This window comes from Lepus europaeus, chromosome 20 (assembly GCF_033115175.1).
Source record: "Lepus europaeus isolate LE1 chromosome 20, mLepTim1.pri, whole genome shotgun sequence".
In the NCBI taxonomy this organism is placed as follows: Eukaryota; Metazoa; Chordata; class Mammalia; order Lagomorpha; family Leporidae; genus Lepus; species Lepus europaeus.
This window is the reverse complement of record NC_084846.1, coordinates 50,708,937-50,852,393: the sequence shown is the minus strand read 5'-3', so window position 1 is coordinate 50,852,393 and position 143,457 is coordinate 50,708,937. Positions and strand designations below refer to the sequence as shown.

Below are 143,457 nucleotides of genomic sequence, written 5' to 3'. Positions count from 1 at the left end.
CGCCCTAATCCCCACCTCTGCTCGGCAGACCCCAGAGAAGGAAGCACACGCCCCACGTCACGGAAAAGCCCGCTCGGCCCGGATCCAAGCCTGCCCGGTTCCCTCAAGGTGGGTTTGCGCCGCGCGAGCGCTTCGTAGCGCCAGGATGCGGCCCTCGAGGAGGCTCGCCTTTCTCCCGGGCTTGTTTCTCCGCTTGTGCTGTGCTCCTTGGGGGCGCCCCGAGGCAACCCCTCCCCGGGCCCTGGGGCCGGCTGTGACCCGGGTTCTGTCGGCGTCTGTTCGGGCGCCCGCAGAGGCCAGACGGATGGGCAGCGAGGACGCTGACCGAGGTCTCCAAAGTTCAAAGGCCCACAAGCAAACGAGGCTCGAGCACTTCAGCGGCGAGCGGTCGGGGCGGCGCAGACAGAGGGCCGATTATGTAGCCCCCATAATCTCGCTGCAGATCTGCGAGGGCGCACATGTGTCTGGTTTCTTTTACAAATAGACTTAATATGTTCTTGGCCAAGGAGGGGGGAGAAATCTTCCACTTAGGCACGAAATGCAGACACAGTGAAAGGCAGGGAAGACATCCCGCCTATGGGTTCTCTCTCTCAGGGCCCAGCCGGAGCCACTCGGTGGAAAGGAATCGGCCGTGGGGTCTTTTCGTAGCAAAGGGGAGGCAGGTCGGAGTCTGGACGAGGGGGAGGGGCAGACGTGCCCTGGGGCCACAAGCCCCGGTCCCCAGCAGTTCGGAGCCTGTCCGTGTGTGGCCTCCGAGAGAGGAAGGGTGGAGGGTGAGGGCTGCGGTCTCCGTGCCGCCAGAGTAGGGGATGCTAATATTAGCAGGATTATTAATGTGCCGGTGGGGGAAGATCAAACCCGACCAGTACAACCCCTCCTGGGAGACCTCAGGCCTCTCGCCGCCCCCCGCCCGCGAGATCTCGCCAAGCCAGTCCCAAGGTGGACCAAAGAGGAGGGGTTGGGGAAGAGGAGGAGGAGGAGAGCACATTTTAGGCACTCAAGGGGAGAGAGAGAGAGAGAGAGAGAGAGGAGAGAGAATCTCTCCGACAACGTGACCCCTCGGCAACCCTTCTCCACTTTTCAAAGCCTTTTTGTTTTTGGAAATGCCTTGGAGAGACCGCAGAGCGCTTGGTGCGCTCTTCCCTGCCGGGCTCCCCAGGCCCCCACCCTGCCGCGCGCGCCCCGGGCACCCGCATCGCGCTCGCCGCCGGCCGCTTCCAGCCCAATCCCAACTGGGTCTCGCAGGCAGCTACCCGCTCGCCCTCGCACCACCGACCCAAAGTCCCGACCAACTTCTCTTCTGTTACGCAAACGCCACCATGGCTGCTTGATTCTTTCTTCTCTCCACCCCTCACTCCCTTTCCAGCCCGGCTGGCTCCTTGGCCAGGCGAGCTGGGAGTCCAGAGGGTCAAGGGCCCAGGAGGCGCGAGATTGAACGCCCTCGGGATTCTTCCACGGGGAATCCCTACAATGCTGGCCCGAGAGAAACACCCTAGGTCGCCGAGCCCGGGCCCGAACGCCCTTCTGCTAGGTGTGCCCGGATGGCAGGGCCCGGCATGGCCCGCAACCTCTCAGCGCACCCCACGCCCCGTACCTGGCTGGCTGGTGGCGCTCGGGACACGGTTGTAGGCGCCGCCGTACTGGTGGTAGGGGCTGGCGTAGCTGTAGTCGGCGTAAGCTTTGGCGGGGTAGCTACTGGCGGAGCCGTTCACGCCGTGGTACTGGTACTGATAGGGGTTGAGCGCTTTGCCGTAGGAAGCCGAGGTAGGAGAGCAGTAGCCGTGCGGGGCTCCCCCCGCGGCGTTGTAGTAGTCGGAATCGGTGGCCGACGACTCGGGCAACGTGGGCGATTCCTGAGACGGGTGGTGCATGGCTGCGGACGTCTGGAACGGAGCTTGGAAGTCGCCGGATCGGATGCTGGGGACCCTTCTGTCAAACACGCCTGTCATCGCTCCCCGGCGGCGGCTGTCCCTGCTGCTGTGGCGGCGGCGGCGGCCGGGGCTGGCTCTGGGGCTGCGCTGGTCTAAGCAGACATGGCTGTGGGCGCGAGGGAGGAGGAGGAAGAGGAGGAGGCGAGGCGGCGGCGGCGGCGAGGAGGAGGCTGGGAGTCGTGGAGGCTCCGTCTCCCGCCCGCTGACTGCTGGCTGAGGCGCAGCACAGCCGTGGTTAAATCCTTAATTGCGCGCTTACGCACAGCGGGGTGGATCCGGTTCCATTGGCCAGGGCCTCGGGAGCAGCAGCAACACCCTAACTCGTCCAACTAGTTTTAGCACAACAAAGCATTGCTGAGAGAGAGAGAGAGAGAGAGAGAGAGAGAGAGAGAGAGAGAGAGAAGGGAAAGGGGGGACGTGTTTGTGTGTGTGTGCGCGCGTGTGTGTGCGCGCGCACGCAGGGGGGAGGGGGGACTCTGGCAATCTGTTTTTAGTGAATACCAAAGACAACGCACAAACCCCAGCACCCAGCTCTGTGAGGTCCGGAGACAGCGTGTTCCAATCAGCAGCCTCACTGTGCGCGAGTTTGGGGCTGGGGGCGGCCACCGTCTTCTTCCCCGCCTCGTGGGCTCCACTAAGGGCGACACTTGAACCCTGATGCTGAAGTGGGTTGTCTAGGGGAGGGCCGTAGCCTGAAGGCGAGAAGGAACGGAGAACGGTACTTTGTTTTGGTGTTGGGAGGCAAGTTGTAACTCAGGCGTGCTGAAAATCCCTGATTTGGGGAGAAGACCCAAGCGTGGAGCCCGAGATGTCCCGGGCTGAACAGAGGCGCTCAGGCCGCGGGCCGCCCATGGCGCAGCTCACAGGGGAAAGCTCTTGCAGCCCCAGTCCTGCTCGCCACTTAAAAATCCCGGTCTTAAGCACAAATCACTTAATGACACCCACGTCGTCGCTGCTGGCGTCCAAAATGAGCTGGGCGGCTGCACCGCTGTACAATGTTTTTGTCTTGTATCTGGGAGCCATGGGCACGGAGGGTCTGTGACTGCTCAGTGGCTAGCACTCCTCCCCAGACAGAGTGTCCATGCATGGCCTGTGGTGCCCGGGATCGGCACGCGGATGCCAGATCAAAGGCCTGTGGGGAAGCCGGGGATGCCCACCAACTCGCTTCCTGGCTCTGCGGTCGTGGCACCGAGGCCCCGCCCCTCCATCCCCTCGGTCCGGGTCCCTGCACCCCTTCCCCACCATTTGTTGCTACGCGAAGGGAGAAAGCGCTCGAGCCGCACGCGCGGTGCACGCGGCCTTAAGTTGATTTCTCGTGACGTGCTCTAGTCGTGATCCAGCTGGGAGCCGAGACGCTGAGTCCCTCCCGCTCCTTCTCTCCTCAAACAGGCAACCCCAGGCGCGGACTCCTCCTTGCTCCCTCCCTGCCTCTTGCCCCAAGGGGCCCAGGACGCGGAACCCGGGTTCCAGGGCGGGACGGCCTAGCCTCGCCTCCTCTGCTCCCCCAGCAAGCAAGCGTCGGCGCGAGCTGTGTGTCCAGGGTTAGTGGGGGCCGACTTCGGCTGTGGAACGACTCGGGCCCCACCAGGAGGGCTGGGGTGTCTGGACCTCGGCGCCGGATGCCGGTCCCCTCCGAAACTCCAAAGCGGAGCAGCCCACAGGCGCGCCAGCTCCCAGCCTCGGTCGTCTGGGCGCCATAAAACTACAGCTCCTGTCGCCCTGCCCCGAGGTCGGGGTCGGGGGCACTCCAGCGCGGGTGCGGCCTGTTGGGCCCCAGGCTTCTCCCCCGAGCAGCCCGTGGGGATCAGCCGGGGCGCCCTTGCCCGCGCGCCTGGCCGGGCTGGGTGGATTTGCGCGCGGCGGTTCCTAGATGTAGGCCGCGAGGCGTTCCGGGGGCCGGCGGGGACGCAAGGGCGACCCCAGAAGGGCTGCGGCCCTGGGCTCTCGGCGCCCCCGTTCGCACAGCCCGCCCTTTAAGTACACGAATCTCCCGCGAATCAATGCCAGGGACAGTTCTAGGGGCCCCAGGCGAAGACGAGCGGCGCAGGGAGCTGTGCGCCCTTCTCCGCGTCCCCTCCCCCAAGCTCAGCCCCTGGCGAGACAGAGGCCCAGGAGTCAGCGCCCGAACGCGAGGGGCCAGGAGGCTAAGCAGCTTGCTCCCAGCGAGGCGATGGAGCTGGAAGCCGCAGAACGGGGACAACATTTGGGAGTTCGGGGTCCTGCTGAGCCCAGGGTGAAAAACGGAGTTCTAGGTCTTGCGCAATTTCATTCCCCACCTCTGATGCCAGTTCCACGTTTTAATAAGAGGCAGGAAGTTGTGGGGCGGGAGGGAAGCCTCGAACCCCTCCGTCTGAACCCCCGAGGAGCCGCAGCGTCAGCCCCCAAGGAGCCCAAGCCTGGAGGTGTCCCTGGAGGACCCGAGGCTCGGCTTTCAGGTCTGCTTTGCCAGCCATCCCTCCCCCAGCCCCAACTCCTCGCCTAAAGGCAGCTGGGAGGGAGCGCGCGCCGACTGGAAGGCAGCTGGGGGCGACTCCCGGGGGCGCACCACGCACTCCCTTCTCAGTTGGCACTCGGGGCGCACGTGCGCTGCGTACCGGGCCTCGCTGGGCTTTGGTACGGGCGGTGAGCTGGGGTGGTCCCGACGCCCTACTGTCGCTCGGGACCCAGAACCAGCACCGAGCCAGCCGTGGAGGAGCGCGCTCCCCGAGTCCTGAGCCGCGGAGAAGAATGTGAGTAATTCCGTCTTTTAGTGGCCGGAGCGTGCCTGGGCGGTGCAGGGGGGCAGGGGAGCGAGCAGCCCGGGGAGAGGCGCAAGTCTTTACCACGAGCGCCACCCAGTGTCGCCGAGGAGCAGCACGCAAGTGGCCACCGCCGCGCTTGGAGTCTCGGCCCGCACCAGGTGGCTGGCTTGCTCTTCTCCCACTCCCATACCCTTGTCTTCCTCTCCTGGACTCCTTATCCATTAGTGCGTTTCGTCCGCCTTCCCGCCGGCTCACTCTCTTCTGGTCTCGGCTTGTGGCTTTCAGCTTCCTCTACTGTTTGATCTCCCCAACTCGGGAGGCCCACGTTTCCCAGACGACTATGAAGAAGTAGGCCCTCCCCTGCTGAGCGCGGGGTGCTGGGGCTTCGTGCTTCTGCCCCCGGGAGAGGAAAGGCAGCGAGAGGCAGGTAGGGGCTGTGGGCTGGTGATTTTAAAAGCAGCTTGAAATTATCTTCTTCTGGCCCGTCTGGAAATCCACTCAGCGACATTCTCAAGGAGAACACCCTTTCCTCTGAGCTTGAAGCTCAGACAATTCAATGCACTTGAAGTTATTTAATTTATGAATTTAAGGTCTTTTTGAAAAGGGGTGTTGGCTTCTGGCTTGAGGGAGCACTTTCTTAAAGGAATATATATTTGCCCACGGATTTATGTATTTGAAAGGCAGAGAGAAAGAGCACTCGCTGGTTCACTCTCCAAATGCCTGCAGAGCAGTCTCAGTGGCTGTGCCATCCAAGTCTCCCATGTAGGTGATGGGAACCCCCTTACTCGAGCCACCACGGCTGCCAGCCGGGGTCTGTTTTCACGGGAAGCTGGAGACTGGAGCGGGGTCGGTTGTGGAAGCCATGGACTCCAGTGTACCCACTAGGCTACATGGCCCCTGCAAATGTAAGGCCTCTAATTCCGAAACCTTTATCTGTTTGAAACGTGCATGCACTCAGATGCACATACTTCAGTTGGAGGCCTGGTGATAGGATGGTGGCAATTGTGTGTGTCCATGTGATACAAGCAGTGCGTGTTGGCTTTAGAATTCCTACTGGGGGAAGGTGCATCTTTGAAAAGTCCTGTTCTGGGACTCAGGCTTCTTTGACTTTATATTTGCAGTTTTATCCAGGGCATTGCAATCCATCACTTTTCTTTATCCTTAGAAAAATGCTTTCCAACAGTTCCCTGCTATTGTAGCTTTACTGATCCTGATCCTTCCACGGTACCCTTCATCCAGACACCTCGGACAGAAACAAAAGTGGTTAGCTTGTACATTTGTGGATGTAGATTCGAGTAATCACTTTATTTACAATGGAGCTGTAATTATCTTTGAGCCAGGGTACCAAGACCATTTAACAACTTAAGGTAACAGCCTTAAAGTGATCAGTTTGATGGTTGCATAGAAAAGACACATTTCTATGAATCAAGGAGAGAGACAGGAATGGTGATTGCAAACAGTGAAGGTTTTTCCTTTCCCTTTCTTTCTTTGTTTTTCTTATTTTCTCTACAACTTTTTCTTTAAATTTATTTGAAAGGCCGACACAGCAGCTCAATAGGCTAATCCTCTGCCTGTGGCGCCAGCACACTGGGTTCTAGTCCTGTCGGGGCGCCAGATTCTGTCCCAGTTATTCCTCTTCCAGTCCAGCTCTCTGCTGTGGCCCGGGAGGGCAGTGGAGGATGGCCCAAGTGCTTGGGCCCTGCACCCGCATGGGAGACCAGGAGAAGCACCTGGCTCCTGGCTTAGGATCAGCGTGGTGTGCCAGCCGCAGCGTGCTGGCTGCAGCAGCCATTGGGGGGTGAACCAACGGAAAAGGAAGACCTTTCTCTCTGTCTCTGTCTCTCACTGTCCACTCTGCCTGTCAAAAAAAAATTTATTTGAAATGTAGAGAGACAGAAACATGGACAGACACAGAAGGATTTTCTTTATTATTTTTATTTTTAGATATTTATTTATTTATCTGGAAGGCAGAGTTAGGAGAGAGAGCTAGAGAGAGAGAGAGAGACTGAGAAAGAGAGAGCTTCTATTTGTTGGTTCATTCCCCAAATAGCCACAATGGCCAAGGCTGGGCCAGGCCAAAGTCAGGAGACTGCAGCTTCATCTGGATCTCAAGCACTTGGGTCCAAGCACTTGGGCCATCAGCTGCTGCTTTCCCAGGCACATTAGCTGGGAGCTGGATCAGAAGAGGAGCTACTGGGACTGGAACCAGCACCCACATGGGATGCCAGCACTGCAGGCAGTGGCTTAACCCACTATGCTGTGATGCTGGCTCCAGAGAGATTTTCCATCTGCTGGTTCACTCCCCAGATGCCCACAACAATTGGGATTGGGCCAAGCCAAAGCAAGGAGCCTGGAGCTCAATCTAGGTCCCCCACATAGGTGGCAGGGACCCCGGTTCTAAAGCCACCACCTGCTGCCTCCCAGGATGCACATTCGCAGGAAGCTGGATTGTGCCGAGGAGCCAGGACTCCAACCCAAGCCCTCTGCTAATATGATGTGGGCATCCCAGCTGGCATCTTTTTTTTTTTTTTGGACAGGCAGAGTGGACAGTGAGAGAGAGAAACAGAGAGAAAGGTCTTCCTTTTTCCATTGGTTCACCCCCGAAATGGCCGCCACGGCCAGTGTGCTGCATCGATCCGAAGCCAGGAGCCAGGTGCTTCCTCCCGGTCTCCCATGTGGGTATAGGACCCAAGCACTTGGGCCATCCTCCACTGCCCTCCCGGGCCACAGCAGAGAGCTAGACTGGAAGAGGGGCAACCGGGACAGAATCCGGCGCCCCAGCTGGGACTAGAACCTGGTGTGCCGGCACCGCAGGTGGAGGATTAGCCTAGTGAGCCCCGGTGCTGGCCCTAGCTGGCATCTTAACCACTGTGCAAACACCCATCCCAAGCAAAGGCTTTAAAAATGTCACCAGATGCAGGTCACTGGTTTTGCCAGTGCAGCTGTCGGGCCTTTATCTCCCAGGGGAGAGCCAGATTCACTGGCTTGCAGCTGGCATGCGGAGGTGGTACCTGTTGGCAAAACTGTTGAATGCCCCTCTTGGTTCCAAGTTCTTCCCACTGCTCTCTGAGGCTGAACTTGGCCCAGGCCAAATGCTCGGGGGTTGTGTGAACTGACGATGAACTCATCCAGGGAGGGGAAAGCACTGGAAAGGAGGCAAGTGATGGAATGGATAAGTGGAAGCAAAGACTCCTCCTATCTTGACATTAATTGCAATGCCCCCTTGTCCTCCAGAAAACATGTTTGCAGTTAAAGAGCAGCTCCAGGAAAGCAGTCTCAAAGGATTCACTGGTAGGCAATTATATAAATATTCTGAATAAATTAAGAATCCCCAGAGACGAAAACTCTTTTCCACTTAATTCCAACCTAATATGATTTTTCAGTTTATTTCCAAATGATAGTGCAGATCATAGACTCTTACACGTTTTGTTTTTATAATTAAGACATTAAAATATGTTTATTCATTTGACTTAAACATAACTCACTCGGAAAAGGCCTTAAGTATCCACTCGAATCTATTCTCTATGAGACAGATTAAATATACCACAGCTGAAAACACTTCAAGTTCATCTGAGCAGGAAGCAATGGGATTATATTATTATATGTCTTTGCAAACTGAAATTGAGTCAGAGGCTTCATCCTGAACTCCGATTCCGTCCTCTTGAAAGGAAGGCTTGGCTGTGGTACTCTTTATAAAGCCTTTCTTCTTCTTAAAGATATAGAAATATTCCAATTAAAAAATACCCCTTGTGGAGTTAAAAGAAAGGTAATTGGCAGGCAGGAATTCAGGGCCGTGATCCAGCTCTGGCAAGGAAATGGCAAGAGTGAAGCTGCAGGCATCTTTAATAACCTCCTAATTCCAAGATCAATTTAGAATTTTAGAGTTCATTGATCCTAAGCCACTGTATTTGATGATCTGACAACACTGGAGGCGAAGATGTAGAAAACGACTTCGAAAGTCAAATCCATTCAGATTATCCGAGTGCTGAGAACCAGGTAGAAGGTGGCCCACAACATACATGCACATGGGCAGATGGTATAATTTGATAGGCATTTTTGCCATCTGCTTTAATTATATCATTTTAATAGATGACAACACACAGTGAGAAAATACAGGACCTCTTTCTACAGCTGTGTTTACTACCTTACATGTTTTCTAAAGAAAAGAAATTCTTAAACAAGCAGCCCCAGCCCAAGATAAGGGGTTTCCTGCTGTGCGGCTCAGCACAATCAGTGTGAGGCAAGGTGCCCACCCGGACTCACACCCCTCTGTGCTCCTGCGGGAGAGAATTAAAGCAACAGGAAGGAAAAGTCAATAGCTTTCCCAGTGAAGTGTGGCTGATGCCGCAATGGAGGCATTTTTTATATTTGGGACAGAAAAAATCCGCTACTTGCTTAAGTCGTGGCTTGGGACACCGTGTCCCACGTTGGGGTGCCTGATTCGAGCCTCACCTCTCCCACTTCTGATCCAACGTCTTGCTAATGGGATCCTGGGAGGCAGCAGGTGATGGCTCAGGTACTTGGGTCCCTGCCACCCATGTGGGAGGCCTGGATGCAGTTCTGAGCTCCTGGCTTCAGCCTGACCAAGACCCAGATGCTGTGGGCATTTGGGGAGTGAACTGGCATATGGAAGAGCTCCATCTTTCTGTCTCTCTCCCTTTGCCTTTCTAACAAAATGAAAATAAGTTAAAGAAAAAAAGAAAGAACAGAAACACTACTTGAAGCTGGAATCTTAGTAGTGTTCAACTTGTGTAGTCTATGGCCAGTTAAGCAGAATTTAGTTTTTCAACATTAGGTCTTCAGGTTTATTTTGTTTCACTGTCTTAATATAATAGGCTCTTGCCCAAGAGCATTTAGCAAAATGAAATCAACATACATGTTCCTATAATTTATTGATGCATCCTGGTCCACAATTTTGGGCCTACAACTGCCTATGCTTATTGATTTGTGTGCTTTTTTTCATAGCTCCCTCCATACTCCGCTTGAATGCAAGCATTTCAACTGGTTACATCACTTTGCTGCACCATTTTTTAAAAAGATTTATTTATTTTTATTTGAAAGAGAGAGAAAAATAGGAATCCACTTTAATAACAGTAACAGCTTACGTAGAGTTTCGCACTATAAAAACTTTTTGTTTATTATTTTATTTGAAAGAAGAAGAGATGGAGGGAGAGATCTCCCATCCGCTGGTTCACTCCCCAGATGGCTGCAACTGCAGGAGCTGCGCCAATCCGAAGCCAGGAGCCAGAAGTTTCCTCCTGGTCTCCCATGCAGGTGCAGGGGCCCAAGAGCTTGGGCCATCCTCCATTGCTTTCTCAGGCCACAGCAGAGAGCTGGATTGGAAGTGGAGCAGCTGGTACTAGAACCGGCGCCCATATTGGATGCCGGCACTGCAGGCAGCAGCTTTACCCATTACACCACAGCGCGGGCCCCTGCTGTACCATTTTAACCGACCTTAGTTTGCCGGCAACCTACTATGTGTCTTCTTGTACTACTGTTCACCCAAAATGGGGCTTACAAATGCCTGGAATTTTTCTTACAAGTTCCTGGAATTCTTGGAGCGGCAGAGGAGAAAGATCCTTCTTAGGAAACACTGAACCTCAGCTAGCCACAGAATGCCTGTGAATGCAGTAAATCCTTTCCCAGATGAAAAAAAAAAGTCAAGGTGGAAATCAACAAATCACGTAATAAACAAGTAACAGATAGGGTCGGGGTAGCTGCAGTCACCTGCGGAGAAATTCAGGCAGTTAGGGTTGGCCGTCTTCTCCTGCGCTTGCTTTGCCTTCCTGGTTGTTTGTTCTGCTGCTCCAGGGGTGTAGGGTTTTACAGCCTTTTCACACTTGCGTTTAAGAGCTTCAGACACTTCCAGGGTCATGTTATAGAGTAACTGTGTCAGGTCACTGGCAGTTAACCCACATAGTAAACTGGGAGAGGACAGCGGAACTCTGGAGCGCTGAGAAACACAGATGAACCAATGAGCTCGTCTTTGCCATGGTGAAAATGCTGTTAACAGAATGACTTCTGAAGCCTGCCAGGTAGGCATGAAACTGAACGGGGAAAGAACCTGATAATTAAACTTGCTGGTAGTTTTTCTGAATGTGTAAGAACAATGGAAGAGATGAAGAGAAACAGGCAGAAGGACAGAAAATGAAAGATAGCAGCAGATCCCACCCTGCTCTCTCTGATTAGAATAATCACGTGGGGCAACATTTAGGAAAAAGCTCTCGTGCACCCCAGGATTATCTTCTGGGCCGTGTCTCTTAGAGAAGTGGGGATGAATGGGGCAGCAGGTGTTACTGCCAGTTCCCTTCTTCGTGATTTTCTTTTGGTAGGGTCATTCAAGTCCAAAGTGGCTCTAAATATCACAGTGTAGCAAAAATATTCTCTCACATTGTCTATGGCATTATTGGGCTGCATTCCTCTTCGCAGTCTTGTGGTGAACATTTGGTATGTCTTTGCAAATTTTATAGACCTTTAAATGGCTTTTCCCAAAGGGATCTCATGTGTCATTCACCTCTGGTTTTCACAGTAGCCTTAAGAAGTCGCTATGTCAGGCTGTTACGGGTGGTCCTCTGCTTTTACGTTTTTGCCTTTCGTTTAACTTGAACTTGCTCATGTTCCATCCTGGCGCTCCTGGCCTGCTTTCTACTGGTGGGTTTGAGCAGGGATGTGGTGGCACTGCTGCTGGGAGTCGAGTGCCATGAAATGCCTAGTGTGTGCCCTCTCTGCCCACACCAGGCGGAGGAGCAGCCGGGTGTAGAACCTGTGCAGGCCTGCTATCCCCCCAGACCTGGCTTAACCCCTCCTTCCTCCTACTGCCATCCTTGCAATTCTCAGTCCTCCATTTGCACAAAAGCAAGACATGTGGCTCAGCTGCCTACCTGGAGCCCCACTCCTTGTAGGCTTGTGTGCTGCTGAGAAGGTGAGCTCCCCCGTGTCCCCAGAACACAAGTGGCCGCCTTGCCTGCCCTCCAAGAGCAGAGGGAGAGAGTACTGACAGGAACAACAGCTGTATGTTTTGTATTTGCTTTGCTTTTTGGAAATGTGTCTCTACTTTCAAATGTATTCATTGGATAAAAGGCACTCATCAAATCTTTATTTGACAGATTTAATATACTGAGGCCCCAAGGAGCCACTTTAATAACAATAACAGCTTACATAAAGTTTCACACTATAAAAACTTTTTGTTTATTTATTATTTTATTTGAAAGAAGGAGAGAGGGAGAGAGAGATCTCCCACCCACTTGTTCACTTCCTAAATGCCCTCAACAGCCAGAGTCAGGCTGAAGCCAGGAGCCTGGAACTCAATCTGGGTCTCCCATGTGGAAGGCAGAGACCCAAGGCCTTGAGCCACCACCTGCTGTCTCTCAGGGTGTCCATCAGCAGGAAGCTGGCTCAGAAGCAGAGTAGCCAGGACTTGAACCAGGCTCTCTGTTAAGAGATGCAGGCATCCCAAAGCAGCGTATTAACTGCTAGGTCAGATGCCCATTCCTGAAGTTTTTTTTTTTTAAGATTTTATTTATTTATTTGAGAATCAGAGTTACACAGAGAGAAGGAGAGGCAGAGAGAGAGAGAGAGAGAGAGAGAGACAGAGAGGGAGGTCCTCCATCTGCTGGTTCACTCCCCAGATGGCTGCAACGGCCAGCGCTGAGCTGATCCAAAGCTAAGAGCCAGGATCCTCTTCTGGGTCTCCCACGGGGGTGCAGGGGCCCAAGGACTTGGGCCATCTTCTACTGCTTTCCCAGGCCACAGCAGAGAGCTAGATCAGAAGTGGAACAGCCGGGACTTGAACTGGCGCCCACGTGGGATGCAGACATCGCAGGCAGCGGCTTTACCTGCTATGCCACAGCGTTGCCCACCCCCACCCCCACCCCGAAGTTTTTTTTAAACTGGAGAGCATTCTCATGTCATGATTTTATATTCACCTCACAACATGCTTTAGAGGTATATAAGGCAGGAAGAAGCCCAATTTCCTAACCTCCTGTTTGATGTACACCCTGTGAAACTGTGTGGCTACCTAGGAGTAATCAAAATTGCCTGTTATCAAAATGCCAACTGTATACACACACACAAAAAGTTGGTCATAAATAGGTGGAAGCCAACTGGATTTTTCAAATATAAAGAGAACTGTGGTAGGAATGTACCATCTGCGGAATGCTTTTATGTGTGCTAGTGCATTTAATCCCTGTTTTAAGGGAACATGAAACTGTGTTTTAAGGGAACACTTCATGACCGTGCTATGTGGCTCTCCAGCCAGAAATCGTATACCCTGCTGGGGAAGAAGGCAAAGAGTCGAAGCTTCAGATGCTACAATAACATTTCTGCTTCTCTTCTCCTTAAAAAAATTATTAGAAGGCTTAAAGGCACCTGAAGTAAACTGTGTCTTTCAGTCTACTGCTTCTACCCGCCATTTCCTCTCTCTTTACGGAGTCTCACTTTTCGCTGGAATCCAGCTGTGGGATCCTGGCATCGTATCTTTGAAACTGAGTTGAGATGTGCGGGGTCTTCAGCACTGGTACAGGAAGACTTCAGGGACAGTTGCCATAAGAATGCCTCATTTCACAGTGCTGTTATATGTCCATGAGCAGCTGGTGCCCGGAACTAGCTGATACCCTGTAGACTGGCTGTTCAGACTAGCAGTTGAGATGCTTAGTTCAAGTCCTGGCCCTGATTGCTGATGCCAGCTTCCTGCTAATGCACCTGGGAGACAGCAGGTAATGGCTAAAGGAGTTGGGTTCCTGCCATCTGTGGGGCAAACCTAGACTGAATTTCTAGCTCCCAGCTTCAGCCTGGTCCAGTCCAGCTAAGGTAGGCATTTGGGGAGTGAATCAGTGGATGGAAGCATGCTCGCTCTCTCTCTCTTCTGCCAAGAAAAGCCCAGAACAGAACCCAGGAACATTCTGCAAACATTAAAAACAAGCCAAAAAAACTGAGCAGAGATCCTATCCCAGTATCTACCTCCATTCTTTCTTTTCCATTCCTTTATGCTTATTCATGGCTCTCACGCATCTGTAGGTAGAATATTCCAGAAAAATTTTCACATCATTTCTTTTTTTCTTTTTTTTAAGATTTTATTGATTTATTTGGGAGGTAGAGTTTAAGACAGAGACAGAGAGACAGAAAGAAGGGTCTGGGGCCGGCGCTGTGGCACAGCACATCCCGTATGGGCACTGATTCTAGTCCCAGCTGCTCCACTTCCGATCCAGCTCTCAGCTATGGCCTGGAAAAGCAGTAGAAGATGGCCCAAGTTCTTGGGCCCCTGAACCCGCGTGGGAGACCTGGAAGAAGCTGCTGCCTCCTGGCTTCAGACTGGCGCAGCTCTGGCCGTTGTGGCCATCTAAAGAGTGAACCAGCAGATGGAAGACCTCTCTCTCTCTGCAACTTTGTCTTTCAAATAAATAAAATAAATCTTAAAAAAAAAAGAAGGGTCTTCCACCTGCTGGTTCACACCCCAAATGCCCCCAATGGCTGGAGCTGGGTGGATCCGAAGCCAGGAGCCAAGAGCTTCTTCCAGGTCTCCCATGTGGGTGCAAGGGCCCAAGGAGTTGGGCCATCTTTCACTGCTTTCCACATCATTTCTTGTCTAAATAAGAAGACCATATACTTTATCATCAATTTTTAAAAGTGAGAAGGAGCTGGTAACAATCGTACTAGGATAATAGAAGTAAACTTGAGTGGTCCTGGCCACATCCTGATTTTTCTAACACTTCCCGAAGTCCTGCAGGAGGCCATCTTGGGAAGCCCTGCCAGGATCCTGGCATCATATATGTTTTCCTGGTTGGCAGGACGGAGATTACCTGGATGCCTAGGGTTGACCTACCTCTCCTACACCTAGCAGGTCAGGCATGGTCAGGGCCACCACCTGTGCTTGTGCAAGTTGAGCACTGCTCAAGTGTGTCACCATGAAGGAGGAACAGGAGCTGAAATCCAGCGTGTGGGATACTTGCCCAAGACGTGCCCAGGTGGGGGACTGCATCTGTTTCTGTCTCTTAGAAAGGCATGCATGAGTTGGCGGAATCTCTGGGTGCAACAAAGTTCAGTTCTTTGTCGAGTATTGACTCTCTATCCCTGACTTTCCTTTGATGGTTATCTTTTTAAAATTTTTAAATTTATTTTAAATTATTTGAAAGGCAGAGAGAGAGAGAGAGAGAGTGCGTGCTTCATCTGCTCTTTCACTCCCTAGATGCCTGCAACAGCTGGGGCTGGGGCTGTGCCAGGCACCTGGAACTCCATGCAGGCCTCCCTCGTGGGTAGCAGGGACCCAAGCAAGTACATGAGCCATCACCTGCAGCCTCCCAGGGTGCACATTAGCAGGAAGCTAGGAGCAGAAGCTGAGTTGGGACTCGAACCCAGGTCCTCCGGAATGGGATGTGGGTGTCCCAACCTCCATGCCAAATGGCTGCCCCTGACTGTTATCTTTTTAATAGGCTTGGCAGAAAGCATGTCTCTCTATTTTTTAAATCACTTAATCTGAATCCCTCACATAATAGCAAACTTCAGAGCGTTGAAGCCTGAGGCTTCCAAGCGCGCAAGAGCCTGCTGAAAGCTGTTCTTTTCTTTTTGGCCTGAGCTTTCCTGAGGCTTTGCACAGCCTGGTGTATGGAGAGGATAAACGCCGCTGCCTGAACCCACCGCGCACTAAGGGGCTGCATTTCTTTCCTTCCGTGCGGTGTGTCATGTGTATGAAAAAGATTTTTCTGGCCGGCGCTGCGGCTCACTAGGTTAATCCTCCGCCTGTGGTGCCGGCACCCTGGGTTCTAGTCCCAGTTGGGGCGCTGGTTCTGTCCAGCTCTCTGCTATGGCCCGGGAAGGCAGTGGAGGATGGCCCAAGTGCTTGGGCCCTGCACCCGCATGGGAGACCAGGAGAAGCACCTGGCTCCTGGCTTCGGATCAGTGCAGCATGCTGGCCGTAGCAGCCATTTGGGGTGAACCAACGGAAGGAAGACCTTTCTCTCTGTCTCTCCCTCTCACTAACTCTGCTTGTCAAAAAAAAAAAAAAAAAAAAAAAAAAGATTTTTCTTACCGCCAAGATTTCTTCCATGAGTTAAACTTTGAGGACTATTACCTTTCAGAAAACTTCTTGAATGCACACCCTAGCCTTCCAGAGAAATCAGTGTCTGGTGCAATCCATGTTGGACCTTGGACCCTGAGACAATGAATGTTGGAAACACAAAGAGCTTTGGAGAATCAGAGTCCTACTCCGGGCTGGAAGACATTCCTGCAGGATATTAGCAGCATTTTAATAAAAACTCTTTGGATGAAGCAAATTAGACGAGGCCTGCCAGTTTGTCTTTTCCGTTGCCTGAGCAGATCTGTCATAACACACATTGCCCCAGATCATGGAGCCCTCTCCTTCTAACGTTTCTTAATGGCAGTAGAACTTACGATGCCATAATTTCCTTTCGTTTTTGACAGTGTTATCCTATCTTTCTAGACTTGCACTGACAGCGTTCCATCTTGACATCATCAGATCATCTCACCTGGCTTTTGCACATCATTGCATTATGATGGCACTATACAGTTACCAGGGAAATGAACAGGGTGTCAGTGTGATTGCCGAAGAGAAAGTTAGCACATATGGATAGAGCATTTGGCATTTGAAAGCATTTTCTAGCTATTAATTAGTCTGCCCAATGCACCTGGGACCCAGTCAAACTTAACTTTTTTTTTTTTTTAATCAAGTAGGATAATGAAAAAGAGTAACTTACAATATTACAGCACCAAGCTGAACAGGTTGAACTTTTCTTAATTTCTTTGGCTTTTTTAAAGCCCAAGATAGTTTGGTATAAAGATTTATAGTAAATAATCACTGCGTTGAGGCGCTGGACATGTGAGAAAATTCCACTTGGGAATTCTGCTTTTCCTATTTCTTTTTAAAGATTTATTTATTTATTTGAAAGTCAGAGTTACACAGAGAGAGGAGAGGCAGAGAGAGAGAGAGAGAGAGAGAGAGAGAGAGGTCTTCCATCCGCTGGATCACTCCCCAGTTGGCTGCAATGGCTGGAGCTGCACTGATCCGAAGCCAGGAGCCAGGAGCTTCCTCCCAGTCTCCCATGTGGGTGCAGGGGTCCAAGGACTTGAGCCATCTTCTACTGTTATCCCAGGCCATAGCAGAGAGCTGGATGGGAAATGGAGCAGCCGGGACTTGAACCGGCACCCAAATGGGATGCCGGCACTGCAGGTGGCAGCTTTACCACTACACCACAGCGTCGGCCCCACACCCTGATTTTCAATTTGAAGGTGATGAAATAGGTATGGATTGGTCAAATTGTGTAAACTTGCTGACTTTTGATTTTTCTCATTTGTACAATTGTGAAGTAAATATCTCTGGTAGATATATCATGAGCATAAAATGGGGTGACAGGTGTCGAACTCTTGGCTCAGTGCTAGAGGATAGTAGAATCTCAATACAGAGAAATGATTCTTATAATTCAAGACTGGCCCAAGAGCCAGCGAAGACAGTGTGGCGGCTGGGCGTGAGACGTCTCGGGGACATTTCTGCACTCAGCCCGTCCTCTGCTGGATTTACCCTGCCAGGACTGGGCAGCGGTCCAGTCTCAGGGGTCATTCTTCCCCTTGGCTCTTTCCACAGTGATTCAGCAGGGAAGGACCGTGGTGCCAGCGGATAGAGCTGTAGGCAGAGCAGAACCAGTTTGTCTGACTTGGTTAATAATATTTTATCTTCTCCCACCCACCTGCAAGAGGACGACACCAAGTGAGAATGCAGCATTTCACTGTAGTTGGACAAAGTCTCCACACCTGAGGTGACACCCATGTTCATGCATCTCGGCCTCTTTAGAGTCGTAGCTGTTTTGTGATTGACTGTCAGGCAAATGAGACTGTGGGCTCAGGACTGTCGCATCTTGTACGTAGCAGGCACAGCTTTCAGTCTTCTTTCCTTGCACCTTGGGGTTTGTTTGCTTCTTCACTCGCAGCCCTGCCACCTGATCCTACCCAAGTCTCAGGTTAGCTCCTGCCTGGCTCTGGCAGTCGCCCCGGTTGTCTTTCTACCTGCGGTCTCTCCAGGCCTGCTGCAGCCTTATCAGTCCACCTCCATCTCTGAGCGCCCCAGACAGTCTCACTGCTCCTCCCTGCTCATCCCAAACACTTTTCTACCTCTGCATCGCTGGCTGTTCTGCCCCTGCCTACATAAGGATTCAGGGAGCAGGAGTCGTTCTGGATGGTGTAGGCAGCAAGGGGTGCTTATGCTACGGCTGGAGCTAGAGGAAGAGTAGGCGGGCCTCCAGGGCTGACTCCTGGAGCACCAGGAATGCTGGTAGCAGGCAGAGGGAATGCAGGACACGATGCTGTAGCAGTGGCCCTGGTATCAGAAGCTGCTGCCTTCACCGCCTTTGGCCTTTCAGCCAAAGAAGCCAGAGAAAACACAACCGTACAAATGGGGTGGAGAACATGAACGTTCCTATCTCCATGCCGCGTCAGTTGCATTGAAGAGTCGAAGGGGCATGGCGAGGGCATCTCCTTCCCTTCGTTTCTCCGCCTTGACTGCAGTGCCAGAAATCTTTTCTGCATTGCAGAATCCTGGTTGCAGAGGAGTCACGGTGTACCTGACACCGACCAGAGACAAGGTGGATGCTGTTTGAAAGAATCAGTCCATGGTTTGAACACCAGGCCCTGCTCACCTCCCCTCCTCCTCCTCTGTCTGCCAAAATTCTTTGGACCCATTTTGAGGCTCATTCTGAATGTCTCCTCCTCCAGGAAATAGCAAGCAAGTCAGTGGCAGATCCTTACACTTCCTAAGCATCATTATAAAAATGCTGTTCACGTAGCCACACGTACCTTCCCACACCCCTGTCAGCCATCCCACTTGAACTGCAAGACCAAAGCTCAGGGTTTGCTTCTCCTGGAGTTGTCTTCAGACAGTGGTCTTTATTTATTTGAAAGGCAGAGTTACAGAGAAGCAGGGGCAGAGAGGGAGAGAGGGAGAGAGAGAGAGAGAGAGAGAGAGAGAGAGAGACCGACTTTCCATCCACTGGTTCACTCCTCAAATGGCCACTATGGCCGGAGCTGTGCCGATCTGGAGCCAGGAGCTTCTTCTGGGTCTCCCACGCAGGTGCAGGGGCCCAAGGGCTTGGGCCATCTTCTACTGTTTTCCCAGGCCATAGCAGGATCAGAAGTGGAGCAGCTGGCACTTGAACCGGTGCCCATATGGGATGCCAGCACTGCAGGAGGCAGCTTTACCCACTGTGCCACAGTGCCAGCATCTGCAGAATCCTTCTTACCACGGTGCTCAAGTCAGCCGTTATTGATCGATAAGAGGTCGTGCTGCGGAGGGACCCGGTTTGCCATCCCCGCTGTCTATGCCACCGGCCTTGGGTTGTTAGGTTGCAATTCCCTGCCATCATTGTTCCCTGTTGGTGACGTGAGACGGTCTGCAGCAGGATACCTGTGGATGAGTGGGGGAGAGACGCTCATCCCTGACTCAGACTCCAGCCTGATAAGAGTTTCAGGAAAGAACCTAGAGCAGCTCTCTGTAGGCAGGAAAAGTATTATACCTGGGTTTAAAAATGAATGAGCCAGGGCCGGCGTTTGGCATAGTGTTGAAATGCTGCGCGGAACGTCCACATTCCAAATTGGAGCACCTGGTTCCAGTCCTGTGCTTCGATACAGCTTCCTGCTGACACGACCCCGTGTGACAGCAGGTGATGGCTCAAATAGTTGGATCCCTGCCACCAGTACGGGAGACCTGGGTTGAGTTCTGGGCTCTTGGCTCTGGTCTGGCCCTGGCCTGATTGTTGTAGGCATTTGGGGAGTGAGTCAGCAGAGGGGAGATCTCTGTCTCTCCACCTTTTAAATAAAATGAAAATAAATAAAAGCTTAAAAATTCAAATTTAGGCTCAGAGAAATTGAGCAAACCTCTGAGATTCATAGACAAAATACAGAAGTTTATCTGATGGTAAAATATTATACTTCAAGACAGAATTATAAATGAACCTGCTTTTCCAAAGTTCTATACTTCTTCATTGTTGGACTTTAATCATGGTATATAAAATATAACCTTAGTAGTTGAGTCTTTCTCCTTTTTGCTATTTTCTTTGTTTTAGAGTTTGTTTTTATTTCTTTGAAAGTCAGAGGGGGAGAGAAATATATCTTCATCTGCTGGTTCACTCCCCAAATGCCTGCAAGAGCCAGGGCTGGGCCAGGTTGAAGCCAGGAAGCAGGAATTCTATCCAGGTCTCCGGTGTGAGTTGCAGGACCCAAGGACTCGGGCCATCACCTGCCGCCCCCAGGTGCATTAGCAGGGAGCTGGTCAGCCGTGGAGGCAGAGGCGGGATCCGTCCCAGGCACTCTGATCCAGGATGCGAGCACCCCAAGCAGAGGCTTAGCCCACTGTGCCACGAGCACACCCCAGTGCTGAGATTTGCTGCATGGGAGCCTCTCTCTGCACGTGACCCCAGGGTCTGCTTCTCCCCTTCAGTCTTCTCTCCTGAATTCCAGGTTCACGTCTGCAAGTGGACGTTGTCTTTATTCCGTGAACCCCACAGTCAGGACGAATTCACCCTTAGTGCCTCAGACCTTCCTCTCTCCAAGGAGTCCTCCCGCATTCTCCCGCCCACAAAGAAGGAGACATTCACCATCCGCTCTGCCGTGGCACAGGCAGCAGGGATGTTACAAGTTAACATGAGGAGCCTGGCCAACTTCTCTCATTTGCCTTTGTCCCCTGCCCCAGGGTGGAGGGGACATGGCACGTGGAGAGTTCAAGCTGAGCGAGAGAGAAGGGGAGGAGGCTGTGAGGAGAAGGGGCCAGCCTGGATCTCCCTTGCGCTGGAGCCCTGCGTGGGGAAGCCTTGGACGCAGATCCCGTGCCCCCGAGCAGGGCTGGCTGGGAGCGCACCCGACTTGCTTTCTTCCTGGAAGAGCTCCCTGCATTTCTTGGGCTGCATTGCAGCCACATGGGGCCACAAGACTAAATTCTCACCGTGGAATGTGGCAAAGCTGATGATGGCCTGATCCCTGGCCAGGGGGGGGTCACTGCAGCCCCCAGTGCACCTCCTTCAGAGTCAGTGGCGAACTCTGAGGTCCTCAGGCAAGGGCTCTTAAAAGCTTTTTGAAAGATTCATTTATGTCTTTGAAAGACAGGGTGACAAAGAGGGGGGCAGTTTAAGGAGAAGAAGGAACCCAGAGATTCCCGCATGCTCCCCAGAAGGGTGTGAATGCTGGCCGACTGGGGAGCTGGGTCTTGCTTGGAGACCATTGTAGGGAGTGGTTAGGCAGAATTAGACAATCCTCCACAGAGGATGGCTCAGTGGGCTGCAGTCACAGTGGAACGGGGAGCAAGGAAGGGCCCAGACGGCAAGTTCCTGGGCCACTGCTAGCAGGTGCGAGGGCACGGGCGCCAGGCTCTGCCAGCCACGCCTCTGCAAGGGGCTGCAGGGATGGGCGGACCATGCACAGCTCCAGCTCCATCCCTGCCTGCCTGCCATGCGCACCTCTATTAGGAGACACCACCTGGAGAAGGGCTGGGGAGAAAGGCGAAATCCCAAGGATTAAGTAGCTTTCCAGGCTCCTGGCTTTGGTGTAGCCGAGCTGTGACTATGTGGCCATTTGGGAAGTGAACCAGTGGGTGGAAGATCTTTCTTTCTCTGTTTCTGTGTCTTTAAAATACAATAATAAATAAATCTTTTGAGAGAGAGAGAGAGAGAGAGAGAGAGAGAGAGAGAGAGAATGAGAACTCATTGCAAAGTGACTTCACAAGAGAGACCAGGCCAGTTGGAATTTTAAAACGTTGTTGATGCTAGTTCCATACTTAGGGTAGTGAGGGCTCAAGAAAAAGATGATTGGCTGCAGAAAATAAAACAGAATTTTTTTCTAGCACACATAATTTGTAAATATTTTTACATTTTTCTTGTTTTATTTATTTGAAAGCTAGCAAGCGAGAGACACACAGGCACAGAGGGAGTCCAAGAAGACCAAGCCTTCTGCATAGGTCTTTCACAGTGGGACACGACACCAAGTCACGACCTAATTTTACCTCCCAGGATAATTTCCCTTCTCTCTGCTGCAGTTCCTAACACTTCGTGGCCTGGAAGCAGCTTCCCCAGCTGAGAGGCCTGGGCTGCAGGTGGCAGGTCTGGTGTGTCCTGTGTGTTCTGCTCTGCATCACCCTCGGCCACTCCTGTCGCTGGGGGGAGTTGCCCTGATGGTCTTGACATTGACCCCTAGTTGCAAGGGCTGTGCAGAACCTTCAGCTAACCTCGGGTAATCTGCTCCCTTCATGCTAATAGTGCTCTAAAGGCTTTTCTGTGGTGCTGAGACTTTTAGTCTCACAGCTCCAATTTGCTAGGAAACGAGAAGAGAAGATGGGCTAGAACGGGATATATTCAGTCTTCAAAAGGAACAAAATCCTGATGCATGCCAGAGCACAGATGAACCTTGGAGACACTGCCCAGTGGAACAAGTCAGACACAAAAGACCACATAGTGTGCAGGTGTGTGGAGCAGTGTGGGCTTGCAATGCCCACATCCTGCCTCCTGGTGCCTGGGTGTGAGTTTCAATGCCACTACTCTGCTGTTGTGTACCCCGGGAGGCAACAGTTGGGAGACCTGCACTGAGTTCCCAGCTTGTGAGCATTTGGGGAGTGAACCAGTGAATGGGCGGTCTCTGCGTCTCTTTCTCTCGTTCATTGTCTCTGGCTCTTAAATAGATAAAATAAATAAATTGTACAAGGCAGTGTTGAAAACACTTTAAAAAAATGCATTTGAAAAGTAGAGTGACTCAGAAGGAGAGACACAGAGAGAGAGACAAAGAGAGAAAGAGCATGAGAGAGATTTTCTGTCCGCTGATTCTCCCCAAATACCTACAACAGCCAGCAGGGCTGGGCCAGGTCAAGGCCAGGAGGCTGGAACTCCATCCGATCTGCCACCTGGGTGGCAGGGACCCAAGGACTTGGGTCATCTGCTGCCTTCCCAGTCACATTAACAGGAAGCTAGGTTTAAAGCAGAGTTGCCGAGACTCGAACCAGGCATGCAGATTTGGGATGTGGGAGTCTTAAGCAGCGGCTTAACCCACTGTGTCACAGTACCAGCCTCAGACTTTTCTAAAAAGACCCCACGTTGTATGATTCCACTTGTATGAGGTGCCTAGAATAATCAAATACATAGAGCAGAAGTTAATATACATAAAAATGTTGTAGGGGTGGGCACTGTGGCATGGTGGTTAAGCCACCAGGGACATCTGCATAGCTAATCAGAGTGCTTGGTTGGTGTCTTGGCTCTTCCACTTCTGACCCAGCGTCCTGCTGATGTGCACCCCGGGGGGCAGCAATGATGACTCCGTACTGGATCTCTGCTGGAGACTCTGAGATCCAGGCGCCTGCCCAGCCCTTGCTGTTGTGGGTGTCTGTGGAGTGAAGCAGCAGATGAGACGGTCTCTGCCTCTGCCTCTGTCTCTGTCTCTCTGTTGCTCTGCCTCGCAAATAAATAGAAAAAGAATTGAGTATCTTAATGAATTAAAAATATTTTAAATACTGTGAAACTGCTCATGAGCCAGAGCCCTGTGTGGCCCCAAGTTCCTTTCCCCTTGCTTAACTGTGAGGGTGTGGATTTGGGAAAGACCCTCCCTTCTCTCTGCTCGGATGTGGTGTGCGGCTGGCACAGCTCCCACGTTGGGGTGTGGGAGCATCCGGAGAGAGTGAGTTTCCAAAGCGAATACAGACAAGTCATGGCTGAGAACACATCTCTCCCGGGACGCTTTGCCCAGACCTTGAGCTGCTTTCCTCTCTAATCCGGGCTTTCCATCTCAACTAGGAAATTGTAGTTTGGATTAAAAATCTCCACCTCTCTTTACTACCGATGACCAAGTGTTAATTTGAAAAGATGTTTTCATAGAACTAGACACAAATCTTTCTTTCCCCCCCAAGTTACCGTGATCACAAAGTTCTTTTGCGTCATAAAGCTTAAAGTGGGGCTTACTGCCAAATGTCAGATCTCCTATTGTTACCGCCTTCTGACCTCAGATGGAAACAGCCGTCCACACTGCACACTTCCTGGCAGCACAGAGACTGGGAAAGGCTTGCCTTGTAGCAGAGGCGAGGAATCCCAGCAGTTTCTTTTGGGTTGCTCTGAAGTATCCTGCAAATGCCTTAATCAATGCCCCAGATATTGCTGACATGACTTAGTGGAAAATACGTCAATTTCTTCTTTAACTTAAACAACATATTGCCAAACGTTAGTAAACATTTTAATGGTTAGATATGGGTCACAAAACATTTTAAAAAATATGAGTCTCAGCATCCATTGTTTCAAGTTGCTTAAACTTTCTGGCAGAAGAATTAGAGGAGACAGCTGAAAGATTAGGTGCATAATCTGAGATTTTTAAAATTATGATTTATATTTCCTAACAAGCAGGACAATCCTTTCATTTTTTTCCTTCAGTATCAAAAATTCTTTTTTTTAGTATCAAAAATTCTTAAAAATTATCCATATTGTTATGATGTCTCATTTTATTCTGTCATTAACATCTTTCTATCTTTTTTCTTTTTTCTCTTTCCCCACCTCCTTCCCTCCCTTCCTTCCTCCCTCTTTCAAAGATTTATTTATTTATTTAAAAGGCAGAATTACAGAGACAGAGAAAGATCTTCCATCCACTGGTTCACTCCTCAACTGGCCAGGGCTGAGCTAGGCCAAAGCCAGGAGCATGGAACTCCATCTGGATCTCCCACGGGGATGGTAGGGCCCAAGTACCTGGGCCATCTTCCACGGCTTTCCCAGGTGCATTAGCAAGGAGCTGGATTGGAAGTGGCACAGCCAAGATTCAAACTGGTATTTAAAAGTGATGCCAGTGTCACAGGTGGCAGCTTAACATGCTGCCTTAAACAATGGCCTCTAATATCTCTTTATTTTAAAAAGGATTTATTTATTGATTTGAAAGGCAGAGTTACAGAGAAAGAGAGGGAGAGACAGCGAGAGAGAAGTCTTCCATCAGCTGATTCATTCCCCAAATGGTTGCAATGACTGGGGCTAGGCCAGACCAAAGCCAGGAACTAGGAGCTCCTGGGTACAGGGAGCCAAGGACTTGGGCCATCTTCTGCTTCCTTCTGTGTGCCTTAGCAGGGGGCTGGATCTGATATCAGGGACTTGAAACAACACTCCTATATGGGACGCACTGCAAGCAGCAGCTTAACCCGCTGTGCTGTAGCGCTGACCCTAATGGATGCTACTTTTGACATCTTCACTATTGCAAATGGTATAGCAGCTAGGATTGTGTGAACACATACGAAAGTGTACTTCATGAGATCATGTATTTTGTGCAGTTGTTATGTCACCAGTTTGGGACGCCTGAATCCAATATATGAGTGCCCGGGTTTGAGTCCAACTCCTCTCCTTGCAACCCAGCCTCCTGCTAACGCACACCTTGGAGGCAGTGGAATGCAGCTCAAGTACTCGGATCCCTGCCACCTACCTGGGAGACCTGGATTGACTTTTGGGCTCTGGCTGTTCCAGCCATTTGGGGAATGAAGAGTGGATGGAAGGTATCTCTGTCTCTCCATCTCTGTCATTCTGCCTTTGAAGCAAATAAATCTCTCTTTTGTAAAAGTCAAGTTTGGAAGCATCCAAACACTGAAAACAAAAACTTTCCAATATGTAAACCTATACCCACTTTAATGAGCTTGAAGAGCTACTATGAATCCTTTTCTTTAATCTTCTTACTTCAGTGAAATAGCGTTTCACGATGTCCCCATCTTCAGCTGCCTCGGGGAATTGTCATCAGAGATAGCACAGGAGCTGGAATGCTTCCGTTACCCCCAGAAAGCAGGACATGGAAAAGAATCCAGATGCTCAAGAGTTCAGCCTTATAAAATCCTTGCCTCCCCTTCAGTGTGTTGCTGGATTCCCATCACTTCAATGTAAATAGTATCTTTGAGGAGCAGAAAAAACCAACCCAGGAATGTTGGTTAAATGCATCTTGGTTAGTATGGGAGAAAGTCTTTAACTACTTCACAAGGTATTTTATGAAGTATCCATTTTCAGCAGTACACACAGTGCTACTTAACAGCCTTTATTGGGTACACAAAGCACGTTGTTATGGGATGCTATGTTCAGACCCTATGTTGTAGCCTAAACATGAAAATAATTAAAATATCCAAAAATATTTTTAAAGCTACAGTCACTAGGGCTGCGTAAATATATAAGTGTGCTTTAGGCATCCGGATGATCTGCTGTATTGAAATCCGCCTAACGATTGCCGGCGCCGCGGCTCACTAGGCTAATCCTCCGCCTTGCGGCGCCGGCACGCCGGGTTCTAGTCCCCGGTTGGGGCACCAGATTCTGTCCCGGTTGCCCCTCTTCCAGGCCAGCTCTCTGCTGTGGCCAGGGAGTGCAGTGGAGGATGGCCCAAGTGCTTGGGCCCTGCACCCCATGGGAGACCAGGATAAGCACCTGGCTCCTGCCATTGGATCAGCGCGGTGTGCCCGCCGCAGCGCGCCTACCGCAGCGGCCATTGGAGGGTGAACCAACGGCAAAAGGAAGACCTTTCTCTCTATCTCTCTCTCTCACTGTCTACTCTGCCTGTAAAAAAAAAAAAAAAAAAGAAATCCGGCTAACGAAACAGTGACCCTAAATCAGGGATTCTGCTGAGCAACACACCCACCAGGGCTGGGACTGACTGGAGCACTCCGAGGCCGACGTTCATGGATGGAAGTGTTAAGGAATCACTTGAGAAGCAGCTCATGCGTCCAGACAGCATGGCCAGGTGCACTGCATAGGCAGCGACAGGCGGCCCCCCGTGCAGCACTCGCTGGGGAAGGAAGCTGGGTTCACACGGAAGGACGCGGGGAAGGCAGGATTGCAGCTGGCTTGTTTTTTAACAAGAGTTCAATGCCCCCAGCTAGGGAGCTTCGATTTGCCTTTGGGGAGGGGGAGAGCTGGGTTGGGCAGCATTTGGGCATTTAAGCCTTCACTTGCCATGCAGGCATCCCATGTCCCAGCTTTTCTGCTCCTGATCCAGTTCCCTGCCATTGCACCTGAGAAGGCAGTGGAGGATGGATGGCCTTTGGGTCCCTGCCACCCGTGTGGGAGACCTGGATGGAGCTCCGGGCTCTGGGCTTCTGTCTTTGGCCTGACCCAGCTCCAGTAGTTGTGGCCACTTGGGGAGTGAACCAGAGAACCTCAATATCTCTCTCTCTCCTTCTCTTCCCCTCATCACTCTGCCTCTCATATAAAATAGTCTTTTAAAAATTTTATTTTGCACTGAAAACTCAGTTGATTTTCTACCCACAAATACTACTGTGCTTCTAACCTTGTGGTAGCCTGGCAACAGTGACATCTAGTGGTCACACTGATTCCTCAGTGTCTCCAAAGAGCCTTAGCTCTAAGTGTTCAGTGCTGAACCTCTGCTGGTGTCCACCCTTAAATGTCTTAACAGATCTTTCTGGGTCCCTGGGGAGCTTCAGATTTGTATGTTGATGGGTCAGGGCTGAAGTGGTTGAGTCTGAGTATTTCTTTGACTTGTATGAAAGTCACCTAGTGGTACAGCCAAAGGGGAATGATTGGGCTCAAACATTTAAAGGACATGGCTGACAGCCCAGAGAGCTGGGTGTTGGGTAGAGTGCTCCGGGGGTGGGGGAGGCTCCCTTTTCTTCAGTGCTGTCCTGCTCCCACTGCCCCAGCAGGCTGAGCTCCATGCAGAGTAACTGGGCTGTGTCCTGTGGCTGTCCCCCATGGCCCACTGGGCGGGACTCACACAGGCCTCTGTGTTTTTTCTCTGATTTCTCTGTTCCAGCCACACCAGCCTCTCTCTGCGGATCTATCATATTCGTTTCTCCTTTCTTGCTTTTGTTCCTCCTCTTCCCTCTATTATTCATTTTTTATTTTCATTTTATTTGAGAAGCAGAGCGAGGGACAGATATCTTCCACCCACTGGCTCACTCCCCAAATATCAGCGACAACCTGGGTTGGGTCAGATGAAGTCAGGAGCCAGGAACTCCATCCAGGTCTCCCATGTGGGTAGCAGGAACCCAAGTCCTTGGGCCTCATCTGCTGCTTCCCAGGTGCGTTAGCAGGAAGTTGGATCGGAAGCACAGGGCAGCCAGGATTCAAACCAGACACTCCTGACTTAGCCACTTCACCAAACACCTGCTCCTCTCCCTTTCTTCTCTGACGCCTACTTCAAGGCTTGTCTGGAGGCTGTCTTCTATGAAGTCACGTCTTCTCCTCAAGTCTCTGCCCATCTCTCTTCGCTCTGAGTGATCCCTTTATTCATTCTTGCTGCCACACAGTGAGCATTAAACCACTTTGCTAGCAGCTCATGCTTCTTGATCTTGTCTCATCTGTGAGTGTTTAATTCCCTCAAAATCGAGGCTTGATCTATGGGATGTCTGCCTGTATTTCCATAGACTTTTAATGGTGTAAAATATGTAAAATATCCCTTTCAAGCTGCTCCTTAGCATTTCCTCCAGTTTCAGTGGAAAAGCTCTGTGTCTTCTTGTCGGACTTGTTGGTGGGCGACAGTTTTTGGTAACTGCTCGTATCATGTGAAGCCGGGATGCAAAGCAATAAATAAGCATTGCTTTAGCGGCGGCTGTTGTGAACATTTATTCCCAGGAGGTTTTCAAGGCACCTAAACAGTGAGTGAATCCTTTTACAAACATTAACTACTACTCAACAGAGCAAAACATTATAGAATGGCATGGAGATCTTTCTGCACATTTGAATAGCTCTAATTGTCTTCCTTTAGGAAGCTCACTGGTTGTCAAAATGCTATCGTCTGTCTCCAATTCAAGTTGTGTTCACAGCGGTTAGCAGCTCGCTGCTTTTCAAGTTTACTCTGGTGCAGTACCATGTGGATTATCTGAGGAACACTGAGTATCACATTAAAATTCCTAATTTCTATTATGTTTTCAAATAAAAGGAACCTCTGTGCCAGAGTTTGGCTAAATACTATTTAAGATTCGATTACACATCCACTAAGCACTGGCGAGTTTAATACCATATTGGTTGAGATTCAACTGAAGGATTGAGTTCTCTCCTGGGCACTGCATTTTGAAGGAGACAGACAAATTGGAGAGAGTTCAGAGGGGAAGAGCAAAAATGATCAAAGGTTTGGAAAATCAGCCCTGGGAGGAAAGGTTCAGAGAACCAGGTCTGTGCTGCTCTGGGGAAGAGAGGGCTGAGGAGGGCCATAATAGCGTCTCCAAAACACATAAAAGGGACCAATTATGCTCATTAGTCAGCAGGGACAGGACCAGGAGTAATGGGCCTTAAGCTGCAGCCAGGGAAGATGAAAAAAAGATTAAATATTATGAAAACCTTCATTTCAAGGCTGGGCCTATGAGTTAGGGCTAAAGAAACGAGCCCAGCTGTGATGGCAGGGGACTGTCAGGAAGTTGCCACAGGAAACCTTGCTACTGCAGTCGATTTTGATGTTGCTTTTAATTTGCATAGTGTTCACCCCTCCAGCCCAGTGAGCTGGTTATTTTCACCCAAAGCCGTAACGTGCACGCAGACACGCACACGCGAAGATGCAGACACACCCACATCACAAATGAATGGAGAGAGAATGTTAACTACCCATGCCTGGAGCATCTGGGCTCGCTCTCTCACAGGCTTCACGCACACAAGTAGGCTTCATCATAGAATGTCACAATACCAGTGCCCTTCGTTCCTGGGTTGAGTAGAATAATCCTATTCAAACACAGTCGGACTGATGGACCGGAAGTGACAGAAACATTGCGCCTGAATGCCACGATGCTGGAGCGGAGGAAAACAAACCAGATCCCAGTCAACATCTGTGACTTCCTGCGTGCCACTGACTCTCTGTCTCCTTAGCCCCCTTCTGCACTGAGAAGGTAAAAGCCACCCAGCTCCAGTGCTTTCTAAAAGAATATTTATTTGAAAGGCAGAGAGAGAGAGAGAAAATATCTTTCATCCACTAGTTCACTCTCTGAATGCATGCATACGCCAGGGCTTATTCAGGCCAAAGCCAGAAGCCGAGAGCTCAATCCAGGTCTCCAGGTGGGTGGCAGGGACCCAAGTACTTGAGTCATTTGAATGGGCTGTATTGAATGCCCTCCATATCCTGAGCACCTGATGGACTCTGGCTAGAACCCAGGACAAGGTGTACATAGCCCTGCCCTCATGGAGTGTACAGTTTGACAAATACATATCTTTTTTTTTTTTTTTGACAGGCAGAGTGGACAGTGAGAGAGAGACAGAGAGAAAGGTCTTCCTTTTGCCGTTGGTTCACCCTCCAATGGCACCGCGCTGATCCGATGGCAGGAGCCAGGTGCTTCTCCTGGTCTCCCATGGGGTGCAGGGCCCAAGGACTTGGGCCATCCTCCACTGCACTCCCTGGCCACAGCAGAGAGCTGGCCTGGAAGAGGGGCAACCGGGACAGGATCGGTGTCCGACCAGGACTAGAACCCAGTGTGCCGGCGCCGCAAGGCGGAGGATTAGCCTAGTGAGCCGCGGCGCCGGTTAACAAAGACATATCTTTAAAAAGTGTGATTAAGCGGCAACTGCTTCTATGCAGCTTCTTATAATTTGTAAGAGTCGTGCCATCCTAGGAGGAGGCATTTAGCCTAGTGGTTCAGATGCCCACGTGCCACATTAGAGTACCTGGGCTTGAGTCCTCGCTCCTGGTCCTGACTCTGGCTCCCTGCTAGTGCACACTGTGGGAGGCAGCCCTGATGGTTCAAGTGATTGGGTCCCTGTCACCCATGTGGGAGGCCAGAAAGGAGTTCCCGGTTCCTGGCTTCAGCCTGGCCCAGCACTGGCCATTGGGACCATTTGGAGGAGGTGGACCAGCCAATGGAAGATGTCTCTCTCTCTCTCACACACACACATACACACACCTTTCTCTCTCTGTCACTCTGCTCTCTCTCTTTCTCTCTTAAATAAAATGAAAATACACGAATAAAAATTTTAACAATGAATAAAAAGAAGTGCTCCTTCCCTCGTTGCACAGTTGTTTGTGGAGCCCACTGCGACGGGGGCCTGACCGAGGAACGGAGGAGGCTGGAGGCCTCAGAGGCAGGATTTCAGCCTGCTCGGCGCTGCTCAGACGCAGAGCCTCGCAGAGTCTGTCAGAGTTGGTGCTTGGTAGCTCACTGGTGGATGAGTGAGCGAATCCTTCACACACCTGTCTTTTCCCAGAGAGGCCTCGGTTGGCTACGCGTTACATCACTGAGCCTTTTGCTGGGCCCCTCTGTGCACTTCCTTGGAAAAAGCAGCTGTAGCAAGAGGGCTGGCGAAGTCAATTTAACAGTGCCCCGCTCCTCCCAATAGCTGATCCAGATCCTTCCTCAGCCTCCCCCCACAGGGGGTGTCTGCTTACCCTGCCTGTCTTCAGCAAGATTCCTGTTTGGTGGGGTTAGCTAGAGTGCCCCTCACCTCAGAGGCCCCCTCCTAGTCATTTTCCACCCGCAGACCCCACCTGCTTCTTGGCTGTAGAATTCACCTTGTCCTTGCTGAGTGCAGAGTTACGTCTCCTCTCTGACCCTGGCTGCACTGTCCCATTGCAGGGGGTCCTGCACCTGCCTCCATGGTCCTGAATGAAGTCAGCCTATCCATGCTTCGGTAAATATCACTGAATGCAGTCTGGTGTCCTAGGGCACAGTTAGCATTGTATTTTCTTTTTTTATAAAAAAGATTTATTTATTTGTAAGGCAGACTGATAGGGAAAAACAGCTTCTGTCTGCTGGTTCACTCCCCAGATGGCCATAACAGCTTGGCCCGGGCCAAGCTGAAGCTGGGAGCCAGGAGCTCCATTTGGGTCTCTCCCATGGGTGCAGGGGCCCATACACCCATCGAGCCATCGTCTGCTGCTTCCCAGGCATATTAACAGGGAGCTGGATTGGAAGTGGAGCAGCTGGGACTTGAACTGGTGCTCTGATGTGGGGTGCTGGCCTTACAAGCGATGGCTTAACCTGCTGCACCACAATGCTGGCCCTTATTGTATATTTCAAAATAGCCAGAGAGAGAGAATTTTTGAATGTTCTCAAAATACAGAATTGATAAATGTTTGAGGCAGTGTACTAATTCCCATGATCTATACATGTTTCAAAACATCATATTGTATCTCATAACTATGTACAATTACTGTGTCAGTTAAAAATAAAACCTAAAAAACAAAAATGACTAACATCTTTAAAAAAAATGTCTTTTTAACAGGGGCATTCAGATCATCGGGACTTCAGTGCACGAACGTGTAGGCTGATTTGACAAAGCTAAAAAGCTATGTCAACACAGGCAGATTGGTCGGTTTCTAACTCAATGACGAATTGTTTCTAAACAACCCATCACACGGGAAATAAGAGTTTAATTAATAAAAATGAACAGTGCCAGGGATATAGGTAGCAAGAGCCTGTGTCGCTGCCATCAAGAGGAATACACTTTCATTTCTTGGGTCTTTGCTATTCCCCTCCGATTCAGATCCTAGGAGGAGAGCTTCGTATTGGCTGAGCGGGGATCACGTGCCCGTTGCCGTGCCCCGGGTCCTCCCCAGGGCGATCCCAATGGGTGAGGCGTGGCTCTCGCTGCAGACCAAGCCTGGATGCTCTGTAGGCAAAAGTAACAGCTGTGTGCTTCTCCAGAGCATTTTCCTTTGCAAAAACATAAAGTGCCATGCAAGTAATGTTGCCAGGGATTTTTAATTTCAAAATTTTGACCAAGATTCTTGAATGTAAAGCTGTGACATCCATGGGTATTTTGTGCATAAGAACTTAGTGCTGGATTGTAATTTTTTTAAGATTTATTTTACTTTGCTTGAAAGGCAGAGTTACAGAGAGAGGTAGAGACAGAGAAAGAGGTCTTCCATCCACTGGTTCCCTCCCCAAATGGCTGCAATGGCCAGAGTTGAGTAGATCCAAAGCCAGAAGCCAAGAGCTTCTTCCCAGTCTCCAACGCGGGTGCAGGGGCCCAAGGATTTGGGCTATCTTCCACGGCTTTCCCAGGCACATTAGCAGGGAGCTGGATTGGAAGTGGAGCAGCTGGGACTTGAACTGGCGTCCATATGGGATGCTGGTGCTGCAGGCCAGACCTTTAACCCGCTGTACCACAGCGCCAGCCCCTAGATTACAATTAATACAATCTAGAAACCCAAGCACCCGAAGAGGCACTTTTATATCAAATTATAGTACTGTGTAGATGAAACCAGTCTACCTTGAAAACAAAAAACCAAAAAACCCCCGAAAAACAAAAACAAACAGTTTCCAAAACCACATGGCAACATCTCTGAAAAGTATAAAGCACAGTTTTATTCAAACTGTGTGCAGGGTTGGGAGAGGGAAGTGTTATCTTCTCGTGACTTGTAATTTCTGAACCAGTCCTTATCAAGAAAGGAGGCAGTAACAGTGAAATGGCATGGTAGACTAGTGCAGCCATCTGGTTGTGAGATTGTCATTTATTTTGTTTTTTATTTATTTGGAGGGGAGGGAGGGAGGGAGGGGGAGAGAGAGAGAGACAGAGAGAGACACCGAGAGAGGGAACGCATGCTCCCGTGTGCTGGTTCATTCCCCAAATGCGCACAACAGCTGGGCTAGGACAGGCTGACGCCAGGAGCTGGGTACTGAATTCAGGCAGGGACTCAGCTGCTTGAGCCGTCACCTGTTGCCTCCCAGGCTGTGCACTTGCAGGAAGCTGGAACCGGAGGTAGAGCCTGGACTGAAACCCAGGCACTCTGATACAGGAGCAGCATCGTAACCCCCGTGACAAATGCCCTCCTTGAGGTCATGTCATTTTAGATTAGGAAAGTGACCATGGAAATTGGGGGGGAGGAGAGAGAGAGAGAGAGAGGTATGTATCTGTAAGATGTCTTGCAAGTGGCATTTATATGATTCCATATTGTCAATAATTTCAGGGGAAGGCATGAAATGTCTATAATAATACTGCTAAGTGTTGCTTTTAAAATCCTCTTACCTGGTTACGATGAAATGTCTGTCCAAGTATGAGTAACATTGTTATTCCAACTCTGCAAATACAAAAAGAAGACTTGCATATATTTCTGATTTATCCAGGATGATAAACAAATTCCATCACTTTTCTGCTCTATCCTGTATTGTAGCACACATGGCATCTCATTTTCTGCACTTTTCTTAAACATAGGCTTTCAAGGCACTTCCAGTTACTCTACTATCTATCTTCGAAATCAAGGGGCGCGTGCTCATCCATCCGTCTGAAAGCCTCCATTTTTTAAATGACGTTCATTTTGGAAAGGGGCAGCACTGGATTTGTGCATTTTGCATGAGGAATCGGACAGCATAGCACTGAAATCAGGACCTTTTCAAAAACCTACTTGGAAATGCTACTCCTTTTCTCTCTGTGTTGTCGCATTCTCTTCACTCTGATGGTAGTTAAGATGCTGACAATTTTCATGCAGAGTGTTTGTTAGGGAAGAAACCAATCATGGTTTCTTTTCCCACATCGACCACGGGAGACTGTACAATTGCAATAAGACAGATGGCAGAAACCATGCCTGCCCCACTGAAAATATGAGCTTTCTTAGCGTTTGTTTAATTAAATGCGGCTGCTTCCACAGCTTCTGAACCAATGTTTGCAAGAAGTGAGCTCCTTTAAAAGAAAAACTTATTCATTTCTTTTTATTTGCACAGCTGATGCCAAGTTTTCCAACCAGCCCTCTTTCCAGGGCTATAATAATATCCAGGAGAACTCAGGAAAATATGTGAAACACGGGTTGGCTGCCCAGTGAGGAGCTGGGACGTGGGGCGAGCCCCAGGTGCTCACTGGTTCGTATGGAGCACTCACTGCTGCGTTTACAGCTTGCCTGCTTTCTGTCCACTGGAGGAATCCAGCGGCCGAGGCTCTGATGCCTGCCGCAGGGATTTGGTGCTTTGGACAGGAGGAAGCAGGGTTTGCGTTCTGGCTCTCTTAGTGGTTGTGTGACTGCAGACAACTTACTTAGCTTCTGTGGGCATCCCCCTACCATATCTTTGTTTCCGTCAGCATTGAAAGGAGCAGTGAAACACAGAGGAAAAGTATATAATACTTACGTACATTTCAGGGCCAGCTTAGGTAACTGAACTGATGCTTCATGATACTTGGTCTCCTTGTGAATTACGTATGCATGGGAAAGAGGATAATTTAGAAAACCAAGAGGTACTCTTGTGTAGTATGCTTCTTTTATTTATACATTCATGTCTTTGATTGTATACTTCCCTGCATTGTTGAACTTCAAGGTTTCAAATTCATTTCAATCAACTTCTTATGGCCCTCTCTGAGCCCTAGAAGCTGGAAACATATCTCTTTAAAAAGATACTTTCCCATCATTATTATTTTTAAAGTTTATTATTTGAAAGGTGGAGCAACAGAAGAAGAGAGAGAGAGGGAGAGGGAGAGGGGGAGAGAGAAAGAGAGAGAGAGAGAGAGATCCTTTATATGCTGGTTCACTTTTCAGATGTCTTCAACAGCTGGGGTTGGGCCAGACAGAAGCCAGGAGTGAGGAACTCCATCTGGGTCTCCCACATGGGTGACAGGGACCCAAGTACTTGAGCCATCACCTACTGCCTCCAAGCGTGCATTAGCAGGAAGCTGGATTGGAAGTGGAGGTGGGACTGTAAGCCAGGCAGTGTGATGTGGGATGCCAGCATCCCACAGGGTGGCTTCACTCTCTGTGCCCTAACACCAGCCCCCCAAACAAAGGTTTGCACTGTTCTAATTCACTCCAGACAAATTTTACAAAGAGGGAAAGATGAGAGTGGCTGATGTGCCTGATTAAGTCTTGTTTGGACGTGCAGGCATCACATCCACTTGATGTTTTTGTACACTACTGTACACACTAGATCTCCAATGCTTCCTTTGGACAGATGCCTAGTTCTAAGGGGTGGGGGGCATTTATTTTTGGATGTGGAAAGATAAGTACTTGAGAAGTTGCCACCTGAAAGTACATTTTACCTTTTATAAATGGTCACCTTATGATGATGTGTTCCTCGGTTCTCTTTAGCATTTGCATCCAGTGGAAGCCGTGGAAATACATCAGACACAATCTGCTATGATGCCTAAAGGAAGGGGACAGTGCCATTTTCCTGAGCCTGGTCAGGAGTGTGTACTGGGCAGTGTTATTTGTTGCCTCCAGCCCCACTCAGATTGACTGCATGCCTTGCATCAGGGATTGGATCATGACCTCGGCCTTGAACATGAGGCTATCACTGAGCCCTTACTCATGGTGACTGGCTCAGGACTCTGCTATCCCAGCCACTGAGGAAGTGAGGTTCTTTTTGCTGGCGTTGCTGTGCTGGTACGATGGGAGCCCTAATAGTGTCCCTGTTGCCCCATGGCCCATTCATTCTCACCAAGGTACCAATCTGCACCTGGAACAGCAATTCCTCCCCCATCCTCCCGCTTTTAGACAAGAGCCTCCATCTTTATTTTATTTTTAAAATTAATTTGTTTTTTAAAGATTTATTTATTTGAAAGACAGAGTTACAGAGAGAGAGGTCTTCCATCCTTGGTTCACTCCCCAGAGGACCACGACGGCCGGAGCTGCGCCGATCCGAAGGCAGGAGCTAGGAGCTTCTTCCAGGTCTCCCATGTGGGTGCTGGGGCCCAAGGACTTGGGCCATCTTCCATTGCTTTCCCAGGCCATAGCAGAGAGCTGGATTGGAAGAGGAGCAGCTGGGACTAGAACTGGAGCCCATATGGGATACTGGTACTTCAGGCCAGGGCATTAACCTGCTGTGCCACAGCACCAGCCCCCATCTTTATTTTATTTTTAAGACTTATTTTATTGATTTGAAAGAATGACTATGGCTATGGGCTTCCAGTGTCAGCAGGTGTATATGGTTCTAAATGACATCATGTTTCTCCCACTCTGTTTGTGGAGTTTAGAGTCGCATTTCCTAATTTAGGAATTGTTAGTAAGGGATTGCCCAAATAAAAGCAACCAGACAGCCATCAGACCCTTGGAAGGGGCGATGCAGCCCCTGAGGGGCGTGGCGCTGTCTCCCTTGTACTCCTCTGGCCGCCTCGGGTCCTGGCAACTGAGTCTTCTTTTTGTGTTGCTGATAAACTGGGGCTGTGATTGAACAGCCCCTTCCAAGTTCCCCTGGAGATGTAACTGTCCCTGCGCGGGTGTTGGGAGTTGGGACCTGTCAGAGGGGATGAGGCCATGAGGCCATGAATGCTGTCACTGCAGAAGGGCCCACTTCCCGCAACAGTGGTGTTGCTGTCACGTGCAGCTCTCTCTCTCTCCAGGGGCTCCCTGTGCAGTCAGCCTTGTTACGATGCAGCACGAAGACTGCACCAAACTCTGCAACTTCCAGCCTGCAGAACCCTGAGAATTCCCTCCCCGCCCTCTCTTCTTCCTCCCTCCCTCCCTCCCTCCCCACCCTCTCTCCTCCCTCCTTCCCTAACTTCTCCTTCCCTCCCTTCTCTCTCCTTCCCTCCCTTCTTCCTCCCTTCTCCCTCCCTCCCACCCCTCTCCCTCTCTCCTTCCCTCCCTTCTCCCTCCCTCCCTCCCTCCCTCCTTCCCTCCTTCCCAATCTGTGCTATCCTGTTGTAGCAGCAGAAAACAGACATGGTGTGTTACCTTTGCTCCTTCCAAATGAGATCACTCCCTTCTTTAGACAAATGTACCCCTAGGTAGTGTTCAATAAGCATGATTTCATTGAAGAAGGTGTTCATGTCTCATGCTTTTAGGACTGGGAGGGAGATGGGAAGTCACCTGTGGCTTTGTAGCACTGGTCCAAGATCACATGGTTTATTTTTTGTTGGGTCCAGGACTGGAAACCACGTCTCTTAACTCTCAGTTCAAATGCTCTTCTTAATATAGGATAGTACTTCTGCTAAAAGTTTAACCAGCCACCAGTTTCGAAATCTCCTAAGCTCGGAGCGGGTTGTACTACTCAGTGGAGAAATGATGTCAGTTCTAGCTGAGAAGAAAAGCGATTTCGAGCCGGGGTATGATTCATTAGCAACCGGAGAAGGATAATGAGAAAGAGGAATGGCTTATTCACAAGATGTGAATAATGCGGCTGTTGGTATTTTCTGTTGTTGTTGAAAAAAAAAAAAAAAGGTCCCCATGTGGTTTATTCTTTGTGGTGTAGAAATGGAAAATGGACATTCCAAGCCAGCTCCCGCGCCCCTGCCCACGTCCGCCCTCCAGCTGCCTGTCTTGATGTTACTCTGAGCTTTCTCCCAAGGTAACTGTTGCTGTCCCCACCCACCGTTCCTCACAGTTAACTCACTGCATTGTAGCTGAAAACCCACACAGCGAGGACCCTGCAGAGCATGCACGGGGAAGGGGGAGTGAGTAAACATCCAAACACAACAGTGCTGTTTGCAAGGAGCCAAGGAAGAAGGGCCTAGAAGCCTATTTACTATTTAGCTCAATCCAGGCTGCTGCTACCTCTTATTATGACTAATCAGAAACTGAGGTGTAATAGAAATAAAGCTAAACACCCGGATGGGGAAGCAGTTCTTGTTTAGCTTTTAATTAGCTGTACGACCTTGGGCAGGTCATTTAATCACACTAGATTCCCATTTTCTTCATCTCTGAAATGAGAGGCTTGGATGGGAAGTCATTTCAAAGCTCCCTTCGAAGTCTCAAATTCCAATTTGTGATTACAACATATTTATGTGAACTAAGCAATCATCTAATTTATTCCAGATATGGCAAAACTAACTTTATAATTAGCTGATGCTCCCCTCACTTTAATTCAGAAAACTGAATGAAATTGAAATTACAAATTGAAATCAAGATGAAACAAAGCTTTTAGTGTTGGTGATGTTGGCCAGAAAGTCGGTAGTTAAGGTTCAAATGACTGTTATATATTGCTGTTGTTTAATGTTTGCCCAATCCATAGTTGCTGGATGGAGAAGCCCTACTGTCTATGTCTTTTAACTCTTCTTTGAGGTGCATAGTGCGGGGACACATGGGCACACACACTCACACACACGAATCCGAATTAAGCATGCAGGAAGGGAGAAGAGGGTATTTGGACCCAGTGCTCACAATTCGTCTACTCTTTGCACCAAAGGAGAGTTTCCTCTTGCAGGCTGTGGTTAATCTTGGTTTCTCCGTGGAGCGCTGGGTCGGCTGTACACAGGCACCCACAGCCTAGCCACAGCTCACGCTCAGACCTCGAGCAGCGGAGAGCTGTGCTTAGGTGGTCCCAGCCCCTCCTGCCGGGTTTGACTGCGTCCAGGACAGCAGAACTCACATTCTTGTAGTGTCCTCAAGGTTTCCTTTCTTTCTTTCTTTTTAAAAAACATTTCAGCATATCTTTGCTTTCCTTTGATTCTTTTGAGGTTTTCGGGTGGTCACTGGCAAAATTACACAAATAGAGTGTTCACAGCTCAGCAGTCCTTGGATCCACATTTGGAGCTCAACGTGGGTGGCATAGGAATAAATGCCAGCAAGAGCCCAGGACAGATCTGTTAACAGAAATTAAACTCAGGATAAAGCCCTGAAAGCTTTCATTAAAAGAGACCTGAAGGACTTAAAAATTATAATGGTCAAAATAAAATGTCGATTTAAAAATCGCTAATAGTAAAAAATGCTTTTCTTTCCATATATCCCCAAATTTCTAATATCTTTAAAATTATGAGTCAGGTAGCCTTTAGAATTCAAGTTTTGTTTCACGTTAGATATTTTTAAACGTTGTCAGGACCCTATGCAAGTCAGAAACAAAATGTCTTTGTGTTCTGATTATAGTGAAAATAGGGTTGTGGAAACATTGTAAAATGAGGAAAATATCCCCAAAAACATAGCCTGTGAAATACAACTCATTCTTCTACATTTATATCTTTGTTTTAAATGTTACCTGTTATTTAGGTGCAATCAAAATGAATTGAACCAAATTCAACCTATTTAATTAAACGTTCAGAATCCTCATTAGTATAACATCACCATCTTAGCCCACTGCCCCCCCCTTCTTTCTTTTAATATAGGACAAGGATTTTTTTTTAAAGATTTATTTATTTATTTGAAAGTCAGAGTTACAGAGAGAGAGAAGGACAGGCAGAGAGAGAGAGAGAGGTCTTACATCCACTGATTCACTCCCCAAATGACTGCAAGGGCTGGAGCTGCGCCAATCTGAAGCCAGGAGCCAGGAGCTTCTTCCGGGTCTCCCACGTGGGTGCAGGGGCCTAAGGACTTGGGCCATCTTCTACTGATTTCCCAGGCCATAGCAGAGAACTGAATCGGAAGTTGTGCGGCCGGGACTCGAACTGATGCCCATAAGGGATGCTGGCACTGCAGGTGGCGGCTTTATCCACTATGCCACAGCAACACCCCCCACCCCGCCACCTCCTGCAATGCCAGCATCCTATATGGGTGCTGGTTTGTGTCTCAGCTGTTCTGCTTCCAATCCAGTTCTCTGCTAATGGCCTGGGAAAAGCAGAGGAAGATGACCGAAGTGCTTGGGCCCCTGCCACTCGTGTGGGAGACCTGGATGAAGCTCCTGGCTCCTGGCTTCAGCCTGGCCCAGCCCTGGATGTTGCAGCCACTTGGGGAGTGACCCAGCAGATGGAAGATCTCTCTCTCTCTCTCTGTTTCTCCCTCTCTCTCTCTCTCTCTGTAACTCTTGCAAATAAATAAAATGTCTTTACAAAAATTGACCTTCCTGTTAAAAAATAACCTGCTCAAGGTTTTCCCCCAGAATTCACAATGATTGAATAATTCATGCTGCTTAAAAGTAAAAGTATACATATGATTTTTTGGAAAAAAATATATACGATTTACATATATGATTTTTGAGATTAACAGCTATTTCAGATTCTTCCGTTGGCTTTGAGGCAGGATAGATATCTGCATAGATAGTGAACTAGTTGTCAGTATTAATTACTAACACTTCCTCTGATGGTTGGGAGTAACCGAGATGGAGAACTGTCTCTGCAGTTGCTTCCCACCTGGTGGGCGACCACCCATGCTGAGCAACCACAGACCCCACTTTCTATACTACGGTCAAATTTGCCTTCCGTCGTCGCCATACTGTGCTAGGGTTGGCACTGAACGAAGACCTCAGACATGGCTTCCCTGTGTTCTTCCCTGCCTCATTGCCAGGGTGAGTGTTCTCTGGGAACAGCTATTTCCAAAGGGCTTATATGAGACTCGCTGGCTGCCAAAGGAGGGATTTTGAAAAGGGCTGTGGTGCTGCAAGAAATGATTCTGACCACATATGTTCCCCGCGGTGTCCCAGAGAGCAAAGCTCATAAAAAGAGGCCCTTGCAAGGATTTCCATGCTGCTACTCTTGCTGGAGAGTAACTGGGTCTGGCCCTGTGCAGTTCCAGCATAGAGGGTGAGAGTGGGAAGCAGCATTTCCTGCAAAGCACAGGAAGCCAGTCCTGACATCCAGAACTTAGCAATGCAGAGGGACCTGAAACACTGTTGGAGGCGTGCTAGAGGCAAGTCCAGTTAGTGAAATATTAGCCATCGTCTGCAACGTCAGCTTCTATCTAACAAGACCTTTGTTAGTCAGGCACGTGTGAGTTGTTGGGTTTACTGCCGTAGGTTGAGTTTACTGAGCCTTGTTCCTGCTGTGTCCTAAGTACGGCCACAAAGGAAACACGGGCAGCTTCCAACGAATGCAGTGAATCCTGCTTTGGTGGTGTGGATTCCAGCTTGCAGACACACCATTTTCTCAGAGCACGTGGCCTGTGGCAGACCTCAGCACACAAGTGGATGTTTGGACTACTGGGACCTGGATGAAAACCAGTGTAGGTATACATTCATGTGGAAATAAGTAACATTTAGGACTGTGACTGGCACAGGCAGGGCAAAATGAGAAAAGGCAAAAAAAAAATTGTTAAACATTTATTTATTTATTTGAAAGGCAGATTACAGAGAGCAAAGAGAAAGAGAGAGAGAGAGAGAGAGAGAGAAAGAGAGAAAGAGAGAGAGAGAGAGAGAGGTCTTTCATCCTCTGGTTCACTCCCCAAATGACTGCAGTGGCTGGAGCTGGGCCAATCCAAAGCCAGGAGCCAGGAGCTTCCTCTGAGTCTCCCACATGGGTGCAGGGGCCCAAGGACTTGGGCCGTCTTCTACTGATTTCCCAGGCCATAGCAGAGAGCTGGATCAAAAGTGGAGCAGCCGGAATTTGAACCAGCACCCTTATGAGATGCTGGCACTGCAGGTGACGGCTTTACCCACTATTCCACAGTCCTGGCCCCAAAAAGGCAAAATTTTGTGATGCTTGCCCCAGGAGGGGTGGGGAATATCTGGCCTGTGGGCCATAGAAGGTCCATGAAATTGTTTGGTCTGGCCCTGCTAAGGCAACCTCAGCCAGGATGCAATGTTCAAGAAATCTATAGCAGGCTAATTTTTAATTTGATGATTGTATATGGCTGGTAAATGATGTGATAAATACCCAAGTGAACCCTGGTAGAAAAGCAGCTCTCCATTCCTGCAAACTATGATACCAATGAGTCAATGGATGGTGAAGATGACATCCCATGTCTCATGTTATCAGGCACTGTAAGCAGTTTTAAGTGTTGAAATAAATCCAGACAGAAGCCAGATCCACTGCACAAGCTTGCGAAAATGTATACAATATAGATAATCAAGGATGAGAGGTGGTTCAAGTGAGATGGGATGTTACATCTCTCTCATATAAACACCGAGAATTGATGGGCAATTTAGCACAGGCACGTGGATCTGCCCTGTGAAGTAATTCAGGGAGTTGAGTTCCTTCTATCTTGTTGCTATCGTTCTGTAGGGTGTTGCCATCTTCAAAACCAGCTCACTAGCTTTTGCTGTGCAAGGGAAAGAGGCTGGATGGAAAGGAGGTTGAGTAAGTTCTTTTTAGAAGAATTTGATAGCTTTCCAACCGCACTCCGTTGGCAAGGTTTTAGTTGTATGCATCTGCCTACATGCATCAAAGACTGGAAAACATACTCCCTAGCATGGCAGTCATGAATCCCATTAGCACGTGGGATTTCTGTGTCTACGTGGAAGAAGTGAGGATGGTATCCTGGGGCAATAAACAGTGCCTGTCACAAAACAGCTATGGAGCTCTAAAGAGAGTCGCTGGCTGAAGGGATAATGACGCTGAAGCCATTGTGCTTCTCTTGCTCTCTCTTTTCTCATCTGAGCCTAAGCAACAGCAACCAGGTGGGGCTCGCTGGAGGAGACCCAGACTAAAAGGGGTCTGGCCCAGAGCCCAAGGGGGATGGGTTTAGAGAGCTGACTGGCTCCAGATTTGTAAGGCACATTTTTTTTTTTTTGCCTGGAGGTATTTTTGTGGGGGCACTTTGTTATTGGTAGTGTTAAACAGGAAAGAAACCAGCAAATGCATCCTTAACTGAGTACCTAACCCAGGCAAAGCACTGTCTTGGAAGCTTTGAGATGAAAGACAAGCAGGGATGGGATGATCCTTGTCTTCTGTATTAGGGCTCTCTGGAGATACAGAATTGGGTAGGGTACTCATATAGAGACATGAAGGGGTTTGGATCACGTGATCATGACAGCAGAGGAGTCCCATGACAAGCCGTCTGCAGGCTAGGAGCTAGAAGCAAGGCTCAGGGCTGGCGCTGCGGCTCACTAGGCTAATCCTCTGCCTGCGGCGCCGGCACCCCAGGTTCTAGTCCTGGTTGCTCCTCTTCCAGTCCAGCTCTCTGCTGTGGCCCCGGGAGTGCAGTGGAGGATGGCTCAAGTGCTTGGGCCCTGCACTCCATGGGAGACCAGGAGAAGCACTTGGCTCCTGGCTTTGGATCAGCGTGGTGCGCCGGCTGCAGCGCGCTGGTCGCAACGGCCATTGTGGGATGAACCAATGGAAAAGGAAGACCTTTCTGTCTCTCTCTCTCACTGTCTAACTCTGCCTGTCAAAAAATTAAAAAAAAAAAAAAAAAGAAAAGAAAAGAAAAAAGAAGAAGCAAGGCTCAGTCCCAGTCCAAGGTCCTTAGTTAGCAGGGAAGCTGAGGGTGTGAACCTGATTTTGAGGTTAAAAGCCTGAGTGCCAGCGCGGGGAGGGGAGAGGCCACAGGTGTCAGTTCTAGGGTCTGAAGGCCAGCAGCGGACATCTGCGGCAGGAGTCCAGTGTGTGCTGGCTCTCAGAGGCCACCTCACATTTTGTATTTAGTCTCTCCAGCCCCCCAAGCCAGTTGGTGGTGTCTGCCCTCATTGAGCCCCAGTCATCCCACCTTGAGGCTGGGTCTTCCAACCTCGTCCACTCAGACTCATGTGCTAATATCCCTGAGAAACAGAATCACCCCAAATCACTCCTTTCCCAGTATTGGGCATTCCTTAATCCAATCAAGTTAATGCTAGAAATTCTGGTGTTATATCTCCCAAAACACCATGTCTTCTTGGGTCGACTCAATCGGGAAAAGTTAAAGAGCAATGAGATCATAGCATAATGATTTACTATCTCATTATCCATCATGTGTTCTCTGGCACAAGAGGTCCTGAAGGCCCATTGAAGACCAGGTCAGCTCTCTGCTAGCTGAGCTGTCTCATGCAAACAGCAAAGCTAAAGCAACAGGACTGTGCAAAGGCCTGGAGAGAAGCTCCGAGAGCAGGTAGACTGGACTGGATAACCTCACTTGGTCCAAACCATCCACCTCCTTCCAACGATTCCTGGCCGAGGAACTCTGTGGCGAGAAGCACGTGGAGTCCGAGGGCGGGAGGACATGCTGGGGGCTGAGGCTGTCTCAGGAAGCTTTCTCAAGAAGTGACCATCACCTCCTCTTGGGGAGTGGATAACATGGAGAAAAGGAAGGCAGGCATGAGAGCTACAGTGGACAAGTGAGAAGCACGTCCTACGTCCTAGAGCTGGCTCGTTTTCCCAGTTGACCTGAGTGAAAGACTGTACCAGAGGCCGGCGCCGTGGCTCAATAGGCTAATCCTCCACCTGTGGTGCTAGCACACCGGGTTCTAGTCCCGGTTGGGGCGCCGGATTCTGTCCTGGTTGCCCCTCTTCCAGGCCAGCTCTCTGCTGTGGCCAGGGAGTGCAGTGGAGGATGGCCCAAGTGCTTGGCCCCTGCACCCCAAGGGAGACCAGGAGAAGCACCTGGATCCTGGCTTTGGATCAGTGTGGTGCACTGGCCGCAGCGGCCATTGGAGGGTGAACCAACGGAAAAGGAAGACCTTTCTCTCTGTCTCACTGTCCGCTCTGCCTGTCCAAAAAAAAAAAAAAAAAAAAAAAAAAAGACTGTACAAGAATGCAGTGGGAGGAACAGGGGCCTACACACTTTATAAAGGACCTCAAGTACCTAGCCAAGAAGCCTTTAGAATGTTCTGCCTATAGTGGAAAGCGGCAGGGTGGGCTTGGCTGCAGATGTTTTTAAATAACACACTGCACCTAGACACTTAGCTTCATTAGAATTTAAATGTTAGATGAAAGTTGCTAATCACAGTGGTTTCTTCTGGAACCTGGGGCATCCACAGAATTCTATGTTGAAGATCTGTATTTAACTAGCTCTCCATCTTTTACAGACTTTGGTCTTTGAGTGTTTGATCAGCTCTGTTTACTCTGTTTGATGAGCCTGGTCTCACACAGCTTTCTTCAGGACTTCCTAAACAAAAGTGCCTTTAGATGGGAGAGAGCAAGGGTTCCCTGCCATCTCCGGGCCTGTCCCGGCCCTGGCAGAGTGTGGGGACTGCTCCACCATGAAGCCCTGAGAAGATGGACTCAAAGCTTGCACTTGTGTGTTTTTGTGACTGAAAGCAGTTAGCCCTAATGTACCATCAGGTGACATTTCTTTCACTGATGATCAAAGCAAGCGAGCAAGGCTTGCGTGGAGGAATCCTGCTTTCAGTGACGTGAAGGCGAGGAGGAGAATAAGAAGTGGTTTATAGGAGAGCGGGGCTGCCATGTCGTGCCTGCATTTCCAGGTTCCTTCCAGAGGCCGGCGGGGAGCATTTGGTGAGATGTTTGTTGGATAAAAACCCGTCATGCATGTTTATTGGTGCAATCCCAGTGCCGAACACCTGGTACCTGGAAGACCCTCGCTAAATTGTGTTAAATGACTAAATCAGGTGTTCTGTGTCAAATAGTTGTGAAACAACCACCACTGAGAAAAGTTATTAATATACTCCTACTTGCAGCATACTTGTTTGCTTTTTTTTTTAAGTTTTTATTTATTTACTTGACAGGTAGAGTTATAGACAGTGAGAGGGAGAGACAGAGAGAAAGCTCTTCCTTCCTTTGGTTCACTCCCAAATGGCTGCTACGGCCGGCACGCTGCACCAATCCGAAGCCAGGAGCCAGGTGTTTCTTCCTGGTCACCCTTGCGGGTGCAGGAAACCAAGCACCTGGGCCATCCTCCACTGCCCTCCTGGGCCACAGCAGAGAGCTGGACTGTAAGAGTAGCAGCCGGGACTAGAACCCGGCGCCCATTTGGGGTGCTGGCGCAGCAGGCGGAGGATTAACCAAGTGCGCCACGGCACCAGTCCCTGCTTTTGTTTTAAAAGGCTCAGAAAATTTGAAGGGTGAAGGGGACAAGAAAAGTATCAAGAAACAAATGAAAACCATCTCCAATTTTACTTTCTTTAGAGGTACTCATCAATAACATGTATTTCTTTGTCTTTCTTCTCCATACATCTTTATTTCTACATAAATCTCAATGCAAGTGTATAACCTGGAACAGAGAAGCATAGATTATACTACGTGGATTTACTAAGTTTTTATTCCTGCTGTCATTTTAAAACATGCGTGAGATGTGCACATGTAAACCCCTGCCGTATGTGGGTCACCATTAATTTCATCACACACATTCAGAGCCTGCTGTGTCAACCCACCACTTCATTCCATGCACGCACTTCTTCTTGCTCTGAATTTTAGCAGCATTCAATGGAGGTCTAATTAGTATAAAACAACCACAAGAAGAAAATCCCAAAGGACAGATAAAAACAGTTTTTGACCCATCCAACTTTCTAACTATTTATGTATTTATTTGAAAGGCAGAGTGACAGAGAGAGACAGAGACAGAAAGAATGAATCTTCCATCCACTGGCTCACTCCCCAAGTGGCTGCAACAACAGGGGCTGGTTCAGACTAAAGCCAGGAGCTAGGATCTCCGTTCTGGTCCCCACATGGCTGGCAAGAGCCCAGGTGTTTGGACCATCTTCTGCTGCTTTCCCAGGTACAGTAGCAGGGAGCTAGATTGGAAGCAGAGCAGCGGGGACTTGAACCGGTGCTCCGATATGGAATGTTAGCTTTGCAAGCCGTGGCTTAACCCACTGTGCCACAACACTAGCCCCAACTTTTTAGTATAAATAGCCATTCATCAGTGTGTGCCATTTATCAGTTCTGGCTTTCTCCACTGAGCCTTTAACAAAAGAAACAGAGAAGTGGGAGACCTCTCTGTGCCTCCACGTTGGTTATTTTGCAACCATTGAAATTGGCTTCTGGAGGGGTCTCCCACTGGCAGATGTTTGGTGAAGATAGCACTTGGGCCAGCAAAATATTTTAATACATTGGCATCGTATAATTGGGCACTGTCCTTGTTTTCCATCAGCCTTGGAAAGCCATCCACATACTTGGAGATGCTAAGGGTTTCGAGTATCCCCTGTGAACACGCTAGGTAAAATAATGGGCTGTCCTTAAGCAAGATATAAGGGAATCTATCTGAAAGGCATCTATTGTGCACTAGGATATGTCCCCCTCCTATTTCCTTTATTTTCCTACATTGCTGCATAGGAAGAAAGATTCGGAGCGGGGAGGAAGGGCTGGATGCTCTCCCCCCTAACCCTTCACCACAAATCCAGCTGCCAAGGCTGAAGCAGCCACACAGAGAGCTAAGGAAACTTTAAAAACTTAATTAAGGGGAAAAAAGCAAACAAAATAATACTATCGTGGATTTACTTCGTGCGTAGCCTCGCCAAGGGAAACCACAGGGTGCATTTGTATGTTTCTTCTATAAGACCTATCTAATTAAAACAGAAGACAGGACAGCATGCTTTCTTCTAAGTTCATTTAAATACATGTTTACGTTGCATTTAAATTCCCTTTGGGGTAATGTAATGAAGATCCAAAGGCATAAAAGCAATCTGATTAGGCAGCTGTAGGCGTCCCTGGGTTCTTTTAGCCTTAAGTACGTAAGAATCAATGGCTGGACCATTCTTCAGAGAAAAGCTGTCTATGCAGGCTGGGCAAAGACCCAGATCCGAAGACAGTGCTGCCAAGGCCAGAGTGCTAGGGTTTGCCCTTTGTGTGTCCTTTCTCTCTCCTGCTTTAGCTCTTTTTCTCAAACATCATACTTGAGCTTTATGTCTGTTCTTCTCGGTAATGATTTTTAATAGTTTTTTTTTTTAAAGACTTTTCAAAAAACTTTCCTTATTTGAAAGGAAGTGTGGTGAGAGAGAGGAAGAGAGACAGAGAAGCGGAGTGGTGCTCTGTCCACTGGTTCACTCCCCAGCAGCCAGGGCTGGGGCAGGGTAAAGACAGGAGGTTGGGACTCCATCCAGGTTTCCCATGTGGGTTGCAGGAGCCCAAGTACTTCATTTGCTGTCTCCCATGTGCATTAGTAGGAAGCAAGATTGGAAGTGGAGATGGAACTTGTTTTGATCTGTTCCCATATGGGAAGTGGGTGTCCGGTGGCTCAACCTCCCATGCCACAATGCCTGCCCTTCTGCCATGCTTTTCAGTTAGAGTTCAATTTGAACACATTTTCATTGTGCAAAATGCTTTATTTAGCTTTTTTTTTTTCATTATAAAGTATTGGGAAACTTCTAATCAGAGCTTAAAACTTTAAAGTAAAAGGAGGGGCCGGCGCTGTGGCTCAGTGGGTTAATGCCCTGGCCTGAAGTGCTGGCATCCCATATGGGTGCCGGTTCTAGTCCCAGCTGCTCTTCTTCCGATCCAGCTCTCTGCAATGGCCTGGGAAAGCAGTGGAAGATGGCCCAAGTGCTTGGGACCCTGCACCCACATGGGAGACCCAAAAGAAGCTCTTGGCTCCTGGCTTCGGGTTGGTGCAGCTCCTGCCATTGCGGCCATCTGGGGAGTGAACCAGCGGATGGAAGACCTCTCTCTCTGTCTCTGCCTCTCTCTGTAACTCTTTCAAATAAATAAAATAAATCTTTTTTTAAAAAAGTAAAAAGAGAAGAACATCTAACAAAAAAGGGGTTTTTTTTATTTTTTATTTTATTTTTTTTTTATCTGTCACACTAAAAGAGTGACAGAGAGAAAGAGAGAGGGAAAGACAGACAGAAAAAGATCCTCCATCAGTGGTTCCCTTCCCCAGTGTCCATCACAGCTGGGGCTGGGTCAGTGGGTGCCAGGAAGCAGGACTTCATCTGGGTTTCCTGCAAGGGGTGCAGGGGCCCAAACACTTGAGCCATCATGTGGGCCTCCCAGGATGCTTAGCAGGGAGCTGAGCAGCTGGGACTCAAACAGGGGCTCTGGTATGGGATGTGGTGTCCCAGGTGGCAGCTTAGCCGCTGCACCGCAACGCCACCCTGAAGAAAGCGTTCTTTTCCCACCACCCAAATAGGATGACCACTAACACTTTGCTGTTTCTTTCTAGTCTTTGTTCTGCCTGTAGTGTTTTTCCCCCCTACGTTTTCTTTACAGGAAAGCCACAAAAATAGAGGCTCCCTACATATCACTCACCTAGTTTCAGATCCCCTTCGCGTTTGCGTTTAATATGACCGTGATGCAACAATACAGGTGCACGACTGTCATTCACCTGCAGACTGACTTTGGACTTTTCTGTGTTTCCACTATTGTCCCTTTTCAGTTCCAGAAGGTGTTGCAGGAGGCCGTATTGCCTTCAGTCACCCTGTCTCCTCTCTGTGCTCGTTTCTCTGTCTTTGCTCGTGTCCTGACCGTGACAGTCTCCAGCAGTACTGCAGATGGTCTGTCAGGGCGGGTTTGTCTGCGTTCGTCATGACCAGACCCGGGAGGCCGGCTGTGGAGGAGCCTCTCCCAAGCTCCAGCGTCCATCTCATGACATCATATCAATGGAGAATCACAACTGCTTACGAGTCACCAGCAATATCCGCTTTCTACAGATCCGAAAAGGAAGTTAAGTTGCGGAAAGCTTACGATTCTCCTTGAAGACTGTGTGTCTTCATGTACGGCCAATGGCCCAGCAGCGCCGGCATCACCTGGGTGCTGGTTAGAAATGCAGAATCCCAGGCCCTGCCTTTGATCCACTGAGTCTGCACCTGCGCTTTAGCAAGAGGCCCCGATGACAGCGAGCGCATTAGTTTGGGCAGCATACATATAGGATAGAGGCTTTCTGGACAAAAACCACCCCCCCAGGCCCATCTTGAGCTATTATGAGGGTTCTCCCATAGGAGCACTATGGGAAAATGTCTGTATGTTCAGGCTTGATTGTTCTTGGGACTCTTGAGCAGTTGTTTATGATCTGGTGAGTCACTAGAGGAGCCTGCTCTGTAGAAGAAAAATGAAGAAGCACAGCAGAAATTTTTAACCTCCTCTTTAATTATGTCTAAATTTAATTTATGACTGTTCTGGCTTAAAACAGACTATCTTAAAAACTGAGTCAATTTGGGGCTGGTGCTGTGGCGTAGTGGTAGAGCTGCTGCCTGCAGTGCCGGCATCCCATATGGGTACCGGTTTGAGTCCTGGCTGCTCCACTTCTGATCCAGCTCTCTGCTAAGGCCTGGGAAAGCAGTAGAAGACGGTCCAGGTCCTTGGATCCCTGCACCCATGTGGGAGACCCAGGAGAAGCTCCTGGCTCCTGGCTTCGGATCAGCACAGCTCTGGCCGTTGTGGCCAATTGGGGACTGAACCTGAAGATGGAAGACCTCTCTCTCTCTCTCTCTTTCTCTCTCTCTCTCTCTCTGCCTCCCCTTCTCTCTGTGTGAAACTCTGACTTTCAAATAAATAAATAAATAAATCTTTTTAAAAAATTGGGTCAGTTTTACAGTTATGAAAACATTTCAGATAGGTTCCTGTGAACAAAGAATTTCCTTTTCAAAGATTCATCCATCCATTCAAAAGGCGGAGATATAGAGAGGTCTTCTGTCCACTGTTTCACTCCCCAAGTGGCCACAACAGCTGGGTCTGGACCAGGCTGAAGCCAGGAGCCAGGAGCTTCTTCCAGGTCTCCCACATGGATGCAGGGGCCCAAGAACTTGAGTCATCCTCTGCTGCTTCCCTAGGCATATCAGCAGGGAGCTGGATTGCAAGTGGTGCAGCCAAGACTTGAACCAGCGCCCATATGGAATACCGACACTGCAGGCAGAGGCCCAACCTTCTATACAACAGTACTGCTCCCAACGAATTTCTTTAATGTGTATATATATATATATATATATATATATATATGAGAGTACTTCAAATGTTCACAGAAAAAAGGAATTAAAAGTTAAGTTTATTTTGGTGCAAATTTTTTTGAAATACATGCATAATTTTTCATGTTATACATTTTCCATGAACTTTTCCTGATATATATAAAATAAATTTATAGAATATGTCTTCTGCCTGAGATCATGAGATGGCTATAATTCTATCGAAGATCCACAAAGGAGAAGTACATCTGTGTTGTTCTTCCTTTTTATTTTTGTTAATACAGATTCTATTTGACCTAATGTTAAAAAAAGTTATTTATTTATTTATTTATTTGAAAGGCAGAGATACAGAGAGGCAGAGGAAGAGACACAAAGAGAGAGAGAGACCTTCCATCTGCTGGTTCACTCCCCAAATGGCTGCAATGGCTGGAGCTAAGCTGGTCTAAAGCCAGGAGCTAGGAGCTTCATCCAGGTCTCCCACACAGGTACAGGGGCCCAAGCACTTGGGCCATCTTCCACTGCTATCCTAGGCCATCAGCAGGGAGCTGGATCAGAAGGTGAGCAGCTGGAACTCAAACCAGTGCCCATATGGGATGCTGGTGCCACAGGTGGAGCTTAACCTACTATGCCACAGTGCTGGCCCCCAGTTTTGTTCATTCTTAGCCAGCATGAGTAATAACAATTCAAATAATTTCACAAAACATGTCTAAGACAAAAAAAGTTCTGTCCTCATCATTTATGCTTGAGGGATTTTTCAGATACCGCAAGATTTATCTTGATCAGTAAATTCAGCCAAGATTTACTCATCTAAGAACCTACCAGTTCAAGAACAATTCTTTTTTTGTTACTGAATGCAAAGCCGTGAGGCTTCTACATAGTAGAGGGCAGTCAGCTACCCCTAACACATAGGATGCTGCCTAAGAGGCTCACTTCTTTCTCACCAACTTGGAATACTGAGATGATAGGTACAGCTGAGTGGTTGAGAGAGAGTAGGAGCAGAGAAGATAGGCTGTGGACTCCACAAACCGCTCTGTGGATTCCTTTGGGAAGACAGTCCATAATCCACTTGAGATGCTTGCCTGTGGAAGCCCTCCAGCTGGCTCACAATGGCTTATCTCTCTTCCCCAGGCTAGCTTCTTGAGGAGCCATCCCTGGATTGTTTGGTGGTGCAAGCATCTCGTCAGTAAGGGCTGGAGGTGACTGCTTCTTAAAAAAATAATGCCAAATTCAAGGAACATGAAAAATCTAACATCAAACCACCAAACGAATATGAAGATAATCCAGTAACTGACCCAAAAGAAATGGAGATGTACAAATTGGCTGAGAAAGAATAAATGATTGTTTTATAAAGCTTAGTGAGCTGCAAGAGAATACAAGTAAGAAACACAACAAAATCAGAAAAACAATAATAAACCAAACAAATTCAACAAGGAGGTAGAAATCATAAAAAAGAACCAAACAGAAGGCCGGTGCTGCGGCTCAATAGGCTAATCCTCCGCCTTGCGGCACCGGCACACCGGTTCTAGTCCTGGTCGGGGTGCTGGATTCTGTCCCGGTTGCCCCTCTTCCAGGCCAGCTCTCTGCTGTGGCCAGGGAGTGCAGTGGAGGATGGCCCAAGTGCTTGGGCCCTGCACTCCATGGGAGACCAGGAGAAGCACCTGGCTCCTGCCTTTGGATCAGTGTGGTGTGCCGGCCGGCCATGGTGGCCATTGGAGGGTGAACCAATGGCAAAAGGAAAACCTTTCTCTCTCTCTCTCTCTCTCTCTCACTATCCACACTGCCTGTAAAAAAAAAAAAAAAAGAACTAAACAGAAATTCTGCAACTAAGGAATACAATGAGTGAAATGAAAAAGCAATAGAGGACATTAACAGCAGACTTGATCAAGCAGTAGGAAGAACATGTGAAGTTGAAGACAGATTACTTGAAAATAACCATATATATTATATTTATACCTCTATTATTATATAACTCAATATATTATATTTATAACTCTATTAGTTACCCTCAATCAAGGAAAATATATGATATCTGTATTTTGGGGACTGACTTACTTCACTAAGTATAATGGTTTCCAGTTGTATCCACTTTGTTGCAAAAGATAAGATTTCATTGTACTTTGTAGCTGAGTTGTACTCCATAGTGTATATAGACCATAATTTCTTTATCCAATCAGCAGTTGATAGACATCTGGGATGATTCCATTTCTTAGCTATTGTGGATTGAGCTGCAATGAACATGGGGTACAGATAACTTTTTCATATGCTGATTTCTTTTGGTTTGGGTAACTTCCCAGGAGTGGGATGGCTGGATCATATGGTAGATGTATATTCAGATTCTGAGGTATCTCTATACTGTCTTCCACAGTGGCTGCACCAGTTTACATTCCTACTAGCAGTGGGTTAGGGGACCTTTCCCCCCATTTCCTCGCCAGCATTTGTTGTAGCCATTCTAACTGGAATGAAGTGAAACATCATTGATCTGCATTTCTCTGATGACTAGTGATTCTGAGCATTTCTTCATGTGTCTGTTGGTCATTTGAATTTTCTCTCTTGAAAAATGCCTGTTCGAGTCCTTTGCCCTTTTTTTTTTTAACTCAGTTGTTTATCTTCTTGTTGTTGAATTTCTTGAGCTCTTTATAGATTCTGGATATTAACCGTTTATCAGTTGCATAGTTTGCAAATATTTTCTCCCATTCTGTCGGTTGCCTCAACTTTGTTGAGTGTTTCTTTTGCAGTACAGAACCTTCTAGCTTGATGTAATCCCATTTGTCAATTTTGGATTGGATTGCCTGTACTTCTGGGGTCTTTTCCAAGATGTTTTTGCCTGTGCCAATGTCTTGCAGAGTTTCTCCCAAATTTGCAGTCTAGGAGAGAGAAAGGTGATATAGTCAAAGTAAAGAAAGAAAAAGCAAACTTGACAGTCAAAATTACTTTACCCAGCTAACATGTTTTCAGAAACAAAGGAGATATACAGACTTTTCTAAAGAAACAAGTGGAAGGAGAGCATCACCATTAGATTTGCCTATCAAAAATATGCAATATGCAGAAAGAAGTTCTTTTAGCTGAATCAAGTGATAATTAATTGGTAAAATGAATACATATGAAAGTACAAAACTCATTGGTAAAGTATGTAGTCACATTTAGAATCCCTAACACTGTAATGGTATATAAACACTTAAGCTATTGTATAAAGGTTAATTACATAAAGGTTAATTGTACAAAGGCTAAATACAGTCAATAATTGTTTGTGGATATATGATATAAAAAGAAGCAAATTGTGACACCAAAAACAAAAAGTAGAGGAGACAGTAAAAATGTAGCTTTATATGCAAGGGAATTTGTTGTTAGCTTAAAATGGACTGTCAATAATCATAAGATACTTCATGAATGCCTCATGGTAACCACAAAGTAATAATTTATAGCAGATATGCAGAAGCTGAAGAGAAAAGAATCAAAACACATCACAATAGAAAAATCATCAAATCACGAAAGGAGACAACAAGAGAGGAGTAAAGGAACTAAGTGTCTATAACACATCGAGAAAAAAAATCAGCAAATGGCACCAGTGAGTATTTATCTATCGATACTTACATTGACTATAAGTGGATTAAATTTTCTAATCACAAAAGGCAGAGTGAGTGAATAGATGTTTAAAAATAACTGAACTATATGCTACCTACAAAAGGATCACTTCAGTTTGAAAGTCACATATAGAGTGAAAGGTGAAAGAATAGGAAAAGATATTCCATGCTAAAGGAAAGCAAAACAGAGCAGAAGTAGTTATCCTTAGGCCAGACAAAATAGATATTAAGTCAAAGGCTATAATAAGAAATAAGAAGGTCATTATATAATAAAGATGTCAATTCATAAAGATAATGTAACAGTTATAAATATGAATCCAATTTTGGGACACCTAACTATATAAAGCAACTAGTAACAGAAGGGAGAAATATAAGCAATATAATAATAGTAGGTAAGCTCATTCAGAAAGAAAATCAGTAAGGAAATGCTGAATTTGAATTATACTAGACCAAATGGACATATGCAGAATATTTAACCAACTGTGGTAAAAGACACGTTCTTCTTATGCACACATAGAACATTGTCCAGGATAGATCATACATTAGGACACAAAACAAGTCTAACAAATTTAAGGATGACATCACATCAAGAATCTTTCCCCACCAAAATGGAAGGAAACTAAAAATAGCAATAGGCAGAAAACTGGAAAAATCACTGATTTGTGGAAGTTAGATAAACATTCCTGAACTGTTAATAAGTAAACAAGAATTTTAAAGGGAGTTTAAAAGCATAATGAGACAACTGAGATGGAAACACAACAAACCAGAAATTATGGGATGTAGCAAAAGCGATTTTAAGAGGAAAATTGCAATTAAAAGTTAAAAGAAAAATCTCAAAGAAATACCCAAACTTAACACCTTGATAACATAGAACAAACTAAACAGGTGGAAAGAATAAAAAAAAAAAAAAAACAGATCAGGAAGATGAGAGCAGAAATACATGAAACAGAGTCTAGAACAATGATCGAAAAAAATTAATGAAATCAGGAGTTTTTTTTTTTTTTTAAAAAGATAAAACAAAATTGACAAACCTTTACCTAGACTAAGAAAGGAGAGAGAAAATATTGAAATACACAAAATCAGGGGCCGGCGCCGCGGCTCACTAGGCTAATCCTCCGCCTTGTGGCGCCGGCACACCAGGTTCTAGTCCCGGTCGGGGCACCGATCCTCTCCCGGTTGCCCCTCTTCCAGGCCAGCTCTCTGCTGTGGCCCGGGAGTGCAGTGGAGGATGGCCCAAGTGCTTGGGCCCTGCACCCACATGGGAGACCAGGAGAAGCACCTGGCTCCTGCCTTCGGATCAGCGTGGTGCGCAGGCCGCAGTGTGCCAGCCGCGGCGGCCATTGGAGGGTGAACCAACGGCAAAGGAAGACCTTTCTCTCTGTCTCTCTCTCTCACAGTCCACTCTGCCTGTCAAAAAAAAAAAGAAAAAAGAAATACACAAAATCAGAAAAATGAGATAAGAGACACAAGTGATACCACAAAAATACATAATATTGTAAATGACTATGATAAAAATTATAGTTCCTCAAATTGCATAAGCTAGAAGAAAGGATAAATACCTGGAAATATTCAACCTATCAAAACTGAATTATGAATAAATAGAGAATCCGAGCAGATCAATAATGAGTAAGGATAGTGAATCAGTAATCAAAAACCTTGCAACAAAGAAAAGCCCAAAGACCTGGTGGTTTCACAGATGAGTTCTACATTTCAAGAACAAATAGCCAATCTTTTTCATATTCATCTGAGAAACTGAACAGGAAAGAACACTTCCAGACTCAATTTACAAGGCCAGGATTGCTTCAACACCAAAGCCAGACAAAAGAATACAATATCTCTGGTAACACAGATGCTCATTAACACACTAGGAAAATTTCACATAGAAAGGATCATATACCATGGTCAAGAGGGATTTATTTATGAGATGCATGGATGGTTCAATGTAGGCAAGTTAATAAGTGTAATACACCAAGGTAATATAATGAAGGATAAAAATCACATGAGCATTTCAATGTATGTAGAAGATGCATTTCGAAGGGCCGGCGCTGTGGCGTAGTGGGTAAAGCCGCCGCCTGCAATGCCAGCATCCCATATGGGTGCCGGTTTGAATCCTGGCTGCTCCACTTCTGATCCAGCTTTCTGCTATGGCCTGGGAAAGCAGTAGAAGATGGCCCAAGTCCTTGGGCCCCTGCACCTGCCCCTGGCTCCTGGCTTCGGATTGGTGTAGCTCCAGCCATTGTGGCCAATTGGGGACTGAACCAGCAGATGGAAGATCTCTCTCTTTATCTCTCTCTGCCTCTCCTTCTCTCTCTGTGTAACTCTGACTTTCACATAAATAAATAAATCTTAAAAAGAAAGAAGATGCATTTGGAAAAACTACAAATTAAGCATAGAAGGAATATACCTCACACAATTATCATCGCAAGCCCATAGTGTAGCATATCATATTTACTGGTGAAAAGTTGGAAGCTTCTCCTTATGGTTAGGAACAAGACAAGGATGCTCACTTTTGCTGCTTTTACTCAGAATAGTATTGTACTGTAAGTACATAGCACTATAAGTTCTAGCAAGAATAGTCAGGCAAGAAATAAAAGGCATCATGATCTCTGTTTACAGATGACATTGTTGTATATGTAGAAAGCTCTGGAGGCATCACACACCCACACAGAAACTGTTCAAGCAAATAAACAAATTCACTAAATGTTTAGAAACAAAAAACCAATGTATAAAACTGAGTTACTTTTTTATACTTGAACAACAGACTATTGAAAAACAAAATTAAGAAGACAATTTCTTCTGCAACAACATCAAAAAGAAAGCATGTTTGAATATATGTAATGAATGAATGAATGAAATATTAGCATACAGAAAACTATAAAACATTGATCAAATGAATTGAAGATACAAATAAATGGGGAGATATCCCATGTTCATGAATTTCTTATAAAAATGTTCATGCTACTAAAGTGGTCTACAGGATCAACACAATTTCTGTCAAAAGCCCAATGACATTTTTTGAAAGAAATAGGAAAATTTCTGAAATTTGTATGGAACCACAAAAGACACCATATAGTCAAAGCAATCTTGAACAAAAAGAATGCAGTTGGAGGTATCAATTTCCTGATTTCAAAATTATATTACAAAGCCACAGTAATCAACCCAGTGTGGTACTACCATAAAAATAAACACATACAAGGGTATATCAAAAGGTTTGTGGAAAAAGAATTAAAAGATAAGTTAATTTTGGTACAACTGATTTTTGAAATTCCTGCATAGTTTCACAAAATATGTATTTTTCATGAAAATTTGGAAGGCCATGTGGATGTTTCAATTTTTTTGCATTAAAATAAACTTATCTTTAGGCCGGCGCCATGGCTTAACAGGCTAATCCTCTGCCTTGTGGCGCTGGCACACTGGGTTCTAGTCCCGGTTGGGGTGCCGGATTCTATCCTGGTTGCCCCTCTTCCAGGCCAGCTCTCTGCTATGGCCCGGGAAGGCAGTGGAGGATGGCCCAAGTGCTTGGGCCCTGCACCTGCCTGGGAGACCAGGAGAAGTGCCTGGCTCCTGGCTTCGGATCAGCACAATGTGCTGGCCGCAGCGGCCATTGGAGGGTGAACCAACGGCAAAAAGGAAGACCTTTCTCTCTGTCTCTTTCTCACTATCCACTCTGCCTGTCAAATAAATAAATAAATAAACAAATAAACTTATGTTTTAGTTGCCTCTATTAACTTTTTGGCATACCCTCATAGGCCATTAGAACAGATTAGAAACTACAGATGTAAACCCATGATTTTGGATAGAGTGCCAGGAATATGAAATAGGAAAATGATAGATTCTTCAGTAAATGGAGAGTTCCAAGAATATGTAATGGGAAAATAGGATATCCATATGTAAAAATAAATAAAAGTAGACCCTTATCTTACACTGCACACAAAAGTCAACTCAACTCAAATGGATTTAGATTTAAATAAAAGATGACACTGTGAGACCCCTAGAAGAAAGCATACAGCAAAGGCTTCAGGACATCATTCATGACATTGGTCTTTTTTTTTTTTTAAGATTTATTTATTTATTTGAAAGGCATAGTTAGAGAGAGAGAGAGAGAGAGAGAGAGAGAGAGAGATCCTCCATCTGCTGGTTCACTCCCCATGTGGCTGCAGTGGCTAGGGCTAGGCCAGGCTGAAGCCAGGAGCCAGGAGCCAGGAGCTTCTTCCAGGTCTCCTATGTGGGTGCAGGAGCCCAAGGACTTAGGCCATCTTCTACTGGTTTCCCAGGTGCATTAGCAGGGAGCTGGATCAGAAGTGGAGCAGCCATGATAGAAAATGGTGTCCCCAAAGACCCTGGTGTCGCCAGGGGCCGCCGCCCCGCCCGGTGTTACCGGTATTGTAAGAACAAGCTGTACCCTAAGTCTCGCTTCTGCCGAGGTGTCCCTGATGCCAAGATCCGTATCTTCGATCTGGGCCGGAAGAAGGCAAAAGTGGATGAGTTTCCACTGTGTGGCCACGTGGTGTCGGGTGAGTATGAGCAGCTCTCTTCTGAAGCCCTGGAGGCTGCCCGTATTTGTGCCAACAAATACACGGTAAAAAGCTGTGGCAAAGATGGCTTTCATATCCGAGTGCGGCTCCACCCCTTCCATGTCATCTGAATCAACAAGATGTTGTCCTGTGCTGGTGCTGACAGGCCACAGACAGGTGTGCGGGGTGCTTTTGGAAAGCCCCAAGGCACAGTAGCCAGAGTTCACATTGTCCAGGTCATCATGTCCATCCGCACCAAGCTGCAGAACAAGGAACATGTGGTTGAGGCCCTACGCAGGGCCAAGTTCAAGTTCCCTGGCCGCCAGAAGATCCACATCTCAAAGAAGTGGGGCTTTACCAAGTTTAACGCGGATGAATTTGAAGACATGGTGGTGGAGAAGCAGCTCATTCCAGACGGCTGCGGGGTCAAATACATCCCCAGTCGTGGTCCCTTGGACAAGTGGCGGGCCCTCCACTCATGAGGGCTTCACTCTCCTGTGCTCCTTAATCATCGATAATAAAGCTTGATTCCTATTAAAAAAAAAAAAAACTGGTGGCCATATGGGATGCCCCTGCAGATGGCAGCTTTACCCACTGTGCCACAGCCCTGGTCCCATGACATTAGTCTTGACAATGATTTTTTTAAGATATGATACCAAAAGCATGGACAACAAAAGCAAAAATAAGCAAGTGGGATTACATTAAACTAAAAGTCTGCATGGCAAGAGAAGCAACCAATAAAGTGAAAAGGCAGCATACAGAGTGGGAGAAAATATTTGCAAGCCTTGTATCATACAGAGTTAACATATCTGAAATATATAAGGAAGTTATACAGTGGCAATCTCCCCATAACTCAATTACAAAATGGGCAAAGGACCTGAATATACATTTTTTTCAAAGAGCCACAAATGGCCAAAGGTTTATGAAACCTGCTCAACAGGCTTACGACAGCTGCTCAACAATACTAATCAAAGGAAAATGCAAATCAGAGCCAAAATGCAGCAATGAGAAGTCTGTCTTGTCTATCTCTACTCCTGGAAAACGGAAGGGAGGGAGGGAGGGAGGGGAGAAGGAAGGAAATGAGGGAGGGAGGGAGGGAGGGAGGGAGAGAGGGAGGAAGGAAGGAAGGGAGTAACTACCATAGGGTCTAGCAATTTTACTTCTGAGTATTAATCCGGAGGATAGGGAATCGTTATTTTGGAGAGACAGCTGCACTCCCATGTTCAGTGCAGGATTATTCTCAGTAGTCAAGATATGAAAACAGTCGTAGGGTGTGTCAACAAATGAATAGATAAAAAGTGTTCTACATAATTTAAAAAATCAGCCTCATCAAAGCAAAGCAGAAGGAAGGTGACGAGGGACCCGGGTGTGGTAGAAGTGGGGAGATGCCAGCCAGTGGGTACACACCTCATTCTGGGTCCTACCGTACAGTATAGAGAATATTGCTAATGGATAGTAATGTATTTTCTATTTGAAATTTGCTTAAAAAGTAGATCTTGCAAGTAGACACACACAAGTTACTAAGGAGATGATAGATATATTAATTAATTCTGGTAATCATTTCACAATGTGTACATATAAAAAGCTACTTCAAAATGTTTGTGATGGGACTGGCACTGTGGCATAGTAGGCTAAGCCTCCACTTGTGGCACTGGCATCCCATATGGGTGCCGGTTTGAGTCCCTGCTGCTCCACTTCCCATCTAGCTCTCTGCTATGGCCTGGGAAAGCAGCAGAAGATGCCCTAGGGGCTTAGGCCCCTGCACCCACTTGGGAGACCCAGAATGAGCTCCTGGTTCCTGGCTTCAGATTGGCGCAGCTCTGGCTGTTGCAGCCAATTGGGGAGTGAATCAGCAGATGGAAGACCTCTCTCTCTGTCTCTCCCTTCTCTGTCTGTAACTCTACCTCTCAAATAAATAAATGAATCTTAAAAAAAAGTTTGTAGAACCTTTGCATTAATTTTATTTCCTCCTACTTAAAAAAAAATCCTTGTATGTCAAATAACACATTGTATACCTTAAATATATATAATTTTTATTTGCCAATTATAAACCAATAAAATTGGAAAAATAATTTAAATGCTTAGATAATTATAGTCTTATTATACTATATCACTAGTCTAGATAATTTAAATTTCATGTATCTAACAGTAATATTATGATCTAATATGAGAATTAGTCAAAAATCGTATTTCTAAAATAGACAGTGTAGTTTCTACTGATAATTTACATCATAATCATCGTTGTCATCAATCATCATCTAACTCTCATCATTACTTCCTACGTGTCAGGCACTAACAGTCTAAATGCTTTCTACAAATTAAATCTTTAAATTACACATGAAGTTTAAATGTTTTTAAAATATTATTTACTTTTATTTTATTTGAAAGGCAGAGAGACAGAGACAGATCTCCCATCCAGTGGTTCACCTCCCAAATGCCCGTAACAGCCAGGGCTGGAACAGGCCAAGTCCAGGAGTCTGGATATCCATTGCATCTCCCACACGGGCACCAGGAACCCAAGTACTTGAGCCATCACTTGCTGCTTCCCGGGGTTCGTGTTAGCAGGAAGTTGGAACCAAGGTGGAACCAGAACTCGAACCGTGGTACTGCGACATGGGATGTGGGTGACCCACGCAGCAGCCTACCCACTGTGCCGCAACGCCTGTCCCCTCAAGAAGCTTTTGAGGTACAGAACGTCATTCTCCTTCTATGAGAAGGAAGCTGAGATACAGCGAGGTTAAACAACCAGTCCGAGTTCACGCAGCCTAAAGATGACAGAGCTAGTTGAACATTATTTAGTCACATTACAATTGTGAAAATGTGAATTTATTCTAGGTTGGGGTTGGAGTGAGAAGAGGAATAATTTTCTCCATCAAATTTTGTATTTGCTTATATATTTCATTTTCTGAAGGCTAAAAGTACAATGGCGTTTTCAAGTTGCAATGTTTGAATTATTGTTTAGAATTTTTTTCCTTCAATTTTAAGAGTGCCATGCACAATATAATTTCAAAAGTGGGTCAACAGTAGTTCAGCTGCAACTTTTGTCTTTGGTTGAGGCCTGACTTTCCATCCAGCTGTATCCTTGAGGCAAAGATTTTGCCCTGGAAACAATGGGAAAGCTTAGGAAGCGTGTGAGCTATGGCAGAGACCTGAATGAGGCCATATTTAAAAAAGACAAACCTGAGCATTTTATGTCCAATTGATTCAAGGTGGAAAAAAAGTAAAGAAAGGAGATCCAATTAGAAGATGATTGCAATTCTTAAATCAAGAGATAAAGGGTGTAGGCTGCACAAGAGAAAAAATGCCTGCTTTTTTTTTTCTTTTAAGATTTATTTATTTATTTGAAAGTCAGAATTGCAGAAAGAGAGAGAGAGAATCTTCCGTCCGCTGGTTCACTCCCCCAATTGGCCACAACGACCAGAGCTGCGCCAACCCGAAGCCAGGAGCTTCCTCTGGGTCTCCCATCTGGGTGCAGGGGCCCAAGGACTTGGGCCATCTTCTATTGCTTTCCCAGGCCATAGCAGAGAGCTGGATCGGAAGAGGAGCAGCTGGGTCTCGAACCGGCGCCCATATGGGATGCTGGCGCTTCAGACCAGGGCGATAACCCACTGTGCCACAGCGCAGGCCCAAAAACTGCCTGTTTTATTAAAGAAGTTTCAACAAGGAATCCTCGACAAGATATATCAAGAAAAGGAAAGGTGTCACAAATGCCACCCAAGTTTTGAGTTTAGGTAAATTGAAGAAGGGTGGAGAGAGAAAGGTTTTTGGAAAAAAAACGGTGAGTTCAGTTTGGACAAAGTCCCTGAAGAGATGACAGGACCTGCAGTAGAGACTCATCTGGGGGTTGAGAGAGAGGAAGGCTGAACCTGTTGGAGAGGTCAGAGGTGCAGGTGAGATTTGGAAAAGCTTTTCTGGCCCGGTTTTCCAGGTAAGAATCCAGCCAAGACCTCTGAAGTGATGAGCGTGGGCTTGGCCAGGTGGGGGCAGCAGAGCATTGCCAATTGCTGGGGACAGCTGGACAAGCCAAGAGCAGTCAAGGAGCTGTTTGCATTGAGCCTTCGCATAGGGGCTGGAAGAACTACAGTCAGCCAAGGAGGCAGCACCGTGGGCCCTGGGAGTGAGGTCACTCCGGGCAGTACAAATGTATGGAAGCCCTAGATGCAAAGGTTTCTAGAAAGTCAGGAGGGGTAGGTGGGGGAAGACAAGTAAGGGTCTAATGAGTGTGGAGAAAAAGTTTAGGGGAGTAATGGGGCCAACACAAAATTAAAAGGGATGAAGTAGAAAGTGGTAAGGAGATGGAGAATGTGGGAATATGTGTTTTCAAGTCTGTTGATGAAAAGAAGCAGAGTAATAGGTGGTAGTTCAAGGGAGAAGGTGGAATATGTGGAGGTGTGTGTGTGTGTGTGTGTACTAGAACTATTCATCTGAGTGTTCATGTGCTCAACAGAGTACTACTGGGGAGACTGAAGATAGCAGTGAGAGAACAAAAGGCTAATTATGAAGACACTTCCCTGGTGAGTTGGGATAGCGTGGAGAGGCCTGGGAGAAGGCGGGAATTGGAGGAGAGTGGGGATCAAGGTCAAGAGCGTCAGTGTTGTGTATTTAAGCTGTGTTCCAAATGTGTGTCAGTTATTTGGAATGTTTAAGTTATTTTCCTAGAGAAATGTGGTTTTGGGGGTGTGGCCTGTGGGCAGATTCTGGGGGGAGCAGCTCAGACAACCCTATGTTCTGATCACCTCCTGCTTTATACCTGGGGAATTAACTCACGTATGTTTTTTGGCTCTTTTTGCCTTATATGCTTTTCCTCAGAGACAGGTTCCACTTTTATGGTTTAACGTATTGTTAATTGTATTAAAATCTTTGTTCTCTTTGTTGCCAGGACTCTTCAGTGTTGAAAAGGCTGAACATTCAGTAACTAGTTGTTGACACAGTAGCTTTAACATCATGAGCATATTTCCTGAACACAGTGTCTCCAGGATGAGATTTTGACCGTTCTTACTGCTGGCTGCACATCAGATTCACCTTAAGGGAGCATCCAAGCAATATCATTGCCAAGTTCATACCCACTGACGTTTAGAGTGATTCCTAGTTCAAGTGGTTTGGAGGGAAGCCCACGAATCAGCATTTTTTTTTTAACCAGTTTCCTAGGTGATGGTAATACACAGTGCAAGCTGAGAACCACTGACTTAGACCACAAGGCAATTGCTGTGACACAATTAGGCAACTTTTCAATGCATCATTTAGGGAAGGCTGCCCCTCCAAAGTGTGTTTCCAGAAGCAGTTCTCCCTCCTGACTTCTTCTTCTTTTTTTTTTTTTTTTTAAACAGGCGGAGTGGACAGTGAGAGAGACAGAGAGAAAGGTCTTCCTTTTTCCGTTGGTTCACCGCCCCAATGGCAGCTGCGGCTGGTGCGCTGTGGCCGGCGCACCGCACCGATCCGAAGCCAGGAGCCAGGTGTTTCTCTTGGTCTCCCATGCAGGTGCAGGGCCCAAGCACTTGGGCCATCCTCCATTGTACTCCCGGGCCACAGCAGAGAGCTGGACTGGAAGAGGAGCAACTGGGACAGAATCCGGCACCGCGACTGGGACTAGAACCCGGGGTGCTGGCGCCACAGGCGGAGGATTAGCCTAGTGACCCGTGGCGCCAGTCCCTACTGACTTCTCTTTAACTGCATCTGCATAAAGGAAAATGTGGAGACATCTTAGTCTCAACCATTGTTCCTTCCATTTCTCCATATCTGACTAGTCTCTAAATCCAATGTCTATGATGGCCTTATTTCTGCTCTCGCAGAGCTTTGCCATCTTGGGAATCTTTGGTGACATAAGTGTAGACTGTTGTACTCATCAGATTCTTCAGGGCCTGGTGTGTGTTTGTTATGGGTCCATGCAGGGCCTTTCCTTTGTATGTGTGGAAGTATGAGTTCATTTATTCTCTCAATAGTGTATCTTTTGCACAGACTGCCAGATTACTCTCTTTTCTTTTCCTGTTACCAATTTAATGTACTTGAAATTTAATGTATTTGAAAGCCAGAGACACAAAGACAGATAGAGAGATATCTTTCGCCTGCTGGTTCACTCCTCAAATACCCACAGAAGCCAGGCAAGGCCAAGTCAAAGGCAGCAGCCAGGAACTCCATCCAGGTCTCCACCCACGTCCTTGGGTCTTCGTCTGCTGGGTGCACACAAGCAGGAGCCTGGAACTGGGAGTGGAGCTAGGACTGGAGCCCAGGCTCTCTGATATGGGATGTGAGTGTCCACAGTGGCGTCCTAGCCGCTATGCTGAGTGCCACTCAGATTTTTTGTTACAGAAGAATGTTCTCATCATGTCCTCCTGGCTGAAATCCTCATGACTTACCCTATAAATGATGAACTGCTTTGTGGGCCTTTGAGGCTCCCTGCGATCTACACCCCTCAATTTGGGAAGTTATTTAACTGCCCTGGTTCCAGTTTTACCAACTCTAAAGGCATCATTGACACACAAGCACACACACAATGCCCAAGGGTGCTTCAAGAAGTTCGGGGAAGGGCAGCTTAGGTCGATCGCTGGGGCTGCTGCATGGAAGCGATGGTCTGAGCTTCTCCCCACCTCAGATCCAGCTCCCTGCTGATGCACCTGGGAGGCAGCAGATGATGCCCAAGTGCTTGGCCCCCTGCCATCCATGTGGAGAGCCAGATGGAGTTTCTGGCTATGGGCAGACCTAGCTCAGGCTGTTGTGGCATTTTGGGGAGTGAACCAGTTGATGGAAGATCTCTCTCTCTCTCTCTCTCTCTTTCTCTCTCTTTCCCTCTCTGTCACTTTGCCTTTCAAATAAAATAAATCAGTCTTAAAAAAAGAAGGAAGCTCGACTCAGAAGCAGAGCCAGTTCTTGAATCTCTGATGTGGGATGCAGGCATCCTAAGCAACATGTTCACTGATAGGCCAAATATCTTGTCCCCCAAGGTATGTATGTATGTATCTGCCCCCCTAGGCTGGAAAATAAGGAGAATTCATCATGGTCCGGAAACTGTGAAGAATCCCTAAGAAATGGATGGTAAATGGAAGCTGCTTGAAATAGAAAATCCAGCTCAAGAGGTCAGCAGAACAGCACAGCCAGCAGCAGGAGAGAGTGATGCCTACGATGCAGAAGACAGAACTCGAACAACAGAGAGGGTCTCTGCACCACCAAGGGATGTGTCAGGGCGCGAAGCAGGAGCAGCAGGCGGCTGCCTCTAGGGGGCGCAGTGGGTTTTGGGACCTTGGTCAGAAAGATGGAAGAGCGCCCTAAATAGGCTGACAAGGGCACAAGGGGATGGGCGTTTCTCCAAGTGTAAGACTGCCCACTAAGATACCCAGGTTGACTTGATATCCTGGTGGCAAATCCTCTCTGCTCCCCTGCTCTTACCCACAACAGATGGCCATGCAATCCCTAGTAGCCTGCATTGGCTCTCTCTTGAACAAGGCAGAGAGAATAGATGGGTGCGCTGATTGGCCATCTAAAATATGAAAGTTAAATACCTAGTTAGTATCACCTGCATTTGAGGAAAACCAGTATCAGAGAAGATAATACACTGAGCAAATGGAAGGACTGACATGTCAGCTTGACAGTTAACAGAGCAAGCAAACTGGGACTTTTGGATAAGCACAGGGATATCCACAAAGAGGAGATAGGGCAGCATCACTAGGAAAGGGAATTGGATGATATTAGAGACATAATGGATGGGCTGACTGGCAGAATGAACACATCTGTAAAGTCAGGGGATTCTCCTGTTACAAAGTACCAAGGGCTACCAACATGGAAAGTAGAGGCATTAGCAACGGACTTGGAGTTCTAGCATCCATCGAATAGAACATCCAGTAGGGATAGCAGAACAAAACATCAAATTTAAAAAAGAGTGGAATATTCCACTCCTGAGGAGTTACATGCCCTTGGTTTGAGATAGATCAGAAGCAAAGCCAAACTAAATAAACCCAAGCCACCAAAATTCTCCTCCTATTAGATTCTAAAATGAATGCTGGAGAAGGAAATGGGGTACAAAAAAACAGAGGTGACACTAGAAATCTGTAAAAATTAATGTTAAATATGTGTCCCTAAGACAAACATTTTAAAGCAATAATCTGGACCTGCAGTTCCAAGTGACATCCACACGAGACATTGCAGAACATAAGCAGGGAAGGGTTGATTAACTTCGGGTATTATTTGAACAATTTAATATTGTGGATACATGTTCCAATTGCAAGAGTGGAGCCTGGTGGTAACCACCACGTGTGATGCTGCTGTCTCATATCAGAACGCTGGTTTGCATCTCCACTGTTCTGCTTCTGATCCACCTCTTTGCTAATACACCTGAAGCAGCAGCAGAGGATGGTCCACATGCGTGGGTCCCTGCTACCCACGTGGGAGACTGGGATGGAATTCTGGGCTCCTGGCTTCAGCATGGACCACCCTGATCATTGCGGCCATTTGGGGAATCATTCTGTCATTCAGTTTTCTAATCTGACTTTCAGAGAGTAGGATTTCTATAAATATATTTGCTTCTCCCATTTCTTGGACCTGTATGTATAAACTTGATTCAAGACTATCTACTTTTTTTAAAATTTATTTATTTTTGACAGGCAGAGTAGACAGTGAGAGAGAGACAGAGACAGAGATAGAGACAAAGGTCTTCCTTTTGCCATTGGTTCACCCTCCAATGGCCGCCACGGCTGGCGCGCTGCAGCCGGCACATCGCGCTGATCCGAAGCCAGGACCAGGAGCCAGGTGCTTCTCCTGGACTCCCATTTGGGTGCAGGGCCCAAGCACTTGGGCCATCCTCCACTGCACTCCTGGGCCATAGCAGAGAGCTGGCCTGGAAGAGGTTGCAACCGGGACAGACTCCGGTCACAATGCCAAGAGCCGGGCCAATCCAAAGCCAGGAACTCAGAGCCCCCTCCATGTCTCCCGCATGGGCATAGGGGCCCAAGCACCTGGGCCATCCTCCACTACCCTCCCAGGACACAGCAGGGAGCTGGATCAGAAGTGGACCAGCTGGTACTTGAACCAGCACCTGCATGGGATGCAGGCACAGCAGGTGGTGGCCTCACCCACCACACCACAATGCCAGCCCCCTCCCCCACTATTTCCTCATCCAGTCTTCAGATGAAGGACATTTGGGTTGATTCCATCTTAGCTGTTGTGAATTGAGCTGCAATAAACATAGGGTACAGTAAACATAGGGTACAGATAACTCTTTCATAACTCTTTCATTTCCCTTGGGTAAATTCCCAGGAGTGGGATGGCTGGATCATATGCTAGGTCTATATGCAGCTTTCTGAGGTAGCTCCATACTGTCTTCCACAGTGGCTGCACCCATTCACATTCCCACCAACAGTGGATGAGGGTACCCTTCCCCACATCCTCACCAGCATTTGTTGTCTGCTGATTTCTGTATGAGAAATTCCCTATAACCTCCTTTAGCTGCCTCTTTCCCCCCTGTATGTGTGGTAGGTGGTCCGGGGAGGGAATCAGATTTGTCATGCTCACACTGGGAACCACGTGCCCCAGCTCTGACATCCTGAAAACCCAGGCCCAGAGTGCTTCCGAGACTTGCGGAACAGCACACACGGGATGGAGAGGCACGGGCAGGAAGGTTGAGGCAGGGTTGCAGGCACTGTACTCTTGTGAGTCAGTGGCCAGGAATATCACTCAGATCTGACTTGGAGTTTGTGGTTGTTTTGACTACAGAATGAAAACTGGAAGGTCAGGGCATCAAGGAAAGTTTTGTCCTCAAAACATAACCCACTGCCCAGCTCATTGTAAAAATAAATACAGGTCATCTGTCATTTTCTTCCCTGTCATCGCTGATTCGGCTCCGCAAGGCCTAACCACAGCACCGTGTCTTGGCTGCTGTCTCCCCCATCATCTCCATCCCCAAGTATTTATTTCCCAATGCTTTGTGGACCTTTTTTGCTCCTTTTACGCTGAATTAATTTTTTAAAAAATATTTTATTAATTCATTGGCAGGATGCTTTTTTTCCACATTTTTATAAGAGCTTTGGCTCTGAAAGAAGTATCTCTTGTGCATGTACTTTAACCCCAAAGGAAACCAGAAAAGAAAGTAAGCTGGAACAAGAAATTAATTTTCAATTTACAGGGATATTAACAGATGAAGTATGGTTACGAGAAATTTCCTGAAATAAAATAACCACATTGCCATCCAGTCCTTGCCATCCGTGTGGTTTTTCACAATTCCAAATTAAGTCCAGTTTAAAAAGTGTTCTGTGTCCCTTGAAACAAACATTTCCCTTAAATGTAAGCACAAAAACAAAACAAAACAAAACAAAAAAACAACCCTCCACTCGCGGCCATAAATATTGGAGAGCTTGTATCTGTTCGGTGCTGCGGTGGGCCCTGCGGATACTACACTGGGTCAGCGCGTGCAGCCAGAGGAGCAGGCTCCGTGCAGGCGTTAGCCTCTCAGCAGCCGGCCAGTGAGGCGCTGCACACCTGGACTCAACTACTCCCCTTTCCCGGGTCCCGGCCACCTCAGTGCACAGAACACGAGGCCCCTCCTGCGTGGAATTCCTCCTGCAGCGGGGACAAAGTGCGCCACGGAGGAAAAAGCAGCCGGAGGGCCTGGGGAGTTCGCGGCTGGTGGGTGCGGCGCGGCGAAGCAGGGCCTCAACCAGGGCAGGCCAGGGGCCCCGAGGCCAGCGGGCCGGGACTGGACACCGCCGGGGGTCGGAGGGCCGGGGTCACCCATGCAGGCGGGGGTGTGAACAGGGGCGTCAGCTCCGCTCTGAGCCAGGCGGAGAGGCCCCAGGTGGCCCGGCCGCGGCGGGACGCAGGCGCGGCTCCGCGAAGGCCACGCCCCCCTTCACGGCCGGGTTGGGGAGAGACCGGCCCATTTCCCCCGCTCGCCGCAGAGCTCGCGTTTCCGGGGGGACTGGATTCTAGAGCGTACCAAACCGGAACCAGGCGCGCGCCGTCTTCCGCCCGATTTCCGGAGCTCCAACTCGCGACTCCTCAGGGGGGCGGGGCCGCGCCGCGTGCCAGTGCGCAGGCGCCGCGTGCGGTCCGCGCCGGGCGCGATGGCCGGGTCGCACGCTAGCAAGGTCCGAGCTTTGTACAGACGCATCCTGCAGCTGCACCGGGTTCTGCCCCCGGACCTCAAAGCCTTGGGCGACCAGTACGTGAAGGACGAGTTCAGGAGGCATAAGGCCGTTGGTTCTGACGAGGCCCGGCGTTTCCTGCAGGAATGGGAGGCAAGTGACCCGGGGTGTCGGCGTTCCGCGGCGGCGTCCGGCTCGTGCCCAGCACCTGCTGCAGGACCGAGGGCTGCCCGCCCGGGGCGCGAAGCTGTTCCCACGTCACTTCCCCGAGTCGGGGTCCGGGGACGGGAGGAGGTCACCGGCGTGTCCCACGCCTTTGCACGCAGCCAGAGCCCGCGAGTAAGCGAGCATCCTCTCAGGGCCTCCTGCAGCCGCCACCTGGGGCCCGTTCTCCGCGGGCAGCGCTCCCGCTTGGCTTGACGACCTGCTCGGTTTGCTGCGGGGCCGTCGGGTAGCGTGCGGAGGGCTGTGGGGGCTCCCCGAGGAAGAGCGGGGCCCGGCCGCGCAGCGCCAGGGAAGTCGGTCTCTCCCGGGTCTCGGTCACGGTACCGCGCCCAGCGCCCTCGGCTCCGGCGGTAGCCCCCAAACAGACTCCCGCGTTAGGGGTCGGCTTGGACTATATTTTTTTTAAGGAACGGAAACAGATACTTAGACAATTTTGTGGGGCTGGGGTGACTTGCAGATACCAACAAGTGAATGGCTGTTGCACTGTCTCAGATTCTTGGGGGAGTCTTGCCCCCAGGGTGGCTAAAGAGGAGGAGACTGAAGTCTCTCTCTAACAGTTCATAAAAGTTCGGATTACGTGAACACCACTTTTCCATTGAATTTCAGAAGCCTTAGTTACAGAATCCCTGGACACTTACAATGTGAAGTTAGAAGTTTCCTAAAAGTCACATCGGATTTGCCTTTCTGGGGCGATGGAAATTGCATCTTACAACGCAGACAGCACGGTTTTTGTGAAGTAATTTGGTCTTGGAGCCAGAAGAACTGGATTCACAGTCGGGCTGTGGCGTTGTTAGATGGCTTGATTTTTCTGGCCTGCCTTACTCGTTTCGAATTGAGTGTTTGCAAGTGTGTTGAAAGGCCCGCTGTTCATTGTTAATTGTGGTGAAGCTCTGAGACGGTGAAGTGCTCATAAAGTGACTTAAGTTAGGTCACTGTGTGGTTGGACAGGAAAACTCATCTTGCTTTGCATTGGCAAGAAAAATGACCACTCTGAAAAATGCTGAAGTATAGAGGTTGGAAGTTTTTTGGAGAAAAAAGCGGGAAAGAGTAGGAACTCAGAATACATTCATAAATGAGAGAGAGGGGAAGGGTTTTAAAAAGAACTGAGTACATTAGAAGTGTTGTTTGACAGAACAGGCTTGTTGTTAGGACTGTAGCTGCTGTTTTAACTGCATAGGGTTCCCGTGCAGCTACACTGGGCTTCCCCTGCTGTGAACATCCCAGAGAACCAGGGTTCAGTTATCCGTACTGAGAAATGAACATCGCTGTAATGTTATTCACTGGAGGCTGTATTCTTACTTTTGCCAAGACTTCCCCGAATGTCCTTGTGCTGCCCCAACATCCAGTCTGGGTCCCACCGGTGAAGACCTGCTTGGGTATTTAAGAAGTACTGGCCAGTTACTTCGTGGAGTGTTCTCTCCTGACTGGATGGCTGCTGCGTGTTACTGACAAGACTACACAGGGGTAGAGTGTCCTTCTGTACACGAGGTATCCGGGAGCCGGAGATAAGCACGACTCCCTATTGGGGCTGGTAGCTGTGAGAAGTCGGTTAAGGTGATACCTGCCAGGTGCCTCCCCTGTGAAGTTACCGTTCTCTCTTGAAATTGGTACACGTTCTGGGGGCAGGTGCTCAGAGGCCATGCAGGGACCCTGTTTCTCTTTAAATTTTGCTGGATTATTTTGCGGTCATTGGTGGTTGTAGCCCCTGTGTTGCAGTCGTGCTTCTCTGTTTCCCTGATTTCTTCTGAATTTATTAATTGGAAGACTGTTGTGGAGAGCATTTGTCCCTTCCTCTCCTTTGTGGAGCTAAGCATTCTCACTCAGGTTTTAGGGATAAAAGAAGTCGTGATGCTGGGCCCCCAGCGTTAATGAATGGGCAGCTGGGTAAAGTTTAAGCCTAGAGATCTGTTTGGATAAACCAGTAATTTTCCCAGTTGCAAGGAAGCTCATTGTAAACCTGGGAGTTAGAGGAGTGGCCGGGTCCTGCCAGGTGGTTGCTCTTTCTCAGAGAGAAAGGCTGGAGAAGATGTGAAAGTTTGGACAGGATTTGGCTCTTCAGACTCCTGCAGACATTTAGCTCCTGGCTAGTATCATATCTTCCTGGCTGGTCCTGGAAGTGGTTGATGGATGGAGGGGAGGACCTGGCCTACTTATGGTGTCTGGAGGGAGGGCCAGGTGGGCAGGCTTTAGGTCCCTGGGGGCTTACCCTGGGCGTAAGGAGAGGGTTTTCTGTGGGCACAACGGGAGCCAATGAAGAGCAGCCTTCCTAACACCGGGGCTCCAACATTCTTAATTCTCCCTTTTTCGTTTCTCCAGAGGAGCCTACACCCAACTTTGTCCAAAGACACAAACAAATTCAAAATCCATTCACACCTATTACTAATTTTAGAAGTGTGTAAAAATCCCAGAGCCCTAACTCCACAAAGCAGAGCAGTCCCCAACAGCGTTACTCTGCTAGCCCGACAGAAACCGAGGGAGAGGGCTGGTTATGTAAGCGGAGCAGCCGCCTGTCCTGGCTCCCCTGTGATGGTCCCCTCTCACTAGATGCCCAAGGCAGCAGGGCAGTGAACCACCAAAACTAAGCTGAACTAGTTCTCCCTCCCTTCCGCTCAGGTATTTCTGCGAAAGTACTGAAACGGTGACTGGTACAGCTGGAGCGACTTGCAGGGGAGAAACTCCCGGCCAGGGGAGTTATCGCTGGAGAGGGATGCCCTTCTGCCTTCCACCTTGGTTACTTCCCCACACGTTTTTTCAGAACAGATCACGTATCCTGGTTATACCAGGAGCGACCAGCGTGGCGTGGACTTAGACGTGTTTGCTGTGTTTGGTCGGGATTATTCTGGAGCCCACACATGTGGGTGCTTCGGTTTCTGTCGGGCTAGCAGAGTAACGCTGTTGGGGACTGCTCTGCTTTGTGGAGTTAGGGCTCTGGGATTTTACACACTTCTAAAATTAGTAATAGGCGTGAATGGATTTTGAATTTGTTTGTGTCTTTGGACAAAGTTGGGTGTAGGCTCCACTGGAGAAACGAGAAAGGGAGAATTAAGAATGTTGGAGCCCCGGTGTTAGAAGAGTGCTGCTCGTCATTGGCTCCCGTTGTGCCCACAGAAAACCCACAAACAGCGGAGAGACAGCTGGAGAAGTTTCTGTTGATGGACCAGCTGGGGGAAGGCGGGAGGGAAAATAAGTGTTTCACCTTTAGGGTAGTGATGTAGATGCATGTCTACAGACTAAGGAGCGATTTTGTGCAACTTCTCAGGATAGCTGAAACTGTGTGGGTTCAGGCAGTGATGTGGCCGTCTGTTAGGGGCAGTGTTTGGTAATTACCTGGTGCAGTCCTCCAAGCTTTTAGGAGGCAGCTGTCTGAAGTGAAGTTGGAAGTGGTAGATCAGAACTTACAGTGTTTTTAAAGTTCTAACTATGCTTACTATTTAAAAAGATTATTTATTTGAAAGGCATAGTTACAGAAATAGGGGGAGGGGCGAGATAGAGATTTTTCCATTTGCTGATTCACTCCTCAAATAATCACAACAACTGGGGCTGGTCCAGGCTGAAGCCAGGAGCCCTGAGCTCCATCTGGTTCTGCCGCATGGGTGGCAGGGGCCCAACCACTTGGGCCTCCTCCATTATTTTCCCAGGCATCAGCAGGGAGCTGGTTTGGAAGCAGAGCTGCTGGGATTCAAACGTGGGGTTATGTGGGATGCTGGTGTTGCAGGGGTTGGCTTAACTTGCTGTGCCACAACACCAGCTCCTAAATATGCTTATTTTTTAAAGAATAGCTGATTTAGGTATTGGTTTTCATTTTTTTCTCCTTGCCTGCAACTTTTGTCCTGGGAAGTCAGAATAAGCATTAAAGATGAAATAGCAAGTCAGCCATGTTGGTGAGTGAAGGAGAGACAACTAGTAACAGTGTTCTTAGGAGCTACTTTGTAAAGAATCTTGTTACCCCCCCCCCCCCCCCCCCCCCGTTTTTCCCCAACTGTCTTGCGTTGTTTTTATTTTTCCCTAAATAATAGCGTGGTTGTTTGCAGTGGGGCCATATCTGTGAGTGGAGAAAGCAAAAAGGCATGAACCTCACATAAATAGTTGGGATCACCAGCTGTTGCAGGCAGTGGGCTAGGCCTTGGGGGACACAGAATGATAATGTATTTTACTGTCATAGTGCTCCAAACGGAGTAGACGAGGATGGAGAATTCTAATTCAATGTTGTGGGAGCCAAGAGGAATGGAGGAGATTGAGAGGAACGTAGGAGGGTTGAGCTGACTGGTGAGCCAGCCAGAGTTACCGTGGGAAGAACAGGGCTTTCTAGAGGGAATAACTGTGGGCACTGAGCTAAGAAGCAGCGTCACCTTTTACAGGAGCTGTGGGGATGTGTGGATCTTAGTGACTTGACACAGAACAGGAAGAGATAAAGGTAGAGGTGGTAGGAGACAAGAGTATCAGCTGAGGATTTTACGCTTTGATTTTGAATCATGGAAACGTTTTACGCAAAGGCCAGTGTTGTGCAGCAGGTTAAACCACCATGTGTGATGCTGTCATCCCCTAGGAGTGTTCATGGAATCCCAGCTTTGGCCTGATCTAGCAAAGGCTGCTGCGGCCGGTGGAAGAATGAACCAGCAGGTGCAGCAGGTGGAGGATCTCTCTCTGTCTCTCTCTCTCTCTAACTCAGCCTTTCAAATAAATAAATAAATTTTTTTTTAACAGAAAAATAGTTACATTTTAAACTTAAGTGCATAGCACTTCTCCAGTATTCCATTGGTCTAGACCTTAGCACCATACTTGCTATTTGAAATTCATGTCATAGCACAGATCCATTTTGGTTTGCAGTCTGTACTTGACAGTGTTTATTTAGTGGACTTTGGCAAAGCCCTTTATACATATCATTAATGCCTTCACAGTACACACTTAGTGATGGTCCAGTAATCTCAGCCAAAAACAAAACAAAAAAACCACCCAACTTTAAAACGCTAATCAATACATTAAAGAAGACCTATACAATACCTCCTCCACCCCCCAAAGCTAGCAGCTGTATTTATAATGAAACCTGAATGTTTTAAAAATAGTTCTGGTTGTGCAGCTACCCTACCCCACTGTGGGTAGGCAGCAATAGTAGATCAATTAATTTATTCTGCTTGCCCCAATAAAGATTAACCCAGTGTTCTTTAGTTTTTCAATATAAATTGGGAAAGTGTTAATAAGCTTTTTAAAAAGGCATATTCTTCTATAACAAGAATGACATAAACCAATCAATAAAAGCATTTGAAAAGACGTTAAATTACCACAGGCACTGGTGGTTGGTTCAAGTCAGCATTGCTCTCCTACTATTTTACATTCACAGTATTACTGAGGTTATTAAAATACTGAAAACAGGGACTCCAGGTTGCTGGGTTCTGAATGTGAATGTTAAAGATATATTGTCTCTTGAACCCACTTTTCCTAAATAGCTCAAGTGTTCTTAAGGTAAGAACTACCAAAATCCAATTAGCAGCCTTCTTGAAAAGAAGAGCAAAGTGATGATTCTTTCAGAAGGCAGTTTCCATGCTCGAAAACTGTCATGAGTGTGTGTTCTTACCTGAGTGGTTTTTTTTTTTATCTACCAGACTAATAAATCCATATTAATCCCTATATACTCTAAAAAATAATTATTTTCCTTTGCAGAAAAGGACATTTCTCTAAGAATTCATGCTGGCAGAAGCCACTCACCCACATTCACCCACTGGAGCCTGTGATCAGTCCGTTCACGTGGTGAGCCGCTTCCCTTCCTAACAAAGGCCCTGGCTTGATGCCTGAGACTGCTGCTGCTGCCCACTGCGTCTATGGGAAGTTTATCAGTGCACCTCGTGGGGGCACATCCCTGGCGTGCAGAGTCCCTTCTACTCAGGAGCTGCTTAAAAAAAACCAGAGACACACCTTACTAAGTTTTAAGTAACCAGAGAGCCTAGTTTCAGTTATTACGATGATTTTCTTTTTAAATTGTACTCTCCCAAAATGCTTTACAGGCAAACTGCTGTTGCTGTCTTGACGGCTGTGCTGTGGTCCCTTGTTACCAGCGCAGTGAAATGGCCCAGGCAGCTGTGGGGTAAGCCAGTGGAAGCAGTGCTCTTGCCTGCTCAGGCTGACTAGCTGGATTCAAAAGCTTCTTATGAAACTTGTATTTCTTCTTTTTTTTCCCCAATGAGTGGCAAATATTTTATTTATATTTTTTTAGAAAGCTTTTATTTAATAAATACAGATTTCATAGGTACAGCTTTAGGAATATAGTGGTTCTTCCCCCCCTTACCCGCCCTCCCACCCCCACTCCCGTCCTACCTCCTACTCTCTCCCTCATCCCATTCTTCATTAAGGTCCATTTTTAATGATCTTTATATACGAAGACCAACTCTATGATGTAAAGATTTCCGCGGTGAAACCTGTATTCTCATGACAAAGTGCTGCTGTAGCGCAGCCTGGGAACCGCCCTGGCCGCTCTGCACCTCAGCCTAAGCCTGTGGAGCTCTGCCCTAGTAACGACCCTTTTACAGTTAGGCCTTCCCTTGAAAAACCGTTCCTTTAGAGCAATGTCAGATCTCAGTGTGCATCATTAATTGTATCAACACATGCAAAACGTGTATGTATTATAAATCGTAAGAATCACCACTTCATCTGTCCTGTGCCACAATAATGTTCTCATTTAAGAACACATCTTAATAGTATTTTAATCTGTTATAAAGGTAGTTCATATAACATTTCTAAAGCATGATGCATGACCGTTAAGTGTTTCCAAGTAGTACAAATTCCCTGAATTAAATGTGTGTGTATTTTTTTTAAAGATTTATTTATTTATTTGAATGTCAGAGTTGCACAGAGAGAGGAGAGGCAGAGAGAGAGGTCTTCCATCTGCTGGTTCACTCCCAAGATGGCTGCAACGACCAGAGCTGTGCTGATCCCAAGCCAGGAGCTTCCTCTGGTTCTCTCACACAGGTGCAGGGGCCCAAGGACTTGAGCCATCTTCTGCTACTTTCCCAGGCCACAGCAGAGAGCTTGACTGGAAGTGGAGCAGCCGGGACTCGAACTGGTGCCCATACAGGATATTGGCACTATAGGCGGTAACTTTACCCACTACGCCACAGTGCCGACCCCTAAATGTGTTTTGACTCTAGAGATTTGAGGTTGATCGCTTAGGGGAAAAAGAATAACAAAAAATTATGAGCATGATGTTAAGAGATCCACTCCACCCTTGATTTTAGCACATAAATCTGGATACCTTTACTGTTTATGACAGGACATTATATAGCATCACCTAAAAAATTGTTTTGTTTTGCTCCACTGGTTGGTACAGTGTAGCAATTCAATAAGTTTAAATTTAGTCAAAAATTCATTTGTAGATTAACTTCAGAACTCAAAACTGTAGAATAATAATAAAGATCCCTTCAAAAATTAATACGGTCACTTTACTTTGTAAAAGACTGGCAAGTCCACAGATAAACATTAGTCTTTGACATATAAGCCAAATTTAGGCCCAGAGCCCACCCACCACAGGTCAAGTTTCAACAGAGTAAATTGGAGTCTGTCCAGATTTTCTGTTGTATTGGATATTTGTGAAATACTTGGACTGTCAGCCAGGGCTTGACCGTCTCTCATGCAGGGATTTGCTGTAACAGGATTTGACGCTGTGTTAAACTGCTGCAGTGTTTGCTGGTCCTCCCAGGTGTTCCGGGTGCACTGAAAGGGGTATTCACTTGTACTGGGACCTGGAGAGTTCTGGGGTCACTGGGATCTCTTTCCTTTAGAACAGATGTTTACAGAAAGCTTGCCCTGGAGCTTCAGGTCACAAAGCAGCCTGGGCCAGTTTCTAACCTTGCACAGAATCACCTCTCAAAGCATGGAGTAAGCCAAGGGTGTTGTTCATTTATCTGATAAGTCCGGTTATGAGACAGTCCGACAAGGCTTAACTCGTACTGGTATTGCCAGTGACATCCCAGCACCAGTCTGCACATGCCCGAGGCTGTGAACGCCAGCTTGGAAGCCTGCAGGACACGTCTGTAGTGTGTAAGACGAGGTGTGTGTGGTAGACACGGTCTGGTCTGATTGGTTGTTCTACTACAGGATGGTGATACTGAAGTGAGGTCTGATGTGTCTGATGGAGATACTGGGTTGCTGAAAGTGACCTGGCTGTGTGGAACACACTTAGCTGTGCTGACTGAGGTCCTGCCTGTCCTCTGTTTCTCTTTTCTTTCACACCATTACCGTGAGTAGTCAGCCGCTCAGTACACTGCACTAAGACATCCCAGGAGTAAGCGGTAAGGCGATGCAGTGTGCAGGCCATGTTGGAGAAAGATGAGGCATGATCCTTGCAGCAGCCACACACACAGCAGCTGTTAAAGAAGGTGCGTCATTTGGAAAGGCACAGTCTCACAGAGATACTTCGAGGAAGTAATCTGCACATTTGGCCATGTAAGTTGTGTTTTCCAAGCAAAGCATTGGCCAGCCGTCATAAAGATGTGTTTCGTGTACTGCTTCAGAAAGATAATACGGATGAAATGAGCAGCTGTCGGAAGGCAGAGGTTCGGCTGAGAGGTGTCTCATAGTAACAGTTCATGCAGCAGGTTCTGTTTTGTTGAAACCAGATTCATGTCAGCCACACAACCCAGGTTGCTGAGCTGCTCCAGCCTAGGCACGCTCTCTCTTCCCTCACATTTACTTGCTGGACGCAGACAGGAAAGAGCTGCTGGGTGGAGATGTCCTGGCGGTCCACGAACAGGTCCAGCTGTAGACAGCAGGGTGTCGGGCAGAAGGACAGAGTGAGAAGCGGTTGCTCACAATGGCAGTTGGCTCAACAGAATACCGTCTGAGACTCGCTGGAGGGGACCGGCCCTTGTAGGAGGGCGACTTGAGCACCTTGTACCGAAGTGCGTGGTGACTATCGGCAACCAGCTGCCCCTGCCACCACTGCCCCTCCAGCTCCATGGGACCTAGTGGCGCACCCAGCCTGACGGGGCAACCCAGCCGGGGCTTCCGGCCCTGTTCATGCTGCAGACAGTTGGCCGCAAAGCACCGGCCTCAGCTCAGGCCCGTGGCCCATTGTTAAAGAACCGCCAGTGGCTCCCTTCTTCTTCTTCTTTTTTTTTTTTAATTGAAGAGCTGGAGTAGTGATCTCAGACATGTATATGCCTGAAACAAGATGGAGTTGTTGAGAAGGGAGAGTAGAGATTCAGGAGTGATCCTTGTGTGAGCTGAAATGTGGCTGTTAGACCACAGTGCTGTCCCAGGTGTGGGAACATGATGCCAGTATAGGCGGAGCTGGCGAGGAAAGTTCAGTGTGGTGCAATTCATGTTAGAAATTCTGGAGATGTTCGGAGATATGTATCAGTCTGCGACTTAGCACAGACTGTGGCTGGAGCTACAGATTGGGAGTCCAGTATCTGAAGTTGGCAGTCTGAAGGTGTGAATCAAAGTGCAAGGATATACCATTTCATGTCTTCTCTTTTATCTCTTTTCAGATCATTACTTGAGGTCCATGTGTGGCCAGAATTTTCAGGAAGGTTGGGCCTGGTGTAGAAAACATAGATGTGACACTTTACCTTTCAGTAAACCACCAGAAGAAGAGCCAGAATGGGCAACATGCAGAACAAACGACTGAGAGGTGCCCAGGTGACCCTGTGCATCCCTGGTGGGTGTGGCCATTCACTACACAGGGAGCCAGTCCACAAGCTAAGGCAAACTACAAATCAGCAACATAACAATGGCCCCAAACTGGTTAAGAGAGGCATGCAATTAGAAAAACTAGCGAAATACCCTTCCAACTCTAATTATACTAAGGAAACTTTAAATAGTGGTAACATGCGACTTAATCATACGTTTTTATTGGCTGACCCACTTCAAAGTCATAAATGAGGGGAAAATATTCATGAGTTACAAATAGACAGCTATGGGCACTCAGAAGCTTTTCTTCCTTTGCAAAACAAATGCAACAAGATGAAAACGCACCTGTGGGGGTTATGGTATCTAAACTGTCACACAGGTCTAAAGGATAAAGGTAATCAAGAAGGAATACTGTGTTCCTTTGCAGGATCAGCTAGGAACAACTAAGTACAGTAATGACAGAAAAAACAGAAAACCATAAGACAGTCCCCGCACGTCTGCTTTCATTTTCTTACCTGGGGAATGTTAGTGGTGTTCATCTTTGATCATGGTCCCCATGCTGTAAGGGACGGAGGGCAGATTTGCTAATCTGTGTTCAGTGCTCTCCAGGAAAACAGCCATGATGCCGAGGGGCCCACGAGTGATCGCCGGAGGGTGGCTTTCTAGTGAGGAGGCAGTGAGGCCTACCCGCTTCCTGTGCCATTAGTGCCATGCTCACCAGGTGACCTTCTGAACGCTAATTCTGTTTCTCAGAAAGCTTAGTAGAGGCCCACAATCCTTTATTTGCAATTTTCGAAGTCAAAGAAGTTCTGAAAAGCAGAAGCTCCTTCAGAATGTATCTCACAGGGAATCGTGAACTAAATAGACATAAGGTCTTTACTTAATGTGAACAGTCAGACTTTTTCTGCAGACATTAATGTTTTTGATTATAGTATACCACTGGGGTTATCCTAAAGTTCACCTGTACTCCTTGTTACCTTTCTATGATCTAAAACAGTACTGAGTTCTGAGACATCTGAAAAAGTGCCGTGGAAATTAAATATTCCTTTAAAAAAAATTCAGGGCCAGCGCTGTGGCGTAAGGGGTAAAGCTGCCGCCTGCAGTGCCAGTATCCCATATGGGTGCCAGTTTGAGACCTGGTTGCTCCATTTCCAGCTCGCTCTCTGCTGTGGCCTGGGAAAGGAATGGAAGATGGTCCAAGTCCTTGGGCCTCTGCACTCACGTGGGAGACCTAGAAAGAAGCTCCAGGCTCCGGCTGTTATGGCCATCTGGGGAGTGAACCAGCGGATGGAAGACTTTTTTCTCTCTCTCTCTCTGTCTCTCTCTCTCTGTCTCTCTGTAACTCTGCATTTCAAATAAATAAATATATATTTTTAAAAAAATTATTTATTTGAAAGGCAGCGTACCAGAGGGAGATAGAGGAGAGAGGAAGAGAGAGAGAGAGAGAGAGAGAGAGAGATATCTTCCATCTGCTGGCTTACTCCCTGAATGGTCTAACAGCCAGTGCTGTGCCAGGCCAAAGCCAGGAGCCAGGAACTCCCATCTGGGTCTCCCACATGTGTCGCAGGGGCCCAAGTCCTTGGGCCATTATCCGTTGCCTTCCCAGGTGTATTAGCAGGAAGCTGGATCATAAGCAGAGCAGCCAGAATTTGAACTGGCATTCCAATATAGGAATTCCCTTCCCTCCCCTCCACTTCTCCTTTTCTCCCCTTCCCTCCCCTCCCAATACAGGATGTTATCATTGAACGTGGTAGTTTAACCTGCTGCTTTACAATGCTGGCCCCAGTGTAAATATGGTGACTTTTGGGAAACAGGAGCTGCCTTCACCAGTCTCTACTCCCCTACCAGCAGAAAGAATGGATTGGCGGTCTGGTTTATATCTCAGTGTTACGTAGATTTCATTACTGTAAGCCTGATGCCATGAAGCTGATCAACCCTACAGGTGTTGATAATGTTCAAATCTAGACTACAAGAGTGATTATCAAGCATTACAATTACATTCAGGATTGCAGTAATTCATTCCTATTTTTGCTCATTCCCAGGCCATAAAGGAAGTCTTGTCTTCCATCCTCTCAGCCTAGAGTTAACCCATCTCCCTTCCTAATCCTACTTCATTGTTAGCCATCATTCAACCTTCTACAAAAGTTAGAAAAAGTAAAATTTAAATTACAATAGAATACAGTTATTAAGTAGCAACTTTTGTTTGTCACTAGAGAATCACTGAATATTGAATGTGATCTCAAAGTGAACACGAGAAGATTCTTTGTGTTGCTTAGAAAGACCTAACAATGTGCCAGCTAGGTGACCTTGATGCTGCCAGGTCAAGGTGATTGCTTTCTGATCTCAGAACTCTCAAGACTCCATATATTCCAATGGTTAGATAAAACAGTTATTAAAGTTTAATTCTGAGTGAATACATGTTTAGATTTTCTTTCATTTCACCTACAAAACTCAGCAAGGAATCTAAAATATATAGTTAACATTAATATTTAAGAACTATGTTGCCGGCGCCGTGGCTCACTTGGCTAGTCCTCTGCCTGCAGTGCCAGCACCCCGGGTTCTAGTCCTGGTTGGTGTGCCGGTTCTGTCCCGGTTGCTCCTCTTCCAGTCCAGCTCTCTGCTGTGGCCCGGGAAGGCAGTGGAGGATGGCCCAAGTGCTTGGGCCCTGCACCTGCATGGGAGACCAGGAGAAGCACCTGGTTTTTGGCTTCGGATCGGCGCAGTGCGCCAGCCATAGCAGCCATTTGGGGGGTGAACCAATGGAAAGGAAGACCTTTCTGTCTGTCTGTCTGTCTCTCACTGTCTAAATCTGCCTGGCAAAAAAAAAGTTAAAGTCCAGGTTAAACCTATAGAATTTAATATTTATTTTGTTTAAAAGATAGACATTTAGACATCTCCTACCTGACTCCCCAAATGCCTACAACAGCCAGAGCTGGGAACTCAATCCAGGTCTCCCATGTGGGTGGCAGAGACCCAACCACTTGAGCCATCACCTGCTGCCTCTCATTGTCTGCATTAACAGGAAGCTGGAGTTGGGACTGGAGCTGAGACTTAAACCCAGGCTCTCTGATATGGTGTATGGGCCTCCCAGGTGGTGTCTTAGCCACTATGCCAAATGCCTGCCCCAACCCACAAAAGTGAAAGGGCAAGATTAGGAAATACAAAATGCCAGTATTTGACTCATCGAATGTGTCTGTCTCAAGTCCTTTGTAAGACAAGACAGGTATCCAAAATATTGAGTACATCCAATTACAGTTTTTTTTTTTTTAATATTTATTTTATTTGAAAGGCAGAGCTACAGTGAGTGAATGAGAGATATCTTCCATTGGCTGGTTCACTCCCCACGTGGCTGCAATGGTCAGGGCTGTGCCACAAGGAATCCAGGAACCAGGAGCTTCTTCCAGGTCTCCCACCTAGGTACCGGGGCCCAAGGATTTGGGCCATCAGGGAGCTGGATTGGAAGTGGAGCACCAGGCAGTGGCTTAACCCTTTGTGCCACAATGCTGGTCCCCCAATTGCATTTTTAAAATAACAGTCACTGACTTATGAGAAGTAAAAGAACATGATCTTTGCAGATAATCTGGAAAATGTGAAGTATGAAGAAGAAAATTATAGTCACCCTGTATCTTCCCACCAAAGCAATACTGTTCAGCAGTTTTCTGTGTCATTCATTCTTCTGAAACACTGTTTGTAGTGACTGCATACTAGTCCATCTAGCAGATGGCTGTGTTAGAATTTCATTCTTTATCACTGGCATCTCCAGCACTTTACATTTCTCACTTTTACATACATGCAACACAACAATGTACATCTTTGTACAGAAATAATAGGACAATCTATTAAAATCCCTTTTGCCCATTTTTAAAAAGCTGTTAGTGTTTTTCCTATCAAGCTAAATAAGCTTTTTTTGTTCATGCTGTCAACCATATTAATCACAGATACATTCCATTTGCCTTTTTAACTGTAAATACAGGAATTAATAATTTTATGTGAAGTTGGCAATACTTCAAAGACATAAAACACAATTTTTATTACTCATTCTATTGTGATATTAAAACATAGCCCTAAAACTAACAGAAAATAGCAGAAAAATCAGTGATGCCATATAAAAGTATAAAGTAGGTTAAGATTTGTTTCAGTCGTTTAATTTGTTTCACAATATAATCATATCTGATAATAAAATAGAACTTTTTGGGGCCGGTGCCGAGCTCAATAGGCTAATCCTCCTCCTGCAGCGCCAGCACCCCGGGTTCTAGTCCCAGTCGGGGCGCCAGATTCTGTCCCGGTTGCTCCTCTTCCAGTCCAGCTCTGTGCTGTGGCCCGGGAGTGCAGTGGAGGATGGCCCAAGTGCTTGGGCCCTGCACCCGCATGGGAGACCAGGAGAAGCACCTGGCTCCTGGCTTCGGGTCAGCGCGGTGCGCTGGCCGCAGCGGCCATTAGGGGTTGAACCAACGGAAAAAGGAAGACCTTTCTCTCTGTATCTATCTTTCACTAGCTTTGCCTGTCAATAAAAACAACAACAAAAAACACCAAACTTTTTGGTCCATCTCTAATGTTGGGCAAAATCACATTTTTCCTGTTGAGAATATGGAGACTCAAGGAGGCCTTTCGAAAGAATCACACATAAAGCGAAGTGTGCCTGACTGATGCAGTTTATCCCTTTCTCCCTCTCTGTCACTCTCTCATGCTTCTTCTGTTCAGTTCTGCAGGCAGCTGTAACTGCCCCTGTTGTACCGTCATCTTCCTGCGGGGTTGCATCCTTGCTGTATTTGTCTTTCGAATTCTCTCCCTGGTAACCGTAAGGCCGTTTTTCGCTTTCACCCACTCTTCCACATCTCCCCTAGCTCCTTGTCCTCAGTGGAGATGCGCTGGTTGGTGGTTTGTTGTCAGGGTGGACTCTGAATGTCGTAGGAAGAGGCCAGCCGTGGTGGCAGCGTGGGAGCATTGGGAATCTTCCCGCCTCCCGGCTGCTCGAAAATGCTTCATTTCTGCATCATCCAGTTTGGATTTCCTGTTCCCAAGACGTTGTGTTCTGCGTCTTAGAGCACTTGTCAGTAAATGATGATGCTAATGGGACTCTGTGGATTTTCCTTTTTTCTATTTCTGTCTTGCTTGTACAAATTAGGCAAAGTGGCTTTTCTTTCTCATTTTTATGTGTAATGTTTTTTTTTTTTTAAAGATTTGTTTATTTGAGAGGCAGAATTATAGACATATAAGAGAGAATCTTGCATTCACTAGTTTACTCCCCAAATGGCCACAACGGCTGGAGCTGGGGCAAACTGAAGCCAGGAGCTAGGAGGTTCTTCTGGGTCTCCCATGTGGGCCCAAGCACTTGGGCCATCATTCACTGTTTTCCTAGGCTATTAGCGGGGAGCTGGATAGGAAGTGGAGCAGCCAGGATTAGAACTGGCGCCCATGTGGGATGATGGTGCCACAGGAGGAGGCTTAACCTACTGTGTCATTCATTGAACCCGCTCTTTTAAAGATTTATTTATTTATTTGAAAGAGAAAGAGAGTGAGGGGCTATCTTTGATCTGGTTCACTCCCCAAATGGCCTCAGTGGCTGGGAAGCCAGGAGCCAGGACTCCATCCGGGTCTCCCATGTGGGTGGAAGGGGGTCAAGTTCTTGAGCCATCCTCTGCTGCTTTCCCAGGTGCATTAGAAGGGAGCAGGATGGGGAGCAGAGCAGCTGGACCTCATGTGGTGCTCACATGGGGTGTGGCATTGCAGCCGGTGGCTTAGCCCTCTGTGCCACAAAGCAGGCCCCAGTCTAGAGTTTTTGAAGCTTGATACCTTTTTTTTTTTTTTTTAAGAGTATTTTTATTGGATTGTGAGTTATGGTGTAAAAAGGTTTCTTTTCTCCACAGTTGTAAGATTCCACCTATAGTTTTCTTGTACTTTATGGTTTCATTTACTAGAGAATTTAACATTTTTTTAAGTAAAACAGAAAGTCCCTGTCCATGCAACTTCCTGTGTGTAATTGGCCCTGCAGCAGTCTCTCTTGCAGGTTTTGTCTGCCTCTCAAAAGCTCAGCTGAGACAAACCCGTGCAGCCCTGGTCGTTGCCCAGTGGTCCCCGGGTCTGCGAAGGCTCTCCTTTCTCCTGCATGCACCAGAGGGGGGTTAGGCTCCTCTCCCTTGGACTCCAGCACCCCGTGATCTGTCCTTGAGTCAAGCTAATTTTACCATCTCTTTTTAAAAATAATTTTTTTATATAAGGAGAAAAATTGGGGCTGATGCTGTGGCAAAGCAGGTTAAGCTGCTGTCTGCAGTGCCTGTATCCCATACAGGCACTGGTTTGAGTCCCGGCTGCTTCACTTCTGATCGAGCTCCCTGCTAATGCACCTGGGAAAGCAATGGAAGATGGTCCAAGTCTTTGGGCCCCTAATACCCACGTGGGAGATCTAGATCAAGCTCCTGGCTTTGGCCTTGCCCTGGCCATTGTGGCCATTTGGGGAATGGACTAGCAGATGGGAGATCTCTCTCTGCTTCTGCCTGTTTCTCTAACTCCGCTTTTCAAATAAATAAATAAATAAATATTTTAGAAAGTATTTCATTTATACCGTTTTAAGAGCATAGTGATACTTCCTACTAGACCCCACCTTGCTTCCACCCTCCCTTTTCCTTCTTTATTTTTAATTTTTAAAATGACATAGTTTCAGTTTATTTCATAATATGTTTTAACTCTCAACTAAACAAAGAATGCAACAAGTAAGTAGAAAAACCACTGTTCCTCAAGAGTATAGACAAGGGCTAAAAACAGTAATCAAGTCTCAGATTGTGGTTTTGCTTATTTAATTTTTTGCACTTTGTCTATTATCACAAATCAGGGAAACATTTGATGTTGCCTTTTTGGGACGGGCTTATTTCACCAAGCATCATGGTCTCTGGTTACAGCCAGTATTCCATCATGTCTGTATACCACAATTCCTTTATCCAGTCATCAGTTAATGGATATCTGGGTTGATTCCATATATTAACTGTTACGAGTTGAGCAGGTGTGTACATGAGTGTACAGGTAACTCTTTCATATGCTGATTTGATTTCATTTGGGTTAATTTCTAGGAGTGAGATTTCTGGGTTATATGGTAGATCTATTTTCAGATTTCTGAGGAATCTCCATACTGTCTTCCATAAATGTTGTACTAGTTTACATTCCTACCATCAGTGGATTAGGGTACCTTTTTCCCTACATCCTCGCCAGCATTTTTATTTTTTTGATTTTTGGATGATAGTCATATTTTTTAAAGATTTCTTTATTTATTTGAAAGAGTTACACAGAGAGAGGAGAGGCAGAGAGAGAGAGAGAGAGGGAGGGAGGGAGGGAGAGAGGGAGGGAGGGAGAGGTCTTCCATCCGTTGGTTCACTCCCCAATTGGCTGCAGTGGCCGGAGCTGTGCCGATCCAAAGCCAGGAACCTCTTCTGGGTCTCCCACTTGGGTGCAGAGTCCCAAGGACTTGGGCCATCTTCTGTTGCTTTCCCAGGCCATAGCAGAGAGCTGAATCGAAAGAGGAGCAGCAGGGACTCGAACTGGTTCCCCTATGGGATGCTAGCAATGCAGGTGGCGGCTGTACCCGCTACACCACAGCACCAGCCCCATGATAGTCATTTTTTGAAAAGATTTATTTTATTTGAAAGGCAGAGTTAGAGGGAGAGACGCACACAGAGAGAGGTCTTCTATCTGCTGGTTCATTCCCCAGGTGGCCACAATGGGCCAAGCTGAATCCAGGAGCCAGGAACTTCTTCTGGGTCCCCTGTGTGGCGGTAGGGGCCCAAGGACTTGGGCCAACTTCTACTGCTTTCCCAGACCATAGCAGGGAGCTGGATAGGAAGTGGAGCAGCCAAGACTCGAGCCAGCACCCATATGGGATGCTGGCACTGCAGGCAGTGGCTTTACCCACTGTGCCACAGTGCTGGCCCTCTTTATGTTTTACTGTGAAAAGTTTGACTACAGTGTGTTGTGGTGAATATCTTCTCTGGTCCTGTCTGTTGGGAGTCCTGTGTGCTTCCTGTACTTGGATGTCCCTTTCTTTCTCCAAATTGGGAAAGTTTTCTCTTATTTTTTCTTTAAAATGGCCTTCTAATCCATTCTCTCTCTCTCTCTCTCTCTCTCTCTTTTTTTTTTTTTTTTTTTTGACAGGCAGAGTGGACAGTGAGAGAGAGAGACAGAGAGAAAGGTCTTCCTTTTTGCCGTTGGTTCACCCTCCAATGGCTGCCGCAGCCAGCGTGCTGCTGCCGGCGCACCGCGCTGATCCGAAACCAGGAGCCAGGTGCTTCTCCTGGTCTCCCATGTGGGTGCAGGGCCCGAGCACTTGGGCCATCCTCCACTGCACTCCCTGGCCATAGCAGAGAGCTGGCCTGGAAGAGGGGCAACTGGGACAGAATCCAGCGCCCCGACTGGGACTAGAACCCGGTGTGCCGGCGCTGCTAGGCGGAGGATTAGCCTGTTGAGCCACGGCGCCGGCCTAATCCATTCTCTCTTTCCACACATTCAGGAACTCCTAGGATCCATACATTGAGTTGTTTGTTAGTATCTTGTAGATTTCCAACATTGTTTTTTTAATTTGCTAATTTCTTCTTGTTTTTGGTCTGATTGTAAAATTCCAGACATTTGTCTTCTAGTTTGGATATTCTTTCTTCTGCCTCACCTACTCTGTTGTTAAGACTTTCCACTGCATTTTTTATTTGATCTGTCTAGTATTTCATTCTGAATTTCACAGGAAAATTTTTCATTCCTATCATGTGCAGTTTCCTTTAGATCGTGAATTTGCTTCTGATTGCTTACAAGTAATCTGATGTTTAGTTTTCTGAATTCTGTGTCTGGCATTTCCTCCATCTCTTCATCTTTACCTTCTAATATTGAAATGTTGTAGTGTTCCTATGGGGGCCTCAAAGTGTCTTCCTTATACTTATTTAAGTTTTTTCCTTTGCTGTTTGGCATTTGTGTATTGTATTTATTTATTTTCATTTTCTGGTGGCTTTTATTTTTGGTCTGTGTCTCTGTGGCTTGGTGGGATGTCTGTAGTTTTACTGAATAGCAAGAGGTGTGTCCTGGGTATGCCCAGAGTGCTCTGTTCAGTATTCCAGGGTGCAGCAAGTACCAAGGTAAGATCCCCCTTGTGCTTGGTAGCTCCCATCTGGTTATCTGGATGGAGGAGAATGGTCGACCACCTCTGTTGGTGTCTCACCCTTCTCCTCACAGGGGCGGTATGCCCTGGTGTCAGTCCCTGGTGTGCTCTGCTCTCATTCGCACTGCTTAATGAACTGCATGATCGACCTGTGGAGTCTTTCCTGTGAGCACGGTTCCGTCTGTTACGAGCCGCTATAGGTAACCCACGAGCTTGGGGGCACTCTATAGTTGCTCAGGGTCTTGCCACACTTTGTCTCCTCTTATGCAGTATTAGGCATCTTTGGTTCCTGATTGTCAGGACAAATTAAAGTAGCTTAGTATTCCTGTTTCTTTTAATGTTTAATATAGTATTGTCAGTGCCTAAGGTGAGGGAGGGAAAAGGAGAGAGTATTTAAAGAATTTTAAGATCATGAACTGGAAAAGACCTGGAAGAGCTGTAATTGCTGTCGTGGAAATCAAGATAAGATTAAGTGTTTGCCAGTGAGGTTGCTTATGCTACAGGAGATCACTGTCTTTTCTGAGTGGGGCGCAACTCTGCATCCTCATTTTCGCTGCGCACTTCTAAGAATATGTGCTTTGTTTACTGCCAGAGTAACCTTTTGGAGTATGGGAAACTCTTGGATTATCCTAACAGGCGAGTCCAAGTCATCTTGTGTTGTATGTGTAATTTCAACAGTTTCCACATGATGGCAGAAGAGCCTTATATCTGGAGACTATTGTCAGAGACTCAGAAAACTTTATACTTTATCTGAAAGAGGATCTTTCCTTTCATTTTCCAACTAGTAATTTCCATGTCTGTATTGTCTGCTATATATATGTTGTTACCATTTTAAATATTTTAAATGTATTCATTAACTTTAAAGTGGAATCAACATTTTTTCTGTTGTATATAATTTTAATGCATTTTTTAAGATTTTATGAATAATTACTGAAGAGTATTTTCAGTATTTTGCTTTGGCAAATGTCTTTTTTCTTAGTCTGTTTAGGAGGAATGAGGACAGTTAAATATTTCCTATTTGTAAGTAAATATATGCATATGCATTATGTAAAATTTTATTTGACTTTATTTTAGAAATTATGGAATTGATTTAACATACATTCTTTTATGTTAACTTTGGAATTTTGAATAGCCATCTCTTTTTTTTTAAAAAGCTTTTATTTAATGAATACAAATTTCATAGGTACAGCTTTAGGAATATAGTGGTTCTTCCCTCCATATCCACCCTCTCACCCCCACTCCCATCCCACCTCCTATTCCCTCCCATCCATTCTTCATTAAGATTCATTTTTTCTTAAAGATTTATTTATTTGAAAGTCAGAGTTACACAGAGAGAGGCGAGACAGAGAGAGGGAGGGAGGGAGGGAGAGAGAGAGAGAGAGAGAGAGAGAGAGGTCTTCCATCCGCTGTTTCACTCCCCAGATGGCCACAATGGCTGGAGCTGCACTGATCTGAAGCCAGGAGCTTCTTCCGGGTCTCCCACGTGGGTTCAGAGGCCCAAGGACTTGGGCCATCCTCTACTGCTTTCCCAGGCCATAGCAGAGAGCTGGACAGGAAGTAGAGCAGCCGGGTCTCAAACCAGCACCCATATGGGATGCCAGCTCTTCAAGCCAGGGCGTTAACCCACTGCGCCACAGCACCAGCCCCAAGATTCACTTTTTTTTTTTTTAAACTTTTATTTAATGAATATAAATTTCCAAAGCACAGCTTATGGATTACAATGGCTCCCCCCCACCATAACTTCCCTCCCACCCACAACCCTCCCCTCTCCCACTCCCTCTCCCCTTCCATTCACATCAAGATTCATTTTCAGTTACCAAGATTCATTTTTAATTATCATTAAATGCAGAAGACCAACTCTATACTAAGTAAAGGTTTTAACAGTTTATACCCACACAGATACACAAAGTGAAAAGTACTGTTTGAAACCAAGTTTTCCAGTTAATTCTCATAGTACAACTCATTAAAGACAGAGGTACTAAATGGGGAGTGAGTGCACATGACTCCTGTTGTTGATTTAACAATTGACACTTAGTTATGATGTCAGTGATCACCTGAGGCTCTTGTCATGAGCTGCCAAGGCTATGGAAGCCCTTTGAGTCCACACACACTGTCAGTATTTAGACAGGGCCGTAAGCAAAGTGGAAGTTCTCTCCTCCCTTCAGAGAAAAGTACATCCTTCTCTGATGGCCCCTTCTTTCCACCGGGATCTCACTCATAGAGATCCTTCATGTAGATCATTTTTTGCCACAGTGTCTTGGATTTCCATGCCTGAAATGCGCTCATGGGCTTTTCAGCCAGATTTAATGCCTTAAGGGCTGATTCTGAGGCTAGAGTGCTGTTTAGGGCATTTGTCATTCTATGAGTCTGCTGTGTGGACTGCTTTCCAGTTGGATCATTCTCTCCTTTTAAATTCTATCTGTTGGAATAACCGTCTCTTAACCATGTTTTGATTCTTGCCTTCTTTCTTCGTCACTGTGAGGTCTTAAGTATTCTTTAAAAATTTATTCATTCAGTATTTATTAAATGACTACTATTTTTCGGATAATGGCTTAGATACCAGTAATTCATATTAGTGTCAGGGATACAACTACTTGGGCTGTCATTTGCTACCTCCCAGGGTGTGCGTTAGCAGGAGCTGGACTGGAAAGTGGAGCCGAGAGTTGAACTCTGGTGCTCCTGCAGGGCCTGCAGATGTTCTTGGCAGTATCTTAGCTGTGTGCCAAATGCCTACTTGTTATGGTCCTTATTAAAGCAAAATACATTTTTTCATGGATTTTTCAAATATGTACAGCTGAAAGTATTACACTTTTTTTTTTAAAGGATATATATATTTTAAAAGGGTTAGAGAGGGAGAGAGAGAGAGCTCTCTCTGATTGGAATGGCCAGGGCTGGGCCAGGCCAAAGCCAGGAGATTCATACATGTCTCCTATATGGATGCAGGCGTCTAAACACTTGGGCTGTCTGCCACCTTCCTGGCACATTAACAGGGAGCTGGATCAGAAGTGGAGCAGACAGGACACGAACCAGTACCCATATGGGATACCCACGTTGCAGGCTGCGACTTTGCATGCTTTGCCAACACCAGCCCCATACTTCTTGATTTTAAAATTATTCTAAGAGCAGGCACTTTGCCTAGGGTTAAGGTGACAGTTGGAGTTCCCGTATCCTGTATCAGAGCACCTGTGTTTGAGTCCTAGCTTTGCTCCTGATTGCAGATCCTGGGAGGCAGCAGATAATGGCTCACGTGGTTGGGTCTCTGCCACCCTGTGGGAGACCCGGATTGAATTCCAGGCAGTCAACTTCCCTGTATTTGGGCATGAACTTGTGGATACGAGTTAAGACTCTCTCTCTTTTTGCCTGTCTGAGGGATGCTAGTATCCTCTCAAATAAATAGAATTAAAAATATAAGATGCATTACAAAGTTATGATAGTTAAAACATTCTTTTTGTAATTAATTTTTAATTTTTATTTTTAAATATTTATTTATTTGAAAGGCAGACTTACAGAGAGGCAGAGAGAGAGGAGGAGAGAAAAAGAGAGGTATTCCATCCGCTGGTTCACTCCCCAACTGGCCGCATCGACCGGAGTTACAATGATCTGAAGCTGGGAGCCAGGAGCTTCTTCTGGGCCTCCCATGTGGGTGCAAGGGCCCAAGGAATTGGGCCATCTTCTACTGCTTTCTAGGCCATAGCAGAGAGCTGGATTGGAAGTGGAGCAGCTGGGAGTAGAACTGGAACCAATATAGGATGCTGGTACTGCAGGTGGTGGCTTTACTTGCTATACCACAGTGCAATCCTCAAAACAAATGATTCTATCATAGACACAAGAGTAGATGGGCCAGAAATAAATCTATGAATATATGGTAAATTGATTTTTGACAGAGTGCCAAAAATATGCAAATAAGGAAAGGAAAATCTTTTAAACGAGTTTTGGGAAAACTGGATATCCACATGCAAAAGAATGAGATTGGATTTTTATCTTACACCATAGAAAAACATCACTAAAAATGGATTGAAGACTTAAACATAAGACCTTTACTATTAAACTCTTAAAACAGGAAAAGTGTCACAGCGTTGATCTTGGTAATGATATTTTTGGATATGATACCAAAAGCATAGACAGTAGCAATAAGGAAAGTCAAGTAATGCAATTAAAAAAATGGGCAGAAGACTTGAATAGACATTTCTCCAGAGAAGACATAGAAACGACAAACAGGTGTATGAAAAGAAGCTCAACTTCCCTAGTCATCAGGGAACTTAAAACTAAACTGCAGTGAGACGTAACCTCGTGTGTGTTCCCATGGCCATTAGATAACAAATGCTGGTGAGGATGTGAAGAGATAGGAAGCCTTGCATGCTGTGTAAATGGTGCAGCCTCTATGGAAAACATTAGGGAGCTCCCCACCCCAAATTAAAAATAGAACTACCATTTGTCCTGCAAGTTCGTTTTTGGATATCCAGCCCCCCCCCCCAAAAAAAAAAAACTGAAGTCAGATTCTTGAAGATATATTAGCACTGGTAGTGCTAAATTAGCACTGTAGTGCTGTTCAGGATAATTAAAACATGGAAGCAATCTAAATTTCCATCAGCAGATGAGTAGATAAAAAAATTATGGTATATGTAGACAGTTGAGTACTATTTAGCCTTTAAAAAGAAATTCCACAAAGACAAGATGGAGGACATTGTGCTTAGTGAAAGAAGCCAGCCATAGGATGACAGGTACCATATGCCTCTTTATATGAGGTATCTGAAATGGTCAGTCTCAGAGGAGCAGAAGGTAGAATGGTGGTTGGCGTGGGCTGGGGGTGTGGGAAGTAGAGAGTTGCTGTGCCAAAGGTGCAGGATGAGTGAGTGCACAGCCTTGTTGACTGGTTAACATGCTGACTGCGTGCTTGAACATTGTAGATCTCATGTGTTCTTACCACGAAGCAAGATTAACCATGTGCGACCTGGGTGTCTACATTGGTACAGTAATTGTTACAGAAATCAATAAGGTCTACCTTTTATTCAAGAGATTTTATAGTAAAATTATAAGAACCTTTTAAAAATGTTCCTAATTCTGTTTGAAAATTTAGATTTAAAAATACTGGGTAAGATGGGGCCAGCACTGTGGCATAGAAGGTTAAGCCTCCACCTGCAATACTGGCATCCCATATGGTGCTGGTTCAAGTCCTGGCTGCTGCACTTCTGATCCAGCTCCCTGCTAATGTGCCTGGGAAAACAGTGAAGGTTGGCCCAAGTACTTGGGCCTCTGCACCCATGTGGGAGACCTGGAAGAAGCTCCTGGCTTTGGCCTGGAACCAGCAAATGGAAGACCTCTCTCTCTCTCTCTCTCTTGCTATCTCTTTATTTCTGAATTTCAAATAAATAAGTCTTTTTAAGAAATACCAGAACAAATGAAATGGCAAATTTATTTTGTAAAAGAGAATCCATTTTCTTGATTATCCTTCAGTGTTGTGTAACATCTATGAGAAATAATCTGTAAGTTTATAACCAGGCTTGAAGCCTTCTATACAGGTAGATGAATTTTAAGTGATCAAAAGTTATGTTTTTTTTAATTTTCATTCTGAGTCATTTTACATTTTACAGGTTAGCCATCATGGAAATATGTTAGATTTTTCTATTCTTAAAGTCTAGAATTTCTATTTATAATGATGAAATTATTTACTATAATATAATGTATACTTATTTCTAGTAAATCTAGTCTAACAGGTTAAGGTGCATGAATTTCCTAGAAACTTGAGTATGCTAAGTATTACAACTTCATATTATATAGAACATTTTTCTTATGTTGATAAGAAAGTATACTTCTATTATTTTCATCCTGAGGCTATATCAAATGCATTGAATTTCCATTTTTAATATAATGGCTATCTTATGTCCAAAGAAGAATAAAATTTCAGAAAATCTTGCTAAGTTAAACTCTTATCTTTATGGTTGTTTTCAGTTTTAAGCTGATAATTTTTTAGAAACTCAAGCTCCCCACAAATCATGATTATCCATGTTGAAATTTACTTTGGTACTAAGCAAAGTTCCATTAAACTATATTACTCTCTCTTTTCAATAGACACTCACTTGATGCCAGGGCCCATGTTAACTTTTTATCTTTAAAGTAGAAATTGAATTTTCCAAGTATTTACTGAAGTGAAGTATTTAACACACGTGATGATGTGACATTTAAGAGCATTGGGATTTTGATTTGAATCCTTTATTAAATTTCAGACTGTCTTCCTGGGCTATGATAAAGCTGTCTAAAATTTGATTTGAAATGAATTCTTGGAAGCTGTATTTTGGCTTATCAGCACTTATGGACCTATGCCATAGAGTAGCTTCCATTGTTGTTCGTAAGAATTAAGGGAGCACAAGGCAAAGTGGTCGAAAGCATGTACTCTCCCATGCGAATGTGTTTTAGTGCTACAGCAGTTGTAACAGTTGGCCCCTCTTCTCAACCTGCTTATGGCATTCATGTTCAGTAGAACCCGTTTTCTACATAGGTTGTGCACTTACATACGCTCTGTCCTCAGTGTCCGTAGGCTCTGCATACACAGTCAACGACCACAGATAGAAAATACCCCAAAATTGCATTTTTCCTGAACATGAACAGACTTCTGTTTCTCGTCACCCTTCCCTAAACCATATAGTATTATAACTCAGGTAAACTAGAGGTGATTTAAGGTATACAGGACATGCATAGATTCCCTTAAAACAGGACATGCATAGATTCCATGCACATGTTATACCCTTTTATTTAGGGCCTTGAACATTTTGGGATTTTGGTATATGCAGGGCGAGGGGGTTCCTGGAGCCAGTTCCTCAGAGATGCTGAGGACAACTGTAATGTTTGTGTGGAAACTGACAGGACGTAGCCTTTGTAGGGGCAGAGGAAAACCCCAGGAGCTGCCCCTCTCCTTTACCCAATAGGGACCCCCCAGGGGTGCCTGAATCCCAGGAAGGTACCAAACTCTGCTGTTTTTTTTATACATTGCTATCAGTTGGGACACAGTTTCTATTAATGTCATCCACCCATAGATTTAATGCCTTTTCCATTTTAATTAAGCATTTCCATATACTGTGGCTGTGACTTTTACAGTTTGAGGTAACAGCAAAGCTAGTATGATTATTTTATCTGAAAGTCAGAATTGCAGAGAGAGAGAGAGTCTATCCGTGGGTTCACTCCCCAAATGACTGCACTGGCCGGGGCTGGGCCTGACCAAAGCCAGGAGCCAGGAGCTTCTTCCAGGTCTCCCACGTGGGTGCAGGGGTCCAAGCCCTTGGACCATCTTCGGCTGCTTTCCTAGGCACATTAGCAATTTCACTGTACAAGTTTTTTCTTACTAGGTTGAGAACTTTTTACCTTCTCACATAAAGGAATCATTCCTCAGCTCCCCTCTGGCATATCTGAGTTGTGAGCATCACTATGCTTGTACTTTGTGGTAGTTAAGTAAGGGAAAGGCTACTTGATCACATTGTGATCACAGGCACTGTGGTAGTGGGAGAGCTGATCTGATAACCAGGTCAGCTATGAAGGCACTCAATGGGCGGACAGTATACAGTGTGGATCCACTAGAATGGGGTGATTTGTGTCCCAGTAGGGATAGAATGGACTAGTGTGATTTCATCATGCTACTCATAGTGGCATGCAGTTTAAAATTTAGGAACTGTTTATTTCTGGAGTCTTTAATATTTTCAGACTGCAGTTAACCTTGTATAACTGAGTCGTTGGAAAATGCAGCCGGTAAGGGGAGCCTCGTATGCAGCAGTGGTGCCCAAACTTGAGTACACCAGCGTGATGGGGAGGGCTCAGCAGATGACCGATCCCACGCGGTTTCTGATTGGTAGATCTGGGACTTCGCCTCAGAGCGTGCACTCCTGGCAAGTTCTCAGACGATGCTGATGCTTTCTCTTTTCTGTCTTAGAGACTTAAAGCAAGATAAGAACGAGCCAAGAAAATCAGAACAGACTTCAGGATGTGAAGGCAGAGTAGATATCAAAGCAGCAGCTAGGAAAGAAGACATGGAAAAATTGGAGCTAGTTCATGAATTCCTAAAAGAGATAATTGTCATTAAAAATTTTTCTCTATGTCTTTATCTGCAAAATCAAGTGGTACCAAAACATTTATTTATTTTTTTATTTTTATTATTTTTTTTATTAAACTTTTATTTAATGAGTATAAATTTCCAAAGTACAGCTTATGGGCTACAATGGCTTCCCCCTCCCAAAACTTCCCTCCCACCCACAACCCTCCCCTTTCCCACTCCCTCTCCCCTTCCAATCACATCATGATTCATTTTCAATTCTCTTTATATACAAAAGATCAGTTTAGTATATATTAGGTAACGATTTCAACAGTTTGCCCCCATATAGCAACACAAAGTGAAAAAAAAATACTGTTGGAATACTAGTTATAGCATTAAATAAGAGTGTACAGCACATTAAAGGCAGAGATCCTACATAATATTTTTTAAAAATTAATTAATTTTCTATGCTGTTTCCAATTTAACACCAGGTTTTTTTTTTTCCATTTCCAATTATCTTTATATACAGAAGATCGATTCAGTATATAATTAGTAAAGATCTCATCAGTTTGTACCCACGCAGGAACACAAAGTGTAAAAATACTGTTTCTGTACTAGTTATAGCATCACTGCACATTAGACAACACATTAAGGACAGATCCCACATGGGATGTAAGTACACAGTGACTCCTGTTGCTGACTTAACAATTTGACACTCCTGTTCATGGCATCAGTAATCTCCCTAGGCTCTAGTCATGAGTTGCCAGGACTATGGAAGCCTTTAGGGTTCGCTGACTTTGATCTTATTCCGATAGGGTCACAGTCAAAGTGGAAGTTCTCTCCTCCCTTCAGAGAAAGGTACCTCCTTCTTTGATGGCCCCGTTCTTTCCACTGGGATCTCACTAACAGAGATCTTTCATTTAGGTCTTCCTCTTTTTTTCTTTTCCATGGTATCTTGGCTTTCCATGCCTACAATACTCTCATGGGCTCTTCAGCCAGGTCTGAATGCCTTAAGGGCTGATTCTGAGGCCAGAGTGCAAAACATTTATTAAGAAAAAATTGTCATATCCCATCCCTACTCATTCCTATGTATTTGCTTCCTAGAGGCAATAATTTTTTTGGAAGATTTATTTTTTATTTATTTGAAAGAGTTAGAGAGAGAGGTAGAGTGAGAGTGAGAGTGAGAGAGAGAGAGAGAGAGAGAGAGGTCTTCCATCCCCTGGTTTACTCTCCAAATGACCGCAATGGCCAGAGCTGAGCTGATCCAAAGCCAGGAGCTTCTTCTGGATCTTCCATGTGGGTGCAGGGGCCCAAGGACTTGGACCACCCTCCACTGCTTTCCCAGGCCATAGCAGAGAGCTGGATCGGAAGCTGAGTAGCGGGGACTTGAACCGGCACTACATGGGATGCTGGTGCTGCAGGCCATGGCTTTAACCCACTGCGCCACAGCGCTGGCCCCAATCAGTTTTGTTTTAAGTCACGTGATTGGATGTTGAGGTGATAGATGAGACATACTCACACAGAATGCCTTTTTGGCATTTGCTTATTGCCTGGAATAAAACAAAATAAATTTATAAGCATCTGATTGAAGTACAGAAAAGGAAACACATTACATTTTTGCAGTTTACAAATGAGTAGAATTGAATACATTGCTATAATTTAAGATATATAAAGGCCAGTGCCGCGGCTCACTAGACTAATCCTCCGCCTGCGGCGCCGGCACCCTGGGTTCTAGTCCCAGTTAGGGCGCTGGATTCTGTCCCGGTTGCCCATCTTCCAGTCCAGCTCTCTGCTGTGACCCTGGAGGGCAGTGGAGGATGGCCCAAGTGCTCGGGCCCTACACCCGCATGAAAGACCAGGAGGAAGCACCTGGTTCCTGGCTTCAGATCAGCACAGTGTGCCAGCCACAGTGCGCTGGCCGCGACAGCCATTGGAGGGTGAACCAATGGTAAAGGAAGACCTTTCTCCCTGTCTCTCTCACTGTCCACTCTGCCTGTCAAAAAAAAAAAAAAAGAATTATGCATAAAGATGCTTGGGTACAGAGTGCGAGAGGAGTACAGAGGTGGACGCAGGGCCAGGATATACAAGCATCATGGAGGAAATGACATTTGAGCTGAATTCATCGTAGGCCATGCAGTAATAAGGATGTTCCACTAGTGGGGGTATGCCTGCAGATGCGTGGAAGAACACGAATGTTTGGAAACTATGTGACTGAGGAACCAAGTGGTGAAGGCTCTTGGAGAACAGGAGAAATAGTAGTCACCATCCTTGCAATTTGAAGAGTCACATGCATGTCTAGAAGTTATTTGATAAGCATAGACTGGGTGATGTATAAGGGATTTCAAGGCTAAGCTTTGACAGTGTTACACCTTTCTCCACTACAGTGTCTTGCTTAGCAGATCGAGACATACATGTGCCAGATCTTGACACTTTGTCACTTGAAAATGCTTGCTAACATCTCATCTTTGGTGCTGCTTTCAGGCCACAGCAGTTAGAGGAGGAGTGTGTTCAGGGTGGATTTGCACTTTGGCTTGGTACTTCTTGCCTTTTCCAACTATCTTATTGATGTGAGATTGTATTTTCTGTATTTTTGTAGCTCTTTTGAATGGGATTACTTTAATTCCTTTCTCAGAAATTTTGTTATCGTACAAGAGTACTTTTTTTTGTGTGTGTTGCTTTTGTATCCAGTGACATTACTGAATTTGTTAGTACTAACAATTTTTTGGTGGTGTCTTTAGGTTTTTCTGAATCTGAAATTATGTTGTCTGCACATAGAGATTATTTGACCCCCTCCATTTCTGTTTGGATGCCCTTTTTTCTTTCACTACGACTTCCAGTGCTATACACTGTCTTGTACTTATCTTACAGGAAGCGATTTCTGCTTTTCCTGCTGAGTCCGATTTTGCCTGTGGGCTTACATATGGCCTTTATTAGGTTGAGCTATATTTTTCTGTCCCTCCTTTATTTAGGGTCATGATGTGAAATTTTACCGAATGCTTTTTATGCCACCCACAGAAATAAAATATGGATTTTTGTCCTCCAGTCTATTGCTGTATTACATTTGTTGATTGACATATGTTGGACCACCCTTGCATCCATGGGATAAATCCCACTTCATCATAATGTCTTACCTTTTTGATGTGCTATTGATTTGATTTGCTAGTATTTTGTCAAGAAATTTTGCATCTGTGTTCATTAGGGATATTGGTCTGTAGTTTTATTTTTTGTTATTGTCTGGTTATAATTGCAGTATCATAGAATGAGGTTGGAAGAGTTTCCTCCCATTCAATAGTTTGGAATAATTTGAGGAAAATTGGCATTTCTTCTTCAAAGGTTTGGTAAAAATCAGCAGTGACACCATGACTTTTCTTTGTGGGGAGCCAGTTTATTACCCATCCAGTCTGGCTACTTGTTTGTTCAGATTTTATAGGTACTCTCAGTTCCATTTTGTTAGATACATGCATCCACAAATGTTTCCATTTTCAACAAATTTCTAATTTTTTGGTGTATAGTTGTTCATAATAATCTGTAATGATCCTTTGTATTTCTATAGTATCAGTTGTAATGTTTCCTTTGTCATCTCTTGATTTTAGTTACTTGGATCTTTTTAATTCTTGTTTGTGCTAAAGTTTTGTTGAATGAAATGTTCTATAAACGTCTTTTATGCCCATTTGCTGTGTAGCATAGATGAATCCTGAAATTTCTTTTTTGGTTTCCTGCGGTCTGTCAGTGATGGAAGCAGGGAGGTGAAGTCCCTAGCTGGCTGTTTTAGAGCCCACCTCTCCCTTTGATGTTCCAGTGTGCGAGTGCTCCAGCACTAGTGCACACAAATCTGCAGTTAGAACTTCTTAGTGAGTTGGTCCCTTGACTGTTGGATAGTAACCTTTTTTGATTTAAAGTCTATTTTGTCTGACACAAGTATTGTTGCTCCTTTTCACTTTTGGTTTCCATTTATGTGGTATATCTTTTTTAATCCCTTCATTTTCAGTCTATGTGTGTTTTTATTGGTGAAATTTTTTTTTTCAGGCATCACATTATTGAGTATTTTTATCAATTCAGCCATTATATATCTTTGGATTGGGGAATTTAATCCATTTACATTCAGGGTTCTTGTTGAGAAGTAAAAACATACTCTTGTCATTTTGTTAAATTGTATTTTCTTTCTTTTTTCATCTTTGTTGTTTGGTAGTTTTCTATATTGATAGAGTTTTTATTCTGTTTTTTTTTCCTGTTTTTTTTTTTTTTCTTTTGTGTATGTGCTGTACTTTTTTTTTCTTTTTCTATTTGACAGGCAGAGCTAGACAGAGAGAGAGAGGGGATCACCCCCCTAATGGCCACTACAGCCGGTGTGCTGTGCCAATCCGAAGCCAGGAGCCAGGTGCTTCCTCCTGGTCTCCCATGCGGGTGCAGGGCCCAAGGACTTGGGCCATCCTCCACTGCACTCCCGGGCCACAGCAGAGAGGTGGCCTGGAAGAGGGGCAACCGGGACAGAATCCAGTGCCCCGACTGGGACTAGAACCCTGTGTGCTGGTGCCGCAGGTGGAGGATTAGCCTATTGAGCCGCGGTGCCGGCCTAGCAGAGTAATTTTTAAGATGATAATTTTGTATGGCCTGCAAATGATGTTACAAATATCCAAACAGCCCTTGGCAGAGAAAAGGGTCTGCAGCCCTGAATCAGTGTTGGTGATGTGTGCAGGTATCACAGTGGCACTTGGGGGTTACACGGTCAGCTGGGCTGTAGCTCTCTGTGGATTCTGTGGGTCATGTCGGGGCTGTCACTCCAGTGCACCCAGGGTGGTTTGGTGCCTGGCAGTGTTGGCAGGCTTCTCGGGGATTGCACGTGCGACTTCACAGGGCTTCTAGTAGCCGACCTGCTCAGGGCAGTCTACTCCGCTGCTTTTTGGGAATCAAAGTGTGTGACCAGGGCTGCCATGTGTGTCATGTGGCTCTTGTAGGCTCAGTTTCTGAGAACTGGCTGCTCAACTGCCTCTTGAGGCTGTGGGATGATGGGCACAGCCACTGAGCTGCTTTCTGGGCGTCCGTGTGTTCCCTGCCACTCAGGGAAGCCTTTTTGGCTGCTTCCCAGGTTCTTGAGTGGTTGGGTGTGACTGCTGTCCACTTCCCTGGGCCTCTGTGGATGGAGCTGCTCAGGGCTGGTTTCTGATGCTTCTGGGGTAGTGGGAGTGTACACAGGGTTCCCTGGTTGTTTCCTAGGGGCCTCTGTAGGACAAGCCGCTCAGGGTGTGTTGCCTAGATACTTCCTGGGCTGAGGGAGGGTTTGTGGGGGCAGCTGCCCCATACAGAATCCTATGTAGACAGCGTCTTGAGATGCTGTCCTGTAGCAGAAACCTTAGTCGGGGAAGGTACATCACGGGCTAGGTTCTCTCTGAGCCAGTGCACGGTGTGATGATCCTTGAGCTCCTGACTGGACTCTGAACATGCAAGGGCTGCAGGTTTCTCTAGCAGTATATGCCTCAGGTGTCACGGCATGTGTGGAGGTTGCCGGGGCCTCCTGGTACCCTTTCCCTGCTAGGTGGTCCCTCTTGTCAGGGTTGATCTCGAGACACCGATCATGGATACTGTGTGCTCATCAGCCAATTGCTGTACAACATCTCTGCCACACCCCTGCCACAGGCCAGTGTTGTATCTTTTTTTTTTTTTTTTCCTTTTGTTTCTTTCTTTAGTGTTGTATCTTAAATACCCCATTGATAGGGCTGTTGCTTTTTCCTTATTTTATCCTGGGTTCCAGGGGAAACGCACAAGGCACCTCTAGTCAGAAATCTTACTGACTTCCATGAAAATGTAATTTTTAAAGTTTTTTTAAAATTTTAAATATTTACTTATTTGAAAGGCAAGGTTACAGAGAGGCAGAGAGAGGTCTTCCATCCACTGTTTCACTCACCAGATGACCGCAATAGCTGTGCTGATCCGAAGCTGGGAGCTTCTTCTGGGTCTCCCATGCAGGTGCAGGGGCCCAAGGACTTGGGCCCCCTTCTACTGCTTTTCCAGGCCATAATAGAGAGTTGGAGTGGAAGTGGAGCAGCTGTGTCTCAAACCAGTGCCATATGGGATGCTGGCACCACAGGTGGCGGCTTTACACACTATGCCACAGCATCGGCCCCGGTGTAATTTTTTTTTTGAGATTTATTACTTGAAAGGTGGAGTTACAGAAAGGGAGAGGCAGAGAGAGAGAGAGATAGAGATCTTCTATCTGCTGGTTCACTCCCCAAATGGCTGCAATGGCTGGAGCTGGGCCAGTCCAAAGCCAAGAGCTTCTTCCAGGTCTCCCATGTGGGTGCAGGGGCCCAAGTAATTTGGCCATCCTCCACTGCTTTTCCAGGCCATAACAGAGAGCTACATTGAAAGTGGAGCAGCTGGGACTTGAACCAGCGCCTGTATGGGATGCCGGCACTGCAGGCAGTGACCTAACATCTATACCACAGTGCCGGCCCTGAAAATAATTTAGTTTTATATTTTTAGATGTCTTGACCTCATGTACTTGCGTTCCTGCCACCCACATGGGAAACCAGGATGGAGTTCCTGGCTCAACTCTGGGTGTATGGGGAGTGAACAGCAGATGGAAGATACGTCTCCTTTGCTGTCACTCTGCCTTTCAAATAAATAATCTTTTCAAAAACCAGTTCCAAATTACAAGGTTCTGGGCTTTATTTTTATTTTGAGCCTGGGGATTCTAAGTTAGAATTCTATCTATGAAATGCATGAAATCTATTCTCTTTATATTAATAATTAAATACTTTTAGTTAAAAATTAAAAAGTTTATAATTAAGTACAATGCTGTGACTAAGCATTTAGGAACTTTTGGATGAATTTCACAAATAGCAGTGTACTTAGACTTTTCATATATGATGTTGTGACATCCTGAATTTGTACAGGTCTAATGTTAAGGACACACACAATTCACACCAGACAGGTATAAAAGGTATTTATGAACCAGGTCTTACCCAGTATTTCCTTACTACTTTTTTAGCCAAGAACCGTCTGTATTATTGCTTTCATTGCTTTTTTGTTGTTGTTGTTGTTCATCCTTGGAGTTCCCAGGCAGAGGAGCCTGTGCAGGCTGGCTCCGGGGCTGCCTAAGGAATGTACTCACTAGAGACACTGATGCTGTTTTCTGTTGTTGATTGCTTGTGTTCTATGAATCAGTGTGGTGTAAATGCTTGGGGCTAGAGTGAGCCTAGGTCCTTATTCATCACTTAGAAGTCATAAAACCTGTCAAAATGAGCCAAGAAACCACATTGATTTTCATTGCTGACAGATTCCTTTTTTCTGTACTATACAGTGGGTTATGCTTTGGGCAGAGGTGCTTCAGATCTCCAAGGTAGCTTTGGGTTCTGTTACTGGAATTCAAATAACTTCCGGGTTTCTCACAAAGCAGGGTGTATCGGTGTTTTTGTTCCTTAAGGAGACATGGCATTTTCATCAGTTCTCTAGGGAAAGAGTGACTAACTGCTTTCAATGTTGTTAAAAAGAATCTTATAATAATTGGATAAAGTTTGTGAGAAAGGTTAACTTTTCCCTTATAGCTGTTATAGTTGCCCCTCTCTGTGGGAGTTCACATTGAAAGAGTACAAAAAATTCATGAAAATAGCAACATAATTTATGCCTGTCTTGTAAGGCTGTTTATAATAGAGAGGAAGCTTCTTCAGATTATTTCTGATTTTGTGGAAAAAAATTGTAGCATTTTTATGACAATGTCAACTCTTTTTATGCTATTAAGGAATCTATATACAAAATATAAAACAGAAATGTTGGGTTTTATATATAGAATAGATGTTATTTATTTTCTTGAATTATGCTTATGCAGCTGATAAATGTCTTAAAACATTTTATGAACATGGCAATTTTAAGCCTTAGGAGGTTTTGTTAAATACCAATGCTTCTAAATATGAATGTCCTTTTGAGAACTTGCTATATTTACAGAATTTGACAGTTTGGATTTTCTTAGATCATGAATTCTTACAATGAAAATGTGTCTAACTTTACTTTTGGGTTATTTAGTTGCAAATTTTTTTCAAAGAACAAAAAAAAGGCAAATAGTAGATGGTTGAGGAGAACTTGAGTTTTCTTTTGTCATTCTTTATGGTCAATTAATTACAATAGATAAAATTGATATAGCTGATTTTTTTCATCATTTATCCTAACCACAGAGACTAAAACATCCTTATCCCGAAATTTCTTATAGCTTCACTCCTGTTTTCTTTCTCTACCATTTAATTACATAGGCATTTATTATAAAAAACAATACAGAGGTGAGGTATTAGGAACAAGCTGTTATTTGTTTTCATATTTAAATATTATATATGTAAATCTGTATCTTAAGACATAGGAATGTACTGTTTACATATTCTGTTTTTTACTTGGGAAGCTTTTTGTGCCAGTGCCTATTTGAGTGTTCTGTTTAACTGTTGGGTATTATTCTATAGTATAAATGTGCTCAAGGTAGTTTTACAATCCTTATACCTCTTCCTACGGACATGTGAGTTCTTCCCTCACCTCCCATACGTGAATGGGTCCAGTGGCTTTTCTTCACTGATCTTCTTGTTCCTCATATGTAGTATCCCGACTGTGACTTTGTTACTTTCCTGTGTTCAAATCCCATTCTCTTTTTTCCAACTCTTTTCCTTTCTGGCATCTTAAACCATGGTAGCCCAGGTTTCTTCATAAGAACCAACAGTCTCAATTTTATTTCAAGGCATTTTGTATGTTTAGAAAACGTTTGTTATTTGAAAGGCAGAGTGACACATCTTCCATTGGAAGCAGGAGGCTGGGGCAGTGGGCGCAGGGCCTGAACCCCGGCAGTGTGATGTTGGAGGCCGTGTTCTAAGCCCCAGCATCACAACGCCTGTCCCCAGTCTCAGTCTTTTGTTTGCCACGTGTACCAGGAAGGAATTTTATATTACTTTGATTCTAAACTGTGTGGAAAGTAGCAAAAACCAGTGAATCATCTTGAATACAAATGCAAAGTAAATTAAATCAAGGTTCACCAGCCATCTGCTCAAGTGCCAATTCTAAAATCCCATTCTGTGGGTGAGGAAATTCATGTGACACTTATTTAAAAGTGATTTAGATATAGCTTAGATTTAAAATGCATGCATAATAAAAATTACAGTAATGCTGAGGTGTTTATCAGCGTTTCCGGAAAAAATTCTTAAAGGTAGGCTTTCTTCATGAAAGCCTCTAGTGTGTTTAGAGAGAAAGGAGCACCGGGAAATGGTTGGTGACAATTGCGTAAGCTGCCAAGGTGCTCATTGTGGCCTCACTGGAATATGAAGGTCTTGGGATTGAGAAACACTGTACAGGTAACTAGTTTTCTTCTTAGAAGCCACAAGAAAAAAAGGGGGAGAGTTTTTTATAAGTTGAGATGATAAAGCAGAGACAATACTTGCATCTGAGTACAACTTAGTTTGCTTTTTTTTCCCCCACAAAAATTTAAACTTAGAGCTGAAGAAATTTGCATCCCTCATTCATTGAGGCAAAAAGAATTAAGGGATATGATTTTCAGTTGATGAAGCAATGTGAGAAAATTTTGTCGAGTTCCAGGCTTATGGTTCAGACTAGTTCGAGGTTAGCTCTTCGGTATTTGAGCAGCTTTGTAGACAAGACCTTCCAAACCCAGAACTGAAACTTAGAGGTGATTGAAATAGTTTTAGTTGGTGTTTGTATACAGTTCTAGTTCACTGACATTGTTTCTAATTTTAGCTTTTGTGTGCATTTTATATATACATGTTCATGTATATAATTTTTTTTCTAGTTAAGGGGGAAAATTTCAAACATGTGCCATGCAAAGAGAATATAATGAACTGCTATGTACCCGTAACTCAATTTGGAAACATTACATGGCCATCCTTGTTTCCTCTGTACCCACCTCCTGCTTTCCCTTGGAGTATTTTAAAGTAAATCACAAATACCTCAATATCTGTCCCTTAAAGAGATTTTAAAAAGTCACGACTATAATGCCATTGTTACAGCTCCAAAATTATCAGTAATTCTTAATACTGTCAAACACATTTTTTTTTAGTATTTTTGAGAAATTAATGCATTGTAATTAGTTAATATCTATAAAATCATCCAAAAACTCCTTTTGAGTTGTAGAAGAGAATTGGGAAAGTTTTCTTTTTACCTGCTTCTCTCCACAGTAACATCTTAGATGATCACTGTGCAGTCACTGAAACAGTAGCATTGATGCAGTGTTACCGACCAAACTGAGTACCTGCAGTCCCACCCATGTTTATGCTCGGGTTCTTCTGTCCAGGGCCTAAGCTAGATCCCAGGCCAGCAAATCCTTTATGGTCTCTGATGTGGATGGTGGCAGCCCAAGCACTCGGGCCATCACCCGCTGCCTTGCAGGCTCAGTAGCAGAAAGCTGGATCAGAAGCGCAGAGGAGCCGAGACGTCAGGCGTCACAGCAGTGACTTAATCCCCAGTGCCCATCTGCCCGACGTCCTCCTGTGATTAGATGGAGGTTCTGCATTCCTGCGAGGACTGTGACAGAGGCGCCGTGCACTTCTCTGTTGAAAGTTTCAGGGGCTGCGCGATGCAGTGTGACTTAGTGCTGGGGACGTCTACCTCGATCGTCATCAAGGTGGTCTTTGCCAGGTTTCTGCCCTACGAAGCCGCCATTTTTCCGTTATTACTTCTGAGGCTGGGGGCTGTCTTGTGGTTTTTCATAGACTGGATTTTGCTGATAGCATTCCCATGGTAACTTTTTTCTGTCTCCTGTAAATTCATAGTTGTAGAGGCTTATTTGATGCACTATATGCTTCTACTTAGAGTATATGGCTGTTTGGCCCATTATGTTATTCTTTGAAATGCTTCAGCCAGTAAAAGAGAAATCTAAAACCGTTCATTTTCATTCTTAAACAATAATCCTCAAAGGGGCAGGTGTGTGCTGTACTGATGGAGATGCTGCTTGGGACGCCTGCCTCCACAGTGGAGGACCTAGGTTGGAGTCCCAGCTCTGTTCCCAATTCCAGCCTCCTGCTAAGGTGAACCCTGGGAGGCAGTGGTGGCTCAAATAACTGAGTCCTTGTCACCCACGTGAGACCTGGATTGAATTCCAGGCTCCTGGCCACCCAGAGAGGGTAGGCATTGGGGGAGTGAATCAACAGACCATCTCTCTTGGCCTTTCAGATAAATAAAATAATCTGTATAATAGAGAAATCAGTTGGCTAATAACTTCCATGAATAATTTAAATTATTTTTATACGTTAAATAGTGTTCTAACACATTCTCACCACCTTGTCACTAGAAATTTACTGGCATCAATTAGATTCAGACCAATAACCAGGTTAATAAAAAGAATTTAAAGACAGAGCTAGACTCAAAATATTTCTGATTGTCCTGATAAATCTGTACTGTATAGATCCTCTGCATTTTCAAACACTATTGGGAAGCAATTAGCAAGTTACACTTGATTTACTTTTTAGTGAGAAGTTTCAGTTGTAATTTCAGTAACAGGTTTAATTTAGTATAGCATAGAAGAACACTACCAGTTGCTATCAAGTTTTGGTTGCTCTCCAGTGCCCTGGGCTTTTTGCTCAGAGTTTATAATGTGACCTGCAGGAGGAAGTTGGTCTAATAAAATCTATCCCACCTTTCTGCCAAACTCTTTGCATACCTTTATATGCATATAGATGATGTATATATATATAATATTCATACCTTTATTTATATGCTGTTTCTAAATGTATAATTCAGGGACATTAATTACATCTACACTCTTGTACATCTGTCACCACTATCTCTACGTGTACCCGGATTTTCCTCTCAAACAGGAACGCTGTAGGTTAAGTAAGCAGTATCACCCTGTTTAACCTCTTCCCAGCCCCTTGTAATTTGTTATACTTTTTGTGCCTATGAATTTACCAGTTCGGGGTATTTCATATACATGGAATTAGGCAATATTTAACTTTATGCTAAGTGAAATAAGCCAGACCAAAATGTTTTCAAGATTCATTGTGCTAGTATGTATCAGAGCTTCCTTTTTAAGGAAGAATACCATTCTACTGTATGCTTATACCATGGTATCTGTCTCTCGGTGGACACTTGGGTTGTTTCTGCATATTGGCTGCTGTGAATGATGCTGCTTCAGGCACATGTGTATACATATCTGAGTTACCACTGTTTCTATACCAAATAGAAATGCATACACTGTTTCAAATTCCCGTCGCCAGTGACTGCAGGGTTCAATTTTCTTCATACACTTACCAACACTTATTTTTTAATTATTGTAGTCATGCTAGGGTGTGTGAAGCTTTATCTCTTTGTGGTATTGATTTGCCTCTTCCTAACGACATGACATTGAGTATTTATCTTCTTTAAAGAAATGTGTACTCAAGTCCTTTGCCCACTTTTAAATTAGGTGTCCCTTTGGTGAGTTGCCATAGTTTGTTCTTTTTTGTTATTCTTGTTAAAGATATATTTATTTAAAAAGCTGGTTGGGCTGATCTCTGGCTGCAGGATAGAAGAGATTCTATCTTTTCAGGGTGCCTTTCACTGAAATTTTCTTTTCCATTCTTGTATCTCCACAGGAGGATATTTCAAGAAGTTTGTGGGGAATGGAGTTCAAAGAAAAGTTTACTTTGGTGCAAAAATTTTGAAATCCTTGCATAGTTTTCCATAACATACATTTCCATGAACTTTTTGAAGACTCCCTAATATGCATGGATTTCAAAATTTTTTTGCACCAGAATAAATTTATCTGAATTCCATTTTTCCAGGACCTCTTTGAGGTACCTGTATATACACTCATAGGTATTTTTGAGATATTATACAGAAATTGATAAACTTTTCAAAAATCTACACTGATAATAGTTTTCTCTAATGACATGGGAAAATGTATGCTTTAACACTATTTTTCTTATTTTTGAGGGGCCAGCATCACGGCAAAGCAGATTAAGCCACTGCTGCCAGCAGTGCTGACGTCCCAGATTGGTGCCAATTCATTACCCTGCTTGCAATCCAGCTCCCTGCTGGTGCACTTGGGAAAGCAGCAGATGATGGCCCAAGTCTTTGGGCCCCTGCACCCACATGGGAGAACTGGAAGAAGCTCCTAGCTTCAGCCTGACGCAGCCCTGGCCATTGTGACCATCTGGAGAGTGAACCAGTAGTAGGAGGGGAGGATCTGTCTCTCCCTCTCTCTCTGATTCTGACTTTCAAATAGATAAATGTTTTTAAAAAGAAATATTATTTTATTTGAAAGGCAGAGTTACAGAGAGAGAAAGGAGAGACAGAGACTGAGAGATCCTCCATCTGTTGGTTCACTCCCCAAATGGCCAGGCCAAAGTCAGGAGGCTGGAGCTTCATCTGGGCCATCCTGTATGCCCTCCCAGGCCACCAGCAGGGAGATGGATCAGAAGTGGAGCAGCAGGGACTTGAGCTGGCAGCCATATGGGATGCCGGCACCTGCACAGGCTTAACCTACTATGCCACAGCGCTGTAGAGCAAACCCTTACCAGATTTGCAACTATCTTTTTTATTCTGCAGTTTGTTTTGATCAAATCCAATGTAGTTTTCTTTGTGTCTAGGGCTTTTAGTTGTCATATCTAAGAATCCATTGCCATATCAAAAGTCATGAATATTTACTCATGGTTTTAGGTATCAGTCCATTTTTCTGAAAATATTTGAGTACAAGTAAGTTTCCATTCACTGGTTCACTTCCCAAATGCCTATGATGGCTGAGGCAGGCTTGAGATCTTAATCCGTGTCTCCATGTGGGTGGCAGGAGTTCGGTTCCTTGAGCCATCCCAGATTGCCTCCGAGGGTCGCAGCATAAGGAAGCTGCAGTTAGGAGCTAGGTCGTTACTCTGATAGGGGATGCGGGTGTTGGCCAGGCTATACACCCCTCCCCCTTGGGAGTCAGAGGTTCATCCTCATTTTTTACATGTGGAAATAAAGTTTCACAGTACGATTTGTCGAAGAGACTGTTTATCCAGTTGAATGGACTTGACACCATTGTCAGACAAGAGTTTATTTCTGGGCTCTCCATGCAGCCACTTCGTGTTACCTGTCCATGCTGTGTTGTGGGGACTGGCGCCGTTAGTAAGTTCTGAAGTCGGGAAGTGCGATCTTACAGGTTTGTTCTTCACATTGTCTGGCCATTCAGGGGACCTTATGACTCAAGTAAAGTTTAAGCCTGCTTTTTCAATTTGTTTTAAAAGACTTACCCATGTTGGTATGTAGACATTTCACTAATTTGCTGTAACTTCTAACTCACTGTCTGAATAACTTAAATGAATTTGTCCTTTCTTCTCTCAACGTACAATTAAGATTATTTCCAATTTTTAGTTTTAGCAAACAATACCCCAGTGAACATTCTAGCACGTGCTCCATGTTCACATGCTTGAAGTTTCTTTGAGGTAGTGTTGCTACTGGCATCTAGAAATTAAAAGGCCACAGCGCTGCTCCACACCTGACAATGCAAGAACAGAGTCTCACCCACAGAAGAGAACTACACAAGTACTGTAAAATCCTAACAGTGCCAACCCTGCTGTGAGGCAGGACTGATGGAGCTCATGGTGTATGCAGTTTTGTTTCTTAAGATTTTTATTTGAGTTACAGAGAGCCACAGAGGGCTCACTCTCCAAATGACCACAACAGCCAGAGCTGATCTGAAGCCAGGAGCCTCTTCCAGGTCTCCCTTGCGGGTGCAGGGGCTCAAGTATTTGAGCTCTCTACTGCTCTCCCAGGCCATAGCAGAGAGTTGAATCAGAAGTGGAGCAGCTAGACTTGAACCGGCGCCCCTATGGGATGCCAGCACTGCATGCTAGGGCTTTAACCCACTGTACCACAGCGCTGGCCGTAGTTTTTGCTTTGGTATTATGTGAAATGGGTTTCTGTAAAACATTTCTGGGGCTAGTGCTGTGGAGTAGCAGGTAAAGCCGTCACCTGCAGTGCCAGTTTGAGTCCTGGCTGCTCCTCTTCCGATCCAGCTCCTGCTGTGGCCTGGGAAAGCAGTGGAGGATGCCCCAAATCCCTGAGTCCCTGCACCTGTGTGGGAGACCCAGAAGAAGCTCCTGGCTCCCATCTTTGGATCCGTGCAGCTTGGGCCGGCCTTCGGCCATCTGAGGAGCAAACCAGCAGCTGGAAGACCTCTTTCTGCCGCAAATAAATCTTAAACACTTCCAACACATGTGAGAGTTTGGGCTGTTTGGAATAAATTGAAAGCTTCTCCGGGGATAGTGGATTATCTCAAACCAGATTGAGTGACAGTGTTCTATAGAGTTGGCTGTACCATTCACTTACCCAGAGTATGCATGTGCTCTTTAACTTCATGAAGTGAAATGCATTGGAACTACTGGTCTGATTGGGGCTGTTGCTGTGGTACGGTGGGCTAAGCTTCTGCCTGTGGCACCAGCATCCCATACGGGTTTGCATCCCGGCTGCTCCTTTTCCAATCCCGCTTATGGCCTGGGAAAGCAGTGGAAGATGGCCCAAGTGCTTGGGCACCTGCACTCATGGGGGAGACCAGAACGAAGCTCCTGGCTTTGGATGAGCCCAGTGCATGGAAGCCCTTTCTCTACCTCTCAAACAAAATCTTAAATTCTAGAGTTGGTCTGTTTCATAAAGTAGCACTTGACTTGTGTGGACAATGACAGTTGAGTATTAAGCTGAATATGCCAACTGAATAAGAGCAAAATTACTTTGGAAAAGTAGTGTTTTCTCCTGACAAAGGTACTGCTGAAGGCTTAAAGATTTAAAATATAATACAGAGAAACTTTTTAATTAAAATTTAATTCAAGAGAGAAATGAACTTAATGAATTTTGAGACCTACCTTTATAGCTGCTAAGACCTATGGCTCCCCTTCAGAAATCTGAGTGAAGTGCTGGCTCCAAAGGCACAGATTTGCAAATGGTATTGCGTGGCTTGTATGTGCTCTGGGAGCCAGCTAAGGGCCCTGCCCCACACTGACTTCCAGGGTAAGAACTTTCCCGGAGTCCTGAAAATGAGATATTTGAAATTACTGCTGAATAGTAAAGACACAGCTAACTTTCTATATTCTGTTAACCAAATGCAGAAGGGTTAGTGATGGAGAAAAATTGACTTGGATTTAGGCTTCTTCAGTCCTCTAACACTGAGTGAGTGAGCAGGCATCTTATTTGAGTTCTGCATCTGTAACCCTCATTCTTCTTTCCTCTCTTCTAGGGGTATGCGACAGTGTTATGGCAACAAGCCAACAACAACAGACAAAATCCAACCAAAAAAGCATGTTTTGGCACCTTTCTCCCAGAAGAAAAACTTAATGACTTTCGTGACGAGCAAATTGGACAGTTGCAAGAACTGATGCAAGAAGCCACGAAACCCAACAGGCAGTTTAGTATTACTGACTCTACAAAGCCAAAGTTGTAGTCTAGATGAGAAAGCTGAATACATAAAGTTCTGTTTTCTCTTTCTCTGCCATTCAAATAAATAAGAGTAAGACGTTTTACACATTGGTTATTTCAGCCTTGAAAGTGGTTGGCACTTCTATTTTTTGATGTTTTGAATACAATATTTAGATCAGGACCCCTAACAAACAACTGGAAAACTTTGATATTATTGGAATAATAGGAGTTGCTGGGTAGCTTTTGATTTTCATCCTAAACAAAGAAAGAACGGCTCTAAAACGGACACGCTTCTGGAATTGCAGGGACATTTTCTATGTCAGTTTGTTATAAATGCTTCCCATGCCTCAGTCTGGGGCTTGTCTTTGGCCTCATCAGTTGGGTGTTTCATGATAATGATAGATGGTGGAATTCTAACAAGAGTATTATTGAAATGCATCATCATTCTCAAAGTGCATCATTTCTACTTTAATTATACACACATGGTAACTATTCTACCCTTCAAGTCATTATTTGTTCATAATGAAAGGTTAAAGAGAAGCACTAAGATTCAGTATTACACTATCATTTGTATGATGGACTATATAAATATATTTTGATAGTGCTTATTTATAACAAGTAACACCTTAAATAATTTGCAGTTACCTTGAGAATCTCATTTATTGCCTAATAGTTAGAGAGATTAAAAACGTTTTCATGAAGTTTTCTTATACTTGACTTACAGATTTAAAAACTCAGATGGTGGGGCTGGCATAGTGGGTTGAGTTGCCTCCTGCAATGTCAGCATCCAATATGAGCACTGGTTCAAGTCCCAGCTGCTGCACTTCTGATCCAACTCCCTGCTAATTGCCTATGAAAAGCAGCAGAAGCCACCCACGTGGGCAACCCAGAAGCAGCACCTGGCTCTGGCCTGGCTGTTGCAGGCCTTTGGGGAGTGAACCAGTGGATGGAAGACACCCACCCCTACCCCCAACTCCTTCTGTCTCTAACTCTGCATTTCAAATAACTAATTAAATCTTTAAAATAAAAAAAAAAAAACTCAAATGGTAAACTCATTCATATAATGTGTTTGCAAATTTTATATCCCAAAACTCCTTACAGTGTTCTTTTTCTTGCCTAGTAGAAACCTAACGTGGGGCAGCACTGTGGCACAGCAGGCTAAGCCTCCGCCTGCAATGCTGACATCCCATATAGGTGCTGGTTCGAGTCCTGGCTGCTCTGCTTCCTGTCCAGCACCCTGCTAATGCACCTGGGAAAGCAGTGGAGGATGGGCCAAGTCCTAGGACTCCTGTACCGATGTGGAAGACACGGATGAAGCTCCTGGATCTCTGTCTCTCCCACTTTCTGTAACTCTCTCAAATAAAATAAGTATATTAAAAAAAAGAGAGACCTAACGCTTGTGAAGACACTGCTCTTCTGCAGCCTGGGAAGTGGAAGTTGTGGTTTCTTTACAAAGAGCTGCTGCCTGCTTCCTCCTGCAGATTCGTGCGAGGTCCCTTTTCCTCCTGGGTTTTTCATCTGGGCTCCACTTGCTTTTTCCTTCTGTTCTTTGGCCCCTGACTCATGCCTCCCCGTCTCCCGGTCTTCCCATCATTGTGGTGACCTTACTATCTATGTGGTTGACTTACCAGTAGCTTAGTAGGGGTGTGAAATCACTTTCCTCTTTGAGCTGCCTGTATTACGTCTGCACTTAAACCTTCACCCTGTACAGAAGGGTTCGGCATCTGCAATGAAGAATTCGAACATGCCAGGCTTTTGTCATTCTCTTTGCCTTTACCGTGTGATCTGCTTCTTACGCCCACAACATCTTGTCATTCACTCAACGGATACCTACTCAAAACCTCAGTGTGCCAGACAGAATCCTAGTGCTGGGGATAGAGTAGGTATCAAAGACGAAACACCCATCCTCGGGCAACCTGCACTCAGAGAAGGGAATGAAATGGAGGAAAGGTGTAGGGTGAGAGAAACAAGCAGCCAGGAGAGGGGATGCGGCTGTGGTTCCCGAATTGAGCCGAGATGCACTGCGCACCAGAGAACCAGGGGTGCTGAAATGCATCTTGTGTTTTTAAGGAACCATAGTCATGTGTGTTGTGAGGCCGGCCAGTGGGGCTGGGGTCTGTGGCCCCTTCAGACAGGTGGAAGGTCCTTCACAGGCAAGCTGTCCGCTGTGGCTGGAAAGCCTGTCTCCAGGCCGACTGGCATCTCCCCCACTAACAGCTCCTTGTGCTGCATGTGTGACCTTGCGACTTTAATCACTCCTTCAGGGTGGGTGGCATCTTCACTCAGAGCCGGCAGGGGAAGGGGCTGAGCACCTGGGGGGAGTCAGACGGGCTCAAGAGACCCTGTCTATCTTGTGGGACCTTGTGGTTTTAAACCACGCCTTCAAGTTGGTTGCAGTCTTTCACCCAGAGCTATCAGATGAGGGGGCTGAGCCCCTAAGAAGATACAGTCTCCAGGAGACTTATCTCCATGAACCCCAAGCCCATCAGCATACAGTATGTGAAACCCCCATCCAATGGGTACCCCCCCCCCCAGAGTAACAATAACAAAACAGTAATGCCTTAAAGACCCAGGACACGTCCTCAAAGCCAGTGTCCCACTCGGGCACTCCGCCTGCTCTCCTCTCGGACCAGACGCTTTCTCTGTCGCTTGCCAGTCAAAAGTTTCTGCCTCTTTGTAAATTGTCTCCCGGCTTCTTATTTCTACACTAAGCTGAGGAAAAGAACCCATGAGACCCGCTCCGGCAACCGGCCTCCCCTCTGTGACCGGTAACGTGTTGGACATTGGACAGATTGCTAGCTGAAGGCACACGCTGTCTTCGTGAAGCTGAGCAGCCCTCAGTGGTGGCTGTGGTGAGGCGAGTGACACAGAAATCGTGACAGAGAGTGAAATTGGTGTTCAACAGGATTACAAACGGAACTGCTGTGTCCAGCAGGTGCTAGTTGTTAAGGCATGAATCCTTACAAAGCTGTTTGCGTGGCTGTAGGAGCAAAACAGGCTTTTGTTGCCTTTTCCTTGATGTGCTGTGGATATGCTGACACTGAGGTATAAGCTGAGAAAGCTTGTGAACTGTTGGACTAGGGAGTGTCAGGGATTGATCACAGCCTTGGATCACTTAATTTGTTTAATGTCCTCCTATTGCTCTCATTTCCATTGCAATCTGCCCTGGTTTCTGGGACCTGTCACTTCTGCCAACCCCGAGTGAACCATGCTCTCTTTTTGCTTTTCCCTCCTCTGCTTCATTTCCCAAGGCAATCATTCACTTGCCAAACTCAGGGATGTTAGCCAAGCTGAGACTCGCGTGTTATCTGCCAAGGTTTGATAGCACTCATTAGTTTCTACTGCCTTTAAACCACTACTGCTTTTTATATTGCCGAGTTCTCCTGTAAGTTCTCCAGTTTTTGCAATGATGTTTTCTGAGTTTTCATCCTTTGGATTCCTGCATTACATATCCATCACTTCAAAATATTAGCTTCACATCCAAATCTAACATCAGCCTAAATCTCATTTCTGAATTCAGATCTATGTTAGAAATTCAGATTGAACTGGTGTTTTCAACTCGTATCTGAAATCAGACTTCCCTTTCTTCCTTCTCAGTGGTGAATGGTATTAACATGTACCCAGTTCACGAGTTCAGAATTCTGTGATTCAACTGAAATCTTGCCAGATCTCTACAGACCTCTCACTTTTCACTAATTCTGACAACACAGTGTGGTGGGCTGTAGAATACACCGTTCTGTACTGCTTCCGGCCCCGTCCCTTCTCAGGGTGCCGCACCAGCGACCCCGTCACCCATCTGTGCCCCGCCCCTTCTCAGGGTGCCGCACCAGCGACCCCGTCACCCATCTGTGCCCCGCCCCTTCTCAGGGTGCCGCACCAGCGACCCCGTCACCCATCTGTGCCCCGCCCCTTCTCAGGGTGCCGCACCAGCGACCCCGTCACCCATCTGTTTTCCAGCTCTGCAGCTCTCCTCTTGCCTTGTGACTTGATTGGCTCAGAAGAGCGATGGTGACATTCTGCAGACTTAGGGTTTGGGCCTCAGAGCTTGGCACACTCACACTGTTGGGAACCTGCCCGCCTACCCACCAGCTTGTGCTGGTTAACAAAAGCCAGATCGTGGGGAGCAGAGTGAACCAACCCAGCTGAAGCAACCAGAAACCAGCCAGCCGTGAGCCACCTGCTGACACAAGAGTAAGCCCCACCACAACAGAAGTGCCCAGCCGACCCCAGTCCAAGCTGCCAGTCAGAAGCTGAATTTAAATCTGTGTAATCCAGGTTACAGTTACAAGTGGCATTTTATCATTGGTGGTGGTTGAGAAGAATCTCACATAGCTAATGGAAAATCAACTAGAAATCATGTGTTAACACTGAAATGATCATTACTTTGGAACCTGTTCTAAGATTCTATCTGGAAAAAATACTCAGAAATGTGGACAAATCTTTCATGTGAACATGTTATTAAAAATGATACTTGAGAGTGATAAATTGAGAACAGCCAACAAGCCTCCAACATCAGGAAGGTGAAAGGAGTTGTGATAACATGCATAATTAAATGAATTTAGGTTTCCAAATAATTTGTAATGAAATAGGCAATTGCCTAATACTAGTAAGTGAAAAAAAGAGGCTACAAAATACATGGTTTGTTCACACGTTTTTTTCAGTAATGTGACAGACTATACTAATCTGGGCAGTTGCCAGCCGGGGACTGAAACTTAGGAGAATTTTTGAGAAGCATCTAGGAGCTTGCAATACCCTAAGAGGTTAAATAATTACGAGTTGGTATTACTAAATGAACCTCTGAGGGTGAATTTCAGCTCTGGTTTTGAGGATCCTTTGAAACGCAGTGGGCAGAGGTACAGCAGGGAGCCCCTGTGAGATGGGACCCTGAGGACTGCACCCAGGGGTAGGGGTGGGCCGGAAGGAAACCTGCCGCAGCCTCGTGCAGAGTGGCTGGCCTGCCCCAGTCCGAGTTATCTGTGCTGAGACAGCTTCGGCAGTGAACATAGCACAGCGTGGCTGTCTGGCAGATGGACACAAACGTTCGGAAGATACTAGGGTCACAGTTCTCCTGGGAAAGGGAGTTGCCTCAAGTTTCAATAGATAAGCTAATTCCACAATGAAAGGTAGCAGTGACTAAGGAGTAAAGACAGACCCACCAGGCACTGAGATACTGAAATTAGCACATGTGTGGTCTAAGATTTATATCTTTGTGTATTTAAAAAGAAATTGCTTTAACATATCTATAAGAAAAAATTACAAAATCTGACCAGGTTTGGAAGAACCAAAGAAACTGATGTGGGGAAAATTAAACATAAATCTCACAAGACAGGTTTAACAGAGGGTTGGGTGGACCTGGAATGAGAATGAGTGACTACCATTTAGGACAGAAGAAATTTCCCAGAATTAGGCACAGAAGAGGAGCTTGAAGGTAGGAGACTGGAGAGGAAAAGCTAAAGCATCTATAGTATATACATCTCATAGTTTCAAATAGATAGTAGGGCAGAAGCAATATTTGATGATACATTTGCTGAGGTTTTTTTTTTTTTTTTTTTTTTTTTAATATGGATGAGAAGCACCAATCTACAGATTTATCCAAAGCAGGATAGATAAGGAATGGTCACCTAGACACACCTTGGAGAATTAGTAGCATGCCCAAGACAAAAACTGGTTGAGGGGCCGGTGCTGTGACATAGTGGGTAAAGCTGCTGCCTTCAGTGCCAGCATTCCATATGGGCGCTGGTTCGTGTCCTGGCTGCTCCACTTCCGATCCATGCTGTGGCCTGGGAAAATAGTCCCCTGCACCTCTGTGGGAAGACCCGGAGGGAGCTCCTGGCTCCTGGCTTTGGATTGGTGCAGCTCCAACTGTGGCGGCCATTTGGGGAGTGAAGCAGTAGATGGAAGACCTCTCTGTGTAACTGACTTTCTAATAATTAAATTAAAAGAAAAAACAAAACTGGCAGAAGAAGCCAAAACAGAAGTCACAATAACCTTAAAAGGAACACGAGCAAGTGGAAAGGACAAGTCCTTGGATAGTTTCGGTGACTCCATTCTTTACCTAGTTCTCAACGTAATTCTCAAAAAAAAAAAAAAAAAGTGTTGGGGATGCACCATCCTGGGATCAGGAGGAACTGTCCAGAACAGCCTGGGCTCCATTCCTGTCCCCTGTAGGTCAGGACATCCTCACTGGGGGATATGGAGCCCACGGTGGCCTGCTTTCTAGGGACCCTCTGCTGCCGTGCAAGCGGGGCGTGCACAGATGAGACTGTCCGCCCCGACCAGCTTTCCTGACCCCTGGGGGATGGGCTGGTCGTGTATCCAGGCAGCACAGGACAGCAGCAGCCTATCAGCAGTGATAAAGCCGCTTGATAGACTCTGTGGTGTGAATTTTCCGTCTCGGTACTCCTACTGCAGTGCAAGATGCAGGGCCCAAGTGGTGACAGGTGCCCGGTGATTCTTCCTCACAGCCGGGCCTTCCCTGGCTTCCAACAATAATGAAAGTCAGAAACCCGCTGGGTGACTCTAGTGGGTTGATAAAAGTAGTTTACAACTTGAAATTTTATCCCCAGAAAGTATTTCAAGAATGATGATGGACTAAGGTCATTTCAGAGAACAAAACGTGAGCATGGTTGCCACTTAGGTTCTTACTAAAGTTAATTCTAAGTGATATGCTTTACGTAGTACAAGGATTAAAGAATGAATAAAAGACAATGAAGTTTGTAGATATGGTGAGTCTATATGGAATAACAATGTTTTGTTTTAAAGCTTCAACCTGTGATGCTGGCATCCCATATGGGCACCTGTTTGAGACCTGGCTGCTCCACTTCTAATCCAATTCCCTGCTAATGAGCCTGGGAAGGCAGCAGAAGATGGCTCAACTACTTGGGACCCTGTATCCATTCAGGAGCTCCAGAAGAAACTCCTGGCTCCTAGCTTCAGCCTGGTCCAACCCCAGCCTTTGCAGCCATTTAGGGAGTAAACCAGTAGATGAAAGATTTCTCCCTCTCTCTCCTCTATTTCTGCCTTTCAAATAAACTTTATTAATTTTTTATTTATATAAATGGAACAAAGTTTGTGTATCTCATACAGTCCCCACCCAAAGAAATCTTTTATTTAAGGAATGCAGACGTCATGCATTTCCTAAGTACAACTTTAGGAATACAGTGATTCTTCCCAACACCTGCTCTCCCACCACTCTTCCTCCTCCCTCTCCCATTCCCAGTCCCCTTCTCCACTAAGATTTGTTTTCGTTTAACTTTATACACAGAAGACCAACTCTATACTAAGTAAAGCTCAACAACAAAAAATATACAACAAAACGAAACAAAACTTCCTCAGTAGTCAAGACAAGGCTGTTCAGAGTCATTGCATCTTGCAGTTTATTAAAAAAAAAAAAAAGTGAAATAAAAATGAAATTAACTTTAACAAAACACCCAAGAATGGCACATCTTTTGGGAGCACTTAGACATAGTTATAATACAACTCTTTGAGGACAGAGGTCCTGCATGGGAATTTTAAAATTTACTTATTTGAAAGGCAGAGTTACAGAGAGGCAGAGGCAGAGAGAAATCTTCCATCTACTGGTTCACTCCCCAAATGGCTGCAACCACTGGAGCTGGATGATCCGAAGCCAGAAGCTAGGAGTTTCTTCTGGGTCTCCCACACAGGTTCAGGGGCCCAAGGACTTGGACCATCTTCTGTTGCTTTCCCAGGCCATGGCAGAGAGCTGGATCAGAAGTAGAGCAGTTGGGACTCGAACCGGCGCCCATATGGGATGCCAGCACTGCAGGTGGTGGCTTTACCTGCACAGTACTGGCTCCATAAATATTTTTTAAAAATAAAATGCTTTATATAAAATTTATGGGTTGCAACTAAAACTATTTGAAAGAAGTTGGCAGAACCAATGTGTCTAGCAGTAACAAAGAAAGGCTATTAGAGAAACATCTCAATAAACTACAAAACAAAAACAATCTTAAAAAATAGAAGGAAATAAAGATTAGAGGAGAAATGTTTAAAACCAAGTTAATTCTTTAGAAACACTCTTAATGGTGATAAACCTCTGGCAAGGTTAAGAAAAAAAACAGGCACACATAACCTGTATCAGGAATGGAAGAGAGGATACAAGTGTATTGTCACTTTAAGTAGGTGATGTGCCCCACTTTAACAAAAAATGACATTTCTTTGAAAGGCAGTTACAGAGAGTGAGAGAGACAGATCTTCCATCTATTGGTTCACTCCCTAAATGGCTGTAACAGACAGGGCTGGGCCAGGCCAAAGCCATCTGGGTCTCCCACATGGGTGGCAGGGTTCCAAGGACTTGGGCCATCTGCTGCTTTCCCAGGTGCATTAGCAGGGAGCTGGATCAGAAGTGGAGCAGCCGGGACCTGGAGCAACCGGGCTTGAACCAGCCCCATATGGGATATTTGCACTGCTGGTGGTGGCTTAACCCTTTGTGCCACAATGCCAGTCCTATGTACCACGTAAAGCCAGTAAACATGTAGCATATAAGAAATGGTCAATTTTACGAAAAACATACTTTTTCAATATAGGAAAAAATAATTGCATACAAATCAAAAGTAATTGAATCAGCAATTAAAGATATTCCAAGAAAATTTTAAGCCTAAAGAGCTCCTTTGTGAGTACTGCCAAACATTCAGAAACCAAATAGTTCTAGACTTGAACAAGCCTTAGCAGAGACTAAAAAAAGAGGAGTACTCCCTACCGCATTTTATGACAATAGCAATTGCCTGACTCCATCGGAAGTCTGAGGAAACCACCGGCCAGCTTCACTTAGGACACAGATGGAAAACCCTGCACCAGGGATAAGCAAGACTACCCAGCAAAGGACGACTCATCCTGATCTGGTAGGGTTTATGGCAGGAATCCACAGTTGTGTTTGCATTAGAAAATCAATGACTATGACCCACCACATCAAATCAAGCCAGGTTTCATCACGATCATCTCATTAGATGGAGAAAGCTTTGCCGAGCACTCCACATCCGTGTGCGAGGAACACGCTCACACAGGTGCGAGGTGCACTTCATCAGCTGATCAAAGCGTTTCTGCCAAACATCTGCAGCAAACAGGAGTTGCTGAAAACCGTGCTTCTGCGACTAGGAAAACAGCAAGCGTGAAGATAGTCTCCGCCAACACGACTGAGTGTGGGAAATCGAAGAATGTACTTATTATTGAAGAGAAATTAATGAGTTTTCTTGATGCAAAAATTGCTATAGAAGAATCAATCACATTTCTATACAGCGGCAATAAACAGTGTGAAAATTTCTAAAAGTACTTTTTATCAACTACTATTAAGTACTTTAGAAGCCAATTTAGCAAAAGATGTTCAAAGCTGGAGGAAATTATAAAATTTGGCTTAAAGACACCAAAGAAGATTTAAATAAATGAAGTAGCACTTCACGCTCAGGGTTTTGGAAATATTGTAATTGTTCCCAAATGGTTTCTACTTCCAATGCAGCCTTCATCAGAATTGCATGTTTTTAATTGACAAGCTCATTTAAAAATTTACTTTAAGAACAAAGGACCAGAATACTATGGCATTCTTTAAGAACAAAGTGACTGGACTTATTCTACCAGACAAAAAATATTACAGTTTTAATTGTTTAGACAATGTAGAATTTTATAATATGGAACTTTGATTCATGGCAATGGTTTAGTGCACCAAAGTGGAGGAAAGGTTGCTCTTCCATCAGTGGTTCTGATAGAGTTGGGTATTTTTGTGGTTAAAAAAAATACTTTAGTGCTCAAAATTTATTATAGGTTTATTAGGGATCAAATTATGAAAGGCAAAACTATAATACTTGAACATATTATGAAGAGTATCTTCAAATATTGGAATAGGAGAGGACTTTTTTTTTTGACAGGCAGAGTGGACAGTGAGAGAGAGAGAGAGAAAGGTCTTCCTTTGCCATTGGTTCATCCTCCAATGGCCGCCATATCACACTGATCCAAAGCCAGGAGCCAGGTGCTTCTCCTGGTCTCCCATGCGGGTGCAGGGCCCAAGGACTTGGGCCATCCTCCACTGCACTCTTGGGCCATAGCAGAGAGCTGGCCTGGAAGAGGGGCAACCGGGACTAGAACCCGAGGTGCTGGTGCCGCAGGCGGAGGATTAGCGTAGTGAGCCGCGGCGCCGGCCGAGGAGAGGACTTTAAAATAAGAACCTCTAATGTTATAGAAAAAAATGAATACATGAATACATTAATGTTACTTTTTAAAAAAAGATCATTTTGAAGGCCGGCGCCGTGGCTCACTAGGCTAATCCTCCGCCTTGCGGCGCCGGCACACCGGGTTCTAGTCCCGGTCGGGGCACCGGATTCTATCCCAGTTGCCCCTCTTCGCCCCCTCGTTCTCCCTCGGTCTTGTGACTCCACGAGAGCCGGTCCGCGGCAGTGGCCAGGGAGTGCAGTGGAGGATGGCCCAAGTGCTTGGGCCCTGCACCCCATGGGAGACCAGGAGAAGCACCTGGCTCCTGCCATCGGATCAGCGCGGTGCCATTGGAGGGTGAACCAACGGCAAAAGGAAGACCTTTCTCTCTGTCTCTCTCTCACTGTCCACTCTGCCTGTAAAAAAAAAAAAAAATGATTATTTTGAAAGGGTTACAGGGAGAGAAAGATCTTACATCTACTGGGCCACTCCCCAGATGGCCACAACAACCAGTGCTGGGCCAGGCAGAAGCCAGGAACCCGCTCTGGGTGGCCCTGAATGGGAAATGGAGCAGCCGGGACACAAACTGGTGCCCATATGGGATACCAGTGTTGCAAGTGACAGCTTTACCCACTACACCACCATGCTGGCCCCAACATTATGTATTTGTATCAAAGGCTGTAAAGAATGCAAACACGAGCCTTAGAATATGGAGAGAGAGTTGCAACATGTAGAATGGCCAACAGAACATCTAAAGAACTCTTATATCAGCGAGAAAGAGGCCAAAGCCAAGAGAAGTCAGGCAGAAAACCTGAAGACATTCACACACAAGGAAACTTACATGGTCAGTAAACATAAAAGAAAACCCTTGGCTTTCTTTGTAGTAGAGCAATGCCAATATGAATCATGAAGTGTTTGTACTATGCAACTTCCAGAGTGAGCAAAGGAACAAAGTCTGCCAATGGAAACTTACCTTGCTGGTGGGAGTGTTGATGGAAAACACCTTAACAATTTATGCTACATTCGAAGATGTTTCTGCATAATGCTAATACAGTATTTTGATCTTAATGCGTTAATGCTGAGTACAGACACTGCCGCCCATGACTTGAATCCCATGGCCTTGCTCTGTGACCTTGAGCCTGTGGCTTTCTACATCAAACAGGTAAGATTTTGCCTCTCTTGCTCCCTCACCACCCCAAGAAACGCTTTCTGCTTTTATGGTGTTGTTGTGGGGATAAGATGAATCTATATGAAGTGCTGAGGACAATACCTGAACATAATAAACACTATAAAGCATTTGCTGACGTTATTACTGCTAATATTAATATTGTATTACCAGCCATAAAACCAGTCCTAAACACTCTTACACAAGCCCTCGGACCAGGACACAACACAGGAATGTTTGTCTCAGAATTGGTTCAGCAGCTTCGAGCTATAAACAATGCGAATGGCCCTGAACCATAGAATTATAAAAAGTTATGGAATAGTCCTACAGCAATTAACCTGCATGAGCTATCATTTTTTGAAACATACTACTGGCTGAAAGAAAGAACTCAAAGAGATACAAGTGGTGCGAGTCCACTTGTACAAAGTTGAAAAGCAATGAGACAATATTGCAACATGCACACGAGTTTGATAGCTATGAAGAAAAGCAAGTAAATGACAGCCAGTTGTGGTCGGAAACCGGTACCTGCAGCCCTCGGGGGTCCTGGGAGCAATGTTTTATTTGGCCGATTTTATTTGTGTGTTTTCTCTTCAAATTATCCGTGTTCCCCATCAACTTCTAGTTTTAAGCTGGTGAAAACTTCTGAAGTGCAAAAGATAACAGCTTAAGGGAAGGATGTGGGGAAACAGAGATGAAATGGAAGTTAAATGGACTCTCTGGGGGCTGGCACTGTGGCGCAGTGGGTAAAGCCGCCACTTGCAGTGCCAGCATTCCATATGGGCACCAGTTCGAGTCCCGGCTTCTCATCTTCTGATTCAGCTCTCTGCTATGGCCTGGGAAAGCAGAAGATGGCCCAAGTTCTTGGGCCCCTGTACCCACATGGGAGACCCAGAAGAAGCCCCTGGCTCCTGGCTTCAGATAGGTGCAGCTCCGGCCATAGCGGCCATTTGGGGAATGAACCAATGGAAGGAAGACCTCTCTGCCTCTCTCTCACTGTCTAACTCTACCTCTCAAATAAATAAATAAAATCTTTTTTTTTTAAAAAAAGGATGTCTTGACTCGTGAATCTGAACCACAGATTCACCTATTCTTACTAGTTCTGTGCTTCAGATAGCTCTAAATCTGACTTACAGAAACACAGAAATGCTGGACTCAAATGGTAAGTATTATGAGCTTCAAGAAATTGGTTATTTTTGTACAAATTATGAGATTAACTTGGGCTGTTTTAGTGAAGAAACAAAGTTTAAAGCTCGATACCTGAAATAGTACACCCTTTTCAAGGTTTCAAATTACCTTTGTGTAAAAGCTGAGAGGAGCTGAATGTTGAGTAACTGTTGCTAAGCAACCTTAAGAGGATCCCTGTCTGCACAGTAACTGGGAGCCTAGGGAGCGCTGCCACTCAAAGGTGGCCGATAGAGCAGACAGCCAAGCACAGACTATAAGAGTAAATCCTACACGTAAAGCGTGTACATACTCAGACCATGAGAAAATGCTCCGGATCACCAGCCATCAGGGAGATGCACATCAAAACCACAATGAGGTTTCACCTCACCCCGGTTAGAATGGCTTTCATACAGAAATCAACAAATGCTGGCGAGGATGTAGGGAAAAAGGTACCCTAATCCACTGTTGGTGGGAAGGCAAATGGGTAAAGCCACTATGGAAGTCAGTTTGGAGATTCCTCAGAAACCTGAATATAACCCTACCATACAACCCAGCCATCTTACTCCTTAGAATTTACCCAAAGGAAATTAAATTGGCAAATAAAAGCTATCTGCACTTTAATGTTTATTGCAGCTCAATTCACAATAGCCAAGATATGGAATCAACCTAAATGCCCATCAACAAAAGGCTGGATAAAGAAATTAGGGGATATGTACTTTATGGAATACTACACAACGGTTAAAAACATGAAATCCAGTCATTTGCAACTAAATGGATGAATCTGAAAAACATCATACTTAGTGAAATAAGCCAGTCCTAAAGGGACAAATATTATATGTTCTCTCTGATGTGTGATAACAGAGTACCTAAAAGGTAACCTGTAGAAGTGAAACTGATACTACAAGAAGCAATTACTTGCACAGCCCTTGTCTTGACTGTTGTAGAACAGTTTATTCTTTCATTTAATTTTTTATTCTTTCTCTATGTGACATCATTGGTTGTACTCTTTACTTAACAGAATTAATCATAGATGTATTAAGTCAATTGAAAATAGATCCTAGTTAAAAATAAAGTGGGAATCAGAGAAGGAGGAGCTATACAGATTGGCACACATTCTCACAGACTATCCCTAAGGGTGAAGCTAAAAATTTGCCATGGGACTCCAAATCCCATTTAGCTGGGTGGCACTAATCCCATCTGATGTGATAAAGTGATCATATTAAGTGTGGAATTGATCATATACATAGGACCATCAGTCAAAGGGATCACATAAATAAGACCAAGTGTCTGGTAATAACAACAGATAGAATTACAAAGGAGACAAAGTTCCAACGTGGGAAGCAGTCCATGCAGCAGACTCAGAATTACAAACGCCCTAAGCAGCACTCTGACCTTGGAACCAGCTCCTAAGGCATTCGGATCTGACTGAAAATCCCATGAAAGCATTTCAGGCATGGAAAGCCAAGAAACTGTGGCAAAAATGGCTCTGCATGAAAGATCTCTGAGAGTGAGACCCCAGTGGAAAGAAGGGGCCAAAGAAGGAAGTACTTTTCTCTGAAGGGAGGAGAGAACTTCCACTTTGCTTATGGCCCTGTGTAAATACAGACAGAGTTTGTGGACTCAAAAGGCTTTCATAGCCTTGGCAGCTCATATCAAGAGCCTTGGGTGGTCACTGACGTCAAAAATAAGAGTGTCAATTATTATATCAACAGGAGTCACTGTGCATTTACTCTCCATGTTGGGCCTCTGTCCTTAAGTTTTACAGTTAATTCTCATAGTACAACTCATTGTCTTCAAACAGTACTTTATACTCTGTGTGTGCAGACAGTTGAAATCTCTACTTAGTATAGGGTTGGTCTTCTGTATATGAAGTCAATTAAAAGTAAATCTTAATGGAAAATGGAATGGGAGAGGGAATAGGAGGTGGGATGGGGGGAAGAAACACTATATCCCCAAAAGCTATAGATATGAAAACTTATATTCATTAAATAAAAACCTTCAGAAATGTATACATAATGAAGTTGAAAGACGAGCTCACTCAAAAGCAATTAGGTTTTAAAATATGACCAAGCAAGATTATGGTAAAAACACTTGCATAATTTGAATTTGGATCACTTGATATTGTAAGCCAAGTTTTGTGAGATAGGGAGAAGACGTGAATGGGATCTGAACGCTTAGCCTTGAGAAGCACGTGTTTCAGAGCCAGAGACATCTCACTGGGAAAACTCAGTCTTAATACAGACAATGCTGCTTCCCCAAGGGCAGGAGTTCTGTCTCGTTCCCTGATGTTTCCCAATTCAGTAACACAACATTTTTGAAATAAATAATACTTAAAATAGTGTCATCACCCAGAGTTCATTCTGGAGATAAGACTGTTTAACATGAATGTGAAAAGCTCAATATAGAAGAATTAAATAGGGAAGCAACTATAGGTGTAAGGAGAACTCCAAAAGCTGTCCAGGGTTGTGTGGGGGCAGACAGCAGCCCAGGGGAGAGCCCGGCTTGGACTCAGAGCCCACTGTGGGGCAGAGATGCAAGCCAGAGCTGCTTCCCGGTTGTTGAGTAAGCAGAACACTGACCCCTGGTGGTTGTGGTGATGCTGGCCGGCATGCTTCCCAGTGCGAGGTGGGTTCTGGGATCCTGCTCACTGCTGAGGCAGTGTGCCAGTCTGCAGGGCCTTGGGAAGCAACCAAGGCAGTTCCAGCGGGCTGAGGTTGGCAGCAGCCACACTGAGTGAGGCCTCAGGAGCTCTGGGCTTGGAGTGTGTGTGGTCCCCATGCCGGTAGGGACACCAGGAGCCCATCTGGGGTGCAGATGGACAGAGGCTGGTAGCCAGGGCAGCAGGAGCCTATTTGTGGGGGGAAGGCCAGGCATCCTGGGGTGCTCGGGGGCCGTGTCAGCAGGTCCATGGAGGTGATCACTAATCCAGGGTAGGCGACAAGCTTGACCAGAGACCACAGGCCCTAGGCTCCCGAGCATGCAGCTCGGATAGATCCCCCATACCCTGCCCCAGGGCCTTAGCACATGTGCTGATGGCCAAGCAGCAGGAGCAAGACTGCAGCAATAATGGTGGGACATTGAATCAGGGAGAGGAATCCCTGGGCTCACAATGTCCCTCCAGCACTCGCCACTGACCAAGCCTAGCCGTGTGCTCATTGCAGAGGAGAAATGCGCCGGTCTCCGTGATGACAAAGCTGGTACAGAAGGGTGACTCTGGAGAGGAGCGGCTGTCAGTTCGTGTCCAGCAGGCAGCTGACACAGAATGCCTATGTGCCAGGCACTAGGATTAATATACATTATGTGTTACACACACATGCACATTATATAATAGATTGAGTTATTAATCTACTAGATGTAACATCATCTACATCCACATAAGTTACTTAAACCTCACCTTCCCTATGAACTTGGGTTGCTATTTCATTCTCCATTGCACAGATGAATCGTCTGAAACTTAGAGGAATGAAATCACTTGTTAAAGGCCCAACAGTTGCTAAGTCCAGCAGTTGGGATTGCAACCCTTTTCATCAGTGTAGTATCTGTGCCTTTTACCGCTATTCATTTACACTTGCTCCCAAAGGAAAACCTAACTGAATTGGTAAGGGTGACCTGCTGGGCTAGCATTACTGGATGCATCCCTATTAGCTGGCCTTCGACACTTGCTTTCCAGTGGCCCTGCCCACACACTGTTTCTCCTGTTGCCAATGGGGCCCTCAACGTTTCTTCAGGCACTTCTGCACCAGTTCCTTATTGATAAGCACCTCGTTCTGCTCAGTGAACACTACGTGAAAGCTACGATTTTAAAAGGAGGAGATCGCGAGGTGAGTTTCCCCAATGTCACACAAATGGTCCCCAGGTCTGGACACAGACGATAATGTATTGCAAATTCAGGAACATAGAGAAATAGCTCTGCTTGCTCAAAGAATGACAGCACAAGGGGTAAGTGGACGAAACAACCTTCGAAGGAGATTGAAGACCACAGACGCACGCCGACGGATGCTCCTACTGCCTGTCACCTTTGAGTCACCCTTACAGGATTAGCCAGGGCATGATCTTTACTCCCTTCGCAGAATGCTTCATATGCATTTTTCTTCCAACAACAGCAAGCTTCCTAATGTAGCATTTCTTATTCATTTGTCAAATGGGTGGAGAGTCACAGAGCATGGCGCTTTACCTAGAGAAGGCATTCGATGAGTATTTTTGAAGTGTTACAAGTAAACAAATTCAGAAGGACATGACTTTTCAGAAAGCACCAGTTTCCAACTAATCACTAGAAATAGGATCATTAAAGAGAAGAAAGGCGATTTCATGGAGATTCTGTTTCAAGACCATGAACATGGCCTAGCAGATCTCTTCCTCCTCTGTGGAGTATTCTGTGCCAGGCTACAGGCTACTGGCTATGCCCAATAATCCCCTAGGGCAAGGACTAACTTCCACTCAGTCCGGTCCCTCCAGCACCCACGTAGCATCAGACAGGGAAGGAGGCGGTGGAGGCAGACCCATGCTCAATTTCTCCTTTTGCCGCTGACCAGTTCAGACTTCAGCACATTATTTAAACCTGGGAGCCATCATTGAGCAGGATAACAAGAGGGGATCTTTGGTCAGGTGGGAAAATGGCAAATAAGCTGCTAACCAAATAATGCAATAGATTGTACAAAAATGGGATCTGTGAGAACTGAAGGTTTACCCTGGGAATAAACATCTTAACCAAGCCGTAAGGACCGATTTCTTTCTTCAGTGTGATCCTCCTATACCCAGCATCTCCAGAGTCTGTTTGAGCCTTTTCCTCTATCTTCCATTTCCCCCTTCCTCTGGGTCAATCCTTCCAGCCAACAGGTCCTCACAGCTCCCTCCCCCTCTTCCCTTCAGTCCAGTTCTCCCCTGCCCACAGGGCCCTTCATCCAACCCTCTTTGTCCCCAGACCTGACCCTTGTCCACCTCATTACAGGTCCACAGGGGCAAAGCAGACAGCACAGACTGAGCACCGAGGGCCTTGAGCAGGGAACACGGGTCCTGGAAGGAAGACAGGGAAAGGGGGAAGAGACCCAGGGTAAAGAAGGGAAGAAAAAGGGAGGTTGGTGTGTGCTCATGCTCACAGAAGCACCCATGCACCCACCGTGAAGTGACAAATGACAATGTTTTTTCCTTGGATTCGTGAGTGAGCTTAGCCTGCAGATAGTAAGGTTTGTTGCTATTTGCTTCCTTGTTGGTAATGGGTTCTTTCTGCTCTTCTGTATTTTAAAGCCATGAGGTCATCGGGACTATGTAAGATAAGGTACCAGGGGCTATGGTCAGTTTAAAGGAGCAAGCGTTTAATTTTAGACTATATCACAGGCCGGTGCCATGGCTCAATAGGCCAATCCTCCACCTTGCGGCGCCGGTATACCGGTTCTAGTCTCAGTCAGGGCACCGGATTCTGTCCCGGTTGCCCCTCTTCCAGGTCAGCTCTCTGCTGTGGCCCTGGAGTGCAGTGGAGGATGGCCCAAGTCTGGGCCCTGCACTCCATGGGAGACCAGGAGAAGCACCTGGCTTCTGGCTTTGGATCAGCGCAGTGTGCTGGCCGCAGCATGCTGGCCATGGTGGCCATTGGAGGGTGAACCAACAGCAAAGGAAGACCTTTCTCTCTTTCTCACTGTCCACTCTGCCTGTCAAAAAATAAAAAAAATAGACTATATCACAAGGAGAGGTGGACGAGGAAGGCCTAGGATGGCTGCATCTCGAGGCCATTGGACTCCCAGGCTTGCTGCGGCTTCCCTGTCCACCGGCAGGGCGTGGTTCTCATCCTCACACTCAGGTAGAGCGGCAGGCCAAGCGGCGCTGGCACACCCATGATTCAAGCAGCAGAGAGGAGGAAGGTCACAGGCTGAGCCCCCTTGAAGCAGCTGTCCTAGAAGGCCCGTATTCACCCACTCTGCTCCAGGACCATGTCCCACACCTACATCCACAAACAAGCCTGTGATGTGTGGTCTTCAAGCTGAGCGCGATGTCACCCAGGACAAGAGATGCTCCGTCAATCCCCGGGTCCTGGGAAGCAGACATCATTACCTGTGCCACACACATGAGTGCATTCCGTCGGGTGCCGGGTGCAGGGAAACGCTCCATTGTAATTAACAAGCAGCTGTCACTGGGCAATCAAAGCTAATACATTTGCATATGCCCATGCGTCAGGATTGGAACTGGCCTGCAGTCACTCGACTCACTGAAAGCCCATAGATCCTGCTTACCTGCGACTACCTGCAGCCACACCGTGGGAGTCCTAGGTTCAGCGGGTAGAGGGGACACAGCAGCCCAATGGAAAGACCCTCCCTACCTGTGCTTTGTTGCTGTTCTCTATTTGAGGACAAGCAGGCCAGTCGTGGAATGAAAGATGGTGACCCTCTTCAACAAGCCCCTTCTCTTTCAGTTCCAAAGTTAGCTCTCTGCTTTGTCCGTGTGACCATCTCACCAGTCTCCTGTTTCCTCTGTTTCTTGTTCAGCCCGTCGTCCGCCACTTAGATGGCCCTTCTGCCTCCTTTCTCTTCTCTCAAATGCTGCCTCTTCAGTTTTAGCGCCCAGTGGCCTTAGGGTCCCTCGAGTCAGACACAGTCCAGCTGCTAGCGTTTTCCTTTCCCTGGGTCCGGTGTGCACTCCTGGATGAAAGCAGGTCTGGGAATGACAGCTGTAGCCCCAGAGGGTGCAGGAAGCTGCTAACAAGAAAGCGGTTTGGACAGATGCTGTGTGGCCCAGAACAGAGTCTGCACTCCACAGTCCACTGGTTCTAAGCAAAAGCAGGTAACCTGAAGAATCCCTGGTACAGGAGTGTGGGGAGTGGGCCCTGAGCCCACCTGCCCTAAATGGGGACCTGGGACAGACCACAGACTCACTTTGGTTCCTGCGTCCTCAGCCGCCATGAGAGTGGCTGGGGCTGTGTCACCTTAGCAGTTGATCCAGCTGTGACGTTACGTAATCCCATCATTCACGGTGAATCCATTCCACACTGCTGAGCCTCCACACCTCGGAGGACCTGCGACTAGAGAGCCTGTGTGCGATTGATGTCTTTGAACTCCAAATCCACCCTACGCGAGAACCTCAGCTTCTCTACGTCGCCAAGCTGTTTCAGAGTTGTGAAACAGTGGGCCAATGGGCCTTGCGTACAAGTCAGCTCGCTTCAATTCATATTTTATAATGTTCAATTTTATAAGCTTGAAGCACACTGTAAATTCTCAGACATATTTAATATCTGGAAAAAGAATTTTATCTGGAAAATAGAACTACACAAAGAAGTGTGCCAGGTGGCATTTCATCCACTTTGGAGGTAAAAATGGACCTGCCTCTATTGGTCTGCCCTGGCCGTGTTAATACAGTACCTACTAACACAGCACAGGGCTGGCTCATATGGCAGAAATCCACTTTCGCAGTTCTAGAAACTTTATGTCCAAGATCAAGTTGCCAGCACCCTAGTGACCTCATTTAATCTTACCTCCTTAAGAACCTCCTCTCTAAATACAGAAATATTGCAAGTTAGGGCTTCAGCATTTGAGTTTTTGTGGGACCCAACACAATTCAGTCCCTAACATGGCCTCAATGGGAGCTAAACCACACGCTGGGGAGAAGTTTCACATCCTCACTCTGAGTGAGACCTCACCAAACCAGATCACACCAGTGGTTGAATTATCAGTGATGAAGCTTTGCTTCCTTGAAATTCTTGGCTCCAGCTTAGCTTCCTCGTCAATTTGCTTCCTAAAGGCCCTTGCTTAGGAATGGGCAGGTGCATGGGCACGGCCTCTTTAAGATGAAGTGATGCTGGAAATGTGCCTTCATCCACCTGGGAATGAAAATCCTCTCAGTGACAACTGATGTTCACCCCAGACTCCATTTGGCTCAGGGTAATTTTACAATCTTAATGGACCCTGACCTAATTGTGTCGAGTCATTTAGTTCTGATTACAGGACTAACTAAGCAGGGATTAAAAACACGAGTATATTTTGGCTAATTGCTCTGAATATTTCTCAAGGGCAGTTTATCTTCTTGCTTGGGAGGTGGGTTTGGTTTTGGACAATCAGTTCCGACAAACACTGGGATTGATCTGATGCGTGTGCCGCTTATACACAACATTAACGAGGAGTGCAGTGGAAATGGGTCGTGCGCGGAAAGGTTTGTGTTCAGATTTTTGCTTTCACAGTGCTCATGTGCCTCACAGATTCCCAGCTCTCTCAGATCTGAAACTAATAACCCAGGTGATAGATCTTGAATTATTTAGTTCTCAAAATGGCCTGCGGATCTGTTGGCCTTTTGCTCGGTTGCATAGCACTGCCAACATACAAGAGATCAATGCTCCTCTTCACCTGAGGAAGTCTGACAACCTTTGTTAACCAGGAGTAGAGGGAGCACGCAGAGGCCAGAGGAGCTGTCTGTAACCCTGTCAGCCTCTGGGGAAAACCACAAAAGGGGTCCCTTCGTTTGTTGACCTCAATGACATCATCAGGCCTACCCAAGGCCCTAAGGTCTACTCCATTTTCACTTGGAAATGCTCAGAGGTCCAGCTGGGAGGGCTGCAGGACATCTGGGGCTCATAAATATTTCCTATTCCATGGCTTTGGCTTTAAACGTGTTTTATCACAAAAATGAACCTAATGGCAGCTATGTACTTATGAAGCATCTTCTCCATAAAATAGAGGAAGGACTCCAAGGAGCATTGAAGGAATGAATAAAATACGAAGAGTGGGTTGAGTAGTGGAAAATAAAAGTGGGAACATAAAGATGGGGTAGACATCAAAGTGCAGACTTGAACCGTGAGGTTGTATCTGAGAGGTTGGTGGTGCCAAGGAGGGATCTGGGAGGAGAACCTTCCTCTGCTAATTTATTTTGTTTGGTTGTTTGGTGACTGTCCTGATGTCTTCTATGGTGACAGGGAAAAGACACAAAAGGGCTGAAAATTAGTACAGAGGTCTATTATTAGTAAGTCAGATAGCATGTGATAGGACATTGCATTATTAACTGTGGGTTAGAGTGACAATAAGGACAGTGACTCATGAGCGTGGGTTCCATTGGGAAGGAACACTGAGCAAGTCCCAGAGAGAGAAGCAGTAGTCTCTGGGGTGATTCTGGAAGCAAGTATGTTACCTTAGAGGCAGGGTTGGTTGCCAGATTTTGTTAAAACACACACAGAAAAACAAAATCAGGATACCAGCTAAATTTGAATTTCAAATTAACAAATTTGTATTTATAGAGAATTAAAAGTGGTAGTATGAAGTACGTGGATACTGTTAGTATGTCCTGGTGGACATACTAAATGAATACATATGTATATACACATGTACAAACCTACCCACATACGTACTAAATGCAGCAACCCTTTCTCTTACTGTCTGGGTGACTTTGGAAAATTAATTAGCTTTTTGAAAAATCTCAGTGTGTCATTTGTAACATGGGATGCTAATATTAGACAGTCCTTACTCACTGTGGTTTTTTTGAGGTATAAATAAAACCCTGGAGAGTTCCCTGGGTTACCTACATCACAGTAAGCATCACTCTGAGGCACAGAGATGAGCAAGGCTCCAGGCTCTGACAAAGTCATATGCGGAATTTCTGGTGGAGTTTTGCTAACAGCTTTATTGCTGGTTTCCAAAGTGTGGAAGCAACCTAGATGCTCTTCCATAGTGAATGGAAAAATATGATGAACTACGACTCAGTGGTAACTGTAGCCAGGCTTCTGTGCACCAGCTCATCAGAACACAGCCCTGGCTAACTTTAGATCGACTGACCATACCTGTAGCCTTCCTCTCCCTTCCCCTTCCAGCCTCTGGGAACCACAGTTCTGCTTGTGCATATACAAAAACGCTACATTTGCCCAGCAAGTTTTGCATGATTATCTGTCAACCAAAAAAAAAAAAAAAAGCCCACAATTAGAAAATATCTCAGTCTTTGCTAAAAACAAGTTAGCTATTAATCTATGAAAAGATGGGAAGAACCTTAACTACATGTTACTAAGTGAAAGCAGCCAGTCTGCAAAGGCTACATCTTACGTGATTCCAACCAATGTGACTTTCAGGAAGTGACAGTTACAGAGGCAGTGGTCAGTGGCTGCAGGAGCTTGGGGGAAAGGTGGGGTAAATCGGCAGACCACAGAGGAATAGACACTATTTCAAGACTTGAAACTCAACACCTAACTCCACTCTTCATGCCGATTTACCACATCCTAGAAACAGATTGTTTTCCTGAAAGAAGAGAGCCCTTTGTAGTCAAGGTCTCTTGCAGACCCACGTCAGCTGGAGCTTGTTAGAAATGCAGAGCCCTTGGCCCCTCCTGTCGTGTGCCAAGTTAGCCTCAGGGTGGGTCTGTGCACAGGCACAGCCAGGAACATGGCTCACGATGCCAGACTTGGATTTGAGTCTTGGGCGTCTTGCTTATTCTAACTGTGCCACCAGGAGCAAGTTCCGCAACATCACAAAGCTGCCATTTGCTCATCAGCAGCAGGAGGCAGGCGAGAATACCATTTCAAAGGGCCAGCAGGAGGATGAACCGAGGGAACTCCTAGCACGTGCTTGGAAAATGAAGTTATTCAGTGTGAAAGATTAAAATCCCTACCAACGTCAAAGTAGCCAAAAATCTAAGAAGAACACGAACTCCTCACGTGAGAGTTTTACCTTTTCACTTCCAGGATACTTGCTCTCTAAAGAAGAGAGGAAGGAAGGAGGGAGGAGGGAAGAATGGTGGAGGAGAAAGGACACAGGAAAGAAAGGTCATATTCCCTAAAGCAACAGGCAAGCTCAAGTCATCCCTCAGAGAGCTGGACAGTTCCTTTCTGTTTGAGGAAATAATTGGCATTTCTTTTGGAGCTCTGCATAAAAACCCAATGAATCCTCCTTCCTCAGATTGATACCACATGAATGAACTCATTTAGTTCTCATTCAGTCCAGTGACTCCTGTATAGTCAGCCACTCCACAGGACACAAAGAAATGCAAAGGTCTTCTAGCCCAGCAACAGCAAAAGTGCCAGTGTCTCGAAGTTGGAACTTGTCCAGCTCCCTGCTCTGGCCTGACAAAGCAGTAGAAGATGGCCCAAGTCCTTGGGCCCCTGCACCCATGTGGAAGACCTGGAGGAAGCTCCTGGCTCCTAGCTTCCAATTGGTGCAGCTCTGGCTGTTATGGCCATTTGGGGAGTGAACCAGCGGATGGAAGACCTCTCTCCCTCTCTGCCTCTCTGTAATGCTGCCTTTTGAATAAATAAATCTTTAAAAAAAGTAAAATAATGAAAATATAGCATGTTTTTTTTGCCTGAATCCATAAGTAGTAAGTTGTGGAAATTTATGAAGTTAGACAAAGTTTGTGATAAGAGTAATTTGAATTGAATAATAAACTATCATTTATATTCTATTTACAACCCAAATATTCTTTACTACATTTGTTAGATATGTCACTCCCCTACTGACATTTTTTGGATAAAAGGAAATACTTTATTCCAATATTACCAATGATAACATACATTAAGTTTCAGAAAACGCTTCTATATGCAGATTCTTTTTTTCTGTATGACAGAACTAAGGAGAATTTTTACCCTAGAATTCTTTTGACTTATAACAAGCACCTAAAATGTACAGAAATTTTTTTTTAAATTCAATAATTTGTTTCCAATTGTTATAGATACAATAGTATCTTCACTCACAGATTTATTCTACTGTGGATTGGAAGTTTTTTAAAGCTGTGTTCTACTGAATATACAGATTTTTCTCTTCTCATTATTCCCCAAACAATGCTAACAACTATTTACATGGAGTTCACATGGTATTAAGTGTTGTAAGTGACCTAGCAATGATTTAAGTTACACAGGAGGATTGTGTAGACCACATGCAACGGCTGTACTGTCTTCAACAAGGGACTGGAGCAAGGGGAGTGAAATTGCACCTCATCTAAACTGGACTAAAAGGTTTTTTTTTTATTTGACAGGCAGAGTTAGAGAAAGAGAGAAAGGTTTTCCTTCCATTGGTTCACCCCCCAAGTGGCCGCTATGGCCAGCGCTGTGCCAATCTGAAGCCAGGAGCCAGGTGCTTCCTCCTGGTCTCCCATGCGGGTTCGGGGGCCCAAGCACTTGGGCCATCCTCCACTGCCCTCCCAGGCCACAACAGAGAGCTGGACTGGAAGAGGAGCAACTGGGACTAGAACCCAGCACCCATATGGGATGCTGGCGCCACAGGTGGAAAATTAACCAAGTAAGCCACAGCGCTGGCCCCTAAAAAAGGTGTTTTTGAAGAGCTGTATGATATGACAGCTGAGTTGTCTCACAAAGTCCAATAGGTGGATATTTGAGGGTGACTCCCTGTGATATCAGGAGTTAGAAGTCATGTGGTTTGTTCTCACAAGGCCAGGATGGGAGGTCATTCCTATGGATTTGAATGTGGATGAAAATCCAATTGGCCCTGCCAGCATCATTTTGTTGTGTGTTCCTTTCCTAATGCTGTTCCCTGTCTCTAAAGGTCTTGTTCTTTGTTTCTATACAATTTCCACTTATCCCTTGGATGCAGCCACCTCACCACAACCCTCCTCTCTCATCCAGGAATAAGGACCACAACATTTCAGAGTAATTTCTTCCCCACCACACAAGCTATACAACAAGGAGAAGTCCTGAGTGTCAAAAACTTGAGCTTGTTACATCCACCAGTGAGAAGTGAGCTGTGCCAACCCCTAGTAGGCAGGGCTTAGAGCACCAGAGCCCGTTCCTACCCCCATCATGATTGAGAACTGAGCTGTACTCCAGAAAGGGGTGCTGCACGCTTCCACTTGCAATGCACAGACACGTAGCAGCTCATTGCAGAGGGAAACCTCATCACCAGCAAAGACAAATTAAAGAAAAAGGCAACCAGGAAAAATAAGAAAAAAACAAAAACAAAAAACAAACCACAAAGGAAGAAAACTTAAGAATGAAACTATGAGGCCCCCAAAGGAACACTACACCTGTTCAATAATAGAGGGTGAAGATGAAGAGATTAAGGATATTCCGGAAATGGAATTCAGAAAATTAATCAGATTACTTAGAAGCAAAAAGAAGCTAATTCACAATCTAAATGAAAAGTGCTCCCAAGAAAAATTCAGTAGATCAAATAAAATAATGCCATGGAAAGCCTTAACAACAGAATAGGTGAGACAAAAGAAAGAATACCAGAACAAGAAGACAAGTTTCTGGAAATATTATAGTCAGACCAAAAAAAGAAGAAATTAGAAAACTAAAAAACATGGTTGGAGATCTGTAAGATTCTTAATACCATTGGTTGAACTCTGTAATTAACACACAATTATTCTTAGGCATTTAAAATTAACTGAAGTGATCCCTGTTAAATATAAGAGAGGGAGGAGATGTACAGTTCAGCATATGATCATTTGGACTTGCCCCAAATGGTAGCGTTAGAAACGTGCCAGGGGATTTCAATTCAATCCCATCAAGGTGGCATGTACCAATGCCATCTCACTAGTCCAAGTGATCAGTTTCAGTTCACAATTGATCATAATGATAGGCCTAAGAGTCAAAGGGATCACACAAACAAGACTAGTGTCTGCTAATAGTAACTGACAGAATCAAAAAGGGAGAGAACGATCCAACATGGGAAGCAGGATATACAGCAGACTCATAGAATGGCAGATGTCCTAAACAGCACTCTGGCCTCAGAATCAGCCCTTAAGGCATCCGGATCTGGCTGAAGAGCCCATGAGAGTATTTTAGGCATGGAAAGCCAAGACACTCTGGTAAAAAACAAAACAAAACAAAACAAAAAAACCCAAAACAAAGCCTAAATGAAAGATCTCTGCGAGTGAGATCCCAGTAGAAAGAATGGGGCCATCAAAGAAGGAGGTACCTTTCTCTGAAGGGAGGAGAGAACTTCCACTTTGACTATGGCCTTGTCTAAATAAGATTGGAGTTGGCGAACTCAAGAGGCTTCCATAGCCTTGGCAGCTCATGACAAGAGCCTGGGGTGATTACTGATGTCATAAATAGGAGTGTCAATTGTTAAATCAACAACAGGAGTCACTGTACACTTACTCCCCAGGTAGGATCTCTGTCCTTAATGTGTTGTACTATGTGAATTAACGGTAAAACTACTACTCAAAAAGTATTTTATACTTTGTGTGTCTGTGTGGGTGCAGTCTGTTGAAATCTTCACTTAGTATATACTAAGTTGATCTTCTGTATATAAAGATAATTGAAAATATATCTTAATGAAGAATGGGATGGGAGAGGGAATAGGAGATGGGATGGTTGTGGGTGGGAGGGAGGTTGTGAGGGAAAAAGCTGCTCTAATTCAAAAGTTGTACTTTGGAAATTTATATTTATTAAATAACAGTTGAAAAGAAAAGATTCTATCGAACAACCCAACATCTGGATCCTAGGAATTCTGAAAGTATGGAAAAAGATAAAGGATTAGAAGGCCTTCTTAATGAAATAACAGAAAACTCCCAATCTGAAGAAAGACATCGAAACACAAAAGTACATAGAACTCTCAATAGACATAACCAGAGAAGATCTGCACCATGACACATTGTAGTAAAACTCTCCACAATAAAACATGAAGAAAATATCTTAAAAATATGCACGAGAGAAATGCCAAATCACATTCAGAGGAAACACAATTAGACTCACTGCCAACTTCTTGTCAGAAACTCTATAGCCAAGAAGAGAATGGTGAGATATATTCCAAGTCCAAAGAGAAAAATCTGTCAACCCAGAATATTGTGACTTGCAAAGCTCTCCTTTACTAATGAAGGAGAAACAAGGATTTTCCACAACAAACAGAAATTCAAACAATTTGTAACTACTTGCCCAGCCCTATAAAAGATGCTCAAGGATGTGTTACACACAGAATCACAGAAAACAGGAACATCACTTCAAAAGCAGAAAATGACTCCAGAAAAGAAGAAACCCGAAATACAAAAACAAGACTATTTTTTTGAAACACAGCAGGGCAAAGTCTGTACTTTAACAATAGTCACCTTGAATGCAAATGGTATCAATTACCCAGTTAAAAGACACAGACTGACTGAATGGATTAAAGGAAGAAAACTCAACTACTGCTGCCTACAAGAAACACATCTTACCAACAGAGATGCAGACTCTAAGTGAAAGGATGGGAACAGATAATCCATGCTAACAGAAACCAAGACAGAGCTGGTGTTGCACCCAAATATCAGACAAAATAGACTAACATAAAATCCATTAAAAGAGACAAAGACACTATATAATGATTAAAAGGCTCAATTTAACAGGAAGATATGACTATTATAAATGTATATGCACCTAATTACAGGGCACCTGGCTATTTAAAAATGTTAATGGATTTAAAGAGAGATATAGACTCAAATACAGTAGAAATGGGGACTTCAATACCCCACTTTCAGCAGTGGACAGATCAACCAGACAGAAAACCAGCAAGGAAACCAGAGTTAATTGACACCATAGACCAAATAGACCTAGCAGATACCTACAGAGTCTTCCACCCTACAGGCATATATTTTACTCTTCAGTACATGGAAATTTCTCTAGGACTGACCACATGCTAGGCCATAAAGCAAGTCTCAGCAAATTCAAAAAAATCAGAATCATACCATTTTCTCAGACCACAATGCAATGAAGATGGAAATCAGCAACTCGGGAACCTCCAGAACATATGCAGACATATGGAGAATGAACAACATGCTCCTGAATGAACAGTGGGTAATAGAAGAGATCAAGAGAAAAAAAATTCCTGGAAACAAATGAAGATGACAAGACCACATGTAAAAACTTAAGGGATTGGGGCCAGTGCTGTGGTGCAGCGGGTTAATGCCCTGGCCCGAAGTGCCGGCATCCCATATGGGTGCTGGTTAGAGACCCAGCTGCTCCACTTCTGATCCAGCTCTTTGTTATGGCCTGGGAAAGCAGTAGAAGATGGTCCAAGTCCTTGGGCCCCTGTCCACATGTGGGAGACCCAGAAGAAGCTCCTGGCTTCAGATTGGCACAGCTGTAGCTGTTGTGGCCAATTGAGGAGTGAACTATCGGATGGAAGCTCTCTCTCTCTCTCTGCCTCTCCTCTCTTTGTAACTCTGACTTTTAAATAAATAAATAAATCTTAAAACTCATGGGATACAACAAAAACAGTGTTAAGAGGAAAGTTTATAGCAATTGGTGCCTACATCAAGAAATTGGAAAGGCACCAAATAAGTGACCTATCAATGCACCTCAAAGATCTAGAAAAATAGTAAACCAAATCCAAAACTAGTAGGAAAAAAATTAGAATTAGAGAAGAAATCTACAAAATTGAAACAAAATACAAAAGATCAGCAAGATGAAGAGTCGGGTTTTTGAAAAACTAAGTAAAATTGACACACTGTTACCCCAACTAACCAAAAAATAGGAGAAGAGCCAAATTAACAAAATTAGAGAAGAAAAAGGAAGTGTAACAGACACCACAGAAATAAAAAGAATCATCAGAAATCACTACAAAGAGCTGTATGTCAACAAACTGGGAAACCTAGAAGAAATGGATAGATTCTTGGACACATACAACCTACCTAAATTGATCCATGAAGACACAGAAAACCTAATCAGACCCATAAACAAGATGGAAATTGAATCAGTAATGCAGACCCTTCCACAAAGAAAAGCCCAGGACTGGATGGTTTCACTTGAATTGTACCAGACATTTAATGAGAACTTTTGTAGTTATTCAAAACAATTGAACGGGAGGGAATCCTCCCAAATTCTATGAAGCCAGCAACACCTTAATTCCTAAACCCCAAAAAGATGCAACAGAGAAAGAATTACAGACCAATTTCAACAAAATTCTGGCAAATTGAATCTAACAATGTATCAGAAAGATCATTAACCTAGACCAAGTGGAATTTATACCTGGTATGCAGGAATGATTTAACATTCACAAATCAATCAATGCATTTACAAACTGCAGAACAAAAACCATATGACTATCAACAGATGCAGAGAAAGCCTTTGATAAAACACAACACCCTTTCATGATGAAAACTCTAAACAAATTGGGTATAGAAGGAACATTTCTCAACACAACCCAGGCAATTTATGACAAACCCATGACCAGCATCCTAATTAATGGGGAAAAGTTGGAAGCATTCCCACTGAGATCTGAAACTGGACAAGGATGCCCTCTCTCACCATTGCTCTTCAGTATAGTCCTGGAAGTTTTAGCCCGAGCCATTAGGTGAGAAAAAAAAAAAATCAAAGGGATACAAATCGGGAAAGAAGAAGTCAAACTATCCCTATTTGAAATTACATGATTCCAGGCCAGTGCCGTGGCTCAATAGGCTAATCCTCTGCCTGTGGCGCTGGCACCCCAGGGTTCTAGTCCCAGTTGGGGCACCGGATTCTGTCCTGGTTGCCCCTCTTCCAGGCCAGCTCTCTGCTGTGGCCCCGGAGTGCAGTGGAGGATGGCCCAAGTGCTTGGGCCCTGCACCCCATGGGAGACCAGGAGAGGCACCTGGCTCCTGGTTTCCGATCAGCACGGTGTGCCGGCCACAGCGGCCATTGGAGGGTGAACCAACGGCAAAGAAAGACCTTTCTCTCTGTCTGTCTCTCTGTCTAACTTTGCCTGTCAATTAAAAAAAAAAAAGAAATTACATGATTCCAAAAGGGAATCTAAAAGACTCCACCAAGAGACATTTGGAATTCATAGGAGAGTTTGGTAAAATAGAAGGATATAAAATCAACACACAAAAAACA

At 45.8% G+C, this 143,457-nt stretch overlaps 3 protein-coding genes, 1 long non-coding RNA gene and 1 pseudogene across 4 annotated transcripts in view; 3 read left to right on the top strand and 2 right to left on the bottom strand.

The window, feature by feature from the left end:
- DLX5 (distal-less homeobox 5) overlaps positions 1-2,152 on the bottom strand; it is a 4,165-nt gene extending 2,013 nt beyond the window's left edge. The window contains exon 1 of the mRNA XM_062178255.1: positions 1,595-2,152. Coding sequence (XP_062034239.1) covers positions 1,595-1,949 — 355 coding nt within the window. The 5' untranslated portion in view covers positions 1,950-2,152. The remainder of the gene's footprint in view (positions 1-1,594) is intronic.
- A 56,546-nt stretch (positions 2,153-58,698) lies between these two features.
- Positions 58,699-59,381, top strand: LOC133749158 (large ribosomal subunit protein uL16-like). The gene has a single exon (XM_062178342.1). It carries the CDS (start codon positions 59,016-59,018, stop codon positions 59,355-59,357), a length of 342 nt encoding a protein of 113 aa, XP_062034326.1. The 5' UTR covers positions 58,699-59,015; the 3' UTR covers positions 59,358-59,381.
- A 1,894-nt stretch (positions 59,382-61,275) lies between these two features.
- Positions 61,276-65,860, top strand: LOC133749837 (uncharacterized). The gene is made up of 3 exons (XR_009864624.1): positions 61,276-61,561; positions 63,323-63,389; positions 64,203-65,860. It is a non-coding gene; the product is annotated as an uncharacterized LOC133749837 (long non-coding RNA).
- A 4,032-nt stretch (positions 65,861-69,892) lies between these two features.
- SDHAF3 (succinate dehydrogenase complex assembly factor 3) lies at positions 69,893-113,772 on the top strand. The gene is made up of 2 exons (XM_062179071.1): positions 69,893-70,094; positions 113,097-113,772. Exons 1-2 carry the CDS (start codon positions 69,921-69,923, stop codon positions 113,298-113,300), a joined length of 378 nt encoding a protein of 125 aa, XP_062035055.1. The 5' UTR covers positions 69,893-69,920; the 3' UTR covers positions 113,301-113,772.
- Positions 78,014-79,112, bottom strand: LOC133749746 (cyclin-J-like; annotated as a pseudogene).
- Positions 113,773-143,457: the final 29,685 nt, after the last annotated feature.

What these genes read in the sequence shown, in the direction of transcription:
- SDHAF3 (XM_062179071.1), top strand. Translation starts at nt 69,921, where the DNA reads ATGGCCGGGTCGCACGCTAGCAAGGTCCGAGCTTTGTACAGACGCATC. An exon ending in GTTTCCTGCAGGAATGGGAG is followed by an intron (nt 70,095 to 113,096) that starts GCAAGTGACCCG and finishes CCTCTCTTCTAG; the next exon opens with GGGTATGCGACAGTGTTATG.
- LOC133749158 (XM_062178342.1), top strand. Translation starts at nt 59,016, where the DNA reads ATGTTGTCCTGTGCTGGTGCTGACAGGCCACAGACAGGTGTGCGGGGT.